We start from the raw sequence: 144179 nt of genomic DNA on the forward strand, positions 1-144179 counted from the left end.
ATGATCTTTGGCTTTATTGCAATTTAATCGTTCTTCCATTTGCATGTGTGCATTTTCTTCCTCGCGAGTTATTATAAAGGTCGAGCAACTAGGGCCATAAAGCTGCCTTCAGTAAAAGTTGCCTAGAACACTCTAACTGGTATGTTCTGGAAAATGTCAACCGCTCTTTCATTGGCCTTTCATTGCGACGAGGCTCAAGCATCCGGGGGCCTCACTTAAAGCCCCCCTTTAGAGACCACGGAGCGATTGCATAATAGACCGAGAGAATGGAGGAACGCTACCCCCCGCGTTGATTTAGACGGCGACACGCGCAAGCGTTGTTTAGCGTCCAAAAGGTCGCCTGGCACGCAAATACTGAGTGAAAAGAAAACAGCGCCGATCCATTTCTGTAGCCGTAATCTAAATATACCGTCAGGCGTTTCGTCAAACCTGCGCGGGTGCGAGTGACCGTGACAAGGTTATCTGGAAACGACGCCGAGCGAAAGATGCCAGCGGCGCTGCGGAGACTGCCAGTTATTTCGAAAAGAAAAACAAGGCGTCGCTTCGGTATTGCTCAAAAGCGATAGGCCGAAGCCGTGACAACAAGACAACTCTTGTTTCTGCCGCCTTTTTCTGAGATTTTTTGCTCCCGTCAACAGAAGACGCCCACTGTCACCATGCGCGCCGGGCCTCCCTCGCCTCCCACCTCAACTCGGGACACGGTAGATGGAACAAGGCCAAGGTCTCCGCTCTCGTGACGGCGTCTGCTAATTGTGTACAGCGTAGCCAAACCCGTGGTCATGGCGTAGCCAATCAGGAGGTGACGGGCAGCACTTCCAACGGCGCATCACTCTGCGTTCGCTCTCGGCTTCGGTTGCTGTCATCCGCTGCTTGAAAAACACCCCGGAGCTGATGGCCTTCATGTGTCACGCGCCGCGTTTAATACACCTGCAAACGCGCATAGTGACGGCAGCACATTCTCTCTCGGCGAAGGCCAGCGATGCAAGTTCATTTGGCTCAGCTTCGCACCACTACTGCACACAATTACCCGAGTGAATGGCGGGATGCATCCCGCCAATGCATCCCGCGGCTGAGTGAAGAGTCGTCCGGGGAGGAAGCGGCGCTGACGACGGTGCTCATCCTTTATGGGCTCAACCGAGACAGCACACGGCGATAGGCAAGCTTGTCCCGCCGTTACGACCCTATCCCGCACCTTCCGCTTAGGCTTAGGATGCTGAGCGGTCCGGGAAGAGAAAGCGATCGTGGTGAAGAAAGTAACTGCCACACTTTTTAAGACACCGCGGCTGCTACCATCGGCAATGTTTGCCTTTCTACTTCTTCTCCTGTGTTTAAAGGCAGACTGCTCGCACCGTATCTGGTTTCTGTCGAAAAGGATCATTCAGCGGTACCTGAACGAAGAGCGTGACTAAATATTTATACTAAAGCTAATAAATACGCCAGCGTACTTCGTTCAGGGTTTTGTTACACCGCCGCTTCTGAAAAGGTCAGAGCAAAATCACAAGCAAAACTATTCCCGCAGGTGTTTACAAAGCTATTCATACTGAATAGGCTTTGTTGTGTTTCAGATGTAGGGGTGTGGTGAGGGGAGAATCATGCAGGGAGAATGAATTTACGATGTTGCCTGAACTTTGAAGCCAGGTGATGCCGATATCAACAGCGTGTTCGTTGTGGTGCGTCTTCCAATTTTATTGATCTTACAAAGAACAAGATGTCGCTTTAGAAGACAGTAGCGGCAGGTTGCAGTAGACTTCCTTGATGACAAACTTGATTGGAACAGAAAACCTGTTCGTCTTATCCGGAGATCATAACAGAAGTGCTCCTAAACAAGATATATAAACATGCTATGTGTATTCATTCGCACACTACGCGAGAACAGTCAATAAAATACCTTCCAGAGAGATGCTAATTGCAAATACAGCATTTATTGCACTATGCATGAAGTAGGCTGACGACGAACATGAAGCCAGTTGATGCTATCTATACTTGAAAATGCCATGTCTAGTTTTATTTTACTCATTGCCTCATTTTTTTCAGTATCCCACGGCAGCTGCTATTTTTTTTTTTAATTCCTTTCGCTTTCCAGCTTTCTTCGAGCACTTCGAGGATAGCCGGCCGCATAGCAGTCAATCTTTCTGGGTACCAGGGAGTGGGCACCCACACCACGAACAAACACATCACGTGGTTCTCTCTACGACGCAGGCAATGCGCGTAGCACCTATACTTGAGCATGATTTCGCTTTCTCAACGGTATATAGATAATTATTAGTATCCCCTTTTTAACGAGGGGCTGAAAGTGTTACATAGTATGTAATACATCGTTCAATATTTTTGATTAATTGATTACTTGATCTGCGCAGTCCAAAACTACTCTCTTGACTGATTCCACTCTCTTCCACCGTTTGATAATTTAGCACTTCATGAATGTCCCAAAACCCCAGTGCTTCTCGAATTCCTGCGTCGGCGTCATGTACTGGTGGTTGAAGTGTTTTACATTCTATGACAATATGTTCAATCGTTTCCCTGCTTTGCATGCAGCAGCAGAAAATGTGTCAAACTTCTGGCGGCAGCATTCCGTCCTCAAGCACCCAGCCGTAGCCTCGAAAAGTAAACCACTATCGTTAAGATTGTCAAATTACATTTTAGTCCTAGCCGCAGTATTAACCTCAGTCGTTGGTTTGCCAGCACTCGCTTTTGCAAATAGATATTTTCTGAGGATCGCACGTTTTGTTTCATGTGTTTTTCTACTGTTTTCTCATTCAATTCGTCTCAATACTGCACTGGTACAAGTACACACTCCCAAATGTTTGACGACCTCAAGCTTTGCATCGCTAAATGTAACGTGTATACTGCGTCTCTCGGCTACGCCGCTTGCTAATTTGTGCTGTAATTTAACGCACAAAGTGGTACTTAAAGGTCGCTGTTTTTCTAATAACATGCTGCTTGCCTGATTCAGTCACAAATAAACCTAATAATTCGCATCGTCTGGTGCGATCTAAAGTTAGATTATCATACATCGCAATGGTTCTTGCGGCGCATCTGTCATAAAATAACTTACCAAAATAAATTCGCAGGCACTTCTAGTTTTAGACAGCTCCTTTCTCCTATAAGGCGAAATGGATGACAATCACTGCATCGTATGCTGTTTGAGTTGGCTCTTTGTCGTAGCAAAGAATGGCGATTTTCACTTAATTCTGACGGAAATAAACAAACCTGGCATGCTAACATGTTGTTATAGTAAAGGGATCCTTCATTACCACACCATGCGTTGCATTTCTGTACGAATGAGGAACCTGCAAAGCTGACAGGATCATTTTACATGCTTCAGTTAGAGACGCAACACTTGATACTGATGAAAAATTGAGCGGGTGTACTAGAAAATCCTGCCGCACAGGGGTTCTCATTTATTTGCCTCAACCATTCTTCATACTATACCAATACTTTTTTTTTAGGGTCCTTCTTCAGGGTAGGATCCTCTGAGCAGCGTCATCGAGCGGCAAATAGGAAAAATATCGTTAAAACGAGTAAAAGCGCAATTAAGCCCACCAAGAAAAAAAGATACGCGATAGCTCCAAACCTGGCGCAGTATTGCTATCACAATAAAAAAAAAAAAAAAAAAAAGCTCCCGTGGCGCAATGGGTTAACGCTCAATTTTGAACTCCGAAATACATAGGTTCGACTCCACTTCTTACTCTTTTTGTGCCCTTTCTCAACTTTACGATCACATAATAAATTACTGATACATTCTCTAGGGATGTTGCTTTATGTGATGTTCTTTAATCTATATAACCTTAAAATCAGTCGCGAACATAGCCGGTTGTTGGGATATGGAAACGCACACACACTACAATAACTTTCACCCCAACCTTGTCCCGCCTTCCGTGAGTGCGTGTTACCTGAATGGATGGATGAATTATAAGAGCGCCGCCTTTGAAACGAGTTGCTGGAAGTTTCCCCATCATACTCAGCTTTTTTCCTTTTTTCTTATATCTTAAATGCTGTTAAACCCCTCAACTATTTCGTCATTTTAGTAATCAAGCTTTCATTTCTACGATTACGTCGCCTTTCTGCTTTCAGCCACTAATTTTCTTATCGCCTTCTGCTAATTCACACCGCAGATTCATTCAGCCGACCACTGGTGTCTCTAAACCCTAAGGCCTCAGGGAAAGTAACAGCATCTGCACCAAGATCCGGATGGATCCGGATGGATACCATCGCACTCGAGTATAAAATGTTCAATTGCTTGTACGGATTTTTCACACACCTCACATGTGTCATCTTTGTCAAGTTTCTTTTTGTTACTGCGTGTTCTAAGGCACCCTCATCTAGCTTCAAAAAGTAGGGCACTGCCTCTTGAGTTATCAAAGAAAGATTCCTTCCTGATCTGCATTTTCCACTTTCGGTATAATTCCACACTCTGTTTCTTTTCCATCGAATTTATCTAATTTTTATCTTGTGTTTTTTTACCTGCTGTTACTGGTTAGTTCCATATATATTTTTCTCAATTTTATACGAACACTTTCGAGACAAAGGCATTTAAATAATTTAGTTGACCAACTGTTACAGACCATCATCTTGAGGCTTTCCTCATATAACATATTGCTCTGAGCTTCCTGTGCTTCGAAAGATTCCCAGCCCGTATCTCCCTAGCTGTACCGCCTCGTTTGTAGTGTTGCCGGGGGAACCGAGTGCTAATCATGCAGCAGCTCTCTCATTTATTTCTGATCTCAATTGTACCTCTGCCTTTAGACTTAAATCCCTGTAAAGGGATTGACAGTATAATAAATAAATAAATAAATAAATAAATAAATAAATAAATAAATAAATAAATAAATAAATAAATAAATAAATAAATAAATAAATAAATAAATAAATAAATAAATAAATAAATAAATAAATAAATAAATAAATAAATAAATAAATAAATAAATAAATAAATAAATAAATAAATAAATAAATAAATAAATAAATAAATAAATAAATAAATAAATAAATAAATAAATAAATAACCGTACTCCCGAAAGTAATCCCCGACATTATATCCCTCAGCACCTATAGCTGTTGTACCCCACAGTGCACTATTTTCTATTATCCTAGTATCCCTTCGTCCTTTTGTAATAAAATACTGTTCGTGCTTTTCCATGTATGTAAGTCCTTCGTTTATCCATACCCCAAAGTATTTATATTCTGCCACTCTGGGTATGTCATGACTTTGTACCTGATCGGTTACACCTGATCAGTGTAACCATTCAAAGTCATTATACCCGACCTAATTGCGCTAAAACTGAATCCCGAGAGCTCCCTTCGTCTTCACAATAATTAACTATAGGGTTCGCAAGCCTTTCTGACTATCAGCTAAGAGTAAAATATCGTCCACATACTTTAAAGCGGGGAGGCACTGCTCTATGACTTTTCTGTCTAATCTATACGACAGATTAAAACCTAGATTACTCTCGTGTAGTCTTATTTTCATTTTTATCGCATAAAGCATGAACATTAGTAGTGATAGAGGACAAACTTCTCTTAATGCTTTCCATATCAAAATAGTTTCCGTACCTCGAATCTCCTCGCATGTAATTCCTACTTTATTATCCCGGTATATTTACTGTAGTAAATATGTTGCCCCATGAACTATGTCTTCATATTTTAGTATTTTCCACCAGAGCTCCCTTGTTAACGTTGTCGTTTATGTCCCGTTTTCTGTCTAGGAAGGCTATATACAAAGGTTTGTTTTCCGCCCTAGTTATTTCTAATCATTGATTAAGCTCGAACAAGCTACCACCTGTTCTGAAGTTTACCTGCCTTTTTCTGTCTAGGAAGGCTATATACAAAGGTTTGTTTTCCGCCCTAGTTATTTCTAATCATTGATTAAGCTCGAACAAGCTACCACCTGTTCTGAAGTTTACCTGCCTTTTCTAAACCCGTTCTGAAGTTCTCCGAGTACCTTATTACTCTCTACCCATGACTGCATTTTTAATTTCATCGCTTGCATTGCCAGCCGGTATATAATAAACGTTATCGTTACTGGCATGCAGGATTTAATTTGCAACCTATATCCTTTCCCTTTATAAATCAAATGTAGTTTACCTTGCACGAACCTTGTCTAGTCGGTATGACGGTTTTCAAAGCTTTCAACAAAGCTTCCTTGCTTCTTGGACGAAGTCCATTAATCAGCTTGATTTGAATTTCGTCAATCCCTGCGGATGTGCGTTTAGAAATATTTGCTTCCTGATTTTCCCAGTTAAAATGAGTAATTTCTGCGCTGATTTCTGTCGCGTTGTCATGTGTTGCTCCTTCATGTGGGGAGATCATCTTATTGTCGCTCCTAAATGGCTCAGCTATAACTTACGCAATGTAGTTTACAGCCTTCAAAATTTTCTTTCGGTATCTACGATTTGTTCCTGATCTTTTTTTTTTTTTTTTTTTTTTTACGTAGCCAGCTTATATGATTCCAGAGTATTCCCGGTTCACCTTCAGCTGCATCGCGGATTTCAGCCATCCGGGAGGGCCTGAACAACCAGTTTCTTTTGTCGATACGATTCACCATTTTCTGTCTATTTAATCCTTAGATAGCTGCGGCTTCTTTGCCTCCGGGTGTTATTATTATTTTTTTTTATGTACCCGCCGTTGTTCGATGGCTTCCCTAATTTCCTTATCCCGCCAGCCTCGTGGCTTCCATTTCCCATACCAGCGGTTTGCTACTTTTACTTCTTTAATTTTTGTACATATTAGCAGTTCTACCTGATTATAATCCCATTTTGACTTGGGGCGTTTCTCTACTGCTTCCTCTATACGAGCTGCTATCAGCGCTATTTGCTCGTCGTTAACTTGTTCGTTCTCTTTCCGCCTTTCCTGCATTCCTGTATTGAATAGAGCCCCCAAATGCAGACTAATAAGTTTATGATCACTTGCCAGACTACACTGCACCTCTTAATCTATTTCTATTGTAAGAATGGGGGGTTTATTCAGTAGACCAACGGGACTTGATCAGCAGGACTGAGCAGATCAGCGGCGAACACAGCGGCAGCGAACACAGTCAGATCCAGCACGCGCAGCGATCACGATGCCACTGACTGGCATGTTCCTTGTGCACTTCTTCCTCTTCACAATTACCCGCGGGACTAAGAGGAGACATCCTGGCGACTTACGGCGTGAGCAAGACGGCAGGGTCGTAATAGGGTTTGAGGCGCTGGACGTGAACAATCTCGCGTCCGCGCCGGCGTAGATCGTGGGACGGCGTAACAGGTTCCACCACGTAATTAACCGGAGAGGTGCGCTCCAGAACACGGTATGGGCCATGGTATTTAGCCAGAAATTTTGAAGATAGTCCAGGGGCGCTAGAAGGTATCCATAGCCACACAAGAGCGCCAGACGAGAAGTGCGGTGTCGAGTGTTGGCTGTCATGGTTGGATTTATGGCGGTACTGGGTGTTAGCCGTGAATGCGCAGGCGATTTGTCGACAGTCTTCCGCATGCTGGGCTGCTTGAGACGCAGGTGTATACTCTGATATGTCTGGCTGATGCGGGAGTATGGTGTCGATTGTGGCAGAGGGGTGACGGCCGTAGAGGAGAAAAAAAGGAGAGAAGCCAGTAGTAGACTGCGTTGCGGTATTGTATGCGTACGTGACATACGGAAGGACGAGGTCCCAGTTTGAGTGGTTGGAGGAGACATACATAGAGAGCATGTCGCCAAGGGTACGATTGAAACGCTCAGTGAGGCCATTAGTCTGGGGATGATAGGCGGAGGTAGTTCTATGAATAATGTTGCACTTGGTGAGCAAGGCTTTCACAACGTCACTCAAGAAAACGCGTCCTCGGTCGCTGAGCAGCTCTCGAGGTGCGCCATGGCGAAGAACAAATCGTTGCAAAATGAAGGAAGCTACTTCTGACGCTGTGGCAGATGGAAGTGCGGCGGTTTCTGCATACCTCGTCAGATGATCAACGGCTACGATAGCCCAGCGGTTGCCGGCCGCAGTGTAGGGAAGCGGCTCGTACAAATCAATGCCGACGCGGTCGAAAGGACGTGGTGGGCTGGGTAACGGCAGCAACTCTCCAGCAGAACGTTGAGGAGATGGCTTGCGACGTTGACAGGTGAGGCATGAGCGAACGTACTTGAGTACAAAGGTGTACATACCCTGCCAGTAGTAACGCAGCCGGAGACGAGTGTATGTCTTGAAGACGCCCGCGTGACTGGATTGTGGGTCAGTGTGGAAATAGTCACAAATTTGCGAACGTAGCTGCCGGGGGTTAACTAGCAACCACTTGCGGCCATCCGCGCAGTAGTTGCGACGGTAGAGGAGGTTATCACGAATGGCGAAGTGGGAAGCATGGCGGCGGAGAGCACGCGATGGAGAAGCAGCTGTAGGATTGGAGATAAAATCGAGGATAGAGTTTATCCAAGGATCTTGCCGCTGCGCTGACGGCATGTCATTGATGTGAAGCGATGGCGGGGAATCGTCGGAAGGGGAAAGGCTCGCGACCTCAGCTGTAAGGGGGCAGCGGGAAAGTGCATCGGCGTCGTGATGTTTGCGGCCAGAGCGGTAAACAACGCGGACATCATATTCCTGAAGGCGAAGAGCCCATCTTGCCAGTCTGCCGGACGGGTCTTTCAGTGAGGAAAGCCAGCAAAGCGCATGGTGGTCCGTCAATACGTCAAAAGGGCGACCATAGAGGTAAGGGTGGAATTTAGTAAGAGCCCAAATAATCGCTAAGCACTCTTTTTTAGTGACAGAGTAATTGGATTCAGCCTTCGTGAGTGTACGGCTAGCATAGGCGACCACGTATTCAGTATGACCTGCTTTGCGCTGAGCGAGCACAGCGCCGAGACCAATACCACTGGCGTCTGTGTGGACCTCAGTAGGCGCTGTGGGGTCGAAGTGACGTAGGACAGGCGGTGCCGTGAGGATGTGTCGTAAAGCATTGAAGGCATCGTCGCACGCTGGTGACCACGACGAAAGGTCGGAACTGCCGGACAGAAGTTCTGTCAAGGGAGCAGCAATGGAAGCAAAATTCCTAATAAAGCGGCGAAAGTAAGAGCACAGCCCGAGGAAGCTACGTAGATCTTTGATGGAAGTCGGTTTGGGAAAGGCTGTTACGGCACGAAGTTTGGCAGGGTCTGGAGATACACCTTCTTTGGAAACAACGTGGCCGAGAATGGTGAGCTGGCGGACTGCAAAACGACATTTTTTCAAATTCAGCTGCAGTCCGGCATCAGATAGGAAGGTCAAAACGTGCTTCAGACGGTAGAGGTGTGTGTCAAAGTCACGAGAAAAGACGAAAATGTCATCGAGGTAGCAGAGGCATGTCTTCCACTTTAGGCCACGCAAAATGGTGTCCATCATCCGCTCAAATGTTGCCGGAGCATTACAAAGGCCAAACGGCATAACTGTGAATTCGTACAAGCCGTCGGGAGTTACAAAGACGGTTTTGGGGCGATCAGCTGCTTCCAAGGGGACTTGCCAGTACCCGGAACGTAAATCTAGGGAAGAAAAGAGTTCGGCGCCTTGCAAACAATCGAGAGCGTCGTCGATGCGTGGGAGAGGATAGACGTCCTTTCGCGTAATCTTATTAAGGCGGCGATAATCGACACAGAAGCGGATAGAACCATCTTTCGTTTTTACAAGGGCAACAGGTGAGGCCCAAGGGCTGCTTGAGGGCTGAATCACGCCATTCTGGATCATTAGGTCGACTTGCTCTTCAATAGCCTGGCGTTCGGTTGCAGACACACGATAGGGGCGCTGTCGTAGTGGTGCGTGGGTGCCGGTGTCGATGCGATGAGTGACTGTAGAAGTTTGACCTAAAGAACTTTGATGAGAGTCGAAGGAGGAGCGAAAGTGATGTAGTAGGTTCAAAAGCTGAGTGCGCTGCTCTGGGGGAAGATCGGCATCGATAGAACGGAGGAACAAGTCCGTAGAGGGGGGAGCGGGCGCAGGTGAAGGGGGGCTGAGCGCAGTCACGGCACAGTGCGGCGCGTCGTCAGGTTCCTCAGAGATCAGAAGGGATGCGATTGGCTGGATACTTCCGAGGCATTCGCCATGGCGCAAAGCAGTAGGGGAGTTAAATGGGTTAGAGACCCATAACATGGAAAGGCCAGCGGAAATAGCGAGCACTGCGTAGGGCAATGGAAGACACTTGCGGCGCAGGAAAGTATGGGCTGGTGTGAAGAGAACGGTGTCATCGCTAATAGATGCACAAGCGACACGAACAAGCACTGAAGAGCAGGGAGGAAGGTCGATATCTTCGGCGACGAGGGCTTTAGCACTGGAATTTGATTGATCAGCGTCTGGTAAGGCATCGGGCATAGTCGAGAACCCCACTTCAGCTCGAGCACAATCAATAATAGCAGCATGACGCGACAGGAAATCCCAGCCTAAAATTACAGCGTGCGAGCAACTTGGCAGCACGGCGAACTCAATCGTATAAAGGAAATTCTGGATAACTACTCGAGCGGTGCACGCTGCTAAAGGCTTGATATGCTGAGCGCTGGCCGTTCGCAACGAAAGTCCCGCAATTGGCGTCTTCACTTTCTTTAAAGTGCCACATAATTTTGCGTCCATTACCGAAATCGCAGCACCAGTGTCAATTAGAGCCATGACAGCAACACTCTCGACGAAAACTTCAATTAGGTTTGTCGGTGACAGATGAGGACTTGGGAAGTTCGACTGGGTCGCAGTTCTCGCCTCAGGAACTGCGGCCTCTAGTTTTCCTCATGTGAAGCGTTCTGTCGACGTCGCATCGGAGATAGAGCGGCGTCGCGGCGTCGCGGCGACGGTGAACGGCGGTCGGACATGGCTGAGCGGTCTGTGGAGAAATGAGGGCGGGCTGGAGGCTCAGTAGGCGAGGAATACTGAGGCGTCGGAGACCAGTATGCAGAACCATGAGTAGGTGGTGCCGACACCGGGAGACGGTTGCGGCAATAACGATAAATGTGTCCAGCAAGCCCGCAAGTGTAACAAATTGGCCGGTTATCCGTCGTGCGCCAGGGATTACGTGGTCTTGGAGCCGGTCGCATAAATTGCGCAGGTTCTCGCGCAGGCGCAGGAGGCGGCTGAACGTAGGCAGGTGGCGGTGGAGCATATGTAGGTGGCGGTCGGGCCGCAACAGCCGCATATGTTAACGGCGCTGTAACAGGCATGGGTTGAGGGGCTGGAGGAATAGATTCAGCTACCTGTTCTTGAATAATGTGGCGCAAACTGGGAGCTAGGTGCGAGGAAGGTTCTTGATGGCAGGATATAAGGGAGAGCTGTCGAGCAACTTCTTCCCGAATGAAGCTCTTAATTTGTGGCAGGAGAGTAGAATGTTCGCCTGCATCTGTCAGGCCAGCAAGGGACTCCGTGTGCATGGTGTTCGCGCGAGTTATGGCCCTTTGTTTCCGCAGTTCATCATAACTTTGACACAGTGTAACCACTTCCGCGACGGTGCGGTTATCTCGAGCCGACAGCATCTGAAAGGCATCGTCATCGATGCCTTGCAGAATGTGCTTGATCTTCTCGGCCTCTGACATGTGTGGGTTAACGCGCTTGCACAAGTCGACGACGTCCTCGATATAGCTCGTGAAATTTTCGCCAACTTGCTGAGACCGCGTACGCAAGCGCTGTTCAGCGCGGAGTTTCCTCACAGCTGGTCGGCCGAAAACTTCAGAGAAGCTAGCTTTAAACGCGGACCATGATGGAATGTCCGCTTCATGGTTTCGAAACCATAGGTTTGCTACGCCGGTGAGATAGAAAATGACGTTGCTTAACTTTATTTCCGCGTCCCATTTGTTGTAAACGCTCACTCGTTCATATGATGTTAGCCAGTCCTCGACATCGTGGTCGTCAGTGCCGCTGAAGATGGCGGGGTCTCGCTGGCGGAGGGAGCCAGGACATATGATGGCCGAGCCAACTTGTACGGCTTGGTGGTTGACGTCCTCAGGCATCGCAGGAGGTGGTAATGTACGGCTGCGGAGTTCCAAGGCGAGAGGATAGATCTTGACCCAGCACCTCCACCAAATGTAAGAATGGGGGGTTTATTCAGTAGACCAACAGGACTTGATCAGCAGGACTGAGCAGATCAGCGGCGAGCACAGCGGCATCGAACACAGTCAGATCCAGCACGCGCAGCGATCACGATGCCACTGACTGGCATGTTCCTTGTGCACTTCTTCCTCTTCACACTATATAGTCGTGTGCTTGCTATAAGCGCAACCTTTAGGTTGCGTTCAGAGACCATTCTGAGACAAAATTTCCGATTGACTCGCTGATAGAAAATCAATGAGGAGAAAGTGGAAGTTGAGACACAGTTGAGAGATCGGAATTACGTGATATTTAGTTATCTCTGCGTCACGATGACGCGAGTTCGGACGCCGTGTCGGTTGGAAATGCAGTCCCGAAAATTTTAAGCCTCAAGTCAATGATCAGGCAAACATTGAGCATATGCGCCTTATGTAGTCTGTGGGAGGAAGCACGTGCACGCACCGCATGCTTGATTCCGTGACCTGACTGTGCCATGTCTTCTCCAGTGCAGGCGAGAGCGTAAACTATCTTTGCACCGAGAAGACAGCGTGCTGCCTTGAGGCAGCTTCTTCGCAATACTTTGCTGCTATGCGTAAAACCTATCTTGTGGGTGCGCGCTTTCCTGATAAGAAACATCCTACATTTTTCATTACAGTGCCGCAGCGCTTATTCGCGGTCACTGCGAAAGTTCACCTTCATTTAAGGACACGTGGAGCAGCTCATCCTAAGTGATATTTTTTTTTTTTTTACATTTAGGCCTATGGGAAATCAGCCAGTGCCCTCACTTTGTTCATTTTATTCGATAATTCACCTTAATCGAGTTTGCCTTACCAGTAGTCCACTGCATAACTAAACGCCTTCGTAAGTAAGCGGGTGTGCATGTTTAGAAGCAAATACCAGCTTGTTAACGTTAATTCACCACTGTCGTTGTTTTGTACTGTTAACACGGCTTAGAGAAGCTACCGCCTAGTCGTCCTATCGAACATAACCGCAAATTTTCGGAATGAAAATTATTATCGGTTATGGCGTAACCTAACCCTGTGCCTTGTGCGCTTTGTGAGACTCCAGTTGAGCACTACGCGGAAAACAGAGAAGTGGAATGACACTACAGCGGTTTGTTTCGGCGATGATAATGTTTTCATATTCATACTCTATGTCATGCAGATGAATCGATCTGAGCAAATACAGCTATAATGGAAGACTGCCGTCTGAGGCTGCTTTCAGTGAATATGCATTCGTTATTCTGAGGGACCCCCCTCTTCTCAGGAGGTAGTGGCGTCCCTATAAAGAGCTGAGTATTACTCCCGTTGTAAGTGAAGCAACATCATTCAAAGTTGTAAGCAAAGCTACAATAAAAAACCAGTTTAATTACGAATTCGATATCAGTTACAGAAGCAAGTGAGACACATCGCAGCCCGTTCGGTCTGTATACTGCTTCAGTTCAGTTCAGTTCAGTCGTTCAGTCGTGTTCGACTCTTCGTGACCCAATGGACCATATCACGCCACGCTTTCCGGTCTCTCACTATCTTCCTAACATCACATAACTTCATCTGCAGCGCCTAGAGGATGCCATCTAACCTTCGCGTTCGCTGCCTACCCCTTCTCCGGTGGCTCTCAAACTTTCTCAACACCAAATCTTTCTCCAGCGACTCCTCTCTTCTCATCAGATGACCAAAGTAGCTGAGCTTTAACTTTAGAATTTGACCCTCCAATGAGCAGTCAGGGTTTATGGTCGACAATATCGACTGATTTGATTTTCTGGCAGTCCAAGGAACTCTCAAGAGTCTCCGCCAGCACCACAATTCAAACTCGTCAATTCTTCGGCGGTCAGCCTTCTTCACAGTCCAACTCTCGCATCCATACATCACAACAGGAAATACCATAGCACGAGTTATACGGATCTTGGTCTTGGTTGGCAGACCGCTGCCAACCAATCTCTGCTCTTTACTAGGCGGTCAAGGGTAGCCATGGCTCTCTTTCCCAGAAGCAGGCGTCTCCTAATTTCATGGCTGCAGTCTCCTTCCGGGGTAATATTGGATCTCAACAAGAGAAAACCTGTCACAGCTTCCACTTCTTGTCCCTTGATGGTCCAGGACTTGATAGGGCAATACGCCATGATCTTTGTCTTTTTAATGTTCAGTTTAAGCCCAAACTTCTCACTCTCTTCTTGTACGCACATCAGAAGTCTCTTGAGTTCCACTTTACTTTCTGCCATTAAAGTGGTATCATCCGCATATCTAAAGTTGCTGATACGTTTTCCAGCAATCTTCACTCCAGCTGAAGACTCGTCCAGACCGGCCTTCCTCATGATGTACTCAGCATATAGATTAAATAGACAGGGCGACAGTATGCAGTCTTGTCTCACTCCTTTCTCAATCTGAAACCAATCAATAAGACCATGCCCAGTTTTGACTGTGGCCTCTTGCCCTTCATACAGGTTCCTGAGGAGACAGATGAGGTGAATTGGAACTCCCATCGTATACTGCTTACCTAAAATAAAGTAGCAAAGATGGAGCTGAAGTCTCGCGTCATCGGTTCCACAAGTTAGCTCATTTTTTAGCGGTTTTGGAAGAGAAGGCTGCACTCTCCGGAACGCTGGCACCGAAGCTACGATTCGAGTTAGTGCAGTCTTCGTCCAACAGAGCTTTTCGGCGCATCCTCTCTTCTTCACCCGTCGCGTCAAGCTGTCAAGTCGTTGGCACGAGCTCTGCCTATGTCTAGGCTTAGTCCTAGCAGGCCTTTACTATCTGCTGACAGTTCTTTGTGTGCTCTGTCTGGATGGCGGCAGTTTCTCGGAAAGAGCGTGGGAACACACTAGGCCAGCTTCGCAGTTAAAACTAGCCTATTCAACGAGAATGTGAGTGTTGTACGGCCCAGCAGACCTAATAAAAGATACGTGCACGCATCTTCACTACAGTTGTCCGTCAAATAAGTAAATGATAGAGCTCGTCATTGAATCAAATACAATCAAATCAAATCATACAAATTCGGCAAAAATGATAGATAAACAATGTTTAACTTTTATTGTTTATTTTGAAAATCAGAACCTGAAGCGCAAATTGTCCGTTCTGAAACGTGCAGTGCATTTTCATAATATAGAGTTCATGAACATGAAAGAAGTTTTTATAAAGTTTTTGTAGCTGTAAAAAATATAGTCGATCTTATAATGCGCATGACATAAGGATAGGACGGGCAAGGTTTTAATGGCTATGGTGGGCCCCGTGGCGGCTCATATGTGCTATAGCGTGTGCCTTCTAAGTGGCATTTTCCTTGGCGCGCGCAAGCAACTGAGTCCCTGCCCTATTCAAAAATGACTATAATAAATGTATATATAATTACAAACCAACTAATAATTGCAAACCAACCAACCAAAAAAGGTCCACTTATAAGCGGAACTTTTTTAAAATTTAAAATAATATATATATATATATATATATATATATATATATATATATATATATATATATATATATATATATATATATATATATATATATATATATATATATATATATATATATATATATATATATATAAAGCAGAACATTGAAGCGGCAATGAGGCTACGAGTGTAAGGTAAACGCATGCGGATATTACTATTTTCTTTTTACTGTTTTGTAGTTGATCTTGACTAGAATTAGTCACGTGATGATTTTAGCGAGAAATAATATACATGCAAAGCTGAAGGAAAAAAAAAACAGCGCGCCGATGTTGGTAGTCGAAACCACGACTTCCAAATATTGCGTCCAGTGCTCTCCCAACTGAGCTGGAAACCGAAGAGGTATGTGTTGCTAAAGTAACACACACACACACACAACACACACACACACACACACACACACACACACACACACACACACACACACACACACACACACACACACACACACACACACACACACACACACACACACACACACACACACACACACACACACACACACACACACACACACACACACACACACACACACACACACACACACACACACACACACACACACACACACACACACACACACACACACACACACACACACACACACACACACACACACCTATATATATATATATATATATATATATATATCGCGCTATATGTGTGGGCGCACACACACGCGCGCGCACTGGGGGACGGCATGCACTTAAAAAAAGCTGAACTTCATTACGTATAATAACAAATAAAGAGAAAAATAGTACGCTCTCAAGGAGCCGACAAAAGATGTAGCAAAGACGAGTTAAAACTGCAGAACGCAAGTACACACTAGGTGGAGTAAATGAGAAGGGGTTAAAATTATGGCATAGCCAGTGTTTTTCTTTTTGCTAATTTACGAACATTTTTTAGAGAAACTTCTGTCTGTGGAGGTTGGTCTTACAGAAGAGCGGACACTATGTGCGTGACATGGTGACAAAACTTGAAGATCAATTAGGTACGGTTAATTCCCCAACTTCTTTTACGTTAAGGGTAAGCAATATATTGAGCATGAAGGCCATCAACAGGAAAGGTGAGTCCTCTTTTGAAAATTTTCTTATCGATACTCTAATTAAATATATAAAAAAAGAAATGCATTTGGAAGCACTTTGAGTTGGCTTCTCCACATTGTAATTTGTAAAGTGGGTAATCGCTATTCTTAAGCCTCAGATACAGGCGTCTTTTGTGTAGTTGGCAGGGTTTGAGAAGTACACATTGTTCTGGCGAAATTAGCTCGCTTAACAACGTCATTATATATTTATGAATGTAGGAAAGGCAACCCACCAAGGTTTCAAATGGGCTTTTTTGACATTCCGTAATTTGATCCACAGGGTAAAGTAAGAAAGTTTAAAAACGGGGCTCACCTTTGACGTTGTCCTCCTTCTATTTCAAGATATATTATTTGCCCTTAAATTAAACAAAAAAATAATAGTGTTGGCGGATTATTCGTAACTAATTATTCGTCTGATCATTAAGCTCTGTCACGAAAGGTATGTCTGCCTTGTTGTGAAATCCACTTGTACAGACCACACATACTTTCTTCTCGCAGCGTTTAAAATGAATGTTTGTAGACGAATAAACAATACACCCTGTATATCTGTCCTTAACGTGCTCGTCTTGCCAATTATTTTCAATAAGCTTCGTAACGACAGTCTATAAACAAAGTGTCAATTTATGCGAAACTCAAATGATAATATCTGAAAATCGCTTAGTTTTCAGATAGAATAAATCTACAGAGCTCAAGGAACGTGTTTCGCAGAGCTTTGAAAGTAGAGAAACTAAAGAGAGCCTCTCTCAAGATACTTAAACATTTTATGCTGGCTTTTAAATGAATCAAGTCCCGTCATTAATTGCTTACCTGGTATCTTGCAAACAGCACATGATTTGTTATTGTCGAAAAAGAAAAAAGAAGCTGCCAGTTTTTATTAAGACGCTTTCACGAGGACGTTAGTGGAGACCCATTTCTACAACTAGGAGACAATATTGCAGGTTAATCTGCAGGTTCGCAGGTTGCAATTTGTCATCGTGAAGAGCAACGGATGCTGTGCTAAGGTAAGTAGCCGACACCGTCTTGGGGAAGATCAAGTGCTCAATAGTCTCCCGAGAAAGCCAGTATTAGCGGCGTGACAGATTACCTCAGTGATGCCGAACAGTGGAGGGCACAGACACGCACATGGTCTGCAGTGAGGAGATAACACGCTTTTGTTCTGCCTTCCTGGCTGCTACACTTCACCACTTGTACTCTCGCCCTCTTACACAAGCTAAAATTATGGGCCCTTGGACAACACCTTCATCAGGAAGAAAAGCAGTGAAGGCGCTCCTTAAGTTTTTTAAAGTACTCGGGGTTGAGTTCAAAACTTTATGTGTACGCTGTCTACTCCTTTTACTGTAAATCTCAGGACATGTGACAGACTCCTTTTCTTGGCGCTCTTTCTTTCCTTTTTGTCCCTTTGTTCCCCTCCACACGTTTAGGGTGGCCTACTGGGCATCGCCTAGTTAATCTCCCTGGCTTTCTATTCTAGTCTTTCTCTCTCTCTTTCTGGCATAACTTGTGCGCGAAGGTGCGTTCCAGTGTTCTGTGTCACTGATGTAAGTTCTCCCGCCACTGAAAATGATTTTCTTGGGGCACTCTTACGCTCTTTATGTTCAGTAAGACGGTGCCCGACACTTGCCTTAGCACATCTGTTTCCCTTCTCGATGACGAATTTCAGCTTCCCAGTTTGCGATAAATGCCGATATTTTTGATCGACCTCTGCGTTGGTTGTATTCTACACCTATTTGCATTTTTGCTCTTTGACGCTGTCAGAAGCGTGGCCGCTCGATAAAAGCGTACCTTGCTCTTTGCGTCAATCCACCGTTTCAGAAGATATATGGTGTGTGTTCGCTTAAGTTGTTATTGGTGGCCGAATGCTTCGAACAGAATTCGAAGTGCTGCCTCTGTCCACGCATGATGTGATTCTTGGGATTGATTTTCTGCAAGAATGTGGTGCAACTTTTGAATTTAGTATACGGGAGAGATTGCTTTGGATTCTTCAGTACTTTTGGCTATTGTGGATGACTCGACATCTGACTTTGAAGCATTTGCGGTTGAAGAAGACACATTTGTGCTAGCTTTATCAGCAGCATTTGTGCGGGTTTTTTCTATTCACATCTCGTGAGAATCTTTTGAAGCTGTAGTAGAACCTATAGCACTCACCTGCTCTAGAAAGGGTATCCTCGTGCCTCGTTGCGTCGTTCCCGTGACCAGACGCCCCACCGAGCTGTGGACAGTCAACCACTCTGAAGAGCCAGCTGTGTTGCCTCGGGGCCTAAAACTCGCCAGTTTCGAGGAAGGCGTATCAGGTTCTGTGGCGGCGTTAAACAGCTATGTCATTGAGCACCACGTGCAACCAGGTATGGAAAACCAAGTTAACGCTATGATTAATAAGTCTCTTTCCACCACGGAGCGCCGCATTCCAGTGGAGTTACTTCTGAAGCACATGACAGTGTTCGACTTTGCCAAGGACGACTCAACATCGCTCCCTATCAGTCGTATTCATCACACGATCAATACCGGGTCCGCACCTCCGATACGTCAGAAGCCCTATCGAGTCTCAGCAACTGAACCTAAGGTAATAGATGAACAAGTTCAAGATATGCTGAAGTGTGGCATTATTCGGGAATCTTCTAGTCCTTGGGCAGCTCCAGTTATCTGGTTAGAATGAAAGATGGCCCATGGAGGTTTAGTATTGACTGTCGTCGCTTAAATACAGCCACGAATAACGATGTCTACCCGTTTCCACGTGTAGATGACGCAATTAACTGTCTGCACTCAGCTTCATACTTTTATTTTATTGACTTGAGGTATGCACACTGCAGATAAAGAAAAAAACGGCATTCGGAACACCAGACAGACTTTATGAATTTAAGGTTATGCCTTTTTGATGATGTAATGCGCCTGTCACATTCGAGCGGTTCATGGATACAATCCTGCGGGGACTAAAGTGGAAAATTTGTTCATGTTATATGGATGACGTTGTAATTTTGGCAAAACATTTAGTGATCACAACAGCCGTCTGTATATCGTGCTTCATTGCATGGAAAGAGCTGATCTTGTACTGAATTCAAGGAAAAATAATTTTGCGAATTATGAAACAATTCTTCTTGGTCACTTAGTTGACAAAGAAGTTGTTCGACCAGATTTCAAGAAAAATGAAGCTGTCAAGAATTTTACGATGCTCCAATCAGTAAAGGAGCTGCAGAGCTTTTTAGGGCTATGCTCGTACTTTAGATCCTTTATGCCAAGGTTTGCAGACATTGCTTACCCACTTACGGGTCTACTGTATAAAGATGCACCACTCAATTGGACCAGCGAATGCGACGCAGCTTTCGGTCATCTGAAATTTATTTTGATCTCGGACCCCATCATACGCCACTTCTGCCCATCAGCACCAATTGAAGTGCACACTGAGGCAAGTGGTATCAGTATCGGCGCTGTACTTGTACAATACCATGGCCGTTATCAGCACGTGATAGCATATATATCAGACGCTGAATAAGTGCGAAAGAAATTACACGCTTACCGAGCAAGGATGTCTCGCCGTTGTTGTCGCTGTACAGCGGTTCCGCTCATATCTGTACGGGAATGCTTTTACCATCCTGAGCAGTCACGATTCGCTTTGCTGACTCGTGAGTCGTCGTGACCCCTGTGGACGGCTCGCTCGATAAGCTCACATGCTGATTGTCTTTCGAGTTTGCCACTCCAAATGACTGATGACGACGCAGACAACTTCGATGAATACTTGGCGTCATTTTCACAAGCCTTCCCCGATCTTCGGGGTTTTCGAGCTGGGCAACGCGAAGACCAGACATTAAGCTCTTTATTTGATGCGGCCAAATATTTTACAAAGAACACTTTTTTTTTTTTTTTTTTTTCGCGAGGAATTACTTTAAAAGAAGAATTTCCCTTCTGGGGGAGAACTCGCGCTTCTTTTCGCGCCGGAAAGCTTACGCATCACATATCTTAAAATGATGCACGACGACACCACGTCTGGGCAATTGGGGGTGGTCCGAACACTCCACTGCACACAGCAGTGGTTTTACTAGCCGGAGATGCGCTCAACTGTTCAACGCTATGTAGCCAGCTGTGTACAATGCCAGCGTTTTAATCTGCCGACTTCAAGCACATCGGGGAAACTGCGACCAGTCATACCTCCAGCAGCCCCGTTTGAGCAAGTTGGCATTGACCTTCTTGGAGCTTTCCCACGGTTTTTTAAAGGAAACCGATAGATTCTTGTTTGCGTAGATTATTGAACCCGCTATTGTGAGACAGCCGCGATACCGTTCGCTACTGCGTTTGAAGTATCTCATTTCCTACTTCGATTCGTCATTCTTTAACACGGCCCTCCTGCAGTTCTCATTAGTGACCTTGGATGCCAATTCACAGCGGACGTTGCGAGCAACTTCTTCGCCTCAGCGCTTGCAGTTTTCGCCACTCGACACCATATCATTCCCAAACTAATGGTGTGGTAGAACGCACTAATCAAACGCTCACCACCATGCTGCCTATGTACGTCGCTGCAGATCATAAGGACTAGGATGGCGTCCTCCCTTTCATTACTCATGCATACAACACAGCGCAACATGAGACAGCAGGCTACAGCCCCTTCTGCCTGCTCTATGCTCGCTCGCCTCGCTGTGGCCTCGACGCCATACTGCCATTTTTCATTCATGAGGAACCTTCTCTTGCTACCACACTCTGCAGAGCTGAAGAAGCTCGCCAGCTTGCCCGAGTTCGAATTTTATCTTCGCAAGATCTTCCTAAGAACCGCCACGACGCCCGACACCAATAAATTTCTTATGTTCCCGGCGACATTGTGGGGCTTCGGACACCTCTTGTAAGCGTGGCCTTTGTCAGGAACTGCTGTCACATGACACTGGGCAAACACACACACACACATATATATATATATATATATATATATATATATATATATATATATATATATATATATATATATATATATATATATGAAGGAAAGAAGCCAACAATCGGCGAGGCCGAGGAAAGCGTAGGGGATGTTACTTTATGTTCTTTTTTTTTAATATTTACTTGGATAATCACAGAAACTAGTAATGTAATCTTGTTTAGGGGAAAGATAATTAAACACAAAGTAGAAGAAAAAACAACGTGCCGATGGTGGGAACCGAACCCACAACCTCCGAATATCGCGTCCGGTGCTCTTCCAACTGAGCTACATCGGCCGCTGTCCCTCCTGCTACTTGCTTGGGTATTTATGTTGTCTGTATACGAACCTTGAGAGTGTTCACCAGCGCCACCCTCAGCCATAGCGGCTGACGTAGAACGTCCTGTGTTACCGCCAGCGTCACGTAGAACGTGATCAAAGTGCTCTAATGTAAATGTAAATTGGTATCCACGACAGAAACGGCACATTATCTTCTGTCACACTTTTTGATGAACGCCTAAACCAGGCCGTATACGGAAAGGGATGAAGGTGGGGGAGTGCACTTCACTTAAAAAAAATTATTTTTCTCAGCTTCTATATCGCTGTCGTTTTTGAGACGTGGGGCACTTGCCATTAAAACGGGATTATCTCTAACTGCAGACAAATTTCGATTCGCCCCCCCCCCCTCTCCCCGCCAGTCTTGTTATCAGCCTGGATGCAAATACCTTTCATTCGTAGCAAAATACTTCCCTCTTGAAGTGCCTTAGATTACTGTGGTGCCAGTGCTCCTTTTTGCCAAGATGGCCTGAAAAAGTGACCAATACCCTCGCATGATCGATGCCGAAGCGTTTCTTGAGGGCAACTTTTGGAGAATAAATTTGATGACTCCCCTTACTTTCGTAATAGCTTTCTTAGACTTTAGGAATTAAAAACAAAAGAAAAAAATCCTTGTATAGCGCGACACTCAATGGCAGTTCATTTCGATGAAAAATATCATTGTTGTATATTCTTAACATGCTGAGAGAAATTGCATTCCTTCACTATGCTGCCCCTGGTGACGTCGTCACTGTGTTCGAAGCAGTCAACTTCAAGAGTTGCAGAACCATCAGGCTTCACGTCATTGAAGGTTGAGCTATAAGCTTGTCGTATATTTAAAAGCATAGTATGTAGGCGAAATTTTCACTTGACACATGTATATTTTTTTTAATTATGTGCGAGACTTTACTAGGCATGGAATACGACGTGGTATTCACCTTCAGCCAGTAAAAAAGAATAGATATTTGATTTTTTATTTGAGGCTGTTTACTTTTGGTTCAACTCAAGCGCGATTGCTGTGAAGTACAGAGTCAGTGCAGGGCACGTGATACATAGAAATTTTGGTGTAATCGTTGGTTTGCCGACTGAATTTGTTATGATAATTAAGCCGGAATTCCTCAAAAACGAGAACTGTAAAAACGTAGCTGTGATTCCATCGAAGATTTTGCTGTCTACGGCGACCTGCAGCAAATATTGACGTCACACCCATCGCTAGCCTTTTGAAAAGAAAACTGCAACAGCATGGAGGAAAATTATATTATGAACTTTTAGTGGTCTTAAGTTAGCACAGCATTACGAGAATTGTTGCCTAATGTTTACGGATCGCTACAAAAAAGAAAACAAGCCAACGCAAACTCCACAAAACCGGACAATAAGCCGAAAATATCAGTCATGTTGTAATTTCTCTCGTGAGGCGAACCCAAAATACACCGAGGACCCTAGGAACGAAACACAAAAAGGAACACTACCACGGTGGCACCGACGGAGTGAAAACAACATGGCCGCCGCCGAGTGATTAACTAGGGGCTAGGTTGACTAATCGCGACGCGGCCTGTTCTGCCTTCGCTGCTGTTTGTCATGGTGCCTGGGATGTTGGAATGTTTTGTTTTCATTATTTTCGAGCCGTGCGCTGACTCGCGCGGCCTATAACCGATCTCGATGACAGCTTAATGTTGACTTTGCAAGATGTGCTGTTGACTTTGCAAGATGTGCTGTGTACTTTCGGTTTTGCATTTCAACCAGCCAATAGTTTTTTTTCCAGGCGATTAGGTGCAAGGACTTCTGTCTTATTTATTTTCAACGGAAGGCGAAGCTGAATGGCTGTCTGAGATGATGAAGTAGAAAGCTCTGAAAGAGTGTTAGGCTCGGCCATTAGCTCGTCTCTTTCGAAGTGCATGGATCAAATATTCCCTATCTGTTCTTGTGTTTAAACGGCCTTAACATCTCGCGTTTCGAAATATTCTTATAAGAACGCCAGAGTTCGCTCGTAGAATATTGTGTGTCCTACGTAGAGGTTTCCAGTAGTCACGGCACAAAAATGTACCTTTTCTTGAGACATCTTTTAGGAAATTGCAAGGATATGGAGGCATACACTCGGGCAACTTCTCTCCTTTGTGATGCGTGTCAGCTGAACATTTATAATCCTACAAAACACAAGAAAACGGAAAGTACATGCGTAGGTTTGTATTTGTGCTACATGTTAAAATTAGGGCAATATAACCTTGATATTAAAATCCTAAAGTGACCGTTTTCCCTTTATAACATGTAACAATCATACTTCACCTAGTTGTTCAGTGCACTCTGTACTCTCCTTTTCCTGATCCACATTAATGACCTACTCCAGCATGTCACCTCTAACATTTATTTGCTCGCTGATGACTGTGTAGTGCTTCGAGAGATCACTAATGATTAGGGCATTAGCACATTACTGACAGATATTAACGCTATCATTGATTGGTGCAGCCACTGGCTTATGACACTTAACAGTAATAAATGCAAAATTTTACGGGTATCGCGTAACGAGCCACGTCCAGCAATCTGCCACCTGGACAATATCACGCTTGAGTCAGTAATATCCTTCCTTTACCTTGGAGCACATATAACGTCAGATCTTACTTGGTCCCTTCATATTAACCACTTAATTAACAACGCTCATCAAATGCTCGGATACTTGGCACGTAATTTTTCTTCCACCTCCGCGTCGTTAAAAATGCTTCTTTACAAAACTTCGTACTAAACTTGAATACGCCCCGCCGGGGTGGCGCAGTGGTTAAGGCGCTCGACTACTGTTCCCAAGGATGCGGGATCGAATCCCAGCCTCGGCGGTCGCTTTTCGCTGGAGGGGAAAAGCAAGAAGACCGTGTGCTGTGCGATGTCAGTGCACGTTAAAGAACCCCAGGCGGTCGAAATTTCCAGAGTCCTCCACTATAGCATCTCTTATAGCCTGAGTCGCTTTGGGACGTTTAACTCCACTGCCCAAACAGACCTAAACTTGAATACGCCTCCTCTGTTTGGGACCCGAGCTCTGTCAAGATAACAAGCTCACTCGAACGGGTTCAAAATAATTCCACTTGATTCATTTTCCACAACTAAAATCGGACTGCCAGCATTTCCACCATGAAACAAACCCTAGGTCTACCGTCCCTTCGCTCTCGCCATCGTTTGTCTCGTTTTTGCCTATTTCACAAAATATACTTTCGTAGTACCGACCTCACAGTCTTATTTTATCATCCGTCTTATCATTCAGATAGCATCGACCACATTCACCTATTATTGGAATCATTTGATACCTTTTCGCAAAGTTTTGTTCTACACACATCTCATGGATTAGAACAGCCTTCCCAGACACGTAGCTGCTATTGAAGATCACAAACGCTTTCTTTCTTTCTTTCTTTCTTTCTTTCTTTCTTTCTTTCTTTCTTTCTTTCTTTCTTTCTTTCTCTCTTTCTTTCTTTCTTTCTTTCTTTCTTTCTTTCTTTCTTTCTTTCTTTCTTTCTTTCTTTCTTTCTTTCTTTCTTTCTTTCTTTCTTTCTTTCTTTCTTTCTTTCTTTACTGAACTGAGCTAGCCTAAGTTTTCGCAACTTTCAAACGCACTTCTGATTTGTATGTTACCACTGAGGAATTAATGTAAGATCTCTAAGATGACACATCATTAAAAGACTGATTAGTGAAGCTTCTTGCGCTTAAATTCTGTACATAATCAGCCAGGCTCTTGGCTATACAATACTATATAACTGGTTCATGATGGGTTCCTGATTCCTATGCCATAAGCAAAATTTGTGTGTAAATATTGTTGTGGACTGAGCTTGGAAATTCTTAAATTGGATTTCTGAACTAGGCCAGCGGAAAATAATTAGCGGCCCATATATTTTATTCTGGACTACGGAGACTATCCATATCTAGGTTGGTAAAGCTATGACCTGTAGAGAGGAATTATAATTTTAATCAAGTTTAATAGTTTGACTCGGAGTAGTTAGGAAGTGTCAGCGGTTGAATAAATAGCAATGAAACCGCGGTGCCTGAACCTATGTACCTGAGTTGTATGAAGTACACCACACATTTTCACTCAAGATACCAATGGAAGTTGTAACTTGCATAACAGGGGTGTATTAGTTTCCCAGCAAGTACTTTCGGAAAATTATCAGCTGTGATTTTATGTGACTCTCCATGAAACCTTCTGACTGCGAAAAGAGGAAGAATAATAAAAAGAACGAAAAAGATCGCGAAATACACGAACGCTATAAAATATAGCTTAGATGAAAGACAGATATATAGAAGCCCCGACCTAATAAGGAAATAATCATAAACTGATAGCACACTTGGGTGCTGTATCGGAAAAGAGTCGATATGCCGAGCGGTGTCCTCGTGAGGAGATCAGCATCTGCTTATCGGGGATACATGTAGCGTTTCTCGAAACAAAGGTAGGTCGGAGAGACTAGAGGAGTTTATCGCTCCAGCCTGCGATAAGACCATCAAAAGAGAATAGTAATCTATAGAGGGGCGAGTTACGTTCTCTTCTCTTGCTTTCAGGGGGCGTCACCTTCGCGCTTGCTGCTTCTGTCGGCAGAATCCGCAGCAACGGCGCTGTAAGGCGCAAACATAAGAGCAAAGCCCGTGAGGATCGTGGCCGCGTGCCTCGAAGACCCGCGCAACATGCTCCGGTGGCTACGCGTCGCCTTTCTGCTGACGGCCAGCGCAGCGACCGTCAGCGGCCAGGGTAAGCGTCGCCTCCGCACTGCAGTGCTCATTTAAAGCGAACGCGGTCCCGCTGAAGCTGCAGAAAGTGGGAGTTCCGAATTCAAGCTTGTTAGGCCAAAAAAGCACACCTGCTTCGGACTTTATTCATTATCCGACGTATCAATTTTTGTTTTTCACTTTTGATAGATGCATGTTGAGACTGCAGGGAATAAATATACTCGTATCCACCTATTGTTAGTTATTGAACTTCTGTCGGGTCTTCATGCGTTCACGCAGGCATAAAAAACAGCCCTCCAGGTCCAATTAGCCATTCTTTATACACATTCTTGTCAAATGAAGTTTTTAGGAAAAATAGTGAGTTCTAAGCATTTTAAATGGCTCATGCATAAAGAACTAGAACATTTGAAAGTCTGGATGATATAGAAAAAAAATACGGAGTTAGTTTTAAATATTGCATTACATATTTGCATGTATCAGTTTCCAGACATCAGCGTATATCACTGCGCCCATACTTGCTGATATAGCGTCTTGTAAGTGTGATAGTGTTCAGGCCTCACATAAAAATGTGGACGCAGTAACTGCAAGGGGCAGTTGGCACGTAGATAATTTGACGTTTGCCTCACACGGGCCGAGTGCGATTGGTTAATATAGTTTACTTCTTTTCTGTTGATATTAGATTTCCCCTCATGGGTAGAGGTGGTTTGAGAACTGCAGCAAGGAGTGCTAAGTTGTTCGACGGAATTTATTTTATTCAACTATAGGTGAATTTTTTTTTGTACGGCGAGATGCACTAAACTCATTACACATCAGTGTGCTTTATAACGCACCAGGGCGCCTTTAGCCGGTCGCGCTGATTCTGCTGTGCTATATGAGCATCACGAAGGACGGGCGTAACTATTAGATACTTAATGTCTTAAGTTAGAGAAGTCCTGTGGATAACAAATTCATGCATCAGCAGTTCGACCTAGTGTACAGCTTCCTAAGCAACGTATCTTCTCGTTGGTCCTTAATTAAATTTCTTCGAGCGATTGTAGTCCCGGCATGGCCGAGTTCAGGCGTTCTAGTTTTAAGTTTGCTCAGGATCGGTAAATATACTGCAGGCGCCCTACGCACCCTACAAGTTTTAGGTCAATACCGAAGATTGTGCGCGATATGTTTGCTTAGGTATATATTTGTACTAGATGCATCACCCACTGGCAAACTTTCGCGTATGCACACCTGATATGTACAGATGTGGGTGCCGTCTTCCTCAGAGGCTTTTCAGACTCGACAGTGCTGTAGGAGGCATCCTGAAGTATATTAGCCAAATTTTTATACCTCTCACTTTCTGCTGATATTGAGCGTTCTTGGCATCTTGTTCGTTTTATTTTTCCTGCTATTTTAATAGTGCGTTTATTATTTTACACAATTCATTTGCTAGTTATTTTTCAGTTTTGCTTTAGGCTGGGGCTAAATGAAGTCACTTGTGGTTTTCTATCTTGTTCTTCAATATTTTCCGTGGTCGTGTATTGGATGCACTTTTATCTCCAGTATGCAAAATAAAACCCTCCTTTATAGTTGCGTTGGAGGGAGTGTTGGTCGTCATGCTCTCGTTTACGTAGACTTCTTTCGCAATACTTTGAGGAACGTACTTGACATACTGCGGTGGGGCAAGGAAATTAGGCTCATGAACGAAATTGGATATATGTTTTGAAAAAAAAAATGACGAAAGCACTTGAAGCTCCTGATTGCATATTGATGAGCTGCTATTTAGGAATGTGACGTTGAACGCATTTTCGGCGCCCGTGTTCAATTTACCAATCGCTTTTGACACTCTAAAGATCCGACGTGACAAGCTTTTTCTGATAATCCCTACCCTGAGGCACCAAATTTCCAGGAATTCTGTTCATCCCTGGCTAGTGATCGATACGTGGAAACTAATCTTCGCGTGGTGTCATTTACTACACCATGCGAGAGGCCTCTTCTGCCGATCGCAATTTCAAGACTCTAAAGTCATTCATGTTACTTGTGACACAGCCATTAAACCTACCTTTTGTTATCATCTATCCCTGGTGGTCGTCACAATAGATTTAGGTGTGCTACGAGGAATATTTTACGAAATGCCATGCAGCTTTATATTTGAGCAGGCCTCGTAATGTTAGTCTTTGAGTCTCTACAAATTGTCAAAAGCACGCATATATAGTGCAAGTATTCGTATACCTTCCCCGCGCGCGTGCAGACTTGTGTGGATTGGGAAGGATACATGTAATTACGGGCATGAACTGAATTTTGGCCCATATAATTGATTATTGAAGTGCAGTCGTGACGGTCTTATGTGCCACTGAACCGGGGTGACATCCCACTCCGACGTTCGGCGTCATCTCTGTGGCTTCGAATTGCATAACTTCGTCCGTAGAGTGCAAAATAGTGGGCAAGTTGGCACTTTGGAGAGTCGTTCAATTGTCCCGCAAGGCGCAAACAGTTTGGTCGCTTCCCGCAGGTATGTACAGCCTTTATCAAAAGTTTACAGCTCAGGGGGTCTACTTCTGAGCGATAATATGTGGCTCGTAATGCATTCCAAGGTTTCCATACTTGCTAAAGGCAAGAAGATTTTTCATCCTACCCTCTTCAATGGCTAGGACTTCCACGATTATTACAGAAGTCATATTATACGGCTTAAAAGCAAACCCTCTAGGCTGTAAACTTTTTATAAAGGCTGTACATCACTGGCCCTTTTACGCCCTATACTGCTCTCGAGAGCAGCTGTGTGGGCGCTGTAGTTGAATTTGCATGAAATGAATGCGTAGAAAGCTGTCTTTCTTATGTGCTCCAGCAAAGGCAAGTGCGCAGAATTAGCGTGGTATAGTGAGTGAGGCTGCGCGTCACTTTCAGAATGAATGCTTTACCTTTGCATAACGTGTTGTAGCCGTGAGCGACGAGGCAGAGTGCGTGTACTTGAACACTCCTAAAAGCGTGTTCACCACGACTAGTGCCTGCGCCTGCGGATGCAATTCGAGCTGCTGATACGCAGTAGGCAGATCAAGCACAGTAAAATATTTGCACCAGGCAATTCTTACAAACAGATCCTCCATGACGGGAAATGAGAAATTATTCGTTCTAAGGTATTGGTTTAGCGTTACTTTGACGTCATCCCACACCCTGACCTGATTGTTCGGTTTCGGCACTATCACTAGTGGCGTCGCCCAGTCACTCTGCTGAACAGGTACTAACACTCCTGTCTAGACAGAGTTTCTGCTTCTGTCCTTGAACATCTTCGCTAAGTGTCCCACATGTTTATACAACCGACAACAATACATGCGATATCTGCAGGTAGCCGCTTCATGCCCTATGCCGCATGGGAAACACTCCTGTGACTTCGTTGCCCTTTTCCCAGCGGGCATAATAGCAGCGTCTTTCTTCGAGGGCGGTGGGCGTTTTACGCTATCTGGCTTGCGGTGGAGAACGCTGGCGGTTCTTTGTCCCACACTGGGCTGAAAAATCCCCGACTTTCCTTGCGGGCCTACTAGATACTCTTTGGAATATCGCAGGCATTTTTAAGCGTTAACTTGCTCTTCTTCAACAAGTCAGCTTAAGTTTTTCTGTCACAGAGCCCGGTAACAAACGGTCGCGAAGAGCTTCGTCCAGAAACGCCCTGAAATCGCAAAGACGCAGCTAACCGCTTCTGCTAAAAAAAAAAGCGAACGCTGCCTGTTTCACCTTATTGCTGGAAACTCCGGTTAAATTTGAACCGCTCGGCAATTACTGAGGATTTTAGTACGTATTGATCTCGCAGGGTTTGCACCAGCTGGGCATATGTCTTGTTTTCCGGCTTTTCCGGCTACAGCAAAGTGTTCCGAGCTTTGTAGGTTTTCTTTTCTATTGCCGTTATGAACACCGACACCTTCTGGTCGTCGCTTACTTAGTATACCTTTAGGAAGTGCTCGAACCTTTCCACGTAGGACTCTAAGTCTTCATCGCCGTCCTCGATGAACCTTACACTTGTTGATATTGTTCTAGTCTCTTCGAAGTACACTCGGGGACCGCTGCCAGTGGTTTATCGCAACACAGCTGGTTTTGTATCTCATCCTCGTCGCCAGTATGTTGTAGCCGAAAGCGACAAGGCAGAGCCAGAGGGACGACCAACGGACACATTTTATTCGCACGCTATTGCGTGACAGAAAGAACCCGGAGCATCCGGCATACAGCGTTTATATAGCAATATTAGACGGGCTATCAATGTGACGTCGCACGCGCTTGACACGACATCACACAACGGAAGCCTGATATAAATGATGTGCTGTGTGAAAGGTTAGAGACCTCTTACAAAGATAAATGCTGAGTGCTAATTATTTACAATAAGCCTATGTAAAACCCCTTCAACCTACAACGTTGGTTGCTATTGCTCGTATATACGTAATTTGAAAGGCTCCTTGAGGTGCCAGACAATACACTAAGTCGCGCAAATCACCATCCCAAAATTCTACATTCCAAACCCCCTATTTATAAAGAAAGCGCCTTAGCCGGTTTTCGTAACTGTCATCTGAGTGATGTCCTGATACGCAATGAAATGATTTATAACGTGCGAAATGCGATTTTATTTACGACATCATAAACTAATTTTCAAGACATAGTTGTATTTTATTTCTCACAATTTGCGGTAGTTGAGTAAAATGGTACAGTAGTTACCTCGTGCTTTATTCGTTTTTGCGCATTAACCCTGTACACTCAGTGAAAAACGTGCATTTCTCCCATAAATGCCGGGGACATCATTTCTTAGGAAGTACATTTATCCAGGTTACCCTGCAACCTAAAGACATGTAGGATTAAAATGGTGTTTGTTTGAACAGGCTTCTGAGTTTGAGTTTTTAGTTGTGTTTACCTCTCTTTTAGCTCTTTGAATTATGTATTAGTTTCCCCAAAATATAACGGAGCACCCGAAAGAACAAAATTTGGTTTCGCGGTGTGCCCTGCAAGCAAATGCGCATGCGTATAGCTTGGGTGCGTGTGGCACACCTAGATGTTCAGCTTGATACTCTTGATCTTTGCCTCATAAGCAGCCCGCACGAATGAAAGCATTTTTTTCTACACGCCCGTGCTTCGTTTTATTTGGGGGCGCTAAAACATATCTTCTTGGTTTCATGCAGTGGTGTAGTAGTATGTAACTTTCGTTTTCAACGCACCCTTTGTGTCCTACAGGTTTCGTGTTTCGTACGCAGTGGTTGTAGTTGCCCTTGTAGAGATAACATAGTCCATTTCTGTCACGTCCACATATAGCCCCTCACTCATGCAATTAGGTATTGGAAAATAAAGTCATGGGGGCACGCGCGACCGCTTAGGCTACCATCTCTGATATAAAGCACATCTGCGGTAAATTGTAGGCGGATACACTACAACTGAGCCCCTTCCGCGGTCGCCTCTCTACAAACGACATTGCCCATCTCCTCTGAGCTGCTAGCTGCCCGATCTGTTTTGGTGAGCTGTGGGCAAATGGATGAAGTGGAGAAAACGTTACAGTTTCTCACCGCGAGGTTACGACGAGTGATTAATGCTAGCTGGTTTGCAAAACGAGTGCCACAGTAAAGGTACCCACAGTATACTGACATTTCCACTCAACTGATATCACACAGTCACTGATCTGCCAGTTATCACGCACAAATCGGCGCAGCAAATCTTCAATGATAGAACGTGTTCACGGACGAGCAGAAGCATTGGCATCACGGCCCAAGAGAAGGTCCGAAGGTAGAATTATTTTACGCAGATTCGCCTTCACCTAAGGGTGAATGCCAGGGCAGAATGGCCGTGTCCAAGGCGGCAGCTTTTTAGTGCATATGCCTATAGTTAGCTTCCTTTTTCCTTAGGTTTGGGAAACGGATGCGTAGGCGTGCTCGTGGCTGCGTAACAGTAACGATGGCAGACGCAAAAGCGGAGAACCTCCTTATACCTTGGTCATATAAAAACAAAGAAAAGAAATAAATAAATGTATAGATAAATAAATAAAGAAAGAAGGAAGGAAGGAAAGAAAGAAAGAAAGAAAGGAGGAAAGAAAGAATGAAACTAAGAAAGAAAGAAAGAAAGGAACTTGCATCCCAAGCACTGGCATTTTTCGAAGAATCTGAATCCCCTGAAAAAAGTACTGGTATGAGGCGAAGACTACTTGACTATCCGCTGCACCTGCGGCACACAGTTCAGGAGAAGTCGAGAACGCAGTAGAATTTTAGTTGTGGGAAATACGTGGTAGCGGTGGCTGATGAGGCTTGAGTTTCTCTCCGTTCGACGTCAACTCACAGCGGTCGTAAGCGCATTTCCGGCACTGAGCGCGTGGCGAAATTCCTTCGAACCTGCTGTCGTCATTTGCATCACAGTGAAAATAAATTTCTAAGATGGTATGGCTTGGCTTCAACGAATGCCACGCCTTATCGTGCAGTGAGCTGGTCAAGGTGCATGGCATGGCGCGCAAGGCAGCTAACCTTGGCATTTGGTAAGAATGTGTGGATAGTAATTCTTCCAAGCTGAATCGGATACTAAAAGTTTATCCCTGCTTTTAAATACCATACAGAAACTGTAGCTTCCCTATCGAATCGAATACGAACCGAATATTTCTACTAATAATCGATATTTTTGGGAATAATTGTGCTAAAAGCAAGACCAGCATTACAGCGAAACACTAAAGGGCGAGCGGCAACATGGCGGCATGGTGCTTGTGGAGGAGTTAAAACTATAGCTTTTAAAATACGCAAAATTTAGGCTAATTAAGGGGCAGTTGCCCGAATTCGCTTTATTAGCTAAATGGGAGTCAAGTTGTACGAGTAGAAAAATTACCTTTGGTTACTTATGACGAAAGAGTCGACTAGATGCACCCATCAGGACATAAGACGGGCGATAGCACGAATGACTATGAGTTCCTGTTTCGGGCACCAAAGCAAGGGTGCTTCATCCCGCGCCTACTCTGCTGTAGTGTGTAAAGCAGCGGCATCTTGGGCCCCGTGCCTCTAGCCGTAGCCGAAGAAAAAAGTACACTGCAGGCGTCATCCCAGCCTCATACCAATTATTTTAAATGTATCTGAAGAGTTTATGACGTACCCAATGTGGCTTCAAAAATTTTCAGAATAAGCAATTTGATTCTCTCGAACAATCGGATACCTGAATATTCGATTCGCTGTTGGAATTATGGAACATCGCGAGATCCTAGAATTTACCTGATGTACCGCGTTTCGTCTGGCTGTGTTTATAGCTTACAAGTCGCTTTTATGCTACCAAAATGATGCATTGCTGCATTTGTTGAAGCGATTAGAGCAGTTCTTTTACACTTACCACGTCCACTGCTAATCACTGTCACCAGACATGTGAAGGTGATGGCGTTAAACAGCCCGTTCTGCAGAAAAAAAAAAAAAAAAGTTGACAGGAGCTATCCCTGTTAAACGATTATAGGGAAAGCTCGGCGTTTTTCGTCTTGTTTTAACTCGGTGCAATTGCTGTTTTTTTTTTAATCGATACTTTCTGCTATGGGATTGGTCCGCTCCATTTCAGTTGTACATGTGGCGACATCTGTGCAACCCCGCTTCAAATGGCGGAGGCGTAATTGTGTCCTCCGCGATCAGCTCTAATTCAACGGCGGGCTTAGGCTTAGAGGCCACAGGTTTAACTCTACCTGCGGCGCCATCCTTGAGCCGCCCCGACAAATGGCTGATGTTCCCAAATACCTAAATTCGTTATAATGATAAAAAGTACACGTTGCGTTAGCTTAGTGGTTGCTATGCTCGGTTACGGACTCCGAGTATCCGGGTTCGAACCCGACCGGTATTAATCCGCTCCAATGGCTTTCTTTTAAATGTGAAAATACTACAACAGATCAAGGGCAGTCGTTTTTCAGTCATAGACCCCATCACTCTCACTATGGGTCTCCGAATTTGAAACACCCGTTGGGGAGACTAGCTCGTTGGAGTCGCTATAGCGAACTGAGTCTAAATTACCTGCGCAAGGCCACGTGGCTGTGAGGTCATGGAATTGCTTAGCCAAACAGAACGACGGCATAAACCAGATTGGACAAGATTCTTGGTTATTGATGTCCGTACGAGGGCTTTCCACTAACCTGAAGTCGGCGTTATCGGCTCTGTCGATATCACCGTTGCAAGCAGAAAACCAAGAGAGCGCCTTTGTCACGTGTTAGTTGGCATCAGACATGATCAGGCACTGATTGGTCGACCGGTTGGTGACGTCAGGAGGCCACATGACATGACCAATTTGTTAGGGAATACAAACTCGGTTATTTCTAGTCAGATGAGAGTAGAATCCTCCCGGGAGCCTACAGTATCTCGGGTCCGGCAAACTACACCTAGGTTACACAGGCACACTCGTATAAGGTTTGGCTAAACCAGGGATTTACACTTAGATCGGGTGGCCTTACGAAAATGTAGTTTTAGTGGAGCGTATTTGTGTTTCCGCTCTACTTGGCAGGGGAGCGGAAGCGCTACCACGCATGCGCCAAACGCTCAGAGGGAGCGCGCGAAAGCGGACCGGCACCTGCTTCCGCTTGTACGCGGTCCTAGAGGACCGCGGAGCGCCCCGACGAGCCTGTCGCATGTGGGAAGGCTACATATTGCGCCACTTCAAGCTTCACAGAACTAACAAACGCCTGCCAAAACCAGTGTATGCATCTGGCTTCACATGTTATAAAATGTTTACCGGAAAAATATTGCTTTGCAGTGGGGCAGGTAAATAAAGCAGGACTTTTTTTGAGTTTTGTTCTACCCCCCCCCCCTTTTTTTTTAACCAGGGGGCTTTCAGCAGTTCACCTGCGTCTCCACTTTACTAAGCACGAATTTTATCGCCAACACTTCGACTAGGCTGAACGGGCACCGCGAACTGAGCGGATGCCCCAATACGGTCTGCTAAAACTATCTAATAATGTTGCTCACGATAGTAGGCTAATGATGTGTGTCCGCTAGTACAGGCAACAGTTAAGGGATCATTTATTAAGCCAGTAACGAAGTGCATGTGCTCGAACGTTGTCACATTATACCCCTAAAGGCGGAGCTTATGAGTCGCTCTAATTGTTTCAGTGCTAATATACAAGACTTCGCAAATCTTTGCCCGGTACTTGCAGTGATAGCCGGCAGATGGTAGTTTGCATAGAGTTAGTCCGAGTGGTTTCCAGACCCGTGGTAGCGCTGACTTATCAACTTTAGATCATTACTCTATCGCCGCAGGCCATCATGCCGCGAGTGTAACTGCCATTTTCTCCCGTAGTGCTTTGCATGCTACCGTTTTCATCAGTTTTTCTTCGTGCACAATGGATCCAGAACACACTTCTATTGCATTGTCATTTTAAGATGCGTAAAATAGATTGAAAATTTTACAGAGTGCTAAAACGGAGGCAATTAATAGCGGATTTCGCAGATCTTGGTGTGAAGCTTGTTTGACCTTGAAAACCGAGGCCCGAACCGAAAGCGAGACAAAACTGTAAGGTGGAGCTTCAGCGCACCTAATTCACACTTGACTTAACGACGTTAAAATCATCTCTATTTTTTCTCAGCACCTTACCCGCATGCGCGTTGGTGATGCTAGCCGGAAAGGGTACGTGTATATTAAATGGTAAGTAGAGCTCAACATCAATATGTTGTAGACGAGCTGAAATAAGTCCAATGGTGGAGGGTTCTGGAAAAGTTTGAGTACCTGGGGATGTTCAACGCCCGTTGACTTTGTACAGCCCACGGACGTTCGATTTCGTCGCAATTGAAATAAATGGGGATCAATCTCTCGGCTTTGTCCTCAGCGGTAAGTTTCATAGTCTAGACATTTCTTGCTGGTTCCGGCGTGTCTCGTTAGCTAGGCACAGAACTATCGAACCAAGGCTCACCTCACACCCCACAGCGAATGAACTTCGGCGTCTTTCCTGCGCTCTTAACCACCGCTGCTCATCTTATGATACGCTTTTTGCATCAATGATACGATGAGTACTTTACAGAGACAGAGACAAAAAAGAAATCTAGGCTAAAAATAAAGTTCACTCTGATCTTTAAAGAAAACTTCCTAAAACGTATAGTTCGATGAATTAAAAGAATGACAAGGTGTGTTAGTTGTCCAACTGCGGAAACTTAACCCCTTTTGGCCGGAATGTATATAAAGGGCACCGAGCATTCGATTAGGTTTACTTACTTTGACCCGAGGCCAGGAATTTAGACTCCAAAGCGTTTTGTCGAACTGTTCGGTTCAAGATGGTCAACCACTGTCGAACTGAACAAATAACTCTCTAGCTTTGAGTCATGGCTGTAGCCTTAGCCAAACGTTTAAGACGAACACGTTGTTTGCCTCATGAGTGGCGTGAGCAGCAAGTGACAGCAAAAATTGTTGAGGTTCAAATATCCTTGGGCCAAGTTTCACGAGCGTTTCCCATCGGCCTCAGCCGCTGTCTCTTTTGCCACTTGGAGTTTAGATTACTTCCGCGCTTGGTAACCTTCTCGACAACGGGTTAGACTGGCTTCTTATTTTCGATGATCTCGGCAGCCTGCCTGGCACGGTTCTGGTCTCTGTCATTAGCGAGAGGCTTATGCGTACGGTGTATTTACATAGATTAAACGAAAAAGCAGCGCAGATGGAACTTTATGAAGACGACGATGTTTACTGTGCAACGCGAGGGTGTGTTGTATTTTTACACGAGGCGTGATAGGTTCCGGTGATATCTCTCGACTGCAGGCAGCAATCCAACTGGCCGAGAAGGCCTCCGAGGAACAACGCATCTCGGCCGGCATCCGAGGCGGAGCTTCACTCTAAACACTGCTCAGGCCTAGAGCCGAGGGGTAGAGGAGCTGCGTACCAGTTTTGTTGGAAATAAAAGTTTATTCTTCTCCTACCTCTCGTGCCTGGACACTATGATGAATACGACAATGTTCGCAACACAGCGTGAGGAGAATCAAATTGCGGCGAACGAATACGTGGCACCATCTGTGGGACGTATGAGGTTACTAGGTGCAGGAATGACGCGAAACTCGCTAATGAACGCAGTAGCGCTAACGCTCTAATACAAGTTATAATCGAAGCTGCGAAGCAGCCGTTCTTTGTGCAGTATTCAGGGTTGTGTAATACCGTATCGCTTTTAATTTAACACCAATCTGCTGGTCAAGTTGGAGACCATAGTTTGTGATAGGGATTCGAACCGCTGACATAAGTACCTCCAGTTCTATGCCATTAATTGTAAATGTAGGTGCCTACCGTGAACGGAGACAGATATTGCGCCAAATCAACTTAATACGTGCAATACTTTTCCAAAAATCTGCGCCAATCTCTCAGTGTTAAATCGCCAAGCAAAACTATGCTAAACAATGATTTTACACCTTTGAACCAGAGTTTTTTTTATGCTTGCAGTTGGTTTATTGTCCCTGATTTACATTTTCGCACTGCAGTGTCGGTTACGCATATTGTGTTGGTATGCGGCACTGGCAGAAAGGAATGCATACATTGGTGGTTCATACAAAAGAAGTAGGTAAATATGTATTATAAAGTTTCGAAAGAAATGAGCAAACACAGGCAGAATAACCCATATTTAACAACCCGGCATCAGACAGATATGTGAAAATAGTAAAAAAAATTCTAAATATTTTTTTTATTCAGATATAGGAGAAAAGTGGCAGAAAAGGAGGATTGAAAGAAACAAACAAATGAGTAGGTAGCTAGTACATCAGCTTTGTCACGAATGGATTCCCCGACAGCTGTAAGAAAAGAAAAAGAAAGTTCTTGCTTCGCATTTGAAAACCGAACTGAAGCATAAGTCCTGCGCAGATAACTTATTTAGTTAAAAATGGGACCCAAAATTTCTGCAATTCTTTCAATATTTCGTGAACATTTTTGGCAATGTGTAAAATTCGGTTTTCTGGAGATTTTACTTATATGTTTTGCAGTTTTAGACGAATTTTCGAAATATTGTTTTCTATAATAACGTAGTCACGTATAATCTACAAAGGTAAAACATCTGCTTTGCCTATTACATTTTTGTTCTTGGCATTGATCACAACACCATGTAGCACATTTTTTAGATATTTCAAAACGACTCCAGAATATATTATTATTTAAGGTGTTCTAGCGAAATCCAAAGTAGTTCTATACCGCAACATATTTTTACCAATTTATTAAAATACAATTTTTCACAAATCAAGGTTTGCGCCACTTCTAATGTGATACAGGTGTGCAGACAAAGCCATCAGCTCCCAACATAGTTTCCACCTGCTTGTTCTAGAATAGGACATCATCGAACTCAATGCCCAAATAGTTTGCACAAATGTTGTATTGGGTAGGGATGCACATGCAGTTGTACATCCGTCAGCTTCCAGGAATAATGTTTTTTGGAACATCTAGTTTCTTGGGTGGTCATGGAAGAACAAAAACTTCGACTTTTTGTTTGCTGAAGAATATAAATATTTTTCAAATCATCTCATGACTTTGTAAGCACCAGACTACAAATAATTGCATGTCATATGAATGTTTAGATGAGACAAGACCAACGCTTTGTCACCCGAAAATTGATAGAGTGCCAATTCCAAATACAAAATTTTGAGGTCATGCATAATAAAAATAAATAATAGAGGCCCCTGTGAAGAATACTGGGGAACACCATATTTAATTACCTTTAAATTGATATAACTTTCTGAATAGGCACTGTATGCTTATGATTCCCAAACTAATTTTAATTATATAGAAGAGGAGGGCCGCCGAAATCCCAAATTTTCATGCGTATACAAAACGGATCTAAGCCGCTTGCGTCAAAAATATTTCTATGTTATGTGCGCCAAAACTGCTTGTTTTGCATGGATCCATATTTCTGCACATAAGACTCTCTTCCATTTCTATACACAGGTTCTGTAACTGATTTTTAAGCGCACTAGTAATTACACTTGCTATTAGCGATTCGTCAATAACCGCTGATAACATCTATAAGTTTGTTTTTGATTCGACGTGCATCCGCTACTCATAAGATCAATACATGCGGGCTTACCTATTAGCATCTTGCTTAAAATACAGTCGCAGTAGTTTGCTGCCATTGACATTAAATAGGCTGATATTAAAGTTGTGCTTTGACGAACTCTGTTTCTTCTTGTGCGTCATTTGATCATCTATGCCCACAGATTGAATTTATAAGGTGGTCATTAATTTACACGCTAATTCTCTGATATCAACCACTTGCCCCCAGTTTTTCCGTTTCTGTGTTACGAATTCTCTGTACTCAGTCATCAAAACTAAGACGTTTTCGGGGTTTTGTCTGGACCGCTTTGATGTGGAATTTTTTTCATTGCACACTTACATTGTTTCGTCATTTAATCACAGACGCTTCGCGTTTCTTCTTTTAATTTCCTTCTCCTTAATTATGTGCTGAAGAATATATTCCAGCAAACATGTTCGCAAGCTTCCCACACATTTCGACACGATTGCTGTATATCAGGAGGTGCGATTGTATTGCTCTTTTAGTTTTTTGACTAACACAATGTTTATCAGCATCGTTTTTTCTCTTCACTTGCTCTTAGAATAATTTTCTCTTTCAAGTAAGCTGCATAAACAAAATAATGATCAGCTACTTCTTGTCTTCTTACTCCAGCCACAGTTTGTTTTACTGCTGGTGTGACGGTATGGTATATGCAGCTATGTGCAAACTGATCTCCGTGCAACGCTTCTCTTCTGTTATCTTCAATTACATTGTTTAGTCTATATCTGCTAAACGATCTGAGAAAATTTGAACATCGGGTTTAGAAGAGTTTAGTACATCAATAGTAGCCTCCAACGAGGATTAGATTCCTACTTTGTGCTTCTGAAAGCACTATGTTTATTTCTATTAAACAAGACTCCACAACAGTAAATCAAGATCTGTGGGTGGCACAGATGACGTAGCTTTCATTATGGGTGGTAAGTGATATTATAATTGATTCAGCAATCTGGAATGCACACTGAATCTCTTCTGAAGAATGTTCCGTCTTCATAAAAACTAAAATGTTTCATCCTTTGCAATAAACCCAAAACCTGCACCTAATAGCCGCCAGGGTTATAGAGACAACGTTTTATACTTTACTTTGCAAATTTGCTTGACCTATCCCTATTATATCTGATAAATTTATTGCACCGACTAAACATAATCTTTGTTTATGGCTGTGTTTGTTTGCACTTCTTACATTTATTTTTAAAACTGTTAAGCGACCGAATGGTAGAGGTTATTATTTAAGGTGCATTGCACATAAACCTCCAAGTCGTAAAAGAAGCAAAGAGAACGGAGGGCCCAGCAGACCTTCCTGACCAATATTTTGCGTTTCCTTTTCCACACAAAGTTGAAATCTTTCGCCTTTGCTGCACTCTTTGTCCGGGACGGAAGTTGCCCGGGACTGAAAATTGAATATTCTCACTGTTGTCAAGCGTTCCCGAGGCGTGTGCCCGGATGACACCCAACGATCATTTGCCACAGCACGACGGCGGCTGGAATCGCATGATGCCCAATGACATTGTCTGGCTCCTAGATTTTGATTTGCCGCAGATCGTGCCAAGAGCGAAAGCTAGCTAAAAACCAGGACAGCGACAGTCATACGTGTCGTTCAGCGCTTGACTGCCGGGGCTAAATCCCGGCAAATGTTTTCCTCTCTTTTGGAAGTACAGAAGCATGAAATGTAATGCAAATATTGACAGCCTTCTTTGGAAGGCAGATTTATTAGGTGCTTACTTCTGCTCGAATGCGTGCAGTGTTTTCGTGCAATATTCTAAAATTACGGGCGCCGACTTGTCCAACAACGTCATGACAGACTCATACGAAGGCTTTCTGATGCACGCCCCTCCTATAAGACACAAATATGCCATATAATAACCTTGTAGGAACGAGGTAGTTTTCTTCCTGGAATCGTCCCATGGCCAGAACAGCGAATCTAAATTTCTCACGTGTTGGTCAGTCGTGGCAATACCTGAAACCTTGTGATTGGATGGAAAATGCACTGGTCGCAGGCAGCAGACGAGCAATATCGGTGGATTATCTTTGTCGGCTAGTGTCACAGTGCGATTGAATACGCAAAAATAAGTCCAAGCATTGCTCTCTTTGGTGGACGACCTGTTCTGTTGAAAACGTGAGAAAAAGATCTGCAAAATATCAAAAGATTGCACCTGAAACATCGAAATCTCGCCAAAAATTAGTCAGAGTATTGTTTAACGTGTACTGTCCTGCATAGTTACATATGCTGCTTTACAATTATATGGTACGGTGCTTATGGTTCCATAGGTCAGATTAAGGCTCAATTCAACAAGAATATCCCGCGGGTGACTTGGTACTTGCGAATCACGCGTATTTAAGGAAGATGTCGTGATATAGATTCACTGCTTTCGCCATATAGCAACATTTGGCGTACTACTACCAGTAGTAGTAGTAGTAGTAGCAGAAGACCCAGATTGAATTCGAAGTGCGTACGGTGTGGATAGACTGCCACGCTCTATCGCACCGCTTGGGGATGCTGGGCTAGCCCGATTGAACTGAAGGTTCCTAATTCGTCAGGCAGCAGGAGGAGCTGCTTACCAGCTAAAGCCGCAAAACCAACTCATGATGGTCGAGCGTGCCTAAGAAGCGGTAAGCTCCATTGGGATCCTGCTATTAGAAAGAACGCCAATCGCTCAACACCCTAACTCATAACCAATTCTACCTTATACTGAAATTAAATTTTGTCTCTATCTGTCTCTCGGCGTCAGACATGCACATAATTAGTGACGTGCAAGGAGGAGGAATAATGCCCGCCTGAAGTTGTCCTCGTTGCTGTATGTTTGTTTTTCTTCAAGGCACTGACAGGCAAAGCGAATATGGCTCGAAACGGTTAGATGATCCACTATCAATGACACGCCTTGACTTATCACGCAGTGATGGGCAAACTTCCGGCCTCGTTCCAAGCCATGGGCCAGTCCTACACGCTCAGCGACTGCTCCCCGGAGACAGGCGCCAGCGAAAGCCCCATAGCGGCGGGATTCAGGGAGAGCTACCGTCGGGACTCTGACACGGGGGACAAGAGGGCAGCCCTCGTCATCGACCTGGGCACCATTCCGGCTCTCAGATTCGTCGAAGACAGCGCTCTCAACGAGACCGTCCAGATCGCCGAAGGGCGTAAGTGCATCGTGCTCCCGCTGGCAGAGAAGGGACGCTCCGCCTAAGTCTTCTTAGGTTTTCTTGCGGAAGGGGAAAAGGGTTGTAAAGTCTTGGTTTAATCCTGATTAAATTGGTAAATGTGCGCGAAATTTTGTAGGTCGCTTCGCGCGAGTTTGTGAGCTGTTTTTGTCGAGACGTCGTCCAGTAGGGCGATACGCTGCGCCAGGTAATCCGAACGACTACGAGATAGCCTCCACCCTCAACAGAGAAAACAACACAAACCTGTTTCGAGGTGTATAAGCTGTACTACGACTCGGATTTGTCCATAATAGCTATTAATAGGGCCGGAAAATCGGGCGTTTTAAGACCAAAGTAGAGATTTGCACGGCCCGAAATTCAGAGCCCGCGCCTGGACCGGACCCTATGCTACTGTAAAAGTCCGGCCCGACACTTGAAGAGCATGAACCCAGTTCTAAGGCCGGGTTCAGGGCTGATCCGACGTGCTATATATATCAGGAGTGAAATCGACGATGAAGGACGAAAGGATTTCCGCCTCATGAGTGTATTTAAGAACTATAAGTGTACCGCTTTCATGTTTAAGATACAAAATAGAGGCACGTACAGTACTAACGTAAGATTATGATTCTAAGAAAAACGGAAAAGCATGTGCGATAGATAGAGGTTTAAGGCTGTTGTTTTGGTTACCCGGGTTAGAAACTGATCACGGCGGCCACGTTTCGATTGAGGCGAAACGAATAGGGGTCCGCGTGCTGTGCAATGTCAGTACATGTTAAATATCCTCGCGTAGTTGAAATTATTTATGTATGCTTCACTGCGTCACTTTTCTCGCTGTTTTAAAGCAAAAGCTTCACTACGCTAGGTAAAGCAGATCTTTGCGTGGCACTAAATTTGACCTTCAAGTGACCTTGAGTTAATTAAATCTGGGTGTCCACAATTCCGTGCTGTCCACCCAATAGTATACTGTGCCTTCCTTTCCCCAAAACATAACTTGAACCCGCCGGGGTGGTGCAGTGGTAAGACGCCCGACTACTGTCCGGAGTTCCCGGGTACGAACCCGACCGCGGCTGCTGCGTTTCGATGGAAGTGAAACAAAGAGGTATCCGTGTGCTGTGCAATGTCAGCACACGTTAAAGATCCCCAGGTGGTCGAAATTCCTCCGTAGCCATCCACTACGGCTCCTCTTTCTCTCTACCCCCTTTCACTCCCACCTTCCTCTCTTCCTTTATGGCGAGGTTCAGGGGTCCACAAAAACAAGTGTGACAGATACTGTGCCTTTCCCTTCCTGTGAACCAATTATTATTAATATTATTACGTGGACGCCTGAACTGCGCCATAGAGGAAAGGAGGAAGGTGGGAGTGAAAGTGGAAAGAGAGAAAGAGGAGCCGCAGTGGAGGGCTACAGAGTAATTTCGACTAGCTGGGGATCTTTTACGTACGTTGTGCGATGTCAGTGCACATAAAATATTCCCAGGTGGTCGAAATTACTCCGCAGACCTCCACTACAGCTCCTCTTTCTCTGTTTGTACTTGTTGTTGTTATTGTGGCTGTAGGAAGAAGGAAAAGAAAATGCATGGCCTGCTACTGGCTCTGTAGCTGAGCCACCTACTGATTTATTTGTAGGAAGGGAAAGGCGCAGTAACTGTCTCACTTGTTTTCTGTGGACACCGCAACCACGCCGTAAGGGAAGGGAGGAAGGTGGGAGTGAAAGTGGAAAGAGAGAAAGAGGAGCCGTAGTGGAGGGCTACGGAGTAATTTCGACCACCTGGGGATCTTTAACGTGCGCTGACATCGCACAGCACACGACGCCTCTTCGTTTCGCCTCCATCGAAACGCAGCCGCCGAGGTCTAGCTGAGCCACCTCCGCTGCCTCATGCGGACAGAAGAGAAAATAGCGAAGAAAGGAAAAAGAAGAGGGAGAGAAAGACGCGCGCCGCAACAACAGCCGTCATCCACCACCGAAGCAGTGGCGGGTGCAATGACGGCCCACAACAGACAAAATTCGGTGGCTGGCCAGCCCCAGCCGCAAGCAGCGCCAACCCACCGTCCCAACCCCGCAGGGCCAAGAACTGCCACACTTCACCACCTCTCTTGTTTGCACTTTCACTCCCACCTTCCACTACGGTGCAGTTCAGGGGTCCACAGCACAAGTGCGACATATACCGCACCTTTCCTTTTCTGTGCACCTATTTTTTTATTATTATTAATATTACTGACCGGAGAGACGGGTTTTATCCCGACCGCCAGCGGCTGTGTTTAGATGGAGGCAAAACGAAGTGGCGTTCGTTTGCTGTGCGATGTTAGTGCACGTTAATGATCCCCAGATGGTCGAAATTACTCCGAAGCCCTCCACTACGGCTCCCCTCTCTAGTTTTCTGCTTTCACTCTCCACTTTGCTCCCTTCCCTTACGGCGCGGTTCAGGTGTCCATAGAACAAGTGTGACATACTCCGCGCTTCCTTTCCTATGAACCAATGAACAGAGAGGCAGCCTGCCCCGCCTCGGTGGTGCAGTGGTTGAGGCCCGACTACTGTGCCGGAGTACCCGTGCTCGATCCCGACCGCCGGCGGCTGAGTTTCGATGGAGGCAAAACGGAGATGCGTCCGTGTTCTGTGCTTTGTCAGTGCACGTTAAAGAACCCCATGTGGTCGAAATTACTCCGCAGCTTTCCACTACGGCACCTTTTTCACTTCCCACTTTCGCTCCCACCTTTCTCTATCCCTTATGACGCGGTGGTTGTGGTAGAAACATTTTTATTGCCATTTGTACAAATAGTGGGGGCGATGCCCCCTGCATGGAGGAGGAGGAGGAGAAGAAAGACATTTAATAACTCGAAATGAGTATTACATGGAGGTGTGATTGGATCAACCCTTAAGGGCCTGGTCCTCACACGCACTAGGTAAAGTCCCTAGTACGACACCCCCGCGGCGTCGGCCGCTGCCCGGGTGCGCTCCATCGAGGCCTTTTTGGCCTGTATGTCAGAGCAGCAGGGTCGCCTCCCAGTCTTTCCCGGGTGGAGTTGGGGTTAGGGGAGCTAGCAGGGTAGGATGGGCAGGCCCACACCATATGGTAGATGTGAGGACTACCCCGCACAAGGCGGACAGCTGCCCGTGAAAGCACAGTCAGCGTTTTAGAGCTGGCGGGCACAGCAAAATATTATTATAAAGACGGAGCAGATGACGGTGCTCCACCTTTGAGAGGCCTTTACATGGGCGGGGATAAAGACTATGGCCAGATTGATAGTGCAGAACAATAGCTTTGAAAAAGTGGGCAAGAGTGAATTGCAATTCATGATTGTCGTGGTCGGAGGGGAATGCCCGATGATAGAGCGTGCGGGCAGCGGCGTCAACTGCCCAATTTTTTTCAAGTCTTATATGTGTAGGAGACCAAACAGGGAGGAGGCGAGCAGGGTCCCCGGCATATACGTAATTTTGTAGAAGGCGGTAGGCTAGGTACGGTACCCAGCCTTGCTTGATGTTCTGAGAGGCCCTTCGCGAATCGGAAATTATTGACACGGGTGCTTCCTTAATACACAGGCGACACCCTTACAAGGAAAAATAAAGTCCTTGGAGAGCAATCCTCCTCATAGCACTACAGATGATCCTGCGTTTGTCTTGAAGTGCTCGTCATAAGAGACTTCCAGTAAGACTCTGCGGCGCTCGGTGATGGGGGATGAGGAAAAATGGGGCATGTAAGAAGGAAGTGTAGGAAGTCTGTTGGTGTGCCGCAAATTATACATGATGAGTAGAACTGGTTTGGATATCGGGCATGTAGAAGGGTAGGGTATGGAGCAGTCTGAGTCTGTAAGCTTCGCCAGTGTGCGGCCTACGCTGTGGTGAGAGATGGGGCTGGTAATGTGTATATTCCCTTCGTTTGTCTCGGTAGTATGAGAGAATATCGCGGAAGGAGAGCAGACGCTCCCCGGCCTGTACGTACAGAGGGGGCTTCATTCCTCTAGCAGGGAATTTAAGACCTCGGGATAGGTAATTAACCTCCTCCTTGCCAGGGAGGCCGGTATGTGCTGGCTTCCAGATGAGGCTTATGGGCCTCCGGGGCTGCCAGAAGCGTAATAAACGAGAAGTGGTGTGCGATATATAGCCGTTGGCATAATTTATAATGACAGATTTGGAGTGAAAGATAATTTTTGTGGCAGATGTAGAGATGAGAGCAAGCCCGATGGCTTCCTCTTCCGCCTCTGTGGTGGAATTGGTGATTTTCGAGCTTGAAGTAAGCAGCTTTGCTTGCTTGTCGGCTACAGCCAGGACCATACGGGAGCCTGACGTGTACTCCGCATCGTCTACGTAGACCCCCTCTTGGTCCTCTCTATACTATCTGTGAAGGGCCTGAGCCCTGGCTATTCTGCGGCCCTGGCCTCGCTCAGGGTGCATATTTTTAGAAATGGGAGGTATGATGAGGTTATAGCGAATGTTAGGTGAAAGGGGGATACCGTCAGTAAAGTGTGTAACTGGGCTTAGGCTTAATTGGTACAATGGAGGGCGGCCAGCCACCGAGTGGGACGGGTGGGATATTTGTGCCGTTAACGTAGCCTTTCTGAGCTCCTAGAAAGTGTTGTGTGCACTGAGTTTGAGGAGCTGGGCGTTAGATGTGCTGAGGGGAAGGCGTAGAGCCGTTTTTGTACAACTTCGTAGGAGCGTGTTCACCCGGTCTCTCCTTTTGTTTGAGGGGAAGTTATGGGAGGGCATATGTTGCGCGTCTCATAATGTAAGCCTAGCTGAGGCGAAGTGTGTTTCGCTCGCGTAAGCCAGCCCGGAGGTTGGCTATGCGGCGAATCAGTCGGGTGGTCTGTGACTTTGCCTGTGAGAGTATTTATGACTTCTCCGTGCGCACCATGGGAGTGAAGAATTAGACCAAGCACACGGATTTTGGATACTAGTTGGATCGAATGGGTATCTAGCTTGAGGGAAATAGATGGACTGCCTGAATCGTATTGCTTGGGGCTATAGAGAAAGAGTTCAGATTTTGAAGAGGTGCAGGTTAGGCCACGTTTCCTTACATAGGTGTCGATGGTGTTTAGTGTCAATTGTAGGTGTTCCTTCTGCATCGCTGCCGCGGTTAGGCTAGACAGTGATGTCGTCGGCGTAGAGGCTGAAATGAATGTCGGGGATTTGAGCTAATTTTTAGGGTAGGTGATTAAGTGCTACGTTGAATAGTGCAGGGTAGAGCATGACTCCCTGGGGCTTACCTCATGCACCTAGCGTGATCCCTGGAAGGCAATGGTCGTCAAAGGTACGTGTGGCTGTGCGGTGGCTGAGGAAGCCTTGGATGTAATTATACAACCTTGCGCCAACTTCTAGGGCTGTAAGGTTCTGAAGGATTGCTGAAGTATAACATTATCAAATGCCTCAGTAAGATCCGCCCCTAGAATAGTTTTTGCGCCATAGGTGTCACAGTCGAGAATGTGATGATTTGGCTGCAGGAGACATCCTGAGTAGAAAGGCAAGGACAAAATCCAAACATGCATGTGGGCATGAGGTGTTTGCCTTCTAGGTATTGACAAATTCTGGCCTGGAGTACGTGCTCCATTTGTTTGTCAACCGAAGAAATGAGAGATTGGCCTCAAAATTGAAATTAGCAGAGGTTTCCTAGGTTTCGGTATAAAGTCAACTTTGGCATGTTTCCACTGCGGAGGGAGGGTGCCCATTTGTCAGCACTCGTTAAAGTATTCGGTAAGGGCGGCAACAGATTGGGCATCGAGATTTCGGAGTACCTTATTATGTACTGTATCTGCACCGGGAGATGAAAATGGGTTAAGCTTCTAGAGCTCAGTCATAGAGGAAGTCGTTAGGGGGTCTGAATAGTCGGGTTGAGTTACAGAAGGGTACTTGGGAAAGTAGTGGTCACATAGTTCTTGGAGAATTTCAAGTGGAGGTGTATCCCAAGTAGGTATTAATTTAGTAAGGTTGTCTCTTTCGGTAGTATTAATCTTACTAGAGTCTATTAAGGGCCTAAAAAGGTTCCAAGTCTAGGACAGCCTCATATTTCCTTCTAACTTGTTGCATACCGATTCTCAGTGCTGTCGTGAAAGAGTCACTGCATGCGTCTCTATCTCTCTGTTAAGACGGGCGAGGCGGCGTCTAAGTGTCCGGGTCAAACGCTGCCGTTTTCAGCGTCGTTCTAGGCCGCCTTTAGCCTCCCATAAATGTAGGAGGTGAGAGTCAACCAGGTAGGGAACAAGTTAATGATGGCTCATCGCTTTGTTGTTTTTTGGACCATTCGGTGATGTCATTAGTGGGGGCGTAGACGAAGGCTGCTTTACACGTTCGGATAGAATCACTAGATGCATAGCTATATATATCCGCTTTTTGTTACACGCAGGACAGAATTTTGAACTTTCGTTTTGTTATTGAAGACAAATAGCCATCCGAGCTGCCACCTTAGTCAGCAGTTTAGCCATTTAAAGTGTGTGCTATAGGCTTTATGGTCGTATCCATGATGTCATAGGTTAGTATGTCGTGACGCTACAGGTTGGTCGAAATCCTTTGTTGATCCAGTTTTGCAGCTCTCCCCCGGGCACCCAATACGGATCTCGCGGAACCTCCTACCCCATTCCTAACCTACACTGAAATACTTCAGCACCTAGGATTATCTCGCTGGGTCTACCCTTCACCGGCAGAGTCACTGGACAAAGGGGAGGATGTGCACCTCCGCAAGCTACAGACCAACACTTTTAACAACCCACGAAGACTACACGCAATAGATCCAGCGTCATTTGACTCACAATGCAAATTCTGCGGGGAGAAGGCGGACCTGCATATGGTGTGGGTATGCCAGAAAAATCAGACTATCACTACTTATAACGAGCCAACGCAGGAGGGGTGGGAGGCAGCTCTGACCAGTTCGGACGCAAGGGGTCAAAAAGAACTCGTCGAAAGAGCGCGGACAGCAGCCTAGGCAAATGGGGTTCTGGACTGAGGACTCCAACAGCCGCTACAACCTCCTAAACATTTTCAATAAAATATTTTTACCACCACCACCACAGTTCTCATCGAAGTGCAAAAAAAGTATCCGAATTGCACTTTTAGTTATATTTATTATGTTAATTTCTATACATGGCTACGTAGTCCTCCGTCTAAGCTGAACACCTTTCGCTGGCCGCCGTACTTTTGCACAGCAGGCAAGTGCCTGTATGGTATGTATATAAATTACATGCTTTTCTTCTAAGGAATAGCGGTAGGGTGCAATTCATGACTTTAGAGTAATTGCTTATCTACACACGCACTAACCACAGTAATGCTGCGTAACGTGAATAGTTCTACGTGAACCAAAGTAATATTTCCGCCGAGCACATGAATGTGCGCAACTAATGTATACCAAGCCGTTATCCATTTCCTCCTGCTGTCTTTTGGGCAGGCGTCGCCACCGCATATACGTTTTCATGCAACCACTCATAGGGCGTCTGATAAACGCCATCTGCTATCAAAGCGTCCATCTATATTTTGGCAAAACCGGCATATTGTATGCTGTAAAGACAAGCTTCTGAGAAATAAGTACATTTCAGAGACAACACAAGTGCCATGAGCGGATCACTTCACACGGAAGTTCCATGGACGCGTTCTAGGAGAACTTTGAGAGTATTTATTGCAGTGATTGAATACAATTCTAACGGTTACTTAGACGTTTTAGGTTGCATTTTCAGTTCCAGCCTTCGTTTGTACGTTACTTTCGGTGCGATTTTGTTTAGATGCTTTACTGAGTTAACAAAAATGGGAGCTCGATTCATATCATTCCTAATTATGCATGTTTGTCGCAATATAGCCTAATCTTGACCAAGAAAAGCCAGCCTGACCCGCCTATGCCCCCGAAGAAGCCACTCTCCAACACCTCTTTTTGTCTCATAATGGGGCCGAACTAGACAGATAGGCATGAAATAAGGACTAGGTTCGGAAATTTCTCGCATTTGATAGTAACTGTTTCAATGCAGCAAATATTACAAGAGGGAGTGATGTCGTGTTGTATCATGACCAAAAACTGCCCGCTGACAGTTGTAAAACCGTGACTACTCTCTTTGTAGAGTTGCGTGCGTCGCGCCCCCCTGTAGTGTGCAGCACATCGACCAAGTCAATGCTCTTTGAACTGCATACGTGTTCTCCGACCTTCTGCTTGCAGGCTGCTCAAGAGTTAACATGGACGCGCTGAACATGCAGAACTTCCGTTTAGTGAAAGATGAAAATGGCTCCGTGGCATTCCCCGTGCGCCAGATGCTGAGTCTGCCGCCGCCCAACGAGAGACCCGTAAGGGGAACTTGCCGGGGGCAACCTTGCGTCACGTGGACCGTCCGCCAGCCAACGGTCACCAGAAAGGGAGACGACGGGTCCCACATCGTGTCACGCGACACCTACTCCATCGTGTGGACCGGTGAGCAAACATCTGCGATGCATCTCTTCCGCAGTACGCGGGTATACCGTTAATTTAGGTACGTGAACTTTGAAGGTCATTTATTTAAATTTACGGCTTCCTCCTGAGATTACCTTTTATTGCGTTAGCTGTACTAACAACTTTCTTCAGAGCTTTACGCGGGCGCGTATAATATAGTTAAAACTGTAATAAAAAATAAATGCTAATAACACCACAGTCGAGGCGACTCAGCGCTTCTGCGATCAAATAGGAATGGCCTATGTATGTATACTGGCAATGAGGCCCATTATTCGCATATTTTTGGTCGTAGTATCTACTGGAAGAAGAAAACATTTCCAGGCAGATACGTGAAACACTGGATATAATGCTTCTGCAGAAAAGCGCAGGGTTCCAGAGACGCCCATATGTGTTGTATTTTAGCGAAATGATCGCCTGGTTCTTCATTTGCAATAGTTTAATTTTCTTCCATGCTCGAATAGTTATTATCACTGGCTTGTTCCGGCGCCGTTTATGCAATCTCTGTCGCATCGAGTGAAGTGAACAACGCGTGTTTACAGGTACAAATGTGGTCTCAATTGTTATCCAGAGTAGTTTAGCGGTGTGGATGAAAAAGGGGTGCATGAAAATCTGAATTGCTGGTTTTAAGACGGCCTACGGATCCGACCTAGCTGGAGCGAAAGAGAGGGAGAGTGCCGCCCTCTCCTCATCACATCAGCAGATATAATTAAAGTAACCGCGTAGTTATAATCTGTCCGGTAGAAAAAAATGTGATCCATTTCATTAGTGACTCAGCATATCAGCCCTTTAAAGAGGAAACTTGATGTCCATTTGGTCTACTGAGACATGCCGGTAGCACAGGTGACATGTACTAAAGTAAATACCTGCATAAGCCTCGTCCCAAAGCTGCTTGAACGAGACAAGCATAGGCAGATTACCTAAACATTGGAACCTCTACGAACGCAGCATCACTAAATCGTTTTGGCCACCCGTCTTTAGGCTTAAGGCGCCGCTCATGCATAATGAACTTGACGACGCGCCACCCTGTCACCCCGCAAGTTTCACACGAATTCCACCATAATTCTACTTGCTATATAAAATATAGAGATTGGGCCTTTCCTCCTGCTCTGCCCCGCCTGCCAACTTTGCAAGTTTTAGTTGCCCACATCAGGCATACGTTAGGCAGCCATCACAATCCTTGAATAGGGTATCCACCCCTGCAGTATTTTAAAGAGTTTTGAATTTATTTCCACCCATCTTCATAAGGTGGCTTTTTGTGGCACAAGATTATTGAGCTATAGGGCTTATATAACACTAGTGGATCCACTTTGTACCGTTCGCGTAAAAAAAGATAAAAGTGTGTTAATATCAATGGACGGTAAGTGTAGCCTCCTGAAACAGGGCTGTCGTAGGCATCACTGACTAACTAATATTATCTTATTTATATATAATTAAAACATTTTTCTTAACCTTAGGCCCTACTGACATGAAGCATGCCTCCTAAAATTTTATCCTTTGATTGATTTCTTTCTTTAAGCCAGAAAGCCTTCAAAAATTCCTTACTGGCGTCTCCCGCCAACGCACTCACATTATCCTCGTTGCACCTGAATCCTGGTGTCCAGAGATATCACATCATGTCGCATCACTTCAGTTTCCTTAAAGGCTCCGCTTGGAAGTGTTACATAAGGGGTAAGTTTACAAAATGCAGGTCTATACAGCATTCGTAAATGTTGATGGACACATTATAGCAGCAATATGGTGGAGAAAGCCGTTCCAGTCAGCTGCTGTTCGAGGAAAAGATGAGCTGTCAAAGGCAGTAGTGCGGAAACATGGACGCAGAATTATAAGCGAGTGACCTATGCGATGTGATCTAAGTGATTGGAGCGCGCAGATATATGGTCCTTGTTTTAGTGGCGAATAAAAGAACTTATAGATCAAGAAAAGACTGGAGATGTGACGACGAGTGGAAAGATTCGGTAAATCTTACTGCGATTTTAGAGATGATATGCTCACGTCACGTGAATATGAGGAGTTAATAAACGTTGATCTTGTGAGAATTGACACTAACATGGATATCGCCGAGGAGTTCTCTCCGGCTAGCATGAACTACAGCCTTCTTATTTATTGAAGGTACCTTCTGATTGTGGATATGTTCCCCATGAAGTGCCACAAAATAAGCAACCTGATATATATCAAGTGATGTATGCGGCGAGCGGCTCTTTGCGCGACCATTTGACTTCTCTCATTCGCTAGAAGGATACGGTTAATATGCACATGGGAGCATGATATTAGCGGACTATTCCAGACAGGGCATGCGCCTCAGCTATTTCGTCATTTTGCACTCTGAATGAAAGAAGAATGCAGACGTAACCGGCAATCCAAGGACACGATTTTCTTGAGATGATTTGAGAGTGAGATTAAAAGGAGCACATCCACGCAAATCTGAATTTGTTTTGAGCGAAACAGCGTGCTTGTTGAAATGTGACTTATGATGAATGTCGATCATTCGTCAGCCTTGAGTGAGCTAAGATGTCGATAATATTCACTCGCATAGCATATTGTGGAAATTCGGTATCAGCGTCACGCGCGTGAATGAGCTCAAACGCAACCATTTTGCATTGCTGTGGATGAAAGTCTAGCACCAGATAATTCACTAGTGCAAAATACTGCTGGTTTATTTAATGAGTTCTACATGCAGCTTTATTTAGTTGAATTTGTCGAGACAACCAGCGGGTAAAAAAAAGTTACAGGCATGCGCTTAAGTCTGCTTAAGAGGGGAAATGGCGAACGTCCCTCTACAGGGCTGTTGTCACTAATTGCATCGCCACTGTCATTCTTACTATTATCACCTCCATCATAATATTCATCATCATCATCACCATCATCATCATCATCATCATCATCATCATCATCACTATCGCTACCACCATCATTATAAACTGAATTCACCGCCATTGTGGTCGCTGCTATAATCATTATCAGTACACTATTTGCAGCGTTATTATCATTCCTACCATCATCATTATCATTATCACTAACTGCATCATCATTCTCATCGCTACTATCATCTTCACGCTCGAAAGGAGAATTATGATCGTTTTCTCACGAGCCCGGTGCGGAGTAGAGGTTTACGCGCTCGGCTGCGAATTGGAGGGATAACAGTTCGATACCTGGTGACTCGTGAGGACAGATTTTCAAGTGCTAGTTCGTGCAGACATGTGTGGATATTTCCTGAAGACATTTTCGCAGCCCATTAACCAAGGAATGCTTCCGCTTTAAAAAGACCCTCAAAAACCATAACAAAGTAAAGAATGAAAAACGTAGCATTGCCCATCTACCTTCATTTTGAGTGCAAAGACGCTAATCCGCCGGCTGCTACTTCGACGAAAATCTTGTCTTGTGGAGCCATGCATGATACTGTGCTGAAACATGACAGCCATGATCAGGGTCAGTCATGACCTCAATTTTGACATTTGGCTTGGATGCTGCTAGAGCCACGCATCCAATCTATAAAAGCAGATACTTAATTGGTGACAGTTCTGTGTCTCATTCCAGCCAACTACACAATGCTACAGGCGACAGAAGAGCAAACCGCTTTCTCAGGATACTAAAAGTTCAGTCAAAATTCTGTTCGTTGTTTCCGCGCTCATTATCTCGCCAAAGATAAATTTTCCTCAACTATCCAGACTATTGATCTTATACTGCTTTCTGTATGCTACTTGTGGTTAAGCCGATCATTGGGACGGACTTTAAAGGCGCCATCTGGAGCCAGAAATTCGAATGCTTGTCTCATTTGCCAGAGGATTAAAGCGAGTGATACGATGCCCGGCATCGGTTGGTTTGATGACTACCATAGCGTTCCACTTAGGCGTTTTGGAAGCGTTGGGTGTTTCGACACCTAAAAGCGAACGCCTCAAGCAGCGACGATGCTTCGAAGGCACATGAATAAATCCCTCAGGCTCCTCAGCAGACTTTGCAGCAGTATCCATATATGTGACGGTACAGGACGAATAAGTCTGAGCTATCAGAAAAATGTCCCTCACCTGCAAGTAGAGGCCGATGCCGGCTTGCATTGTGAGGATCACGGGCTCGTTGTAAACGTAGGCCTAAATTATCTGGGGATGTTAGGTGACCGTAAGGCACGTTGAGACAGATAATAATGGTTGTGGAAGGGCCGGGGTCTGTAGTCTGTAGAGGTAGAACTGACGCGACTTGAGAAGGACACTCGGGGGATGATCCAGGGTGCGGCACCTGCGGAGCTGCGCCCGGCGCAGACTTATCAGGATCCTATGAAGGAGGATATCAAAGTAAATATATGGAGTATTATTTACAAAACTAGACTGTTTCGCTGAGGCGAACGGGCACGGTCCAACAGCTCCCTGACTTCTTCATTTCATCTCGTGGTTCAGACTTTACGGCAAAAAATGCGTGGTCGTCGATGTCTCAAGAGCTGAACGTTCCCCTGGAGCTGCGGCTGTGTCGCGAGGAGAACATCACGAGGCCCGATGATGGCAGCGCTGAAACAACCACGCAACTCAACGTCGTTGAGATACTTCACTTCACCCACGACGCGGTGTTCGGCGACGATCTGGAGGTAAGGGGGAAAAGCTTCACGTATTAAATGTGCAACAAAAAACTGAGAAGACACTAATCTTCGCTTTAGAGTATGACGCGTCATTGTTCGGGGCTTAATCTGCGGGTCCTCTTGTGTGTCCTTTTTCACGTACATGCTTTGCGCAACTCTTTTAACCAATAATCTCTGAACTTGTGCTTTTCATTTCTCTCTTACATATCCTTCCGCATACATTCTTAAGCTGCCAGACTACATGCAAGGTTACCTGACATAAATCTCAAGGACATGCCTGCATGGCCTAGAGGGGCAGCATGTTTGGCTCAATGGAAATGTCTTGGAAGGCTGCATTATAATCCCAGCCATCCGTTTGTAAGGCCAAGGCTGGGTTGGCAGCTCCAGCTAAATCGTCTACGTCACATCGCCCCGTGCCGTCACATAACCCTAAGGTAACCATTGCCCGTACATGTCAGCTGCCAGCTTCCACCTGCCCGAGACGTGTCCCTGATTTTTCTGATAACGCCAATGCTGGATTTTCTAGTGAACGGGGCATTTAAAGCTAACCCGTTAAAACTTGGTGACGCGTAAGCTCCGCCTTTCGGACTCCATGCGGATGTACTGTACTCTGTCACTCAGTTAATCACCTATCTCAAAGCATGTGCCTCCGTTATCTCATAAGGGCTATATTCTCTGAAAGACCATTCTACCACCTTCTACCAAGCTACCATCTTCTCTGGAAGACCATCCGACAGTTATAAAACCCATAACCAAGCTGTAAGGTCGTCAATAGTGCATGTTTTCTCGAGTTTTCTTTTTGTGTGTGTTTGTGTTTCCTGCCGTTTCGGGTGGCCGGCCCGCGAGGCGCGCGGGCGGAGCGGCGCCCGTACCGAGGGAGGGGGGACCTTTTTCTTGTTTTTGGGTTACAGTGTGAAGTGTCCCTGCTTGTGTGCGTTGTCTGATTTATGTCTTTCTTGAGGGGCGGGGGTCTCGCGCATTGAAAGGCGTTCGGCCGTTCTGTGTTTGGCCTGTTGGTTAGCGCTCGAGGCTCCGAACACCGCCGGCGACCCCGTCGAGCGCCCTCTGGGTGTTGGTACGCTGTTTTTTTTTTTAATTTTGTATGTGTAAGAAGCGGTCGTAAATCTCGTGCGCGTCCCCGAGAGTGGAATGCCAGTGGTGGAAAGGCCGGGGTTGGGACGCTTCGGCGAACTGGACCTCGGCTACGATTTTCCACGAATCTGTGTGAACGGGGGGGGGACACCAAGGACGTTTTCACGGAAACGTGGGGCCGAGCGAAAACGACGAGGTGCGAGGGGTGGCCCGGGGTTGCGGCCCGAGCGAAGGAGAAGACGGACGTTCTCCCGTACGCTCGCTTGGGACGACGGGCTGTCCTAAGCCGGAGGGCGACCCAACTCAGTGTCTTATTTGTTCTTTCTTTCGACTGTGCTGTGTTTGTTCATCCATCCGACCTATTTTTTTAATTAAATCAGTTTGTTAATTTAATTCGGCCCATTGCAATTATTTCGGCGAAGCAAGGAGACGGGACCATAACCAGCGAGAAGAAAAAAAAAAGGAACTTCAAGAAACAGCAAAAGGAAGTTTACTCAAGCCGTATTACCTTGCCTGCATGTCCTAGAGGTACCATGCCAGGTTCGGAATGCAAGCGTCTTAGAGGATTTGATCCCACTCACGCTCAAATACGAAATGAGAAGCCCGTGTTTGCAGATCCTGCCAAATCGTCCCGGTGACGTGGTCACGTGATGTCCCACAACCATACGACCAATCAGTGTCTTGCCATGACGGCTTCCAGCTAACACCTGTACGTTATTTTTCGCTCACAACGTCGACAACATCGGCAACGGAATTTCTGCACGGAGAAGGGGACATATAACAATATATCATGTTAACATAGCGACACAGCTCTGATCTGCAAGGATGTGCAGCGCCAGAGTTGCCATGGCCTGGTGATTAGTCAGCTGGTGGTAGGATAGCCATGCTCGGTGCATCAGGTAGGTGAGGAGAAAAAAGAGGCTTGGGTGATGGCTGGATAGGATGTTAGCGGTGCAGGAAAAAATTTGGCCGTGGCTAAAGAGAAGCGTAAACATTTTTCGGAAAAAATGAGTTCTGTGCGGCATTTTTTTTTTTTTTGTCCGCTATCATGCTTAAAAGTGGCAAACATAAACGCAAACGGCAGCTTTTACAAGAAAAGTTTATTGAGTTGGGTTTTGGTAATGTGGTGGCAGGGGAGGTGGTAGGCAAGTCGACTAACGTAGATGTCGTCTGCGAGTCTTAAAGTGTCCTTTTCCTTAAGGCCATGATTGCGGCTTGAAATGCGACGAATTAGATGTGTGATCTGGTTGATTTGGCGCTGAAGGAGGTGTACGGTTGCCGGAAAAGGGCCGGCCGCGAGCGCGGCGGATGGACGCTTTGGCTGAGTGCACTCCCTGGTCGTCGCTAGGCCTGTATTATTTCGCATCGGCGCAACAGCAGACCACACTTGGGAATTGAGCAGAGCTGTAGTAAACGGGCTACTCATAGAACTGCCTACTGTGTATCACTTTGTCTCACAATGAACTGAAGATATCATTAATTACGGCACTGCCGTAGCAGAGGAGCTAATGTACAAGATCGGATGAACGACGACGCATCGCGGCGACACACGCGCCTTTATTCAATGTGCTTTCTGCCGTCGGGCTCGCAGGACAAGAGGGTCTGTCAGCACGGAAACGACGAAGCGCCCTCGCATTGTGCTCCCATACGTGGCGGGCGCCTGTGAGGCGCTGGCACGCATCCTGCAAAAATACGTCTACGTGTCTCAGAAACCTGCCTCAACGGTCGGCCGTTTTCTACCGCTACCAAAATATTGCATCCCCAGAGAAGAACAACCTAGCGTTGTTTACAAAATCCCGTGCTCCGAGTGCCCGGCCTCATATATCGAGGAAACAAACAAACAAACAAAAAAAACCCCTACATCAGCGAATATTACAGCACAAAAATTACGTCCGGCAAATGAACTCGGAAAGCAACCCCCTCGCCGAGCACTGCGAATGCGCCGACCACAAAATCGCCTTTGAGGAGTTGAGCGTCCTTGCGTGGAAACCAATCCTTTCAAAAGACGACACGTAGAGTCTTGGTTCATCCGGCTGACAGAAGCGGCAGTGAATGGGAAACCGGGGCCGCTACCCACCGCCATTCTAGCCACCGTACCACCGCGTACACAATCGACTCCGCCACGTGTTGGGAAAGGGGAAGCAGAGGCCGCTGCTTGCTACTGCTCGCCTCGCACTTCAGTCACCCCTGAGGAAGGGACTAGTTGGTCCTGAAACGTCGGGTTAATAAATACTTTTGATTGGTGATAGTGTTTCTCAAACTGGTTTCAAGAACCCAACCAGGCGAATTTCCGTCGAAGATATTCTCGTTAAAGACACTGCGTCTTTCCTTTCCTGTGAACCAATTATGAAAGGCACGCTTCAGAGCTCAAGTGGACTTTCACTTCCACCTTCCTTCCTTCCCTGAATTTCCACCGAGGATGTTCTCGTTCAAGATACTGCGCCTTTCCATTCCTGTGAACCATTTATGAAAGGTTGGTTGGTTTGGTCTCCGTGCTTCAGGCTCTGAAGCCTGAGCTCAGTGCTCAGGCTTCACACCGAACTGCGCCCACACCGAACTGCAGGGTAACATGTGCAGTAACCCAGAATTCACACACTCACAGAGAAAAGCATCACATTTTGGTGTAGTTTGCGCGTATACAGCTAGTTCACCACGGTAAAAAGAAACCTTCGCTTTTCAAAAGATGTCTCGAATGCAATCGTTTCAGCATTAAGCTCTTTGGCGCCCGTTCCTGGGTTTCGCGTCGCGCTAGCCATCGCCGTTGCCCCTCGCAACCAGTTGTCTGTAATTGTACATGCATGTCTTGCTCGAAATCTTTGCCTCAATCTATCGAAAATGTGAAACAGCTAATCAGCCGCGTTCAAATTTCGCATTAGGAAGTACCGTAATCGTCGCAATTTTTTCTTTAACAAGCGATTTCGCCTTTTCTTGGCGACAGAATTCAGAAAAGATTTATACGCATGATTTATAATGCCCATTGTTTCCAACCATCCAATTTTATGCAATTTTAGAACCCTTTCAGCTACGCTTTCACTCAGATAAGCCAGGACACACAAATAGAAAGCAGTAGTCGTGGAGGAGACCGAATAGTTTATCTGTTGTTGTCGCACCTTCTCCTCCGCCGCCTTGCGTCGTTGCTTTGAAAGTCTTTCTCGCTCTTTGGGAGTTTCCGTCGCTTGTTTAGCTGTCTCTGTTTCTTTTTTACGACGTGCCGCTTCTTCAGGGCGACCGATATCGGCAGCATGAGTAGATTTGCTTGTATAGGCGAGCGTAGCTAGCGCTCACACTAAGCGTTGTCGCCTCATCCATAGTAAAGCACTACATACTCGCCGCAATTCTAAGCGTATATATATATATATATATATATATATATATATATATATAATATATATATATATATATATATATATATATATATATATATATTGCTCGATGGTCTTCCCCTACTGTGACACTGTAGCGGCCTCGACGGTGATCTTGGCCTTAGATGGCTTAGTTAAGCTTTTGCTTCAAAAATGCAATATCCCAGGTTAGCATTGGCTTCAGGGCAAGTGACGCATATAGGGGACGTACGGCGATGTATGGGAGGCGGCGTTCCCGCCGCTTTGTCTGGTCCGCCCACGGCCAAATCCATCTGCATAAGCTGAGTGTATACCTTGTGCAGACGGAGGCTGTGTGGAGGCCGGAAACTATATCGAGCGTAATTGTGATATCAGCGAGACTTTGTGGAACGCAGAGGGCAGAAGCGCGTTGGAATAGACCTAGGAATAGCTAGGTGCCTAACAGGCATGCATGTTGTGAAGAAACTGCTTTTTACAGTCTGCAAAGAGGGGATTATATTTACGGCTGAAATTTGTGAAGCCTGCACAGTAGTGTGCTCTTAGCAATGCAGATGAGCTTAACTAAACGCAGCTTCGATACACGAACCTGCTGCTTGCCTCCCCCCCCCCCCCCCCCCCCCCCTTGTGAGGTAATCTCAAAACTGAATTCTAGTAGAATAACCTGGCTTCCTTAGATGAGGTAGTCATACGATGAAGGAGTTTAGTATTAACAGCAGTAAACACTTTGGTATTGCCTAAAGTGCGCAATCGTAAACTACCACCAACCAGCCGAAGTGCGGACTGTTATGTCTTGATACTTTCGTTAATAAGCATCACGTAGAGCAGGGCACTTAAAATTAAATTATTAGAGGTTTAGAATTTCATTGAGGGTTAGATATATAAACCAAACTGCGCATTTATTTGTCTTATCGAGAAAGGGGTCTACAAAAAAAGAATGACCTGTTTTATTTTGCAGTATCCAGACGGAGTATACTGCGAAAACTTTGTTTCCGAAGAGTGGAAGATGGACACATCTCCACTAACCTACATGAGTTATTCAGCCGAAGTCACTCTGGACGAGAGTGGTTTCAACTATGTCGCTGATTCCCGTGTAAGTAGGCATGCTTTACTTTCTGTGTTCCACTGAATCAGTTCCTTTCTTCGACGGCTGCGTTGCCTTCAAGGACGGCTTCTTTGAGCGGCGACCTATAAGTATCAGCTTAGCGTAACGCGAACGGGGATACGGTATGTTTAGGGTCATTAATTATTTTTGCTTCGTTCTGCCGCTCTTGGATAGCAAGAATGAAGCGGGAGAGTAAGATAAATTAAACAATAATAACATTTCCCTGTAATTAGCGTCTCAATCCCTGGTCTAGACTGTGTACTCTGTTTAACTGTATCCGGAGATTTGTCCCACTAATCTCGATAGACAGCTCAACAGCATATGAGGGAAGAGGGGAATGAGGGAGTGAATAACTAAAGGGAGAAAGTGGTAATACTGTTTATTTATTTTATTTATTTATTAAGGAACCCACAGCGCCAAGGCATTACAGTGAGGGGGGGGGGGGTAGGGAATGCCCAAAAAGAAGCACACATGACACCTCTGCTCGCAGGCAGAGTTACAAGCATAAAGAGCAAGAAAGAGGAAAAAAAGAGCAAACATAGGCAGGGTCGTTCGCCATGTACATCTACAACTTAAAAAGAACGCATCATTTGATGTCACACACAACATCGCTCCGCAGTCTGTTCCATTCCCTAATGGTTTTCGGAAAAAAAGGACATTTTGAACCATTCAGTTTTTGCCGCGAATTCACAGACTTTAAAAACATGGTCAACAAGCTTAGATCTATTAAAAGGCTTCTGCATATACTTTTCACGTTCAACCCGAACAGTTGAATAACAAACAGCGTGAAATAGCTTCAGACGTAACTTCTTTCGGCGCGTGTCAAGCAATTCCCAGTTGAGTGCATCCTTCGTGGAAGGCTCTAGAATAATTTAGATTAAAAGGGGATCGTTAATGAGCAATGGGATCGTGTAGGCTGTGGGCGCCATTCGCTTTTCGCCTCCTTCGATACGTAGCGACAATGACCGTGATTGAACCCTGGTACTCTTAGCTAGACTGCAGAGACATATATCAAGGCACCAATGCACCCCTCGCTAGCCGATACTTTAGACTCAACAATTCTCTTCCTCTCTGCGTGGCTTCCAAAATTGCAGATAATAAATTCGCACTACGTTAACCCAGTGCCTCGGAAAAACTGAAGAACCCTCCATTTATGGTATTAGGGGCACAACACTGAAGTTAATTAACAGCTATTTGAGTGATCGACAACGATATGTTTCAGTCAGAGATTGCAGTTTAACATGCACAGAAGTATAACATGATGTCCCGCAAGGAAGCCTTCTAGGCCCTTTATTATTCAATATATACACAAACGATATAGTACAAGTAGACCCTGAAGTAGGTTTTGTTATTTACACAGATGATACTAATCTTTGTCTTCCAGGCAGTGATGTTAACGCATTAATCCAAAGCGTCAAATGAACTGCTGGAGAAACTTTATTTCTGGTCTCGTAGAAACGCACTATCGATTAACCCGAAGAAGACTAAGGCTGCGCTTTTTAGGGCATAAAACATGCAGGTCTCCGATTGTACGAGTTTACTCTTAGGTGGTAATCGAATTTCAATAGTCAGTGCAGTAAAGACATTGGGAGTTATTTTCAATTAGCATATGTGTTAGGATGATTACACAAATTTACTACGAATTAAGTTAGCTCGAGCTCTGGGTATAATCAGGAGATGCAAATGGATGCTTCCTGCCAAAGGAAAGCTTATCCTTTATAATGCTCTGTTTGAATCGCTTGCCCAATATTGCCACCTGGTGTGGGGTAACACTTCATATACTAATATCAGGAAACTTTTTACTTTACAAAAACCAGCCCTCAAAGCTATAGCTAATGTAGATTACTTATATACTATGCAAAGATTATTTTTCAGGTAAAGGACTACCTCAATAACCAGTCTACACGAGTTTCGTGTATCACATATTTATAAATCATAGCCTCACGACCAAGCCAATCATTTAATAAATATGACACACCTACATGTTAATCTAGACACCATGAATATTGGTATGTGCCACGTCCGAGACCCAATTACGGTCTTCAGTCTCAAAGTTATGTATTGCCGTCTATACTGAATAAATTTGGATTTACAAATGATTCCATTCGATCTGTAACCGCCAATTACATCCGAAATCAGTTCCTTTAGGGGGTTGTTTTGCGTGTCTGTGCAGTGCATTTTGTGAAAAGCTTTGCAATTTTTTCACTATCAGATGTCGATTTGTTCTTTTTTTTATATTTAATTGAATTTAAGTTGTACGTTTATGGATGACCCTAGAGTATGGATTGCAAGGAGCCAAGAGTGCTGACGTATATTTGTTGCGCGATCTCTGCTTTTTTTTTTTTTTTCACCCAATCGCTAGCCGAAACAATATAGGGGTTGGGAGCTTCGTCAAGCCGCAATTGCGGCTTTATTTCCCTTTTCCTCAGCCATGTATTTGACTGGAAATAATTACCTTACTTTACCTTGCAATGTTCAGGCGTGCCATTTTTTAAAACCTCAGTTACCCATCTAAGATAAGAAGCGATGAGGGATGAAAACTTAGGCATCAAGGTACCAGGGCGTCAGCACTCTGCGTAGAAGCAGCTTTTACGAGAAACTATGACTTCAGAGCTGTTTCTTATATCTGAGAGGCACACAATGTAATATCAATGTATTTTGAGGGTTTAGGTATCGTATACAACTTATGATTGTGTATTATGTTGCTTTTAGTCTCAAAAGGTCATTTGCGAAAGGCCTCTTTACATCTACCGGCTAACGAACATAATTAAGTTTTGTGGCTGCAAGTTTGGTCGTACCTGAAAGGTACATACTCTTTCCGAGCTTGCTCCAGTCACTACATATGGTTTCGCCCTCACAGTAGTCCGAAAGAAAACCGAAGGCATAGCACGGGGTCTGGCTTGATCCAGTAAGCCGCGACTAGTCCCAAGGCATTAGGGTTTCAAGAAACGCGTACGGCTATTGCACGACCATTTTTATTGTTTAATTATTAGAGTTTTACAGCCGTAATAAGCAGTGATACTGATTTTTTCCATGAAAAAAAAAAAAAAATATGATGGCCCGCGAGCCACAGAGGTGACCTGATCGGCAAAAACAGAAGTTACCTGGGAGACGCGTGCTTTTCAACGTGTGTTTGCAATAGGTGAAAACCTAGTGGATGTAATTCAAGGTTCTTGTTTTCATTCTTTAGGTTCACATGGATACTTTGGAGAGGCTATACCGGATCGACTTTACGCCAGAGACTGCCTACTTTAACAATATCACTGTGCCGAGGGGCGTTAAATCAGTCAGCCGTATCATTTCAGGAATTCACGGTAAGGGGGCCGAGCTGGCCAAACGCTGGTGTTGAGCCCGAGGTACGGACCCTCTATATTTCATTATTGGAGACGTGCTTTAAGTGATCGTTGCAATCTTTGTGGGGCTACACGTCTGATTTATGATTAAAAAAAAAACGCTCAGTAAAAAAAAAAAGAACGCTGCGAGAAACTGTATAGTTACCCCATACAGTTAATGTATTCGAGGCGCGAAATTATGATACAAATTAGCTTCGTCTACGTTATCTGTGCTGTTCTTGAGCTGAAAACGTCCAGTTTATCTAGCTTTAAATGATTCTCAATCAAGCTCACAATGTTTTTGTTCTTTTACCGCAGGCCTTGTGTTCGACATACAAAACCTGAAGAAGGGAAAAACGCTGTGCCGGCGTAGACAGCTGAAAAATCTGCCTTTCATGAAAGAGGCAGTTATAGATTTCCAAGACATTTCAAAGCTTTCGCCTGATCTTTTCTTCGGCACGAACCGGACGAAGTATGTCCTCAAGAAGAAGGTACGTGGACAGCGCGTGCATAGAAACCCGCTCGAGAAAAAATAAAAAAAGCACATGTTTTCGATGCGAGGAGACCATTACCGAGTGCATTGACCGCTTCTCTTACGTTCATTACTGCTCGAATAGTAGTTTACTGAATCCGAATAAAATATGAATAGTCTAGCTTTGGTACCAAATCGAATACAAACGGTGTAGCCAAGGCGGGATCAAATAAGACTCGAGCGAAAGAATCGAACTGAATATGTTAAAATATTCGTAAGAATATTCGCTGACGGCGCAAACGTTCATAAAAACACTAATATTGCTAATTAGTGATTAACTAGGTGTGCCTTTTTACACACATAATCTAAGCTATAGCTTTTGAAAGACAAAACAGCGATCTATATCAGGAGCGCATAGCCCGTCACGTTCTGGACACAGGAAGATTACGTTCTGTTACTGACTAAAAAAAAAAAAAAAAAAAAAAAGAGGAGGTAAACTTTTATCTTAGTTGATGAGAGGGACGCAGTTATGAGCCATTAGACCAGACATATGGTATGCTAAGAATGGCAGAACGCTGAGGCATCGCGCTCTCTCGGAGGCCGCGTGAAGGAGCATTATTAACAACGGTGCATGAATGCCCGGCGTTGGGGTGGCTGAACGGGCGGAAAAATTATGGAAACAGGCTATGTGACGTCGAAGTGCCCCCCTACCCCCCCTTTGTTTTTTGGAAGTCACCGTAGAATACTGTGGGGAACCTAATTTAAATTCTGTGTACATTACTCAAAAACTAATCGAATACTTGAGATGGTATTTCGCTCGCGTTTCGAATAATCTTGAACAAACTTTATTTCATTGGCTCGCCGAATTAGATAGGAGGAAAGTCGATTCAATGATCACATGCTTCGGATATTTATACACCCCTTCTTGCCGTAGCTCATTCATTTTCCAAGGGATGAACACCAGCTACAGCAACAATTACAACGATGATGCAATCAACATTAACAGCAAACAACAGAAAAGACGACGATGACAACAACAACAATGACGACGACGACAACAACAACAACAACAACAACAACAACAACAACAACAACAACAACAACAACAACAACAACAACAACAACAACAACAACAACAATAATAATAATAATAATAATAATAATAATAATAATAATAATAATAATAATAATAATAATAATAATAATAATAATAATAATAATAATAACAACAACAACAACAACAACAACAACAACAACAACAACAACAACAACAACAACAACAACAACAACAACAACAACAACAACAACAACAACAACAACAACAACAACAACAACAACAATAATAATAATAATAATAATAATAATAATAATAATAATAATAATAATAACAAAAACAACAACAGTGATGGAAACAACATTAGCTAAAATACGGGAAGCGAAGCTCGTAATGCAAGGAGAATTGTTTTTGAGCGAACGAAACGGGTAGTACCTATCTCCCTTCTCGGTGAACACGTCAACAGCGTCGTAAGTGAATTATGAAGCAGCGAGTGTATCTATTAGCAGTGGATTAACTCAGCTAAGCCAGGATATACAAAGCGAGAGCAGTAGTAGTCGGGGATGAGACCGAATCATATCTCTGTTGGTGTTCTTTCCTTGCTCCTCGTGAGTTTCCATCGATCGTTTAGCTATCTCAGCTTAATTTTTTCCACGTGTTGCATCTTCACGGCGACCGATCTCGACGGGATGAGTAGATTCGGTTTGTAGGCGAGCGTAGCGAGCGCTCGGACTAAGCTTTGTTGCCTCATCCATGGCATAGCATTGCAGACTCGCCGCAATTCTCGCCGTATACACACGACTTCGCAAGCGAGCGGCTGCTCTACAGCTTATATCCCTCGCTGTGGCACAGAGCTGAAAAGCACCGCACACGCGTAGCGAGGCGCATAGCTATGTGATGACGTCAGGCACGGCGCTTCGTGGAGACCGGCGATATGTACTGGTGCGAAAGAAGTTTGTCAGTGTGTGAAGAAGCAGGTGTGCGATGTTAAAGGAGGTGCGAAGCAGCAACAGAAGAAGAATGGAGAGCCGCCTGCTCGCGGCTGAAGGCACCTCGTTTGAGGTTGAGGTTGTAGCTGACTACAAGTGGGATTAGCCTTGCGGGTTCTGCGGGCAATTGCTCCACCGTAGCGTGACTTAAATAATAAGAAGGGTTCACAAGTCACACATAATCACAAATAATCATACATAATCACACATATTCACACGGAATCACACACAACAGACAATAGTCAATACTTCTGCCACCACCTGGATTCCAGATCTGAGTCCTGCAGGAAAGTTACAAGAAAGCGTGAAAGCTCTTTTCCACAAGACCGGTTTCCGCCCGGGTAAAGAATGCTCAAGGTCGGCTTAATGTCAAACTCCGGAGTACGCGAAACGCGCGGCAGCTAGCCCAGTGAAGCTCTAGCTTTAAAAGAAAGAGGGAACGAGGCATTGTAGCGGCGAACTCTGGGGGAAGGGGGGCTGTAGACAGCTCCATCAAATTTTAGCGAAATCACATTGGTCCGCATTGCGTGGCTTTATTGTAATGTTTTCTGGAAGAAAAAAGGCGCATTGATTGCTGACAGACGTCGACGTGAAAAGGTTTTTCATGCTGCTTTGATTGAAACTCGAGATTCTGTTGAAGTAATCGCGGGCCCCGTGACTGCTGGCGGCGAGGTGTGCGGTCAAGCAAAAGCAAAAAGGAAAGATACCGCCAGCGCGACGCTGCAGGTGTCTTTTCACATTTTAAAGAACTCAGCTGTAGACCAGTCGCCGGGGCATTGTAAAATAAAACCGCGAAAACGACAGGATGGAGGCAAAAACACAAGATAGACAACACACTCTTTTCAGATCAGGAAATTCTGCGCAAATGCATCTTTTCAAGGGAAAGCCGTTTATTAACACATCGAGTCGCAAGAATGTGCCATAATAATGAACATAGCCGCCAAAACTCACTCGCGACGCTTTTAGCTTTCAACTATTCATAGTCGAAAACGCGTCGCATTGCTGAATGCAGGAAATACTTGATAGGCACGATTTTCCTAAAAACCTAAAGCAGTGTGGTCACAACAGCATCGTAAATAGTCGGCAGTTGCCTCTTACTTGTTGAAGGGTACCAGTATTAACTACTGAGAGCGCAGGGAAAACTTTAAAGCAAATATTCTTTTCAGTCTTATAATGATAGTCTTCGTAGCACAGGCTACGTACGTAGCCCCATTGGTGTAGTACATTCGATAACGACAAAAACACCTAGCATTGTGATCTCCAACTCTGATCTCTAGGTTAAAGAGATTGAGCGGCCAAGTGGCCAATGGGTGAGGATTTGTGCCGAGACCGTCGTCCGTTGGCCTGTGTGGTCGATCGTATTGGACGTAAATCACTGCGACTTGGACGATGGTGGTGTTGCGTGGGCTTCTTGCTAGGTTGAACAGACGACAGGCATCGAGCAGCCTGTGTTTGTTTTGTAGCATAGCAGATAAAAAACTTCCTTCTCCACGGAAAAAAAAAGGAGGGGGGGGGGGGGGGGGGGTGCTTTTAAACATGGCTTGAACCTAATCATAAAAGTTAAAGCTTTGTTAAGCATAGTGTTGCATGGCTTAGTAAGGTTGTGTAGGGTTCGACTTTGATTAACTATTACTTTTCAAATGATGTGACGTCAGTGCTGCCACCTTTGAAATCTGCATCCTTGTCGCCGCTGTTCTCCTTTCCCTCAGCGCCCTCCGATGCTCTTAAGATAGACAAGGGTTTTTACTGACTCGTTTTCAGGAAGTAAGAGAGGAGTTAAAAGACTCTTATCAAATAAATGACTCACCCAGACTTGCTTCAGCGGGTGACACGGCGTTGATCCTTGCCGCTCATTTAGTAGTCTTATTTGTGAAGATAGTGCTGCTCAGCAACGGCTGAGAACTTTGTAATTAGCCCCTATATATAGCCATTTCTGCCCATTACCCGTGTGTAATAAATACGATGTATGAAAAAAAAAAGTTCACCGTGGAGTAGAGGTTAGTGCGCTCTGCATGGACATGGAAGGATGATATGCCTTTGAGTCCTGACGGGGACACGATTCAATAATTTCTTTTATTTTCTATGGTCCCACTTTGATCCTGGTCCTCGGTCCTCGCGACAAAGTGAGACGAAATCCGTATTAGCACCCCGAGTAGCACAGTCTCCTTTCTAATAACGCCCTCATGTAAAACAGCGGACATCAAAGCGCCAGCACTGCGATGATATGACTTAACGGTAGAGCAGAGAAAAGCTATAGACGATGAGTCGCATCATTGCAATGCTGGCATTTTGAAATCCATTATTTTACTCGAAGGTATCACTTTGCTATCAGAAGTGGGAGGATACTCACAGACCTTCTGTCGCACAATCTCATAGATGCTCATACATCTCTGTGATTTTACTGGTGGCATTGCCGTTCGGTTGCTGGGAAGCAGCGCGGTATTTTTCCGCAGCCGGAGTCACTTTGCCACTTTAGGCAAGAATGCAGAAACGGCAACATGCACTTTGCTACGCGCTTACCTGCTACCAAAATTGTTACCTGTCTAATTACAAAATATTCTTAGCATAAAGTCTTTGTGTAAGACGAAACAACGTATATAGGTATATAACTGCTGCTTGTTCCTGAGGCAATAAAGATAGCCTTGCGTTGTGTAGTCAGCACCGGCTCTGGCTCGCGAACGGAAGATGTTATTTTGAATCTCGCCCAAAACCTGACAATGTTTCTGTAAGCACAATGATTTTTTTTTTATAATGCGAAATTATAGAAAACATACGCGGCGACTATATTTTCTAATTACATGCGTTTTAATTTTTTCCTTTCTATGAATTACGCCATGTTTGACGAGAGCGTTCTTGGGTGTGGGCCAACCAGGATTAGTCACTCGCGGTCTATCACGCCGATGGTGGCTATTTCGGCTCTTCTGAGACGTGAGACTCTCACGTTAAGGCGCAGAAAAAGAGGTAAAAATGAAAGGTCTTACAAATGAATAGCGCAAAATATTATTCTAACTACTAGTCTGTGGTATACAGCTGACTCACACGGAGAGGTTTTGCTTTCCATATTCTGGCTCAAATGAGTTGCAGCTTTCTTGTTCTTTTTTTTTCGGTATTTGGTTCTGCGCAGAATAGTGCTCAATAGAGATTCCTGACAATAATAAAACGCTGCTTGTCTCTTGTATTGCCAGTGAAATTCATTAGCGCTCATGCTCATGTGTTAAAGGTTTCCCAATCTTGGGTGCCGCACAATGTGACTGTAAACACGGGCAGGAGAGCCTGAGGACGGAACACTCGTTGTGTGCAGTGTAGCCTTTGGAATTGAATGAAGTTTAATTGAAGTCATACTTAGGTGCACGTAAAATCTGAGTCAGATGCACAGGCGCCTTCTGTATTTTAAAACCGCATGTGCGGTCAAGAAAGAGTGGACCGTCCAAACAAAAAGGTGAACAATCTAGGCAGCCTCAAACGAAATATATTGGCAGCCTCCCTAACAAAAGCTAAAAATATCGGATCTTACTGGCTTTTTCTAAGTGCGCTAAGTTTTATGGAGACGTGGTAAAACATTTGCTATAGCCACCTTTTTTTTTTCATCACACACTGTTTAAAAAATTTTAACGAGAACCATTAAGCAACTGCTACCAGAGCCTTTTTGTTCTCAGCGTGTGTGTTAGTTACAGCTAAAGGTTCTTTTTAATAGCATAAGTATTGGCTTGATTGCATGATGTTTACAGCAGAAGGTAATCTGATTACACCCAGTTCATAAACAGCGTGAAAGAGTAAGCAGCGGTTTATTCACAAACAGCTGAAGAACTGTGCCTTTTATTCTAGACTAGCAAGCGGGGGATCCCGTGCACCGTGTGGCAGGGCCGACGAAAGGACTGGCCTCCCGGAGCAAATATCACTACGGTTTGGGAATGGTGCGTCCGAGAGCAGAAGGTGAGCCAGCATTTTGATAGAAAAGCGTGTTAGCTGCGAGTGTTCATCGGGCTATCTCAATGTGTTCTACGGGTCCAGTAAAAAAGTTGTACCACCGAGTTTGAACGTTTTATTGTTTCATGCATCTTTGGTACCGTTTAATAGGCTTACTGCGTGGCGCAAGGCTATTATTGGACGTAGCTTATAACTTGAGGCCCCGAAAAATCACAGCGTACTAAAAGCAGTGTCGTGTTGGCAACATATATTGCTGTGTACCAATGTGCACATTACTTGCACGTACGCAGTCACATATAACGTATTTGCTCGTATAGTGGTCGACATATTTTACAAGCCGGTTTTCAAATTTGGGAAACCAGGAGAAAAAAAAAAAAAAACAGACGTTGCAATTTCGTGTAGATGAACTCACAGTGCAGAAAAGATCGCAGCTGCGGGGACATGGACAGTACTTTATACACGCGGCGCTCGAACCGCGCGTCGATCCTGAATAACACATGATAAAAAATCTAGACATGAACGCCCTCATTTCATCCAATTCAATTCGACATCGACCTCAACGTCCGCAGCGTGTCAATGTTTCACCTAAAAAAAAAAAAATCCTTCGTTATTGCGCGGAAAGCTTGGTTGTATGCTCTCACTGGCCTCTCTTCGAGGTTACATGAAAATTGCGTTACTTGCTGGTAATGGCTTCAAAAGGAGCCAGACAAAGTTGAAGAGAATTTTTTTGGTGACCGTGGTGAATGCCGTGATAGCTTAAAGCACCTGAGCTGTAGAGCAGCGGAAATGAAGATGACTGGCCCCGCCGGGGTGGCGCAGTGGTTACGGCGCTCGACTACTGTTCCCAAGGATGCGGGATCGAATCCCGGCCTCGTCGGCCACTTTTCGATGGAGGCGAAAAGCAAGGCGCCCGTGTGCTGTGCGATGTCAGCGCACGTTAAAGGACTCCAGGTGGTCGAAATTTGCGGAGTCCTCCACTACGGCGTCTCTCATAGCCTGCGTCGCTTTGGGACGTTAAACCCCACAAACTAAACCAATGAAGATGACGGGGAGTGGAAACAAATGGGAATTAAAGGAAAGAAAGTGGAAGAAAAAAATAGGAGGTGTGGAGATAATAAGCTGTATAGCACTATACTACAATAGAGCGCGTATTCCGCCTTCATTGTTCCGGCCGATAATCTGCGTAACACTTCCTGTGGGCGTCCGCTGTCACGCAGGTTTTCTGCACCTATGCACGTAGGACGACGGCACTCTCAGATGCGGAACAGATCGGCGCGTTCCCGAGCAATTTGTGGAAGTTTCGTTTATGGGACGAGGTCATGGGTGGCAAAGCATTGTTCGTGGCTTTTTAGGAAGTGACAGGCTTGTAAAAAATCTTCGCGAAAATGACAGCATTAACTTCCAATGTTGGTGAAGCCTCGAAAGCGTTATGATGGCAAGAATTTTCGAATTTGTTTTTTTTCGCGTCATTACCTCTTTTCTTCTCCTCCGTTTGCAGCCGTTTTTGTGCTTCCAGAATGCGATTTTGAAAAAAAAAAAAAAAGTTTATGTACTTGCGAGGAAGTGCAGTAGTTCTGAGAGATGGCCGCACCCAGTTTACCTGAACGACCAATATATTTTCTGCATTGCAAGTCGTAAAATCTATCTTACCTAGGCCCATATTTTCTCTCAACCGCTTTCGAAGTAGGGCTGCATCCTTGAACGTTGTTACGAAGTATGAATAAAGTGCAAATAGAAGTTAACTAACTAACTAACTAACTAACTAACTAACTAACTAACTAACTAACTAACTAACTAACTAACTAACTAACTAACTAACTAACTAACTAACTAACTAACTAACTAACTAACTAACTAACTAACTAACTAACTAACTAACTAACTAACTAACTAACTAACTAACTAACTAACTAACTAACTAACTAACTAACTAACTAACTAACTAACTAACTAACTAACTAACTAACTAACTAACTAACTAACTAACTAACTAACTAACTAACTAACTAACTAACTAACTAACTAACTAACTAACTAACTAACTAACTAACTAACTAACTAACTAACTAACTAACTAAGTAAATAAATAAATAAATAAATAAATAAATAAATAAATAAATAAATAAATAAATAAATAAATAAGTTAATAAATCTTTCTACATGCTCATCGATTCGCATTTATAATGGCCCTACAACAAAAAGCAGCAGCCAGTCAATGACTACGACAACAAACAAGAGAACCGATGGCAAGGACGGAAGGATGATAACTTCAATGAGCAACAGCAGCTGCAACCAGTACAATCAAGGTATTGACGAAATGCAGTCGCTAGAATCTAGCCCCTCCCATTGTTTGCTTCTGCTGTTCAGTGCAGATATTGAGAGGACCTTTCAAGAGCGGTAACAAATTTCACAGCCACGCAGGGTCTTAATTTCTCTTTATTACGCTCGATGAGCACTCAAATTAGGTACACACAGAGCCCGAGCAACTCTCAATCTATGCAGGAAAAACCAACGTACGGCATGTGGGACTCCCCTAGTCTTCCTCTTGTCAGCCTGGAAATCTATCACTCGCAGGTAAGTTTATTTAAAAGTGTCAAGGCGCAGAAATTTAGATTTCCCTATTGCATCCTCCCCCTTCTCCCCCTAGGATTGAAGAAATTACATCTTATATTGATATTTCCAGAATTATGGGAGTACATCACGGGTTCTAACCTGACGAATTTTCCCCAGAATAGTCATTTGCTAGACTAGGTGGTAATCCATTGAGATAGTAGTAGCGCAGACAGACATGGACAGAGGGAGCGCTGTGTTCGTCTTCTTCCCTTTGTCCATGTCTGTCTGCGCTACTACTATCTCAATGGATTTTCCTCATGTGATGCTTTGCTGCCGCGGGGGAACTCTACCATGAAGGTGTTCCGGAAGATGAACTTTTTTTTTTTAATTGAATATCTCCTCAAAATGTACAAAGGCCACTGGTGGGCAGTAGTAGAGCAAGACGGATTTTGTTTTTGTTTACGGCGCCAGATGTTAGTGCCTCAACTGCCCGCGCAGGGCAGCGTAATTCGGCCGTGGTGGCGCAGGTCCGCGTCCGTGTCCACATATAGGAAGAGAGGAGGGCAGTGAGGGGAGGAGGGAGGGCGAACAGAAAGACGCTGAACGTCAAACCTGAGGACACCGATGCGGGGCCTGCAGCAGGGAATGAGCGCGGTGCTCGGCGCCTTCGCTGTTTGAGCCCGAAAATGGTCTCAGTATCTAGCGCAGGCAAATGCACGTATAGGTAGGAGAGACGACAGGACAGACGGTAGACTTGAGACTAAAATTTACGATAAAATGTGCATGTTTATTCCAGATGAATTTCAGTTCTAAGCTTAGGGTGTGTACTGCCATCTCTCCTATTTATGTGCGCTCTTTGGTGCGTTAAACACTATGGCTTGCACATCTTGTGCCACCGTACTTCGAGACTGCCTTGGGTGGTTTCTGAGCACCTTTAGGAGTGCACAACGAATAGAGGGCCGCGCATTCTCTGCCTCCTCCTCCTTCAGCAATTTTGCAGTGCAGGGCAGTCGAGCGACTATTTCGCGTGTTCACAAGGGTGAGATGTGACTGCTAGACAACACTGTGTTGTATGTGTTGTGCGACGACTACTTTCGTACGTTGACCAGGCTAGACAAAAATATTAGAGCACCGCAGAATCGGCATTGGAGTAATGCGAAAGTACGGATGCGGCAGTTGGTTGCTTCAGGTTTCTTATAATTGTTTAATTCACTACTTGTTTACTTATTTTAGTCTTTGATACTTTGAAATTGAGCGCCAATCCCTTCCTGCGCCATTTTCGGCACTACGTCCGGTTGCGGAATGTCACATCCTCTACGTCACATTAATTCACATCTTGTGTACCCGCTTGTCACGCAGCGTAGCGGGACGCGTAATTCTGGACAAGCTCCACATACACCCCCCGAGCAGGTGTGCGCAACATCCCATTTATTGGCTGACATTACTAGTTGACTAACTTGTTTAACCAATAGCCAAAAACATGCTACCAGGAAGACATGATGCCCGCAGGAAGACAAGTGCACAGACCCTTGAGAAACACTACGAGGACGATCCACAAGCAGTGTAATTGGATACAGCCCAACACATCAAAAACGAAGCACACGCGGCATGTATGGCCACTCCAAAGTCAACCTTCCTTAAGGCCATAACATTTCATGCTAGCTCCATATGCGAGACAGAGGAAGTAGCTATCGCACTGGCCATCGCTGATCCTCGCACCAAAACTATCCGTTCAAAAGCGCCGCTCAAAATTTCGACAAAAATTCTGTAAGCGCACTCGCGGCGCGAATTCAGCGCAACCGATCTCTCAATCACAACATCAATCTCGTATGGGTTCCGGCTCACGCGGGTCACTCCGGAAACGAAGGGGTCGACCGTCTAGCCCGAGGCTTAACCAACCGGGAGACGGGAGATCTATCGGGAACGGACTCGCCCGTCGAGGCGCCGCGCACATACGCCGAGATAACAAACTTTTATCGCGAGCTAAGATGCACGTACCCCGCCTCTCACTCCGCAATGGACCGGGCGCAAACCACAACACTATGACGCCTACAAACAAAGGCCATTCTTAGCCCCTACCATTTATCGTTAATTACAAACGGAGAATATAACCCTGCATGCCGCCACTGCGGAGACGGGACGCAGGCCACTCAAGACCATATACTGTGGGAATGCGCCAGCAATCCCCCTCCAAAGACACTCTTGCCTGCTCCCTCAGTGGAGGAATGGGACAAGCTGTTGGCCAGCTCAAGGAAAACTACGCAATTGGCTCTCGTCACGCGAGCTCAAGGGGTCGCCCCCGACTGGAGAAGACCCTGGACTCGCCCCAGCCAGATATACTTCCTTTCATTTTGTGGCAATAAAAGTTATCACCACCACCACCACCCATTTTACACTTTGGTGCTTTCAACTTGCGCGCCGATCCTTTCCTATGCACTTTTTTGGCTCCACTTCCGGTTGCATGACGTTATATCCTTGGCGTCACCCTAACTGACTGATTTAATTAACTATTTAGTATTTTATAAATCCTAATGTCACCCCAATTAACTGACTTAACTGTTTTAGCATTTGATACATTCAAGTATGGCGCCAAGCCACATGGCTAATGAGACCATTTGCGACTTTACTTTTACATTTTTGCTTCTAATTATTACTTAAAAAACTTATTGGCCTAATTATTTTTTCGGACACAACATTATGTCACCTATTGATTGACACCACTCATTAACCTCTACCACCTCTCAATTACTCACAGCTGCTGCGGACAACTTTTGAATATTTGCCTTTAATTATTTAACTAATTACCATATTGGCCTAATTATTTTTTCGGACACAACATTATGTCACCCTCTATCGATTGATACCACTTATTAACATTACCGTTTTTCAATTAATCACAACTGCTGCTGGCACGATTTTGCGGACGTGGTCTGCGGACAGAAATCCGTAGACATAGCGAAGTAACGCTATCGCATTAATAAGCGGTGACTTGTATGGACAGCCGCACGAGAAGTGGGCTCGCAAGCTCACCATCGGGGCCAGGAATGTGAAAAGGCCGTCTGCTAAAAATACTGCATAAAACAACAAAGCGATGCAGCGCCTGCGCTGAGAAAATAACACTCATATTGTCACGTATTATCAGTAACGAAAAGCCGCTACTGGAATTTTTGGTAGAAAGTGGTCCCGGAAATGTAAATTCTTTTAAAAGCGTTAGCCCTTGCTGCTTACGTTTGCCGGTTTCTCGTTCGTTTCGTTTTTCCATTTCTCTCAGATTCAAGATGGCGGCCAAGACACGTGATCATAGTTACAGCATTGCAAATAATTTTTTTAGCTACCATGCGAAAAGCCATACAAGGGAGTCCACCACCTGGTCCAACATGTGTAAAATCATGATTTCCCAGAGCAACTTGACTGAGGCCTTGCCCCCGCTATTACCTACTATGTTGTGGTTGTTGTTGCGACTGAAGGAAGAAGGAAAAGAAAACGCAAATGTCAGCTACTGGCTCGGTAGCCGAGTCACCTCTGCTACCTCGTGCGGACAGAATAGAAAACAGAGAAGAAAGAAAAGAAGAGGGAGAGAAAGACGCGCGTCGCAACCACCACCGAAACGGTAGCGGGGTGGAGTATATAATGTTGATCAATATTAGCTTCTATACTGTGGTTGTTGTGGCTGTAGGAAGAAGGAAAAAAAATCCAAGGGCTTGCTACTGGCTCTGTAGCTGAGCCACCTCCGCTGCCTCGTGCGGACAGAAGAGAGAAAGTATAGAAGAAAGAAAAAGAAGAGGGAGAGAAAGATGCGCGTCGCAACAGCCGTTGTCCATCACCTAAGCGGTGGCGGGTGCATTGACGGCCTACAACAGATAAAAATTAGGTGGAAGGCTAGCCCTTTCCGCAAGCGGCGTTGACCTACCGTCCCAGCCCCGTAGGGCCAGGAACTGCCACCCTTCACCACCATCTATCTTGTTGTTGTGGCTGTAGGAAGAAGGAATAGAAAATGCACGGGCCTGCTACTGGCTCTGTAACTGAGCCACCTCCGCTGCCTCCTGCAGACAGAAGCGAGAAAGTAGAGAAGAAAAAGGAAAGACGCGCGCCGGCAACAGCCGTTGTCCACCATCTAAGCGGTGGCGGGTGCAATGACGGTCTACAACAGATAAAAATTCGGTGGCTGGCTAGCCCCCGCCGCAAGCGGCGTTGACCTACCGTCCCAGCCCCATAGGGCCAGGAACAGCCACCTTCACCACCTTTCCCTCGGTCGCTATATATCGACGAAGCTTATATACTCCATCCGGAAATGTGTGTGCCTGACGCCACTTACAATCACCACTTGCGTCAAAATTATGATCTACCCATCTGAGGTACAAAATTCTGGTGATGCCAAACGAGTTGGCATCTCATGGCTCTTCGAATTGTTTTCCGATCTAAATGCTAACATGTGCTAGGGATGAGCACAGACATTTAGTCCTTGAAACAGCGATGGGGTGCGACCTTCCGGTGCCCGTGGCGGGCGAACCACTGGTCGTAGGGAGGCGTAGGTGACATCAAACGAATCGTTGTTTCACGATGTGCATACATACAATTACATACGACACTTTAAGACCTGGGTTTAATTCTCTAAAATGCCTGCGGAGGTCGAGCTCTTTCTGTGTTCGCGCTACGTTTTTTTTTTTTTTTTTTTCAGGGACCGAAGGAGTCAAGCTTAGGAGCGCGCATCAAACAGCGGTGCGAGAGTCACGTGCTGCTGTCTCAGCGCCCGCGTAGCAGAAGCGAGCGATCCGACAACACCCGACTCTTTTGCTTGTGATTTTTTTTTTTTTGCGTGCCGCTTTGTGATGCTCGCTCGTAGGCGTGGCTAGCAAGCTTCCTCCCCGCCGAGATTCTGCTTTCGCCCATGAACGACCACAGAATTGCTTGCGCTGCAGTAACGACGAGAACGGCATCTTCGAAACTCTTTAAAGTGATATGGATAGTGCTTACGGTGGGTTATAAGCCTCTCGATTAAAAAGGTACCTGATAGTGTGATTGAAAAAGTAGCTATTCAATAGTAGATAAACTGCCTGCTTCTTATGGCGTCTTAGACTCATTCTGAGGCGATACATCACTGACAGTGCTATGCTGAAAAAAAAAAAGAGCTTTCCTGACTCAAAACGCTTATTTTAAAGAAAGGCTGACAGATGTAAGTGAATCACTCTATACAACTCGTATTACTGTGACCGGCTCTTCACCTTCTGCTATTTTCGTTTAGTTTAGCTTGTTCACAAAGATTGTCTGAGCAGTTCCCTGCAACAGTCGTGTTGATGCAGTAAATTCTTTGCTGTCGCTTCTAACGGAAACGGCTTCGATACTCCATTCGTTTTTGTCATGAGGACCTTCTGTTACGTCCAGAGACAAGCAGACTATTTTCATAAATTCAGGGTTCCGGTCTGTAGCAATATGACTGATAGATTATTGCGGTAGCTGTTATAAAACTACATTTTGAAGAAGGTCCTGCCCCTGTGGCGTGATGCCACTGCGTTCATCTGAACCAGTCTAAACGCACTCTTTGCATTCGCATGTCGAATGTGTGCCTGTAGACTATGGGTTTCAGAGGGGCGGCTCTAGAGGGTAGGCGGCGCTGTACAGCGCTAGCCGGCGCTCGTTCGCTGCTTAGAAAAGCCACAAGCTGAGAAATCTTCTTATTGAAGCTTTTCGCGATAACCAAGATGTAAAGCATGGTAAAAAAACTTTAGACGAAGAGAATTATTGGTCGTTAGGTTTTCATAACACCTGTTCAGGTACGACTTTCACCCACTAATTCCACAATTCATTACAAATCAGTTTAGTGTTGCTCAAATATAAGCCGCAAGTAGGTAAGTGTGGAAGAACTCTGGTAGTGCTAATTTAGCGTTATTCGCGCAAGCGTGGCTTTCTTTCATAAATCTGGGAGAATGTACATGAAATGCTCTGCACTGTACTTATATGTACGCTTATATATATGTTAGCGTACTCTTGTATACTCGTGATTGCTATGTGGGTCATATCTGGAAGAGAGACAGGTTTTGGCTCGCTGATACTATGGAGGACCTTTTCAGGACGCCGATGACGTTCATGACGACGAAGGGCTCGTTGAAAACTGGAGGAAAATGACCTTTTCCTTCTACCGGGTCGATAGCGCCAACAAATGGGTGACAGACCTGCAAGCCTTTGACGTCACCGAATGTATGGGTGAAGACGTCGACCCGATGCAGCTCGAGTTGAAGTGTAAGGAGTATAACACTGCTTCAGTAGTGGAGGGTATATTAAATATATACACATATTTTCAGCTTGTCAAAAACTTGGAACTGCGAACGTCAGAACAGCGTCAAGGCAGATATTTGTTCAGTTCTTCAAAAGGTCGGAGACTGGAAAAAGGTTTTAATGGAATCCTTAGCCTTATAATGTGATAAAGAACGTAGTTTAAATGGGGATTGTTGCAAAACCTCTAGAATTTAGTGAGTGGTTTCTAGTTGCTCTTTTACTTCACAGATAAGTTTTACTTTTAGAAATAGCACAGTGAGTTATATAAGCGCTATGCTGACCTAAGAGTACCAAAATAATCACTATTCTTTATATCAATTATAGGCATACTGGGCTGCTATATAGCCACAGTGGCAAACCGATGTAGTTTTACGCTGAGTTTACTTCCACAAATGTTGTCCAGCGCTACCCCCCTGTCATTTAAATCTTATGTTTTGGAACAGACGATGGTATTTGACAGATTTTATCCACCGAACGTTTTCGAATGAAAGAAAAAAAAATATTCCAGCCCTTTTTCCTGAGGAATGAGTGCTAGGTTGTTGAGACATGAGTGCTACCTAGTTTGATTGTTAGCTTGTTGAGCCATGATGAATCATGAGCGCTACCTTGTTAGCGGAATGATTAACTTACAATGGTGTCTCTAACCACGACTGGCAATTCTCCCAGAGTGGCACAAAATAACCGAGTTATTTTTATGCTGAAGAGTGAGGTAGAGAGATCGGACTTTTAGCAGCAGCCCCAAATTTGCTCCCATGCAAAATAGAACTACTTTTAATTTGGGTGGCCTTATCGAAGGTATTTTATATCCTAGAACATATGAGGCACGTGTATTACTAGTGTTCTAATAGGTTTCACACATTTTTCTTTCCCTCCGTTCAGATCCAGAAGCCGAGTATGAAGACGTAGTGAATATCACCATCCAACCATTATTTTTGGCAATGTGCAAAAAGCAAATAGTAGATAGTTTGAAGACCAAGATAGGAGTTCTAAGGGTGGGAAAACTGCGTGCTGTGAGTATGCTGTATAAGTTAATTTGACTCACTCCCGCATGCTCACTTCATTGTACAAGTCAGCAAGAGAGACATGCCCCCCCCCCCCCCCCCCCCCCCCTTCTCCATTCTTTTTACGCTCACAGGTTTTCGACGAAGAAAAGAAGCTGCACATTCAGTTCGCTTTACTCGGGAAGTTCCCAGACATTAAGGGCGAGCCTACACTGGAGGAGATGCAAGAGTCGCTTGGGAAAGACGTGGACGCTGGAGTATTTAAAGTAATTATGACGGCCCCTGGTAAACAGGTAAGGAAACTAGCTGTTGAAGCTTGCCCCACATGACTTGACGCCGGAGTGTTTAAAATTTTTATGACGGCCTCTGGTAAAGAGGTAATGAAACTAGCTGATGTTGAAGCTTGCCCCACATGACCTCATGGGAACTTCTTTGACAAAAAAAAAAAAAGGAAAAAGTTCGGCAATCTCTATTTCGATTTATTCTCACGTACGCCGTCTCTGTTAAACTATTTAAGGCTGCAGTGAGCTTAAGAATAGATGAGCCATTTTTCCTCTATGTTATGCTCCTGGCATTCAAAGGCTGTACATAGTGACGTCGCTTTTTCGCTTTTAACGGACGTTGATCGTTGCTGAACTCCAAGTGCAGATTCACTGCAGGGCTCTGTGGAAAACCGAAGGACGCGCGTAACGACATTCAGACGGTTATAAACACACCTCGTGTGTAATAGTTTAAAATTCACTTTGGTGTTATGTGTGAACAGCACCAAGGCACAATTACGTCCAAGACAACCTGCGCAATAAAGCGTCTGTCCTATCGGCTATGGGCCGAACTTCTTTCCGTTGCTTTTTCTCTCCTACACAGCTTGCCAGATGTTGCAGCGGTCCTTGCTAGATGCCTGTTTAAAAGCAATGACAGTAGTTTATCAATATCAAGTCGCAGGGTTTACGTGCGAAAACTACCGATCCTCATATTTGGCTTGAGGCCTATTAGGCTTAGCTAACTATAGCCAAGCTTAATTAGAAGCTTACAGTGTCTAGCTACAACCAATGTGTATTCAGACAGCAATGTGCTGCTAATATGACTTTACAGACCTTTAGGCTAAGGTAGGCCAACTAGAACAGACAAAGCGTAACACGGTGAATTGCGCTTAGGACACTAATGTGTGTTTAGACACATCGAGTCGCTATTTCTATTTTGTGCTGTACACAGGTATAATTAGGCATAATTATATTTGACTTTGACCTAATCTTGGGTATTGATCATAGTACCAATGATAATCATGGTCGTCACAGCAAGTCATACCATACCTTGTATAGCAGAGCTTGGCTTGGTTATTGCCGTGGCAACGCTAGGTTAGGCGGAGAAAATCCAGAAATGGGGGATATCCTTTATGTTACGCTGGAAGGGCTTTTGCGCTAAAAGAAACACAATCGATCGATTGAGTTTTCCTGTCTGTATGTCTCTTTCTGTGTCTGTTTCTGCTGCCTATCTGCCTGTGTGTCTGTATATATCTGGCTCTGTCTACGTGTCTCACAGCTGTACGCAGTGTAACTTTGCCAGGCACAATTCAAAAAAGAAAAGGCAAGGAGTGAAGGGTTGTTACCAGGGGAGTAAAGCGCGGCTGGGAGGTCGTGCTACACTCGTATAGAGCCATGATGGTACTACTATGAATTATTTTTGATTCACTCGCAGAAAAGACACCAAAACTTAGATTTATAAAGCATAGCCGTTCATAAAAACTTTTTGCACATTTCATTTCCTTACATTTGTAAAATTTAGGTGATATAAAGGCTGATAAAAGCGTACTTGCGGTAGTTTCGTATCGCTTCGTCTGCTGTACTACAGTGTTCTGGAACGAAGCCTTCTAGAACACTGTAGCTGTACCTAGAACTAGAGGGCACTGGCTGTACGCAGCTGTAGTCAACGTTACTAGAACAAACTCAGTTTCACAGCTCCCCATACTGCCTCGCGGAGGAGTGTGTCCCATTTGGCGGTCATGAGAACTAGCGGCGCTGCAGTCAACTCTTGCTCCTTGCCGGGCCCGTCGTCTGCTACACGCGGAGCGAAACCATGGAGCGGTCAGCACACCGCGGGTCCGCACACACGCACATTTTGCGTGCTGCCGTTGCACTGTACGTAGCTGCAGTATAATTATAACTACATTGCGACAGCTTTGCCTTCGAAGCGATGCATTACCTTGGAGAAGGCGTTTGTGTTATGCGAAATTCAGCTGTGAAACAAGTGTGAGCGCCGTCGGCTTGCTCACAAGCACTGTTTCTTGTTTTACTCCCTGACCTGTGTTTTGTAGTATGTTCTTTCACAACATAGATCCTGTCATGCAAACAAATTAGTCAAATTTTCAGTGCATAGGAGCACTCTAACCTTAGAATGTAACGCAGTGGGTGTCACGTTTACTACTGCGCTGCGCAGACTGCCTCCATTGCACGCAGAAATCTGCTAACCAGGGCAGCCTGTTCATGCAGTGCATGGAGTCTTGCTACTCGTGTCAAACGATATAGTGAACACATATTACGAATAAACGGCCTCCGTCGTCGCCTAATCAGAAGCGCTTTTCTTAATGTCTCATTATCGAGGTATGACATGAAACATAGCTCCGGATCGGTACTATCGCTCTCCCGTATATAGCAATGTAAAAAAAAAAGAAAAATTATTCCTTTGTCGTCTAAAACAACGTCAGATGTGAAGCGTTATTTAAGTGCACTGCGAAAGGAAATGACTGAACAAGCGGATCTATTCAAAAAGACTATTATTACGAGTAGTCAAGACACGCTTTTAAGAGATTCCCCTCTCGCTCTTTACACACACACACACACACACACACACACACACACACACACACACACACACACACACACACACACACACACACACACACACACACACACACACACACACACACACACACACACACACACGCACACGCACACGCACACGCACACGCACACGCACACGCACACGCGCACACGCACACACACGCACGCACACACACACACACACACACACACACACACACACACACACACACACACACACACACACACACACACACACACACACACACACACACACACACACACACACACACACACACACACACACACACACACACACACACACACACACACACACACACACACACACACACACACACACACACACACACACACACACACACACACACACACACACACACACACACACACACACACACACACACACACACAAACAGAAATAAAAACATAATTTTGCTGCTTGTAGGGAAAGTTATTGTAATTTTAAACTAGCACTGGACTGCAGTTTTAAAACACATTAGTCAAGATAATCTACAGCGCCGGAAAGGGCATTAGAAGTGAATTGCCCGAACCTTAAAGCGGTAAAGAAGAAATTGGGCATAGGCAAAAACCAGATGTATGCGATAAGGGACAAGGCGGGCAACGTCATCACTAATATGGGCAAGATAGTCAAAGTAGCCGAGGAGTTTTATACAGATCTCTACAGTAGCCAAAGTAGTCAGGACCGTAATGAGATTGGCGGTAGGGAAAAACAGTCAGACGTTCCACCAGTGACGAAGGACGAGGTCAAGAAAGCACTAGAAACTATGAAAAGGGGGAAATCAGCTGGAGAGGATCAGATAACTACAGATTTGCTGAAGGACGGGGGGGGATATCGTGCTAGAAAAACTGGCCACCTTGCATACGCAGTGCCTGGTGTCATCGACGGTACCGGAAGCATGGAAGAATGCAAACATTATCCTCCTTCACAAGAAAGGGGACTCTAAGGACCTTAAAAATTACAGACCAATCAGCTTACTGTCTGTTACGTATAAGGTATTTACTAAGGTAATCGCTAACAGAATCAGGACAACCTTAGACTGCAATGAAGCAAAGGATCAAGCAGGGTTTCGGAAACGGTACTCTACTATCGATCATATCCATACCATCAATCAGGTGATAGAAAAATGCTCGGAATATAACCAGCCCTTATACATAGCATTCATTGATTACGAAAAAGCATTTGACTCAGTTGAAACCTCGGCGGTGATGCAGGCATTGCGAAATCAGGGGGTAGACGAGCCGTACGTGAAATTGCTGGAAGATATATATAGTGGCTGCACAGCAACCATAGTTCTGCATAAAGAAAGTAACAAAATTCCCATAAAGAAAGGTGTTAGGCAAGGAGACACAATCTCCTCAGTACTATTCACAGCTTGTTTAGAGGAAGTATTCAGAGACTTGGAATGGGAGCAGTTAGGGATAAGGGTAGATGGAGAATACCTCAGTAATCTGTGATTTGCTGATGACATTGCCTTGCTAAGCAACTCGGGAGATGAACTGCAATTAATGATTGATGACCTAGACAGTAAAAGTAGAAAGGTAGGCTTGAAAATTAATATGCAGAAGACTAAGGTAATGTTCAACAACCTAGGGAAGGAACAACAGTTTCTATTAGGTAGCGAAATACTGGAAGTAGTAGGCGAATATATCTACTTAGGACAAGTAGCAACCGCGGATCCGGACCATGAAAAGGAAATAACAAGAAGAATAAGGTTGGGATGGAGCGCATTTGGCAAGCACTCGCAGATTATGACTAGCAGCTTACCGGTATCGCTCAAGAGGAAAGTATACAACAGTTGCATCTTGCCTGTACTCACCTATGGGGCTGAAACGTGGAAGCTAACCAAGAGAGTTTTACTTAAGTTGAGGACAACCCAGAGGGCTATGGAACGAAAAATGGTAGGGGTAACATTAAGAGATAGAAAGCGTGCAGAGTGGGTCAGAGAAATAACTCAAGTTAACGACATTCTAGTGGAAATTAAGAAGAAGAAATGGACATGGGCAGGACATGTAGTGCGAAGAGAGGATAACCGATGGTCGCTGAGATTAACAAACTGGATTCCAAGGGAAGGAAAGCGTAGCAGGGGGCGGCAGAAAGTTAGGTGGGCGGATGAGATTAAGAAGTTCGCACGGGTAAAGTGGATGCAGCTAGCACAGAACCGGGTTAAGTGGAGAAATATGGGAGAGGCCTTCGCCCTGTAGTGGGTATAATCAGGCTGATGATGATGATGAATGTCGGATGATAGTGAAATGCAGCAAACAACTAGAACCTGAATTCATAAACATAGACAAATATTGCAAGGAAGCAATTTAGCGGAGAACACATTACACTTATTTTCTCAAAATATTTGAGTGGGCAGCATAACGCTTTTTTCTGTGTCTATAAATAAGCGTTAGCATTCCTAACTTCCCCTGACCATCTTTTTTTTTTTTTTTTGCATGTGACTTTGTATGGCTTTAAGAGCAAAAACCATATTTGCGGCGAATTCACTTCAATGCATACATTAGTGAGCTAATATGCTTGGTTGATGGTAGCATATCTTGAGCTCATTCAGGAGCTTATAAGTTTTTGTGCTTGCGCGCCTCACAAAAATGCAGTTACGAAGCCGTTGGACAAATCATACAGCAGTCCAGGAAGGAGCTTGACGTACCAGTCATTGCAAGTCTGGAAGGGCTAGCTTGTAGATGTCGATCTAGATCCTCTTCTGAGCTTTTTAGATACTCATCTTTTAACAACAGGAAGTAGCTTGCAGAGCCGCGAAGAAGCGATAAGTTATACACTCCCATCTCTCCTAACTCCATAATTGCCCAAACAACGCCCGAGAGTCATCCCTTCAATCAAATAAAGTCTTTATTCATTCATGTTTTTTTCTTTTTCGTGTCAGCTGCCGCAGCTCCCTGTGTTTTCTACGCCGCATGCTCAGTTGTTTTAAATTTATTTTAATTTTTTTGTGATGATCTTGCTTGTAGAATTTCTTATGATGTCTCCTCTCTTCGCATGGAAGCCCCGTGCACAATTTCGCTTAATTGACATGCTTCAGAAGAGCTGTAATCAACGCTCAATTCGCACGATATGAGAACTTATGCGCAAGATATCATTGCCATGACAATTAGCCGCTCAGTAACAAAAGTCTTCTCAACAAGCAAAATTCCTCGCCCTCACTCGTCTCTTTCCCTGTCACGAAAATACTCAAATTTCCTTCAAATTCCTGGCACTGCGACCAACTTAAAATGCTCAACATCCGTCTGTGCCGCTCAGCTTTCCGATTTACGCAATATACACTGATAGACTCTTGGAATCTTGCTCAAGTTCTCTCCTTGCATTGCTGTCGAAACACAGGGGGCAGCGCGATTATTAGGGTGCTATCCCTTCGGTATATATAATATATATAATGCCTTTTGCGTTCGAAGAATGTGCCAGCAAGAAAATAAAAAGCCTAGCTACACGAACTATCACAAGAGTACTTGAATATATTTCCTTTTCTAAATGCATATCAGAAATTATAATTCTTTTCTAAATGCAGATCAGAGCTTCTACCCACCTTTTAATATCGAGGAAGTCTATCAGTGATACGAACAAATGGCGGACTTCCAAGTAATCGTTTCAATAGGCTTCGTTGCCCCCGGTGCAAAGCATGCAGGCCAGCATGAAGAGGTCTGATATTTAAAAATAGATATAGCAGAAAGCTTTGTCTTAAGAGATGACGCGATAGCGCCTTTAATGCCGTCTCTTCATTCCGCCAATTTTAGGCATCTAGAGGCTGGAACGTAGTTGGCAAAGCGCACGTCTGTTTGTTTTTGAGTTTAGGGTCTTCTCGGCGCACACCTTACGTTTACACTGAACGGCATAGAATTGGAAGCACATATGGCGGCGGCTTGAATCCTTGTCACAAGTTGGACTGAAACTGGAAAAGAAGTTGGTTGCTAAATAAGAAGCGAAAAATTGCATGACAGCACGCTGAACGCTGTGCAATCAATGGCTACGTCATAATTTAATACGAAATGACTTGCGCGTCACGATATCACGCAATAAAAACAAATGAAACCGAAGATCAAACAACGTTACTAGAACGCTGGTTCTGGAGAGCAAGTCGACAATGATGTCAAATTTGTATCACGGCAATAAATTTTTGCGTCACACAAACACGTTCTCTGAGGTAATGCGTGCCCTCGAAGCAAAAGCTGTCATAATGTAGTCATAACTGCACTGCAGCCGTGTAGAGTGCGACAGCGACACTTAGCAGCTACGTGTATGCTGGCTGTTCCATGCTTCCGCTCTGCGTGTAGCAGACGACACGCCCGGCAAGGAGCAAGAGTCAACTGCAGCGCCGTTAGTTCACGCGACCGCCACCGGGGACACCTCTCTGGGCGGAGCTGTGAAACAGTTGGTTCTAATAGCGTTGGCTGTAGTATGCGAGAAGTACCATCATAGCTGCAAACATGATTAGCAAAGGAGTGGAGAGGGTTTACATGGGAACGCCGCCGTCGCTTTCGCTCTTGTCTTTGTTTTATGAACTCTATGGTTGCTACTCTCCCGCTACTATTGGGATCACCCGCGCATGAGGTAAGAGCCATGTTGGCTATACTTCTGTCATGCGGAATCAAGAAGTTCAAGTTCAAAAAAGAAATCCTTTCCTTCCTTCCAGGAGAGTGTTGTGTTCACGGCCGTGCCGCATTCTCTCCGGAGCGCCGACGAAGACTTCTCTCCCAGTAACGAATCACCCAGACGCCCCGCTCCCGTCATGCTGTTCCGTTCTAGCCAGCCCGGCTTGCCTCTCGAAAACGTGACCTTGGACTACCCGCTGCCTGCACTCCTTTACAGATCTCAGTCCCACCACGAGTCTACCACGGCCGTAAAGAGCGAAACCATCGTCCAGACAAAGACTGTGCACATGGTCATATTCGTGGCTTCGGCCATCGGACTGTTCGCTATAGGTGCCATGGTGGGTGTTGTGTCACTGCGTATACAGCGCATTATAGTACGGTAGCTGTGAATAAAAAACATTCCTTATTCGGCTTCTTTTCGTCTGTCCTTGTAGCTTAATGCGTAGAAGAATAGAAAAGTTTTCAATACAAATGTGTGCATGCAGTGTGACAGTGCAAGAGTATAGCCCTCAACACCTTTTTACGACTTCAGAATGTGAGAATGCTTTGAAACTGGAAGTCTAGATGCACATTATTACACTTGTTTTGCTGCAAAAAGCCACAACGATCTGAAACCTAGAAGGAAAGGCAGAACAAGGGGCAGTTTTAATTATTTTCTACGTGTGTTTGCCAGACCAATTCTCAGACTCGTCCAGGAGCAGGCATGAGCAATCCCCACGATGCACTATATGCTTACATAACCATGAAAGTTAACAAAGCCGATCGCAGGCGAGGCAGCAAGGGGACGAAGATGACGCGGGGTGTGACTTGCACTACGAAAGATAGAAAATTCTGTATGCAGCCTCATAAGGCTGCGGTCGGATCGGGACTTCCCTCGGAGGTGACATCTGGTGGACAAGTCGGCTGCAAGCACACGTTTACACATCCACTTCGTAAAGATTGTTTTTTCACTGACGGTTAAATAGGCCAATGGCCTACGATAGAGCGGTCACGTCAGAATGAGATAGCTATACTGCTCCGTAAACCAGAAGCCCAGACGCGAAACTGATACCGTCGTCAACGAAGCGGAACCCAACAGAACCTGGCGTTGTTGTTTTCACGTTTATAGGTCAAATGGAAGCAGACTTGTGCTTGTTTGCAACTTTTCACTTCAAAGCATAGCTCAGCTCTATTATCCCCATAGCTATGAGCCCTCTGAAGCAAAGAGTATTCGAAGAAATGGAGGAAGACTGAACATTTAAATTATTATAAGATGCTTTGCCAATCTCGGAAGAACTCCATAAATTTCAACAAAGCCTGAATCGATCAGCCGTAATTACCAGTGAGTGTTTACCATTAAAATATACTTATTTATTATGAAGAAACAGACAACAACGAGTAAGGAGAAGGTAATTTAAAAGCTATTTTTTGAGCTGACTATTGCTCCCCGTTGAGCCAGCTTTACCTATTGACAGCAAGCTTGAGTAAACCTAACGTTACCGCTCCTGACGTTCCGTATGAATTGACCTGATTGAGCCAATTCTGAAAGCTATCGCACAGACTTGCTGCTTGAACTATTCCCAAGCGGCAATCAAAGGCACGTTGCCCCCCCCCCCCCCCCCCCCCCTCCTAAAAAAAAACAAAGAACGGCTGCTTTTGCGAACGCACACCACCTTCAAATTCTTGAACCCTCATAACCACAGCGCCCGCCTCAATTTAAATTATGAACGACCATTACCTTTGAGCCTAACGACCGCCATGCAATGATCAGAGAACCAAACCGGTATATAGTTGTACAAACCAGCCAGGAAGAAGCTAATGTGAAATATGCATACTGAACGTATGCGTATTTCACATTAGCTAAGCGGGTGTGGGAATGCCCGTGAATGTGCATGAATGGTCAAGAAGGCCGACATGAAGCCCTTGTAGTGACAGGTTCTGCTTTTTTTGTAACATGTGACAATTTTCACCGCTCTTGTCGATGTGTGGATCAGGACTGGCACGGTGGATGGTGTGGCACACGCATACAAAGTCACCCACTTGCACAATATGGCCGTAACAGTCCTATAGATTAGGCATGCTTTCAAATAGGCGTGTGTGCTTTGTTGCAGTATTAAAGTCATAAACATAAATAGGTCGCTATGGCTTCCTAGAGAGTAGAAAATCGGAAAATATTGTGACATATACGCTCTCGGCGTCCTCAGCGGTCCTCGGCGTCCATATTGTATGTCAGAACGAAACAAGAGAGGATCTTGCGCAGAAACAGAATGAAAACCGCCGACAAGACCGCAGATTGCGCTAAAAGGACATCAAAATCTGATAGAAAGGGCTATAGTGACTTCTAGGTTTCCTACTCCCTGTCAAGCTATGTCTCCAGGACGACCGCAACATTCAGATGCCTGCTGTGCGAAACTTTCGAATCCTGCAGAGAGGATAGAACTGGCAGAGATAACAAAGCTAAACCACAAGCCTAAAGTGGTCGACATAATGAAGTATAACATGGGGAAATTTGAGCATGCTGTAAAACGGAGGCACCCTTAAAGCGGTGAAGAGAAAATTGGGTATAGGCAAAAATCGGATGTATGTCCTAAGGAACAAGGCGAATAATGTGATCCCGAATATGCACAAGATAGTCAAAGAAGCCGAGGAGTTCTATACCGATCTATATAGCAGCCGAAGTAGTCAGGACAATAACGATATTGGCAGTAGTGAAAAGCTGTCAGTCGTTCCACCAGTGATGAAGGACGAGGTTAAGAAAGCTCTAGAAACTATGAAAAAGGGGAAAGCAGCAGTGGGTATAATCCGGCTGCTGCTGCGGCTGCTGGCGATGATGATGTGCGAAAGTTGGTGGAGATGCATCTGCCTTGGGCAGGACCTAAGGCCGCGTGAATTGATCATCCTCTCGTAACTCTTCGGAGTTGCCAGGGTGGCTGCAGATAATATTGCCCACAGCTCTATGCGCCTGCCGGCACATGCTAAACCTGCCTCTGACCCCCCCCCCCTCTCCCCTCCCCCCTCCCCCCCCCTTTCCCCCATGCCACCTACACATCGAAAGCCGGTACTTTCAGTTATGCTTCAATGACCACCTGTGATGTTTGTTGCCTTCTTGGTATCTGCATCGCTCGCGTCAGAGGCACACGACGCACGTGCTTCTGGAGCTTCTTCTCAATGATGGGGAGCCCACCAGCCACTGGAAATAGGCAGGGTCAGGCAGGTGTTTCATACTAATGGCCGTAGGAGATGAAGTTCCCGTAGAGGCACACGCACAGTTATCAGGGACGGTTTGGGTTTCTCGCCAGCAGCTGGCCTCGACATCTCGCCTTCCAAGGTCTGCGGTGCTGCGTCGCCCACATTTCCTGTTGACGCCTTTTGTCATTGATAGCCTGAGTCACGGCAAACATCTCCGCTGTGTGCCCGAACCGCCAGCAGTCATCACAACACTGCGTTCGAAGTGCAGACGGATGTGTCTACTGTGCGTTGCAGCGAAGACACAGAGGTGGTTGTCCAGGAATCAGAACGAGACTGTGTACACTACACACACTTTTGGCTGATGTGGGACGTCATCTACGCAAACCCCCTCGGCAAGCGTCAACGTCACATCTCGAATGAGCCTCTTCATTTGCTCTATAACAATGATTTCCAGTTTTATCCTGTAATCGAGCTGACTTCGCCATACACTTTCAAAGCTGCGCGCATCAGGGGGTTCAGCAAGACGTCCAGGAAGCCAGAGGAGCTTTATCTTCCCCTCCTCTGGATCTGGGTCCACAACCAGACAACTACGATTTTTCATCATTGATTCTCCAAATGAGACGAGCTTTTTCTTCGATTGCGTTGATTGGCATGTTACCACCAACGCATGCGACATACGACTGAACTATTTTTCTGCAAGTCAACAACGATCCACATGATATTTCTGAAGTCATTGGAAAGATACGGACGTCCGGTGAACTCTATTAATAATGTGAAATACAGTGGGGTCAAAGCCTCAAATTACATTACTACGAAAAGCCCAAGCGAAACCTGATGATTCACTGTGTTGCAAAGCATTTAGGTCAGCCAGCTTGATCAAAATTGGCATCCGTTCATGTTTATTACTTAAGTATTGTAGCTTGTTTTCAGGTGAGTCACACTTTCAATTAAATATTCTGTTGTTGAGTTAACATCTATCCTAGCTTGTTTCACAACCATTCTAGTTTCCCGTACACTATGGAGGCAAACCAACATGAATAAGTTATACGGTACACTCCTTGTTTCTGGACAGGCAGGAACCGTACACCATACAGCGCAATTGACAGGCATCTTATTAAATTCCGGGAAAGATATCCCAGAGAAATACTGCGTCCAAGCATTCAAGGAAAATATGATCTTTGGTTCTCGGTCCATCGATCGTGGGAGGAGAAAAGCCCTTTTTTTAGCTCAAGCATGCTAAATAAGAAACGTTTTGCTGAAAAATGTAATGCCAAAATTTTAACTCTGTTTAAGACATCTTTATCTTCCCCTCCAGTGTAGTGAGCGATAAGCAGGTACTGGCAACATGACACCAAGGAAGAATTTGTTATGTTTTTTTTTTTGGTTACAGCACTAAGCTATTCCAGTGAGCATCTCACTGTAGTAGCTCAGGAAGAATGAGGAGCGTCACACACGGCAAAAACATACCAGTAAGGCGCGTGTTAAAGGCGGAAAATAACGAAAGCGCCTTGCCTAACAGAAGCACTGTTTCTTGTCGAAAATAACTTTTTGCCAATATTGTGGAAGTATTCTTCCGGAAGCCATTGCTCTTCAACTGCGGTAAAGCAAGCAGCGTTGGTGCGAGTTAATGCGACATGCTCTGGGAGAAATGGTGTGATAGAGAGAGATGTGGACTAGGGAAGAAAAGATACACGAGCACTTTCTTTGTTTTCTTAGTGCCCGTCTTTCCAGATAGCGTTATACCTTACAAAGCACATCATGAAAATGGCGAAGCCAGTCAGCTTCTGCAGTTAAGTGCTCAGCTGTGCAGAATAATTCAAGCGCACAGCTCGGAAAACAATGCGCGCAACGATCGTTATCCGTCAGGCGAGGAATAAAATGGCGCGAATCGAGAAGAACATCTCAAGGAAAGCACAATATACACGCGTTTTCGTGGGCAAAGGTGTGGGACCTATCAGCGTAAAGCGAAACCTGGTGTGAAGACAAACTCCTACGTCGTGGGAGTGAAGAGGCGAAGAGGCCGCGCGGCAGCGGTGGTGTTAGAAGCGTGGAGGTACTTTCCAATGACCAAGAAACTGTTCCTAAAGTCACGTAGAGCTTCTGCTACCTCTATCCGCGCACCCTCTTCCCACACCACCCGCATGAAGTGCAATCGTCTTCAGCTCCTGATATTTCATCCTTTATTTTTTTTTATACAGAGACCGCATGATCAACATTTAGGTTGTGACAACTAAAGGATATGAAAAAGAAAATTATATCCCGTGTACCTGCGTCCTTGCATTCAGTGTGGCTATGGTCGCATGAGACTTCGGGTACAGTTGTACCTGGACTTTATAAAATGCTTCTTTTTGTACTGTAAACTTGCGTTAACGGCTTCACGGAGTGCACTTGGTAAGCAAACTAGCGCACTTCAAAACAAAGACACAGGAAGGGAACGACAACACAGCGCTGACTTCAACTGGTTTTTTATTGGAGAGTGACACAATATATATGTACGAAAAGTGGGCGTGAAAGAATTGATAACAACTGCTGAGTTTGCACGTGGCGTAAAATACCGAACGCAAAGTTAAAAGGCGCACGATAACAATATAGGTCGAAGCTATGAAATTAGGGCTATGAAAAATAAAGAAGCGAAAAAGGGGGAGGCCTATAGGTAAAAACAGTTAAAGATGGCACGATCCGAAGATACGTAAACTAAAATCGAAAAAAGGCCAAAAGGGGCAATAAGAGCGATAAAAGCCAAAGGGGGCATGAAAAAAACAAAAGGGGCATTAAGAGCGATAAAAGAACCAAAAGGACAATTAAGGGCACTACAAGACTAAAAGGGCATTAAAAACAGAATGCCTAAAACAACCAATGCCAGGCCGCTAGAGGCTGAGGAGTGTACCCGGAATCTAAACATTAAAACTACTGTGCGTCTGTTTCAAATATTCTAACTCGCGTTTAGTCAGGGCTATTGAGGGTGTGCTAACACAATTTTGACCTAGCTTTAGAATGTGAGCGGCTTCTATGATTTCGCGTGTGAACTAATGGGCATTTCTCGCAATGACAGTGCATTTATGAAGGGATGGCTCACAGGGCTGAGAGGGACATTTTAGGCAGTGAACACCTTTCACACCTTTCAAAGGCACCAGGCACCTTTCGTTCCCTGCCAAGTTGGTGTCGTCTATAAGATTGCCCTGAGCTGTGGCAAGGCCTACGTGGGGCAAACCGGGCGTTGCCTAAACGAACGACTTATGGAACACTCAAACAGTGTTTACAACACTACAAAAAGAAACCTAGGTGTTCACTGCCTAAAATGTCCCTCTCAGCCCTGTGAGCCATCCCTTCATAAATGCACTGTCATTGCGAGAAATGCCCATCAGTTCACACGTGAAATCATAGAAGCCGCTCACATTCTAAAGCTAGGTCAAAATTGGGTTAGCACACCCTCAATAGCCCTGACTAAACGCGAGTTAGAATATGTGAACCAGACACACAGTAGTTTTAATGTTTAGATTCCGGGTACACTCCTCAGCCTCTAGCGGCCTGGCCTTGGTTGTTTTAGGTATTCTGTTTTTAATGCCCTTTTGGTCTTGTAAGGCTCTTAATTGTCCTTTTGGTTCTTTTATCGCTCTTAATGCCCCTTTTGTGCTTTTCATGCCCCCTTTGGCTTTCATCGCTCTTAATGCCCCCTTTGGCTTTTATAGCTCTTAATACCCTTTTGGCGTTTTTTCGATTTTAGTTTACGTATCTTCGAATCGTGCCATCTTTAACTGTTTTTACATATAGGCCTCCCCCTTTTTCGCTTCTTTATTTTTCACAGCCCTGCCGTTCTGCCTTGCTTTGACCTATATTGTTATCGTGCGCCTTTTAACTTTGCGTTCGGTGTTTTACGCCACGTGCAAACTCAGCAGTTGTTATCAATTCTTTCACGCCCACTTTTCGTACATATATATTGTGTCACTCTCTAATAAAAAAACAGTTGAAGACAGCGCTGTGTTGTCGTTCCCTTCCTGTGTCTGTGTTTTGAAGTGCGCTAGTTTGCTTTCCAAAATGATTTACCAACTAGCCCGTTCTTCCACCCTTGCAAGTGCACTTGGCGCTCGCGAATAAAGAACCTCGCGCTCACTTGTCTGAATCATCGAATTATTATGCAATATTCGAGTCTAATTATAACACCAAACTTATAGCGACGAAGCTGAATCGACGTATATCCTACCGTGAAGATTATTTTCAGACAAGTAACAGTACATGAAGAAAGACTAACCAGCCGAGAAGACACAACTAGCCCAGCAACGTGTATTACTGAAGTAACAGTACGTCTCAGATAAAATGAACAACAGTGACTGCAACCTCTTGGTTAAGACGAATGAGGAGGCTCGCTGTTGCCGTCGCAAAACTAGCGCTTGCACAAGTCTCCAGACGCCAGAAAGTGCGCTTTGGTCTCAAGACACGCGATCTCGAATGAAGCAACAGGGCGACAAAAAATCATTAAAGTTCGACCTTTAACCGCAGATTAACTCCCAGTCTAGCGGCCGGTGGTAGTATGCGGTTTCAATAAGATGTGAATTGATTGACCTGGCACACGCCAGGGGCCACAAGGTCAATCAATTCGTGTCAGCGGAGCGAAACATCGAATGTGGAAGCAAACGTGAGGATTATTCATGGCTTTGTTTACAAGGTGTAACGTTCCAACGCGACTCGGGTCATGAGGCATACCCTAGCGGAGTGATCCGGATAACTTCGACGACTTCTTTAACGTACTGAGCATCGCAATATACTCACTGGGGCGCAAGATTTGATGACGGGATCTTTGAATCAGTAAGCCATGCCTTGTGTCCAGAAAGGCACAGAAGCGCCAAAGGGGAGCACGGTCGTAGAAACTGAACATAATAATCGCTAGCTTAAACAGCCTTTGTTTGACCAAGCGCGTTTATATAGCATCGCTTTAACCATGCGTCAAAGTGTGCGCCTCAAACATTCGCAGGATTACAGATACGAATGAAGAAATACGGTTACACGTGTTTTACAGATATGCGTAAAACAAAAAATACTTTTACACCTTGGCAAATAACCACTGACGTTAATGCCCCTTACTTCTCGTTTTCTTATGTAAACAGCTTTTACAAATTTATCTCCTGCTTGTCCTGGCTCTTCAATCACCCTTTATATTCCGACAGACGAGGTCCTCAGGTGATGGCGATTCTTCTTGGATCAAACTTGGAGGTGATCTGAAAGATGGGAATGCGTTTTGTTAATGAATGTCTTTGCGCTCTCGTAGGCACTAATAAAGACAACCTGAGGATTGCCCAACGAATATCTTTCCGCAGGTTAGCGGTAACTCATTTGCAGCTGCTTTCTTGCTTGCTAAGTGGAAAATTTAGTGTTTTACTGCACAATATTACGCTTTTTTTTCGGATCGTGAGCACAAGCCCCTTTGTTGAGATTGTGGGAGGGTCGGTGTTCATAAGATACGACCTCCGGCCTTGAAAGCTTCGTTGCGTCCTATGAATGGTCGTTCGGCTTCCTTCAACGTTTTCAGCAATTGCAGCGTCATGGTGAGCATGTACGGGGCTGGGAAACCTGCCTTCTGCAACGTGAAGGACGGCCTGTGACGCAAAACGTATAAGCAAAGCACGGCAATAGGACGTCGTTAGTGCTAAAAAATTTATTAGAAAAAAAAAATAAAGGTCCCCATATTCCAGATCACTGCCAAGCTTGCTCTAAGATCAGTGGTTTCGCCTGGGGGTCTCGTGTTATTGAACAGTTGGGACAAAACAGAATGTGTACTTTTAGATTACGTCACGATGAAAGGAGAAAAACTGCATTAGTGATAAGTCAGTAGTTCTCTGTCAGAGTGACGAAGTTTTTCTTCGGATATGTCTGTTTGCACGTTTAACGGTTTTTATTTATTCATATCAATAAAATCGGCGAATACGTATCGTCCGCGTCTTGACGCATGGCGCAAAATGACCCTGTATAAGCGCACATCGTGAAATAAAAGTGGTTGAAAGTTAGCGCTCTTTCTGTTCTCTTTATGCATCCGTGTTCTGCTTTGCTTCTTCTGTGTATTTCTGAATACGCACGAACACGCAAGACACATGTACTTCACATGCCTTATGTCTGCTGCATAAGCCCGCAAGGATGGCTGAGCTTTAGGCCTCTGGGGTTGCTGAGCCCCGTAACGTGAATTCGACCACCTATCATTGAGGTCTAAACTCAAAAAGATGCCTTTGAGCTAGTACGGTGTTAGTGTACGTTCAACAACCACAGACGGTCGTAATTATAGCGAAGCCTTCCAGTATGGCGCTTTTTTTTTTAATTCCCTTTTGCATCCCTTAATTTCGTCATGGCACGTGCAGGGTTCACAGAGAAGTCTCCTTTCTGGAAACGCAATTTTAATAATAATTTCTAGCGGATTATGACTTCCTTGGTGCGCATAATGACGCCGACCCTGCAGAGTCATGCACTGACGTAGCCACTGTACGCCAGAAGTGTACTTAAATCGATTACATCTAATTAATTTTATTTTGTAACTTTGTAATTCATTTGACTACTTTCTTTTACGGAGCAATGTTTCGGTAATTCAGTTACTACATTTATTCTGTAATTGGTAACCGCCAATAAATTACTTCTTCTTCGCTATGCCCGTGACAATGGCATAGCGTCAAGTTGTTCGGCCGCACGAATGTGCGCATGGCTGCCTGATTATATGCGCACCGCCGACAGACGATGCCAGTCTCTATACAGTCGGAGGACGACGTCAGGACATCTACCAGCTTTTGGACGACAAATTGAACCGGATTTGTGTCTAATGACTCAACACCAGAATCCACGCTGACATCCCCGAGAAAATACCCACGAATGACTTTTTTCAGCCTTTCAACGGCCTTTTCTCTTCAGATCCTGTTCGTGGAAAATGGTTTGCGTAGCGCATTAGCTGCGATGTTGTCAACGTGCTATGTCAAGGAAAGGTTATCTTATCGCAGATCCGGAAGCCGAGGTGCAATTATATGTTGACTTTAGTGAGAACTTTATCGTTAGCAGCATATTTGAAAAGGAGAAACTTCGTTTCCTGATCTATACGAATCAACACTGTTTTATTAAAATTAACACACAATTGCATTGGTTAGATTACTATTACCTTAATGGAATCTCTAATTAATGAACTCTGATCTTTCGTAGTACCTATCTTTTTATGCACCATACAATCGTCATGGTACACTGTAGCAGAAACTGGGACATTGGCGGCAGTACCATTAATAAAAATCAAGAAAAGAAGTGCACCAAATACAGTCCCCTGGAGAACACGGGAATTAAAACGAAAGTGGAGGAAAAGAATTATTTACTACCGCAAACTGAGGACGATTTATTATGTAAGCTGAAATCCTGGCAGAAAGTTGCCAAATTTATGTCATTACCTAATTTGTAAAGAAGCTTGTTATGCGAAACTTTATAAAATGGGTCTTAAAACATTTTAAAACACACACACACACGCACGCGCGCAAACACACACACACACACACACACACACACACACACACACACACACACACACACACACACACACACACACACACACACACACACACACACACACACACACACACACACACACACACACACACACACACACACACACACACACACACACACACACACACACACACACACACACACACACACACACACACACACACACACACACACACGCACGCACGCACGCACGCACGCACGCACGCACGCACGCACGCACGCACGCACGCACGCACACACACACACACACACACACACACGCACGCACGCACACACACACACACACACACACACACACACACACACACACACACACACACACACACACACACACACACACACACACACACACACATACAGATCTATATATAGTATATATATATATATATATATATATATATATATATATATATATATATATATATATATTGCCACACCGCTGACCATCTTCTGGCGCCACCAAGTGGCCGAATGTCTTGGCACGTGGCTAAGCGTCATCCTCGTCTCTCTCGAGTTTTCGCTTGATTAAACAGGGCCAGTTCGGTTGTTGTGCTGCTTGCTACGTGTGTTGGTGACATTTGCTGGATTGTGCTGGGTAAGATCCCATGTACGTTGCCCCCGAAGACGTCAGTGACGCTGCTCATCAACGCGTGGACGTGACTCCTGTCCATAAAGCCAGCCGTCGCCTGCGAGGCCTACAACCTGAGTTTGAACCGCTGTCCACCCCGCTACGAACCATGACATCCACGACGAGCAGCCAGACAAGCCAGCCTTCCAGCAACGCCCCACCGTTCGTCCTTCTCGCACCGCAATCACCGCCATCATTTCATGGTGACCGGTTAGAGGATGTGGAAGACTGGTTGGCCAGTTTTGACCGTGTGGCTGCATTTAACCAATGGGACGACGAGCGGAAGCTAATGAATGTGTACTTCGCGCTGCAAGACTCGGCCAAGACGTGGTTCGAGAACCACGAGGCGTCCTTTGTCAACTGGGCAGCCTTTCGCCGTGAGTTACTTACAACATTCAGCTCGAGTGCACGCAAAGAAAATGCAGAGATTGCAATTCGTTCAAGGTCTCAACAGTCAAATGAGAGTGTGGCCATGTTTGTCGAGGACATGTCGCGGCTTTTCAATCGGGCCGACCCTACCATGCCGGAGGCAACCAAGGTACGGCACCTCATGCGCGGGGTGAAGGAGCAGTTGTTCGCTGGCCTCATTCGCGACCCCCCAAGAACTGTCGCAGATTTCGCGAGAGAAGCTACCAGCATGGAACGTTCCCTGCAGGAACGGAGTACTCAATACGGCCGCCAGGCAAGCGTAGCGGCCACACCCTGCTGCGCGTCCGTGCCAGCAGCCAGCGACGAGGCATTGCGGGAGCTTGTGAGGAGCATTGACCGCGAAGAGCTGCAAAACCTCCACTTGAATGCTCCCTCTGCAAATAATTATTCTACCGTGGACGTCATCCGTGATGAAATTCGGCGAGCGGTGCAGCCACCACCACCACCAGCACCACAACCGGAGCCATGCATCATGACTTATAGTGATGTCTTACGTCGACCTGCTCCCGAGCCAAATCCATTCCGTCCCGTTGTCGGACCACCGCCTCGCTACATGCGCCCCGTCGAGCAGCAACAAGATCTGCGCCCCGTCGAGCCACATCAATACCAGCGTCCCGCTATCAGCAAGGCGCACTTGTGGCGCACGCGCAACAGACGGCCGCTCTGTTATCACTGCGGCGAACCTGGTCACATTCTTCGCAATTGCCCATACCGGAGGATAGGCTTGAGAGGATTTCCACCAAACGCGCCTCGACCCCGCTATGGCGAAAGACCACAGGAGATTGAGGAGTACCTGGCTGCTAACGAGATGCAGCCAACGTCACCACAACGGCGGTCGCGATCGACATCTCCGAAGCGTTTTGCTTCGCCCAGTCGGTACTCTTCCTCTGGGCAATTCAGAGGCACGTCCCCTCACCGGGAAAACTAAACACGGCGACCTCCGGGGGTGGGGCCGCCGCTACGTTTCAGATTAAACAGCCTCCACCCGACGATTTGACGCGACGGCCCGAGCTGCGACGACCCGATCCGATGAACTTACCGACGTGCTGCGAACGCATTGTTTCCGGGGAAATTTTTGTAACCGCCGACAGTTGTGATGTGACCGCACTTGTGGATACCGGCGCCGATTTCTCCGTCATGAGCAGCCAGCTAGCCACGGCACTCCGTAAGATTCTGACGCCTTGGTCTGGGCCAATGATGCGTACCGCCGGTGGTCATGTATGTGCACTTGCCGCATAGAGATCTGCGGTTTTACTTTCACTGGCACATTTGCCGTATTACAACAGTGCTGAAAAGATCTCATTCTCGGCATGGATTTTCGTCAAGAGTATGGTGCGGTTATAGACCTTCGGGAGCAGCTCATGGTATCGTTTTCAACCAAGCGAGCCGTTGATAGCAACACGGACTTCCGGAAAACGATGTTGCGCGTCTGTGACGACCACATAACGATCCCTCCGCGTGCGAGCAAGTTCGTCACAGTCGAATGTGATCATAGCACCGCCACGAGTGGCATTGCTGAAGCTAACATGTCACTGCTTCTAACTCGACAAGTTTGTGTAGCTCGGGGCCTTAATTGTCGAACTTGTCCGTGGCCAAGCCAACGTGCTAGTGACAAACTTCACATGTGAACCCCAAGATTTGACGGCGAACACGGCGGTCGCTTATTTTGAAGAACTTGGAGAATGCCCAGGCCAGTACGCTTTAACCAACACGTCAAACCCCGACAATGCGACGCCTACAGCCATTCAGACTGATGTGAACCCGCACCTCTCGCCCAGTGAGAAACGCTGCATAGAGAATCTTGTCAATTCGTTCCGAGATTGTTTTGCATCAACCTCCAAGGTCCGACAGACGCCACTAACGAAGCACCGAATTATAGTTGGCGATGACCAACGTCCACTATGTCAGCGTCCTTACCGGGTGTCTTCAAAAGAACGTGATGCCATCCGCCGCCAAGTAACAGAAATGCTCCAGGACGACGTTATCCAACCGTCGACGAGCCCCTGGTCTTCGCCTGTTGTCCTCGTCGCAAAGAAGGATGGAACCTTAAGGTTTTGCGTGGATTACAGACGCCTCAACAACGTCACGAAAAAGGATGTGTACCCCCTGCCACGCATAGACGATTCCTTCGATCGCCTTCGCCATGCCACTTACTTTTCGTGCCTTGACCTCCGCAGTGGATATTGGCAAATAGAGGTTGACGAGCGAGACCGCGAGAAGACCGCTTTTATTACGCCAGACGGTTTGTATGAATTTAAAGTGCTCCCGTTTGGCCTATGTTCGGCCCCTGCCACATTTCAGCGAATGAAGGACACTGTACTCTCTGGTCTGAAGTGGCAGTCATGCCTCGTATATCTCGACGACGTTGTGATTTTCTCGGACACGTTCGACGAGCACCTGAAACGTTTGCGCGCAGTCTTCGAGGCCATCCGATCTGCCGGTCTCTCTCCAAAACCCGAATAATGCCACTTTGCTTTTAACGAGCTGAAATTTCTAGGCCACATTGTCAGCGCTCGAGGTGTTAGCCCAGACCCAGAGAAGACGGCCGCTGTCTCTTCATTCCCCAAACCAGCGGATAAACGAAGCTTGCGTCGATTTCTCGGCCTCTGCGCGTACTATCGTCGCTTTGTTAACAATTTCTCCAAGATCGCTGAGCCTCTGACCCGCCTGACAAAAGACGCCGAGCCGTTCATTTGGGGCACCGACCAGGAAAACGCTTTCACGGAACTCAAGTCCCGTCTCCAATTTACGCCAATACTTGGCCACTTCGACGAAGAGGCCGACACGGAACTGCACACGGATGCCAGTAACGTTGGCCTCGGTGCGGTCCTTGTGCAGTGGCAGGACGATGCAAAAAGTGTCATTGCTTACGCCAGTCGCACTTTGTCCCGTTCCGAAGTTAATTATTCAACTACCGAAAAGGAGTGCCTCGCTGTTGTGTGGGCAGTCATGAAATTTCGTCCGTATTTGTACGGTCGTCCGTTTCGTGTCGTGAGCGACCATCACTCTCTGTGTTGGCTGGCAAACCTGAAAGATCCATCGGGTCGGCTTGCTCGATGGAGCCTTCGGTTGCAAGAATTTGACGTTACAATCGTGCACAAGTCCGGCAAGAAACACAGTGATGCTGACTGTCTGTCCCGCGCCCCTACTCCCTGCCACGCGGACGGCTCCTACGACGATTCCGTTTTCCTTGGTGTTATCGCGACGTCCACCTTGTCCCGAAAGCAGCGGGCTGACTCTGAACTTTTGCCCCTCATTGAATACCTCGAAGAAACCGTGTCATCTCCTCCTCAGCTCTTCAGGCGCGGACTGTCGTCATTTTGCCTGCGTGATGGTGTGCTCTACAAGAAGAACTACGGTCCAACAGAAACTGCTTATCTGCTTGTAGTACCCACAACGCTACATGACGAAGTTCTTCGTGCGTGCCACGATGACCTTTCTTCCGGCCATCTCGGTTTTTCTCGCACATTGGCACGGATACGCCGAAAGTACTACTGGCCCAGGCTAGCTGCCATTGTGCACCGCTACGTCCGTACCTGCCGTGAGTGCCAGCGGCGAAAAACACCACCCATTAAACCAGCTGGGCTCTTACAGCCTATCGATCCCCCGAAATTCCCATTTCAACAGGTCGGCATGGACTTACTGGGTTCATTTCCGAAGTCCTCCATGGGTAACAGGTATATAGCGGTTGCCACTGACTACCTTAGCCGCTACTGTGAGACCAAGGCTATTCCCCGTGGTACCGCAGATGAAGTTGCGCATTTCTTCATTCACAGCATTGTACTCCGTCATGGTGCGCCAACAGTCGTCTTAACTGACAGAGGAACCTCGTTTACGTCGGCACTCACGAGTGAGGTACTTCGACTCAGTGGCACCACCCACCGCAAGACAACAGCCTATCATCCTCAAACTAATGGACTGACTGAGCGGCTTAACAAGACAATTGCCGATATGATTTCTATGTATGTAGACGATGATCATGGGAACTGGGACCGAATTCTGCCGTACATCACGTTCGCATACAACACTGCACTCCAGGAAACAACACGCTTCACTCCATTTCATTTGGTTCATGGACGCGAACCCTTGACTATGCTGGATGCCATGCTTCTTCCAGATTCTGCTCCCTCCACTGTCGTGGGGGCTGACCAATTTATTCGTGACGCAGAAGCTGCACGCCAGCTTGCCCGACAAGTACACGACGCCCAGCGCTACAACCTGCGACACCGAGAGGTGACTTACACGCCCGGCGACCAAGTCTGGGTATGGAGCCCAATACGGTTGCGAGGGCGCTCTGAAAAGCTTCTGCGGCGATACTTTGGACCTTACAAGGTGCTCCGCCGTCTCAGCGCGGTGAACTACGAGGTGCTACCACAAGGCACTGTACGCTCCTCTCGGCAGCCGAAATTTGAAATAGTTCACGTTACCAGAATGAAGACCTATTGCAATCGGTAAACCAATTCAGGGTTCAAACCAGAGCCAGAGACTTTCCCGTATAACTTGCCCCGCTTTTCGACTACTCCCCTACGCTTGCGGCATCGGGTCGATGCCCCTTGGAAGGGGGGCAATGCCACACCGCTGACCATCTTCTGGCGCCACCAAGTGGCCGAATGTCTTGGCACGTGGCTAAGCGTCATCCTCGTCTCTCTCGAGTTTTCGCTTGATTAAAAAGGGCCAGCTCGGTTGTTGTGCGGCTTGCTATGTGTGTTAGTGACAATATATATATATATATATATATATATATATATATATATATATATATATATATATATATATATGTAGCCTCAGTCTGCTTTCCTCAATTCATGCTTGCGTAAAACTGTATAGTTTGTACTAGCTGAGTGGCAGTGGAAAAATCCTCTACTAAAACCGTGCTGTGCATTCGTTACAAACTTGTTTTGTTCAAGAAAATCTGCGACATGCTTATGAATAAGGCATTCTGCAACTTTGCCCGCTCTATTGCTTAATAATATTGGGTGGAAATTCAGGAAAGCTCTTTTCTCTTGAGTTTTATTCATTGCCTTAATTCTGGCGGTTCTCCACTCATCCAAAAATAAAGCATTCGTTTAATGACTTGCTAAACACGATGCATACACACTTAGAGCAACACTATGCATAACGCTTCCTAAAATAATTGGTAATGTCATCTGCTCTGGGAGATTCCAGTTTACAGTCAAGCTGTGACTATAAATTGAAAGCACCGTTCTTGGATATCACATAATCTGGAATTGGGGGCAGTATTCGTGACCCGCTGCGGGTGCGCGGTGGTTAAGGTGCCCGTATACTGTGCCAGAATGCCCGGGTTTGAACCCGACCGCCGTCGGCTGCGTTTCGATGGAGGCGAAACGAAGTGGCGTTCGCGTGCTGTGAGATGTCAAGCGCGCGTTATACATCCCCAGGTGGTCAGAATTATTCCAGACCCTCCGCTACGACTCGGATTTTCACACACAAAAACAAAAGTGTGACAGATACTGCAGCTTTCTATTCCTGCTAACAAATTCCATTTCTTTTGATTAATTATTCATGAAGTACAAAGGAAGAAAGCCGTCATCCTGCGTAAAAATTTGTTTGAAATAATCGTTAAAAGCCGTACACAGCGAAGCATGGTCGTGTCACACATGGATTTATTTATTCGTATTATGTGACCTTGAGGCTTGAGTTTAGTGCCTCCCAAATGTTTCGCGGGATATTTTAATGAAGGAGGGTACGTAAGTTGAGAAGTATCTTTCCTTGACGTGGGCAATCGGCTACTTTTGTTTTCAGATTTTTCACCAGAGAGTTTTAAGTTTTCCCCTCTTAATAATTGTTTAATCTTTTTAATCTTTCTTGTAAGCGTAATGTCTCTCGTGTAACTTTCGGGGCGCACTTTGAAAAGTTTATTTCATTTTGGGAACAAAGCGCTCGATGCACTGAAAAATGAAACCTTTGAAAAAAAAAAAAAGAAAACGTAGGCTCTGGTTTAGCTCTGGTTAACCTTACTCGAATTGCGAAAGCAACGGCGGAAGCTTCTTTTGCCTGCTACATTATTCCCTGTCACGCCCCATCAGTGTAAGGTACTACATTACTGGGGACACTTCAGCTCATCCTTTAAGGGTATGACGCGAGAGCGTAAGCTACCAGCCCACATTTAAATCACGCTTCAACCAAACCGTATGGACGTGCCTGCGTGTCGTAGGGGTAACGAGAATGCAAACGGTTCTGATAGGCTGATTCTGACTACACCCTCCCATATGAAAGGAGCGACCCGAGTTGACAGCTCCTGCCCGTGGCATACGGGTAACGTGATTCAAATGTCATAGCAGGCTGATTATAATGTAAGCCTCTCACATGAAAAGAGAGGCCCGTGTGAGTGCTCTGGCTTAGTACACGCTCGCCCGAATCACGCCGCTGACTAGCCTATCATCACTACTATCATCATCACGCTAGAGAAGGAGAATTAAGTTGGGCTGTTCACAGTCACAGGCGTGGCTTGGCTAACCTCCTAGATTGTGATAAGTATGTTGTGCTAATGGAGCCTTTAATTGTGTATGTTACCTGAACGATTGTGCCGTGCCTAGTGCACACAGGAACAGAAGTGGTGAAGTGTTGTCGCTTGTTATAGATGACTAAGGACTCGTTGATATAAAGGCTTCATGTCATGCAACTACACTATTCACTCATATCTAGGGGAGGTCCCATGCGCACCTAGGCAGGATTTATGTTTCTTTTTCGCTGGTTTCCCGTGATTTGTTGTGTGAAACTGCACCGGTTTCTTTCTCAGATCATTGTATGGTGGTTGCTTGGCTCGAAGAACTTACTGTTCAAAATTTAGGCAGCAATGGGAACTTCGGAAGCTAAATTCGCCTGTAAATGACCAGGAGTTTGCCTTTCGGATACGTTCACAACTGTAAGTGTAGTTGACATGTGCCATACCGATATTTGCTGATTGGGAGCTGTTTAAACAGGAGGTGTGAGCGATAGCCATTGAAATTTAGTCTGTTACGTTGTTTTACAGGAAATATAAAGAAAGGACATTGCATAAGAGTTTGTATAACCTCTATGAATTAGAATGTGAGGCACCTGGAGTATATTTAGCCGCAATTGCTAGGGTAAAGTGTGACCTACAAAAACAGGACGTTGAAATATACAGGGATGCCCAAGTTCGATCTCGTACAAATCATGGATTGCACTGTGACACTCCTACGTGACAAGTGCCGTCATGCTACTGCCAAGTTGATACCGGGAATGATGTCCAATGGCATCCTAGTAAAGAAAACATGTGATGTCATCTCTGTGTTTGTAAGCTATTACACGGCACTGTTCAGTGACGCTTCTGCTACTTCTAATTCGGATCTACTAGCTAACTTCAAAGCTCTTATAACGCCTTTATCAGATGATGAATGTGCTCTTATAAACGGTCCTTTCACGTTGGAAGAAATATAACACGCAATTGACCAATTACCCCTCTCTAAAACACCTGGCCCTGATGGTATATCATGCGAGTTTTACAAAACTTTTAAACCTTTGCCGAGCCCTGTCTTGCTGCAGATTTTCGCTTTAAGGTTTGATGTCGGGGTCCTTCCTCAGTCCTTTACTAGGAATCACACAGTCTTAATTCCAAAGAGTATGAATAAAAAAGAATTACTCTCAGTGGATGGTTACAGGCCAATCACGTTGGCAAATGTGGACTACAAAATTTTTGCGAAAGCTCTATCCAATCGTTTACAACATGCGATGACGGTTCTAATTGGCCCTCATCAGACGTATGGCGTGAGGGGCCGCTCGATACAGAATGACATGCATATTCCGCGTACAATTCTCTAATCTTGCTGTGGTTCTTATGAGCAGCTTGCTCTACTCCAGATTGAATATGCGAAGGCATTTGATCGTGTCCGACATTCGTTTCTGTTTTCTCGAGCGTGCAGATGCTGAATGAACTGTACTTAAACGGGTGCAACTTTGTTACAACTGTCCCACTCGCTTGATTGTTAATGGTCACCTCTGAGAGCCTGTGCCAATTCGATCATCCGTGAAGCAAGGCTGTCCTATGTCACCGCTACTCTTTGCTCTCTACCTAGAGCCACTTTGTTTGAGTGTACTGCAAAACAACAACATCCCTGGTTATGTTCCCTTTAGTAATGAAGTCAAAGCGCTTGCGTACGCTGATGATTTGGCGTTTTTCTGCACTAAAAAATCCACAATTGACAATAGTATAACTACTATTGATCAGTTTGGCATTGTATCAGGCGTTCAAATGATTAGGTCTAAAATTTCGGGTCTTTGTTTCGGTTCATGGGGAGCAATGTCTACTCATTAAGCGGGAATTGAACGGTCTCGTGTTTCCCCTAAATACCTCGGAGTTCTCCTTCATGCATTCAAGTCTAGTGGGCGCTACTGGAAAGAGCGGTTCCCGGCGCTCCAAAGCTATGCTCAGACTTTTGTTCCGCACCGTCTATTAATTTTTTGTCGAGCACAGGTCTCTAAGACGTTTCTGGCTACAGAAATTTATGTTTTACAGATACTTCATTGCGCGAGGCATTACATCGAAAGCTTTCACCGAACGTTTGCGACGTACATATGGTCCTCCAGTTTTGAACCTATGTGGCGGGATAACCTGTTCAGGTCTGTTTCTGCTGGCGGACGTTAGACACATCTCTATGTCAGACAGTTAGTTGCTCAATTCTTTATTTTTCCGTAATAGCTCCCATTCAATTGCCAGAGCATCCCTGAAAACTAACCTTGTGAACCTTCTTCCCAACTCAGTATTCTCTTCCAATTTTACCAATCAACCCTTATTATTTGGTTTTATGAAAGAAGTTTACAATTAAGTGCGTTTTCTGGCAGCTCGCTTTTCTTGTAAGTACTTAATTTCTGTTTCATGTAAAAATTTGTACAAAGAATTGATATCTATGGTGTTCCCGTCTCCCTTATATCGTTCACTCTTTTCTAATTGCATGGGGCATAATATTGTTTTAAAAATGTATACGCAAAATGCCGATCTCGCCTTCTACTAAAACGTTTTTCTTTTAATTTCATGTCGAAGTTCTGCCTGTTAAAGTGTGGCTTCACAAAAAAACAACATTATTTTCTTCTGTAATTGTCGGCTATATGATACACTTGAAACCATTGAACACTGTTTTATTGCCTGCAAAGATGTAATATTATTTTCAGACATTCTGCAAAGAACAGTGAAGAAAGACTTTATTTTGAATTCCCACAGTGTGCGTTACTTAATGGCCACCGAACATGACCAAGAACCATTTGACATCAGTTTCTCCTTGGAAAACGCGTTATGTTGGTTAGGAATGCTGAGCCTCTCGTTTCCCCCAGTACTCATTTCGGCCAGATGGTGCACCAGCTTAGAGACACTTACGAAGATAGTGACTATCAACCGAACTGGCTCCCATTGTTAATGGGTTGTCCTTCCTTGCCACCGTTTTAGTGAAGTTGTGCTAAGTCGTATTGTAGTTGTGTGGTGGTGTGTTGTATGTTTCAATTGGACGTTTCGCCTACAGGCTGATTACTTCGTAGATAATGTATAGAGCTCTTTCCTGCATTAAAACGTATGTAAACCATACTGAAAATAAAAAAGTCCCAGGCGTGGCTCAGTTGGTTGAACCGCTCGGCAGGGGATCCGAGTATCCGAGGGATGGAGGCTCGATTCCCAGAGGAGACAAATTTGGTTTTATAAGTAGATCGTAGCTATGCCTCTTCACGTGCACGGTGTAGCTGTGGCCACCCGAGGTCTCGCTTTGGTTGTCGGAGTGTTGTTTTCGCAACAAAACAAAGCAAAACATCTGGCGGGAGCGATGAATGGATGGGATGGAATATAGGAGCGTCCCCTTTGAAACGGGGTGGTAGCAGTAGCTATCATGTTCATTTTTCTCCCTATATCTTAATTATTGATTTAGAATGGTTAACTAAACCATCATTCTATTTATTAAATAGAATGATGGTTTTATTAAATAGTGGCCACTAGCGAGCGGCAGCGACGTAGCGCCATTTGGCGGAGCTAGGCTGAAATTGTTGCTAGGCAACGGCTGTTCAAAGTCATTCGTGCCCAGTGGCCACCGGCTACGCGACGAAGCGAAACTTGGCGTAATGTTGCTTTCGCAACAATATGAATAAATCCTTCACATTGCCATTGACAATTCCAAACGTGTATAACTATTATCACCCTTATCAACATGTGATTCATCACGTGCGCGAGAAAAAAAGAAGAAAAGAAAGTAACCGTTCCTTGTCTATCAAAGTTTGTATTCACTAATGTGAGTGTAACAGGTTTGCGATCAAAAATACCGGTTATTACACAGCCTTTGAAGTTTCCTTTGTACGCACCATTTGCAAAAAATAAATCATTAATTGAACCTTAAGTTTTCTGAACTCTAGTACAATCGTTAGTTACCTCAAGCAGGTGAAAGGCAGCGAAAATATCAATCATAATGTGTTGAATTGTGTAAGTATAATGTGAAAACCCAATTCATTCTGTGTTTGATAAATTAAAATCTTTAACCAAGATTCACCTATCATTCGTATTTCATGGCGCTCTATATATTGTTTTCGATTGAGTTTCATGGATAAGTTAGATGACCTGCATACGGCTCCCGAAATGTAACAAACAATATTTTTGTAACCCTTGATTTAGCGTCTGTTCTGTGGAGCAGCTGATGTCTTCACACAGTAAAGTTGAGAAATCAGCGATTACAACTTTGGAAAGCCATTATTTAAAATTAAGAACGCTTAAAAACAAATTTTAAGCGTGCCGTACTAGTTGATTGCGGCTAAAGCGAGTTCTCGTTATGACAATGAAATTCGGCGAAAAATAATGCAATAGTAATCAATTACTGTTATGTAATCTCCAGTTTCTTTTCAGGGCAGTAATTAATCACGCTAATCATTTTATGCATCGCGTACAGCTGTGTTGTACACGTTACCGAAAATAAGCAGCCGATTACAATTAACTTATACCTTCGAAGGAGTAATTGTAATGGTAATCGGCTACTTATTTTCGGTAACGTGTATAACACAGCTGTACGCGATGCATAAACAATCCTTGAGAACCAAAAATATAATGGTGATTTCTAGAGAGCCGAATTTCCACCAGTTTGCACAAACGAATATTACCTTGCGCGTTCCGAAATGAACTCGGCGGCTGCAAGAGCCATAGCGCGGACCACACTGCCGCGTTGGAGAGCTTGTAAAGCGCCCATAGCCTTTCTAGAGGTGCATACCAAATGTTTTATAGAGATTAACCTCTATAAATTACACCTGCAATGAGAATGGCTGCCGAATTTTCAATATATGGGTGAGCAGGAACATCTTGCTGGTATTAGAGGAACTTCATCCTGTAATTTAAATCCTTTCCTCAAGTTATTCCTAAGAAACATCTTTCTCGTCAGCTATGCAAGTCGCAATAGACGCCAAAATTAGGCACTTATGATAGAAACCACCAGCAAATTATTATAACGAAGTTAGGATCTCTGTCTCTCTCTCTCTGTTAAAAGGGAAAAATTGGAGGCAGCTGACGACAGAGATCGTAAACATGACGATATCCCAGTTCCCGATCATGAAACGTCTTAGTGCACGTTCGTTGCCCTAGCATTAACGACGTTTACTTCCAGCAGTTGTTAGTCCGGTATATACGAACTTTTGACACACCTGCAAGGAATGAAGCACCACTTTCTTCCCTTAAGGCTGCAATAGCAATAGCGTCGACCTTGCTTATGTGTCCCCTATGCGTCGCTGTTTTGTTTGCTGCTGGGTTTAAAGGTTTTTGACCAACTAGCTTAACGAACCACCTTATTATTATGGTTGGTCATATGCCTGTCATACTTTTGACGAATGCAGTGATTCGTCCTTTGAGTGTTTTTAGCAGGCGAGTTTGTTATACAGTCACCATTCATTCGTGTACTACATTGTAAATGTTACGGGTGGCCACTTACTTGGAAAGTAACGAAGAAAAACAGCGCTTACAGACGGGGCAAGAGACATGCGCTGTGTAGCAACCAAAGGCTTATTGCGAAAATTGCGAAAAGATGCGAGCAATACAAAGCGACAGGGTGAGCAAAATCACACACACAAAAAACAACAAGAAGAAAACGCAATTTGTGGCGCAATCGTCATCGCGACATACATACTTTGGGCTATCAAAGATAGTCATCGATAAAGAATAAATGCCATCTCTTGCGGGGATAGAGCTCCGATGGTTGGCTGACACTGGCTTTCGTCAAATTCGTGAATGTGAAACGCTTCTGTTATCAGGCGTGAGGTCTGATCTTTGTACTTGGTGATGATTGTGGTCTCATTCAGAAACGTCTCACAGTTTTCGCAGTCGACGGAATGAGTAAGTTATTTCAGTGCAAATAATCTTCTATAATAAGAGCGAGTTGGCGGGCTAGTTGGCTCTGCATCGTGAAGGAACAGCGCAATTGACGCAATTCTCCTTCCTTGTTTTCTTGTGTCCCACCAATTGCGTCGTTCCTTCAAATGATTTTCTTTTTCTCCAATGTTCACGTATATAGTCGCTCATTGACGGAGTGCCCTTTCTCCTCGATGTAGAACTGGCCGCATGACAGTCGGATATATAGACAACATCGCAGCAAGAGTTAACAGTACGCTGTATTGGGCGAGTTGGAAGTAGTGGAATAGCGCGGACCAGACAAGGGAAAGAAGAAAGAGCAGATGACACGGGCGTCCGTGTCATCTACTCTTTCTTCTTTTCCTTGTCTCGTTCGCGCAGTTCCACAAAAATATTTGACAAACTGTTTTCGATGTGTCTTCTGACAGGAATTTTTGGTCTCTTGGCTGACTATCTGGTACAGACCTCGTACCCCTTCATGGATCACTGCCTTGTCGTGGCGGAGGGGCTTGCGAAACTCGATGAAGTCGTGAGCTCTGCTGTGTAGGGCCACCCAAGATAGACAGGTCATGGCAGAGAGTTCTGACAAAATGTGATTCACTGGAGAAGGTAATGGCAACCCACTCCAGTATTTCCTGCCAAGAAAACCCTATGGCCAATCACAATACCATTAATGATATGGCGCCGGAAGATGAGCCCCCCAGGTTGGAAGGCATCCCACATGTTACTGGGGATGAACAAAGGGCGATTTCTAGTAGCTCCAGGAAGAATGAAGCGGCTGGGCTAAAGCCAAAAGGACGCTCAGTTGTGGATGTGTCGGGAAGCGACCGGAAAGTCCGATGTTGCAAGGAGATATATCACATAGCAACATGGAATGTAAGATCTATGACGCAAGGTAAACTGGATATCGTCAAGCGAGAAATGGACAGATTGAACATTGATATCTTGGGTATCAGCGAGCTCAAGTGGACCGGAATGGGATAATTTCACTCTGGCGACCATTATGTCTTTTATTGTGGGCACGAATTCAAGAGAAGGAATGGGGTCGCTCTCATAGTACACAGAAGGATGGGCAAAGCAGTGCTAGGGTACAACCCCAAAAACGACCGAATGATTACACTTCGGATCCAAGGTCACCCTTTCAACATAACAGTTATCCAAGTCTATGCACCGACCACTACTGCTGAAGAAGCTGACGTTGAGAGATTTTATGCGGAGCTACAATGCCTTTTAGACCGCACCCCATCATCAGACGTCGTTTTTCTCATAGGAGACTGGAATGCTAAGGTAGGGAGTGAAGAAATATCCGGAATTACAGGCAAGTTCGGTCTTGGTGAGCCAAATGAAGCTGGGCAGAGGCTAGTAGAGTTTTGTCAAGAAAACAAACTGACCATAGGGAATACTCATTTTCAACAACACAAGAGGCGCCTGTACACATGGACTTTACCGGACGGTCTGTACAGGAATCAGATCGATTATATTATTTGCCGGCAGAGATGGAGAAGCACTATACAAGCAGTAAAAACAAGGCCTGGGGCCGATTGTGGCTCCGATCATCAGCTTCTTGTTGCCAAAATTAAGCTTCAATTGAGGAAAACGCAGAAAACTAGAAGGCCTTTCAGGTATGATCTGGATCAAATTCGATTAGAATATGCCGTAGAAGTGAGGAATCGATTTCAAGAATTAGATCTAGAAGACAGAGAGCCCGAAGAGATGTGGACTGATGTTCGTGATATAATACAAGAAGTTGCTACTAAGGTAGTTCTAAAGCAAAAGAAATGCAAGAAAGCTAACTGGTTATCTGAAGGGGCTTTGCAAATAGCTGAGGAAAGGAGGATAAGTTATGGGGGAAAGAGAAAGATACAAGGTTCTCAATGCGGATTTTCAGAAAATAGCAAGGAGAGATAAGAATGCCTTCCTGAACATACAGTGCCAAGCTGTTGAGGACAACAGCCAATTAAGGAACACAAGAGGTCTGTATAAGACAATCAAAGATATCAAAGGAAGCTTCTGTGCTAAGCTGGGCGTGATAAAGGACAAACGAGGCAAGGGCCTCACTGAAGCCTCAGAGATAAAGAAGAGGTGGCAGGAATACACAGAAGAACTGTACAAGAAGCACTCGAATGTGCAAACCCAACATAAGACGGTTGTGAACACTGATCTCGAGCCGGGCATCCTGAAGAGTGAAGTTGAATGGGCCTTAGCCAGCCTTGCTAAGAACAAAGCTAGCGGAATTGATGGCATTCCAGCTGAGTTGCTTCAAAACCTCAATTATGACGCTGTTACATTCTGCATACATTATGTCAGAAGATTTGGACAGCCCTGCAGTGACCACAGGATTGGAGGAGTTCAGTTTACATCCCCATTCCAAAGAAAGGCAGTGCCAAAGATTGTTCCAACTACTGCACGATCGCGCTTATTTAGCATGCTAGCAAGGTGATGTTGAAAATCCTCCAAGGTAGGCTGCAGCAGTATGTGGATCGGGAGCTTCCGGACGTGCAAGCTGGGCTTCGCAAGGGCAGAGGAACTAGAAACCAAATTGCCAACCTTCGCTGGATCATGGAAAAAGCAAGAGAGTTCCAGAAACCCATCTATTTCTTCTTTATTGATTATGCGAAAGCGTTTGACTGCGTAGATCACAGCAGATTGTGGCAAGCTCTCCAAGAGATGGGAGTTCCAATTCACCTCATCTGTCTCCTCAGGAACCTGTATGAAGGGCAAGAGGCCACAGTTAGAACTGGGCATGGTCTTACTGATTGGTTTCCGATTGAGAAAGGAGTGAGGCAAGGCTGCATAATGTCGCCCTGCCTATTTAACCTATATGCAGAGTGCATTATGAGGAAGGCCGGTCTGGAAGAGTATTCAGCTGGAGGGAAGATTGCTGGAAAACGTACCAACAACATTAGATATGCGGATGATACCACTTTAATGGCAGAAAGTGAAGTGGAACTCAAGACACTTCTGATGCGCATACAAGAAGAGAGTGAGAAGTTTAGGCTTAAAGTGAACATTAAAAAGACAAAGATCATGGCGTCTTGCCCTATCAAGTCCTGGAGCATCAAGGGACAAGAAGTGGAAGCTGTGACAGATTTTCTCTTCTTGGGCTCGAAGATTACCTCGGATGGAGACTGCAGCCATGAAATTAGGAGACGCCTGCTTCTGGGAAAGAGAGCAATGGTTAGCCTTGACCGCCTAGTAAAGAGCAGAGACATTAGTCTGCCAACCAAGATCCGTATAACTCGTGCTATGGTCTTTCCAGTTGTGATGTATGGATGCGAGAGTTGGACTGTGAAAAAGGCTGACCGCCGAATAATTGACGCGTTTGAATTGTGGTGCTGGCGAAGACTCTTGAGAGTACCTTGGACTACCAGAAGATCAAATCAGTCGATATTGTCGACCATAAACCCTGACTGCTCATTGGAGGGTCAAATTCTAAAGTTAAAGCTCAGCTACTTTGGTCATCTGATGAGAAGAGAGGAGTTGCTGGAGAAAGATTTGATGTTGGGAAAGGTTGAGGGTCGCCGGAGAAGGGGTAGGCAGCGAACGCGGTGGTTAGATGGCATCCTCGAGGCACTGCAGATGAAGTTATGTGATGTTAGAAAGATAGTGAGAGACCGGAAAGCATGACGTGACATGGTCCATAGGGTCACGAAGAGTCGGACACGACTGAACGACTGAACTGAACAGACCTCGTAACTTATTCCTGGAGACAAAGACCAGCTTCTCGCCGGATTCGCCCAAAATCCTTTGTTACGAAAGCAACACTACGCCAGCCAGCTCAGCTCCTCGCGTATGCTTGTATGCCGTAGCCGCAAATGGCAGGAGCTGCCTACTTAGATCTCTCGTTTCACATGGGACAGTTATGTCAGAATAAGCTTGCCAGGACCCTTGCATTCAAGTTACCCCTATAGGCCAATAAGGCACGTTCATACGGCTTGGTTAAAGGGGGGATTTATATCTGGGCTGGTAGCCTACGCTAACGCGTCATACCCTTAAAGGTGGAGCTTAAGACGTGTCCCTCATATTTAGATGAAATAAACGCCTTTACCATCACTACCTTAAATACCGGTGAAATTTTATGCGTTAAAAGGAATGCTAGTTGTGTTCAATGCAACGCTCGGTCGCCCGCAGCCAAAGCTTTCGCTCCACACTCGTATGCCGTAGCCACAAATGGCAGGCGTAATTAAACCCTCAGGAGACGACGGGCAGACGAAACGAATGAAGGACGCGCTGTACGTCTCGAGAAAAGAAGGAAGAGGGCGTCGGCCGGTTTAGTCGTTGATCCTGGAGATGTCGAAGTGGTCGGCGCGCAGACTTTGCACAAAGAGTGGGCGAGCACGAGTCGGCCACGTGAGAGTCTCACTGCCGCTTCACGACTCTTCATTTGGCTACGAGCGTAGTAATGCAGCCTTTGCTTTCGCAATTCAACTGGGGTTAACCAGAGCTAAATCACAGCCAACTTTTTCAGGTTCTGCAAGACATTGTAAATTTAGAACGCGCGCAACACCTGACGATTTATATTGCATGAATCTTTCGGCAATAAACAATTTTGTTTATAGTCAGCGCATGTGTTTAGTCCTCCTCTCCTGTCCCATCTGTGTAAACGCTGTTTCTCGTCGTTTCTTTCCAACATGGACCGACCAGTCCGATGGTACCCTCTTCTTGACCACTGTACACACGACTGCGTACGAGGCGGAGTCCACCTATAATGCCTGCTCCTCCTTTCTCCCAAGTGTTGTTGGACCAACGGCAGTGGCCCAGACGACACGTCTTGCTGCTGCGCCCGCTCGCCAACACTATGCTCGCCGCTCATCGCACCGCGCAGCCTTACTAAGGTCCCGTAGTAGAAGAGTTTTATCGATGATGTTATTCATTTGAAACATTTGAAATTGTCGGCCAGGCGCGCGTCAGGTTTATTCCTTCACCTTTTTGAGAACCAGAAGGGTGGTCATTAAGAAAAAGAAAGAGAATTTGTTTCTAATTTTTAAAACAAATGTGCTTCTACTTTGGCTGAGGACAGGAGGAATGCTAAGTAAATGTGAATTAATTTTGTCATTTCAAGTGTCCTTAAGTGCTCTCAAAATAGACCAGAGCGGTTTGAAAGCAGGTCGCTTTTTAAGATCTGACAATTTAGCATGCGTAACTTCAAAAAACAGCGCGCCCGGGTATAAACAACGGCCAAGTACCTCGCCTTACTTTGATGCCTGCAAAGAACCGCAGTGTTTTTTCCGCCGCGTATAAGCCTAATCTTTACCATGAGTAACCAGGCAGTCCCAGGGATAATAACTGGCTATGAAGATTTTGTGGCAACACTCTTTATGAGCGTTACAACGCTGAACGATGGCACACCATCAAAATTTGTTGAATACATGAGCGCTTTTCGACAATAGCTTCGTGCTTGCATTCAAAATCCGCACTGCTAAATAACAACCATATCAATTTTAGCTCACACCGTGCAGCACTTAAGAGGACTAAACTTGCACTGATCATCAGTATGAATTTTTAGCTGCCTATTTCTGCCATTGCGTGCTAAGAGAGTGGAAGAATGTTGTAGATATCGATAATATTGCTGAAGCGAAAGCTTCCGAGCAACATTCATGCACGGATTGTGGCTTTCACGTCTCTCTGGTCCCCGAGTGCGATACGCCGTTATCGTAGAGAGCTCTGATCGCGGTTGCTTGTGAAATATTGTTGCTAGCGGATAGAACGCGGTATCCAGTTGCGACCAAGGGCTTTTCATGCGAGCTCTCAGAATTTCTATCCCGCAAGCAATAAAGGAAGGGTTGATTGCTGAGCTTATTGTTTAGATGACAACAAGTGTTATAATGAATATTAATATATAAAGCAGCAAAAAGCGCAGGACTGTAAAAAAAAACAAAAAAAAAACGGAAAAATGTGCTTACGAGCAGAAATGCGAACGCATTGCGACCTCCGTGCCTAGTTGAGTTATCCGTTCTGCATCTCATTGCTTGGTTGCTGTTCCTACTGGTCACATTCGGGTGTCGAAAACCATATTTCAGGGATGGTCCACCCAAAACATTAAAGCAACCGTTGCGTTATTCTCAAACTATGTTAGACACCAGTTTTGGTCAAATTCGGACGAAATCGAGTTTGGGGGTCCATGGAGGCCGAATTCTGAGGGTAGCCCATCCAAATCGTACGGTCACCATTGAATTGTCTATACTCGATTTGGGTTAGAAATTAGCCTTGGTTCAATTCTGAAGAGGTCAGTCAATCTTAGAGGGTCCAGGGGCCAAATGCTTGGGGGTCGCTCATCCAAATTTGGGGGTTACCATCGAGTTGGTCATACTCAAATTAGTTTGAATACCAAATTTAATCAAATTACTTTGGTTATTCGTTCGGCTACGCTCAGTTCCTGCGCAAATGCTCTCTGCACAGCTCCTGTCCAGAGCTAAACGCATTCAATGAATTAATCAGCCACTCATTTAAAAGTTTAACTGACTTAATTATTTCTACTATATACATATTGGCTTAGTCATCTGTTATTTTAATTACTCATAAAAGTGATGGTTGAAAGTACGTGCTGACGCACTTTGTTCACAAGCTCTGATGACCAGCTCTGTCTCGAGCCACTCACGAGCGAAGAAATGATGTCGCACTAAAAATTAAGCTGACTGAAACACTTAAAACCCTGTGACCCTTATAGCATCGCCCGCGTCTCCCATTGCAGTTAGCTACGTCACGCGATAACAGACCTCCGTCCGGCAATAAAAAAAATTGATGTTACAGTGAGAGGACGTTGGTTGCAGTAAATAAGAGCTATATTGAAGTGTGAGAGAAAAAAAAAATTACATGGGATTTAGCTCTGGTTAACCTATAGTTGAATTGTGAAAGCAACGGAGGAAGCTTCTTTTACCTGCTAAATTATTCCCTTATCACGCTCTACCAGTGTAAGGTGCTACATTATTGGGGACAACTATGACGCGAGAGCGTAAGCTACCAGCCCACACATAAAGTCACGCTTCAACCAAGCCGTATGGACGTGCCTGCGTGTCGTAGGGGCAACGAGAATATGTAAACAGTTCTGGTAGGCTGATTTTGAAACAGCTTTCCCATATGAGATGAGCGACCCGAGTTGGCAGGTCCTGCCCGTGGCATTCAAATGTCACGGCAGGCTGATTTTTTTATGAGGAGACCGTAGCTTCGCCTCTTCACGGCGTAGGTGACTCTTCACGGCGTAGATGCGGCCATCCAAGGTATCCATTTGGCTGTCGTAGTATTACTTTCGTAATAATAATAATAATAAAAAACTTGTGCTTCATACGAGTTGAAAGGATTTGTTTAATGGATGGGCTTTAAGTAATCGATGCTATCATCATCTACCCACTATGCTTTTTCTAGTGAAGCCAGGATAAAAACACGAAATAAGCAGGCACTGACAATGTTCTACAGTTTTTTCACCCACTTCACGCAACGAAGGTCCCAGCGCCGCTACCGCGGTACGCAGTGTCATGTTTTTAATAATTAATAAATGACTCCTTGCATGCAGTTTTGAAGAGGGGGCAGAGCTGAATATTAAGAAAGGAAAACGAGCAGTTATCTGGAAAGAGCAATTTTGTCTATCACTTTGTTGTTTCTTTAGTCAGCCTTACAGAATACTGCCACGTGAATGTGGCGGGTTTCTGATACCTGCTTCATTCACTTTCTGCATAAATATGCTTGTTTACAACCCTAGCAGAGAAATATTTAGTTGATGAAATGAAAAATAATGAATAAAATAACAATATTTATTAAAATAGATAAAAAGAAAAATAATTTCAAATGAATATGCCGGGATCCTAGATGCAGGTTTTATCACAGTTTACCTCATTGAGTTAATTTCACGAGACGACATAAACTGTGAATGTTTTAATTTAAGACTTCGAGTTCTTTGTAAAGTGCACTCTAGCATCATTACACACATTATTGATGACTTGTGTAGCGTTCTGTGACACTCCAATGGCTAGGAACTCAGTGAAACACTGTCGTAGGCTGCGAAGCAGTAGGCAGGAACCTGTTGGCTGCATATGTTCCGGAAGCACCAATGAAAGTTCCGAGCACGAAGAGTCCGACCGTGGTGCCACCCACGACACCTGGGGCGTAACGCGTCGACTGCGCCCCAAGCGCTGCCGGGAGTTCTGTTCTAACGTCGACTGTTGGGGTCGTTGTTTCCATGTCCTCGTGATCGTCATCCGTGGTCACAGGGAAGGTGATGATTTCGAAAGGTGTAGTGGAGATTCTGACGGGAGTTGTAGTCAGCAGTGCGTCAGTCGTCACTTCTTCAGCAGGTGTGGTCACTTTGGATGTGGCAGTGACCACTTCTGGTGTGCTAGTGACCACGGTAGTGACCACTTTCGGTGTAGTAGTAGAAACTGGCGCTGAGGTCGTTGTCGGCGGCGTTGGTTGTGGCTTTGGAAGTATTGGTATTCCCTGCTGCCAGGATGACGCTGTGAGGTTCACCTGAAGAAAAAAAAAAGCAATAACATTATGAAGTGCCTTTTTTTACTTGTTATGTCAAGCAGCGCTGAGGGGAAAGCAACAGAAGGCGATCGTAGTAATCAGAACCTGCTATAAAATGCGACCGACGCTGGTATCAACCAGAAAGCAACAAAGAGAGGACTTAAGAGGATGAAGAATTAGGCTAGTTTAAAGGGTCTGATTATGCAAAACATTCAGGGAAGGTGTGCGCAGTTTTTTGTGCCAGAATCTATAGTGTTTTTCTGCAGTCATTTATATTCCCAGAAATATTATGGAAATGTGACTCGGGTTAAAGCTGTTAAAGCAGCTTCTCATGGCTTCGGAACCAGATACTAGGCAGAGCGTAGTACTTCTTGATGAGATGTGCAATACAAGTAAGTTTCTAACATGGAAAGGAATTAAACATTCAACTTAGAAAAGTGTTCCGACAATTTACTTGAAACCACTGCTCCAAATCGCACGAAGGGACATGCCTGTCCGAATCTGAACAAATCTGCAGCGTATAGGAGGCGTTCAAGTGACATCACGGGTGTCATTTTGTGGTGCAGACCACAGCTTCAGCTAGCCAGAACAGTGAAAGCCAGAACAGATGATGATAAGTCGATCAGAAAAGCTTGTAGTCTTTCGCCGTGCTTCACGGACCACAAAATTACCGCCATTGTGGCATAGGTATACATGTTCCTTATAGGTTAAGGTTCACAGCGCACAACAGCAGGTCGGGTGCTCAGCGATGACGTTATTACAACAGCACTAGAATTGCGACGGACGAACGTTCGCTCGGAAAATGAGCACCAATGCCCACCAATATATAGCATAAAAAGCGTTGTTAGCGGCATCGGAGGAGGTATGACAGAATGCAGGAAATGATAGCCGGAAGTTGAAGCATCAGCAACACTGACATAATCAAATTGCTCTGCAATTCCTCTACATGGCGAATAGAAGCCTGGTGATAGTTGCGGCTTTGATCTGTGACTACGCTACCATTTTAAATTGAGCACAAAAATGTACACTTGCACAATTTATCTAGAAGCTTCAAGCATAGCTAGCGTCAAGTTCTCAAACCAACAAAATAAAGCAAATTAATATCCACTTAAGAACACAAACAAGATGTTTTATCTCAAAGAAGAAAGAAATGTAATCGCTGGTGCAAATATTATTATTCGTGTTCATTCTAATCTCAAAGAAATGGTAACCTATCACCATAGTCTTTAATGCTACACACTAAAATACGACACGAAGCGTTAAGAAATAAAAAGACCAAGAAATGGGCCCATCTTCTGTTCTTTGTCTCGTCGGTGTTGATTAGAGGCATTGCTTTATCAAAACTGATGAACTAGTACAGTTTTGTGCTCTTAGCAATTTAGCGCTTTTACTATGACTGCGAGAGCGGGAGACTAAATGAACACAATATATGAAGTTTAGCTCTATTTGTATGGAAAGTTAACTTGCAGTTGTGTGACGCACAGTTATCGCAGTGCCGCAGTTAGTGGCCTGCACCTAGACTGTCTGGTCCCTTTAATCCTAGTTACATACGACTAATATATCTTACTGACAGACTATTTTAACGCGAACACTATAAAGGGGCCGTTTTCCGTAAATCCATTATCGGCGTTCTCCGCGTTGCGACGAAAAGAACCACGAGAATGCCTCAGACAGGTACTTTGCAGGTGACATGTTCGAAGACTGAATGGTCGGATGGTCGTCTGACTTCACGCGACCATATTAAGAGGCGGTAATTGACGCCACTGAGACTCCTGGATCGCCAGTCAGACATGCTGCACTCAGGCCACGCAGGTTCGTTCGTATCGTTTACTTAAAGAGGGAATTTATATATGCGTCGGCGGTATTACACATAATGGGGTAGGTTGAAGCTGTACACTAGTGAGCATATGTGAGATAGTAGAGGAGCTAATTGCATGAATTAGTGAATAAGCGAGTAGCATAGTGCATGTATGCGAACAAGGACTCAGGAAGGAAGCTTCGGAGAGGAGCCATTAACTTAAGACGCTTAAGTCCTCTCCGCAGCTTTACTAATCCATTCAACTCAATACGGCGTTATCTTTCCGCAGATGGCATATGAGTTCACGTTTCCTTGATCGTCATCCTTTTTCAGCCTTTTTTTTTTTACGCTAGGTAGAGCCGGTCTTCGCGTCAGCTTCAGTTTGACCTTCATTTTACCTTCAAGGAAAAGTAGGACGAACTGTTACTATGAGGTTTAGTTGTCCACAGAAAGAAATTGCTGGTGGTTAGCTACGGTCAAACCTAGGGCGTACGCGATAGCTTTATTCCACAGGCCCACTTCAGAATTAATCGCTTTGACCTTGAACTTTGACCTTTGCGGTCATGAGGTGTAGCACCATTGCGACACCACAAGTATTTCGTGGTTTGACCTCTCGATCAGTTGAAGGTCATATTCATGTGCATGGAAACTTTTTCTTAACTTCGTGTAGTTAAGCTATCGCTTGAAAATATGCCAGATACTGTGCCTTTCCTTTTCTTTCAGCGAACACACAATGTCCGCGTGAAACTGTGCTATGCGATTCAGGTGTCCAGAGAAAAATAGGACAGATACTGAGGTTTTACTTTCCTATAAACCAAAACATAATGTCAGCTGACCTTCAAGAAACGACAGTACAAAGTGTGGCTATATATACTGCGCCTTCTTTTCCCCAAACCATCCCACCACTTGAAGTGTATTCTTGTGGACCAGCTTGGTGTCGCGCCTCAAGGTCATGACCCTGGCTTTGATCTTTCAAACGTGGAGCTGAGGAGAGAGAGGGAAGGGTTTGGGCATGTGAATAATTAAGCGGGTGACGTCACATCGAGCCATCGTGCGATGAAAACATCCATGACAGCAATCGAATCAAAAGAACAAGAAAGTACCACGCTTCGATTCAGAGCCAGCCATGGACGCCAGTGGCGTTGATGCTGGGCTTAGTGAATCGTACCGATGCTAGTTAACTAGGGCTAGGAAAGAGTTCTACCGAGCGTAACCTTGTTATGAAGCTTTCGCTGAATACCATGTTTAACTATGCTTTACATCTGCTACATTGCTTGCTGAGAAAGCACTCATCCAACCATTCCTTTCTTCAAGGTCTTTGTTTATGCGATCGCCTAGCAACAAATTGTGCACAACTGTGACTTCAGCAGCTGCCATAGAAACATGATACTAGTCGCCTTTCTGGTTGCCATAGCAACTGTTTCGGCAGCGATTGTTTAGCCACCGAAGCAGCGGGTGGGACAAAGGCATGAGTAAGATACCTCTCTGACACGTCGCCGAGTCTAGTGCTTCTTCTGCTCCATTTTCTTGCACAGCATCTCTAACGGGCAATCATGTGGTGCCACGTTTTCCCTCTTTCATCTCAAAAATGTGACCCAGTGGCGCATGTACATACAATTGCATGCCTTAAAAAAGAGACGATTAACACTTTGCGAAATTTGGTGCCAGTCTTAAATGCTAAACCGCCAAGCATAGCTGTCATAGCTAGTCTACGGATCTTGAAGATGTGACTAAGTGATAAAAGTAACTAAAGAGAAGACGTTAGAGGCAGCTAGTAGATCGTATGAGATGCTGTAGCACCAGAAGAAAAGGCTGCGAGGTTGAACGCTGACCACAAGGCGGTGTTAAATGCGACGTTTGGTATCCGAAAGGAGAGGTGAAAGACATCTTTGAAAAGCACAGGTTCAAGACGGTCTGTCCCACCGGAATTGCGAGCAAAAAAGTTGAGATGCGACTCTTACCCCATTGTAGGTTATTCCTAGACGGCCTCCATCGACAGCTTTGTTCAGGTTGTCAATCATGTCGTCCAGAGTCGCTTGTGTATCCTGGATGCCTGTTGCCGCTCCAGCAGGAAATCGGTCCAGCAAAACAAAGGTGATGAAGAGAACGTTGTTGTCAGCAAAATACTGTCAATGATGAAAAAGATGCAGGCATGAAAGAAAAAAAATTATTAGTAGCAAAGTGGTGGCAAGGAAAAACGGCAAGAATCGAAGCACCAAAAACTTTATATAGTGTTTTTTTTTCTACTTGGTAATTGACCTGTAATGACCCTGTATATTTCGCTAGAAGTACTAGTAGCTTTCCAGATGTTTATTTTCATGCGCCTGGTAAGTGCGTGTATATGTTTATTGTCCTCGCGAAAGAAAAATTAAGTGCCCCAAAACATGCCCTTTTATGAATTCAAAGACATGTATTCGTGCCTTTCAGCGTAGTATAGAGAAATAAATAATTATTGTACAGTGCTGGTGGAAATAAAACGGGGGTACCTTATCTGCAACAGTGCACACAGGTTGAAACCACTCTCGCAGAGTGAAGCCAACAAACTTGAACTCCTTTCTCCAATTGCAACTTTCCAGCATACCGTACACACCGACAAAACATGGGACGCGTAATGAAATTATCGAAACAGCATGTGCTGTCATAACACCATAGCGCATACTTGCGAGTATTGCTCATGCAAACTATTTTTGCCATCTAAACTTTATTTTGAAAATTACAAAATGCAGTACAAAAAAGAACACTTAAATCACCGTGTGCATTGACTTCGTTCCAATAATTTGTTTAGTTTTCTTAGACTATTGAGGATCATGGCTATCGCTTTGTTTCTTGTTTACGTAGGTTTGCAGAAAATGTTATGCAAAAAAAGTCCGTGATATAAAAAGATTTCTCTCCACACTAATGTAGCATGATAATGAAATATCAGTTTAGCCATAAGTGGCGAGAAAACTGCCATAGGCCGTTCTTTGCGCGCAAAGCATTACCAACATTTTGAAATTTATTGTAAGGCATACAGGTCAGGTTGATATTCTACCTTGATAATGCTGGACCGTTCCTGCTTTCTAATTTTTAGAAGTGCTTGAAGCTCCTTCTCAAACCGACTTATGTCGGTGCATTGTTTACCGATTTCGGCACTCGCCTGCGCGACACGCGCCTTGAGATATTAAATTTGGATGCAACGTTTCTTCTGCGACTTTAAAAGTAATTCTAAGAGAATGATTTTTATGTTTTGCAAGGACATGTTTTGAATCTAAGAACAGCAAACGCTAATGTGATGCAACACGAGGAAACTGCAGTGTAAACGTGCTTTAGATGTTATTTTTGTGGCAAATGATTCGTGAACCTTCGCAAAATAAAAAAGAATTTATTGGGATCACGGACAAAGAAAAGTGAACGTAACGCCTACTACAGATCCACAGGGAGAGCACAAAGGAACTAGAGGCTAACGATGAGTGTCTGATTTGCGGATTATTGATTGCTTTATCTACGGGAGGCTCATAAGGGGGCTATACAAGAGATGGAAGAAAAACCATATAAAAATGCTAAGGACGATTATGGTACTAGCTAATGCAGAATTTGAGCACAGCTGTTTGAGCGTTTTTGCGATATATTGAGGCAAAGAATTTTTGAAATGCTTGAGTGTATGTATGTATGTATGTATGTATGTATGTATGTATGTATGTATGTATGTATGTATGTATGTATGTATGTATGTATGTATGTATGTATGTATGTATGTATGTATGTATGTATGTATGTATGTATGTATGTATGTATGTATGTATGTATGTATGTATGTATGTATGTATGTATGTATGTATGTATGTATGTATGTATGTATGTATGTATGTATGTATGTATGTATGTATGTATGTATGTATGTATGTATGTATGTATGTATGTATGTATGTATGTATGTATGTAGTTATAAAGTGCGCTTTATTTTACTCCCCCCCGCCCACATGTCAAATAGAATTTCCCAGAAGAAGCTACAGGCGGGCGGCGCTGAGCTCGTGGCTCTTCATTCTCTTCTTGTGAAAACTCTTTGGCTCGTCACTTTGTGGTGGCTCATGACTCGCTTTCGCTCGGTTACACTGACAACAACGGCGATACGGCTAAAGCAGTCTATCTTTTTCTCACGAGCCGAAGCGAATTTCTAAGATTTTGAATCAATATAGGACTTCAGCTGCACGGAAGGAGCTAATATGGGTGCCATATCACTAGTAAGTAAAGCAACCGAGCGCTCGTATGCTTCGGCTCTAGATTTTCTTCCCCGGAATCGTTCTGTCCTCCCTCATAGAGTTACAGGCTTGCCCTCTCCGTTGAGTTCAGTTCAGTTCAGTCGTTCAGTCGTGTCCGACTCTTCGTGACCCTATGGACCATGTCACGCCACGCTTTCCGGTCTCTCACTATCTTCCTAACATCACATAACTTCATTTGCAGTGCCTCGAGGATGCCATCTAACCATCGCGTTCGCTGCCTACCCCTTCTCCGGCGACCCTCAACCTTTCCCAACATCAAATCTTTCTCCAGCGACTCCTCTCTTCTCACCAGATGACCAAAGTAGCTGAGCTTTAACTTTAGAATTTGACCCTCCAATGAGCAGTCAGGGTTTATGGTCGACAATATCGACTGATTTGATCTTCTGGCAGTCCAAGGAACTCTCAAGAGTCTTCGCCAGCACCACAATTCAAACGCGTCAATTCTTCGGCGGTCAGCCTTTTTCACAGTCCAACTCTCGCATCCATACATCACAACTGGAAAGACCATAGCACGAGTTATACGGATCTTGGTTGGCAGACCAATGTCTCTGCTCTTTACTAGGCGGTCAAGGCTAACCATTGCTCTGTTTCCCAGAAGCAGGCGTCTCCTAATTTCATGGCTGCAGTCTCCTTCCGGGGTAATCTTGGAGCCCAAGAAGAGAAAATCTGTCACAGCTTCCACTTCTTGTCCATTGATGCGCCAGGACTTGATAGGGCAAGACGCCATGATCTTTGTCTTTTTAATGTTCAGTTTAAGCCCAAACTTCTCACTTTCTTCTTGTACGCGCATCAAAAGTCTCTTGAGTTCCACTTCACTTTCTGCCATTAAAGTGGTATCATCCGCATATCTAAGGTTGTTGATACGTTTTCCAGCAATCTTCACTCCAGCTGAAGACTTGTCCAGACCGGCCTGTGAGTCTCCGTTGACTACATATTCCTAGATATTGAAACATTTGCGCCTTGAACGGCAGACATTCCCGCGAGCTGCTAATGGTCTTAAATATCAGAAGGGTGCCACCTTCGAAAGCTCAAACTATGTCTTCTAATAATTCAGCTACGCTTTCGGCCTTTGAGCCTGATTCCTTTCGTGCAGCGCAAACTTTGTGGTGAAAAGGCAAACATGCCACATATATTGACTTGTCAGAAAAATAGCCGTATTGACGTAATAAATCAGTAATATGGGATGGCTGGGAGGCGGCCCTGTCCAGCTCTGAAAACGAGGAAAAGCGAGGTTTCGTCGAGAAAGCACAGTCAGCGGGTTTAAGCAGCGGTGCTTTGCACCAGAGACTCGATCAGCCTACCCCTTGTTTTAATGTTGTGGCTTTAAATAAACGTTTCAATAGTCATCAGGCGAGAAAGAAGGGCCATGGAGCGAGCAATGTAGAGTTTATGGTTCTTCGTTTCGAGAAATACTCTTTGTCTCGTCACCCTCTGGCGGCTCGTGACTCTCTTTCACTCGGGTTAGAGTCACTCGATAATTGAAAAGTACCGCGAAGGTCCCATCGCGTGCTAACAACCATGACCGGCACAGTCATGAAGCTTCCAACTGCTCGAGGCACACCTCTGGATAGGCTATATTCAAGTCAAACGCAGAGGACATTTTAAAAGCAGCATTGGCATTTTCTTGCGCAATGCCTTGAAGAGCGCCGCAGCTACTTTAGAAACAGAATTTTCGAACTGTGAACGGTAATCTTGTATGGAAGGTTGAGCGGCGGATGTATCATTCATGCATGTGGATCATTCCAGCCCTGCCAAAGAGCTGTATCGATTAATCCGCCACCTTGCTATTCTGTTGTGATTTTCAGGGCGTTGTAATCAATCGCATTTCTTGCCTTCCTCAATTGCCACAGTAAATGATCACACTGAGTAATTCTCTATGACGATGTAGATGCTAACTAACTGTACGTCTCGCACATGGGCGCAAACTTTAAGACAAGACCACTCGCGCTTGCTTGTTAAACAGCTTTATTGACGCAATCAAAATTATTACTAATAATCATTATCACTAGTCGATAAACATTGTTACGTGTCTCCAGTCAGTTGCGGTCATTCATGACGTCGTTTGACATATTGGTCCTTTAGTAGTCATTGCCACTTATAGCTAAACAATGTTTACTCATTTCTAGTGAGTTGCGATCATTTGAAGTCATTGTTTGTCATATTGGTCGTTTAGCAGTCATGATGAGTCATCCTGAGCCATTGTAATCATTATCACTCATCGCTAAGTTTTACTCGCTTCCAGTAAGTTGTATCCATTCAAGTCATCGTTGGACATATTGGTTGTTTCTCAGTCATAACAAGTCATACCTATTCATTATAGTCATTACCACTAATCGCTAAGCATTGTTACTCATTTCCAAACAGTTGCAGTAATTACAAGTTATAGTTTGACATATTGGTGGTTTTGTAGCCATTAGCAGTCATTATGAGTCATGCGCAATCTTTGTAGTCCTTACCACTCATCGCTAAGCAGTTTTACTAATTTCCAGTCATTTGCGGTAATACAAGTCGTAGTTTGACCTACTGGCCATTACAAGTCCTCATTAATCATCATTATTACTCAAATAGGCGTTAGTCATTAATTATATCGATGTCTGTCATTAACTATATCGATGCCTATTTGTAATTTTTATTCATTACCGGTCGCCCTCAATCGTTTTATTTTTAATCTCCTTCCTCACTCGTCCGCTATTCGCGAGCGAGACATTAGCGCACAGATGCGACGCACAGATCATGCGCACATATCTTCGCTAAACGAGCCAGCCTAGAAAGGATTTCGCTTTAAAAATCTTCCAGGACTCGTACAGGTTGCTGAAGCCGAAGGCGCTATAGGCCGGCATTTTGCCGCTAAGCACTAACAAGAAAACAAAAACCCGAGCAATAAAACCCAGACGCGAACTCTCCGTACACACACTGCGATAAAAGGCGTCCACGCTATGACTGTTTAGAAGCTTGATGGCGAAAGCGGGCCGCGGTGCGCCACGTGACCCATGCTAACCAATCGGTGGCACAGCGGCTCGGGGAAAAAAATAGCGGTACTCTGGTAATTATCGAGTGACTCTAGCTCAGTTTTACCGGCAGCGCCACCAACGGCGACGCGGCTCAACCGCCAAGAACGGAAGTATAAGAGCTGCGCTCAAAGATATAAACAGCCGTTTGAACGGAAGTTCGTTTTTCAAGCTGGCCCAGTCTTCCAAAAAGCTTGTTTATGTTTAAAGAGAGTCTACTTGCCGAAAACGTAACTTTAGTACATTTTTTTTTTTCGTGTACAAGTTAACAAAGTTAAAAAAGTTCCAAATGATTGAACTAATACTGAAAGTGCAACCCTCAGGTCTGTGCGTTGGGCGCTCTCGAGTCGGTTTGCCGTAAGCAGCGTCGGCCACCGAGAGAATATCTTTTTATTGCTTAACCATTGAGCGAAGATTTAAGAAATTGTGACTGTGGCGCTGTTGGTCAGTTTGGAAAAGATGTTACACTCCCCAATACGCAGATATTTTGAAAACAGAAACTCATGTCATGTCTGTGATACCATGAGTCCACTGAATGTGCAGCAAAGGTGAATAGCAACAGTGAATTTGTGCAATGCTTACCCCTTTAATATTTGTAACACGAAGCGAGTGATCCGATAAAGAAGAAGCCTGGTCGATTGCTGTTCGCCACGCTGACAGAAACATTGGGTCATTAAGCGTGGATGCGTTAGATAGGCTGGCGTAATCAGGCGATGAAACTAGAAAGAAAATGAGAAGATGTTTTAATTCAAGAGTTTCTGGGAATAGTTTTTAAACATTCAGGAGACAGCTGAAAAATAAATAGATAAAAAATGAATCAATAAAATAGATGACAATGCTTTAAGATAAGCAGATGTATTAATAACATGTAGACGGCAGTAATGCACCAAGGCTGGAACGAGCCCTATGACGGCAGTAATGCACCTGAAGTGGAACGAGCCCTAAGAGCACCAGAAAAGACATCTCCACGGCATCTGCATTTTTTCTGTTTTACAAATCTGGACCTTTGAAGCCTGACGTAAGCCTTCGTCTTTAAATTGAGCATCCGAAGATACCATCTCGGAGTGGGCTCGGCGAAAGAGGACCGGACGGTGTGCTAAGCATGCCGCCCATCTTATTGCAGGCGATCGTGTTATCTACAGCCGGACTGCTTTCAACATTTCAACCCCAAGGCGAAGGGCTCAGAGAGCAAGCAGCAACATTCGGCAGTACGTGGGACAACGCCTACTGCATCGACGGTTTTCTACAAGCGGCAACATCAAGCATCGGATTTGTGACGTCATCAAAGACACAGGCTATAAAATCAGGACTGCATTCTTGGGACTTCAGTGGGCTCGGCGAAAGAGGACCGGTCGGTGTGCTAAGCATGCCTCCCATCTTATTGCAGGTTAGTTATACTGGCTTATTTAGAAGTGATGAAAGAACGCTTGTTGTAGTGCCGAGCCCACACACTCTCCTATTTATTGCTGCTGACTGCTTTCATGTTTGTAAGTTATTGCTTTGTGGCGATATAGAGGAAAACCCTGGTCCTTCTGTTGCGGGAATGTTAGAGCAACTAGTGTAAGGTCAGAAAATAATTCGCAGCGATCTAGTAGATATTAAGCAAAGACTGGAGAATACTGAGAAAGCTGTGTTTGAATTTGGTGTGCGCATGGAGAAGGTAGAAGAGAATATTAAGGAAGTACACAAAAATTCGCAGCAGATACAAAGGCTGCAAGAAACTGTCGCAAAATACCAAGAACTTAAATCGCAGAGGTCACGTCTAGCGGATTTGGAAGATCGTAGTCGAAGAAATAACTTAGTTGTAGTTGTGTTTGGCAATAAGGAACAGGACGATGAAACGGAAGATGACCTACGACGGAAGATAATTGATGAGGTCTTTAATCAAAAATTGGGTGTTGATTGCTTGTCTGTAGCACGCATTCACAGAATGGGGCGAGGAGCCTCTATTCGCCCAGTTATTCTCTACTTCCAGAACTACCTTGAGAAGCAAATGGTTTGGCGTAACGTACCGAAGCTAAAAGATTCTGGTATTTCTATTCAAAATGACTTCTCGCCAGAAACTTTAAGAAAGCGCAAACTACTTTGGCAAAGCGGAAATTGTGCATTTCTGTAAATATGTTTTCCACACTGCGCGTATGTTTTTTCTTCCTTGCCGCAATCGTATGTCACCTTTTCTACAGTATTTAGTTAAGCATTATATGAAAGTGCCATTTCGCCCTGTTGTTTCTGTTAAAATTATATTTCATTGCATAGTCAACTCATACGCCGAAGTTACCAAGTTTTTGTAAGGGGCGCAGCCCCTCGTCAAGCCGTTAATAGGCTTTTTGGCTGCGCCCCTAGCATCCTTGTGATGTTGAAATAAAGATGACTTGACTTGACTTGACTTGGAAAAGCAGAGAAGGACGCTGGCAAAAAAGTAAATCTAGTTGGAGATAAACTACGTGTTGATAAAGCCTTTTACGTTTGGGATGATTCGTGCAACATGCGAATGCCGGCTCGACGGACCGTTCAATCAGATAGATAGCGGTCACAGACTCTGCAGCGTCAACTACGCATGCTCTCGCTCAACGTCAGGAGTATCGTGAATAAAACTGATAGCCTGGAATGCCTGCTTCTTTCATATGACCCTCATATAGTCATCCTTACAGAAACTTGGTTACATGATGGCATCTCTAGCGATACAATTGTTCCAACTGGTTACAAAGTATACAGGCGTGACCGGTGTTCTCGTGGTGGAGGGGTTGCCGTTATAGTGAAGTCTTCTGTTGCCGTTACTGTATTAGACCAAATACCTGACCACGAAAGCTTATTTTTGAATGTATCTCTTTGGGGCACTTCCTTTCTACTATGTTCAGTTTATCGTCCACCCAACTCTGCAAATTCGTACCTTCAAAAACTGTACGATCACCTGCTGGCAAAGCGTTATTGTAATACCATATTAACTGGTGATTTCAACCTGCCAAGCGTGAATTGGCCATGTCTGGCTTATGGACAATGTGATGACAATAATACTATCTTGGATATCATGTTAGCTCTGAATTTAGATCAAATGGTTAGAGAACCCACCCGTGACAGTGCCCTTCTTGATTTGTTTTTTGTCAGTGAAAGTTTTTCCAATGGCTTTTTGAGTGTTGAGCGTGGCATTTCAGATCATGACTTGTTATCGTTTTGTTGGTCTTGTAACCATGAACGGTCGTCCGAGAATGTACCACCCGTACGTATTCGAGACTTTAATCGATCAGACGACACTGCCATAATAGACTACCTAGAAACGTCTTTAGTTATTAACGAGAGCGATGATATTCATGTTTTGTGGAATAGGTTTAAAAAATCAATACTTTCTGCTATTGAAACTTTTGTTCCTCTGAAAAAAAAAAAATAAAACCTTATCGAAGGAATCCTTGGGTCACCCGGGAAATTATACACCTGAAACGGAAAATAAAACGACATCGTAGGAAACTTAAAGCTCCTACTGCAACCTTTCAAGAATTAAAGCACGCGTTAGCACGAAAGTTAATGATGACAAAGAATCATTACTACCAAGTTATTCTTCCTTCCTTCATATTTAAATACTTATCCTAGTAGATTTTGGAGACATCTAAGTAAGAGAAAGGAAGTGATAGAGTGAAAACGGATGAAACTGTGTTACTTGATAGCCAGAAAATTGCGGATTCTTTTAATCATTATTTTCAAAGCGTTTTCACATTGAAACCTGTCCTTACTAAACCGAAGGAATGTAAAGATCCTAGTAGTATTCCTTCCATCTCAACAGAAGGCGTATTATCATTGCTACGTCAACTTGACACAAAGAAAGGCTGTGGAGTGGACGGCATTCCAAACACTTTTTTAAAACGCTATGCTTCACAGATTGCTGAGTATTTAGCCAACATGTTTTCAGTTTCCTTCCGTACAAGCGATTTACCTTTTGACTGGAAAGTAGCACGTGTAGTGCCTATTCACAAATCAGGTGACCGATCAATACTATCCAATTACCGTCCTGGATCAATAACTAGCAGCTGTTGCAAAATTATAGAACACAGTCTGGCGGGCATCGTTAGGGATTTTCTCATTGACAAAAACATTTTATCACCTTTCCAACATGGATTCCGAAAAGAAATGTCAACAGTTACCCAACTTGTGTCAACTGTTCATGAATTATCCTCTGCCCTTGACAATTCCGGCCAAATGGACATATTGTTCTTGGATTTTGCCAAGGCCTTCGATACGGTCCCACACAATAAACTTATTCATAAATTAGAGGTAATATGTCTTCCACAATATATAGTTCAATGGATAGAGGCATACTTGGAAAAGAAGAGTCAGTTTGTTGAGATTAATGATGCCATTTCAGAATCACTGTGTGTCACTTCGGGTGTACTGCAGGGAAGCGTGTTGGGTCCATTACTGTTTCTTATATATATAAATGATTTGCCTGATGTTATTCCAAATTCTGTATCCATGCGATTATTTGCAGATGATTGCATAATGTTTAAGCAGATAAGGGAAACTTCTGATCATGGTATTCTTCAAGCCTCTTTGACAGCTATTGACAAATGGAGTGTGGAATGCAGCATGAAACTTAATGTCAAGAAAACTGTACTCCTACGTGTAACAAGGAAAAAACATTTTTGCCCATTCACTTATTCCCTACAAGGATTCGATATTAAAGAAGTAGCAAGCCATAAGTATTTAGGGCTCCAATCAATTGGACTGGTCACCGCATATCTCATAAATTTGTTCTTCGGCATTCTTAACACTCTGCTTCCTAAAACGCTAACTTAATCGCGCCCCCTCTAATATAATAACTTTTGGCATACAACACATTCATCCGAACTAAGCTCGAGTACGCCTCTATCATTTGGGACCCTCACACAAAAAAGAACATAACTGCTCTTGAAATGATACAAAGGAAAGCAGTCAGGTTTATTTTCCACAAGTACAGCAGATCTGATTCTCCCACACAGCTGATGGTAGAAAATGACATCCCGCTCCTTTCAGTCCGCCGCAAAATGAACAGAATTTTGTTTCTTCGTAAGATTCTGTCACAGGAAGTTAATATTCCATTACCTAACTTTGTCCAACCTTCTACTGCCAGACGAACACGACACACTAGGGAACATATGCTGCAACCTGTCTTTGCCCGAACAAATTCATTTAAGTACAGTTTTTTCTCACGGACCATCTATGATTGGAATTTGCTTCCAGAATTTCTTTTCCAGAGCAGTAATTTTAACAAGGCACTGGAAGGTTATTTGTTTGGTTAGGCTGCTCAACTTTTCAGTATTTTATATCTGTTTCCTTTGTTCATGCCGAATTGTGCTGTGTGTTATTGCCTATTTTTATTTTTTAGACTGTCAAATTTTTTAATAATTACTATTATGATTCCTTTTTGCTCGCCGAATTGTAGTGTGTATTGTATTTTTTGTTTTTTTTTCTGTGTGTGATTGTTACCTGGTATGCCCCTCCTGCTTGGGCCATAAGACCTGCAGTATTTTGAAATAAATAAATAAATAAATAAATAAATAAATAAATAAATAAATAAATAAATAAATAAATAAATAAATAAATAAATAAATAAATAAATAAATAAATAAATAAATAAATCTGAGACGCGAAGCTTTTCAAATGTAGTACGGCCAACAATATTATTAAGAACAACTTAAGGAATCATCTTGGTTCGTTTTCAGCTGTATGCGTCGTGAAGCGGTAAAAATATGTGCATTTTACAGTATTCACAGTATGCAGAGTGCTCCTGCGAAGACTTACAAAAGAATTTAAAAATGAGCTTTCTTCCTTTGGTGCCCTACATTGAACATAACGAATACTTAAGTGCTCGTCATCTCGTTTGCAAGGCTGTCTGGACAATAATGTCGAAGGGGAAAATTTCTTCAGCAAACTTTCTGGCGTACATCTGTATGCACTTTTTTAATATATGCACTGCATTCATTAAATGCGTCTCAGGATGTCGTACAAGCTCCACAAAACAAATGGAGTAGGTATAGAAATGTCTGGGGTTTATCAAGATGCTTTACTACAGGGGTTCTCAAAATGGGTTCCGCAAGCCGCTTTTCGAAGTTCCGCGAACTCTCACTGGACTGCACCCCCTCCCATTTTCTTCTATGTGCGGACCTAGATTGCCGAAGCCGGTTTTAGAGCATAACAAATTTTAAAATCCCAGTTCCTTCCTAAGAGCAGGGAGCGGCAGGTAACCAATTAAAGCCGGACGAAGCATCACATGATTCCGTGCGCCGCTCAGCCGGTTAGCCACTGATACTGGTCGAGCACATGATAGAGATGCAGTGTTGCTCTTTTGGCTACATTTTTCTGCATTCTTGTTTTAGATTTAAAAACATTCGCAATGTGAGAGGTGAGCATTTCATAAGGGGCTGGTTGCCAAAAGCAAGACCAAAATTTCAGAAAAACCATTCAGATGCAACAGCGCCTGATGGTTAACGTGAGGCGGGAGGTCCCTTCCCTGTCACATATTGTTACGGTGCGTAGCCGAGATGTCGGAAAACGAAGATGATATTTTGGGCGCTGTGTCCAACGACGACGACACTGAAGCTGAAGCTGTTTTGTTGCTGTGTTCATTGGTGTTCATTGGTTGGTGTTGACTGGAGGTGCTCCTGACGTTGAGCTGAGACTCTTACCGCTCGGGAACGCCCCGTAACAATACTGATGGCTGTTGAAGTTCCTTGGGGCAAAAAAAAAGAAAAGGTTTGAGAACCCCTACTTTAGTAGTTTCTGAAAACGTCTTTTTATAGTTTTGCGTTGACTGCATTTCATATTAATTCATATTTATGAAAAATGTTATTAAAACGTGGCTTTGGTCAGGGTAGAAGAGGAGATAGTGCGCACAGATTGAATTATTGAAGGGAGAGAAGGGCAGGAGAGAATAAAAAGAAAAAAAAGTGAACAAAGAAGTAGAAAGAAAACGAAAAAAGGTGAATTGGCAGCAACACAGTTAAGAAGTAAAAAAAATCAAAATCAAATTTTAAATGAATTAAAAGCGATGTGTTTACAAGAGCGTAGACAAGTCAGTCACATTGGCTGTGATCACAAAGGGTTAAATTTAAAGTAAAATATATAAAAGGCCATAAAGAAACGCTCCGGTGGGAAGCAGCATGCTCACTCGTTTGACTTCATATTACGCTGTCAGGCGGTTGCATAAAGTCCTCTATGCATATTTTGGGGAGATGACAATTACCAGTCGTACTTGTTCTTTCCAACAAGGTAAGAATGGGTGAAATAGAACCAGTACAGTTCGGGTTAGGTGAAAGATATTCGATGTAAACATTTACAAGGATTATATGAACGGGATGATATTCGCTTTACGAGCTTCGTTACTTCGTTCGCTGATGGAATGCTGGTTTGTGCTTATACCCTCCACACGGAACACTGCTCGGCATCCTGCAAGCAGCGCTGGGAGAGCAGGCGTTTTTTTTTTTTTTGGAGGTAGGAATTACTGTAGGTGTCCGGTCTCTCAGGCATTTTTATCATGCCCAGTGAAAACCTGAATAAAATTCCTCTGCTAACCGAACAAAAAAAAATGCACTCGCCGACGTAGGCGCTGTTAGTTTCCACGAAAGGCCAACTGCGCCTGCAAAATTGTGTGTTGAAGTTGTGTCACGTTTTCTGCGTTAAATGGACTGCGCATGCTGGCTGCAGGCAAACGGTTGATTCTAGTGATTTTTTTATGTAACTTGCGGAAACGAGCAATTAACTCGGTACTATTGGCTTTAAGTGGGGTACTGGAAATTTTCGTAGACGTTTGCAACTGTAAACCTGTAATTTCTTTGGGGGTGCGTGTTATGTAAACGATTTAATGTAGCTTGCGGAAACCGGCAATACAGTCAGTGAGTTGTCAGTTTGGTCCCTATCATAACTGCCTTAGCAATGTAGCGTACGTAGTAAAGGTGGTTAAGTATGAGGACACAAAATTTTATCTCCAAATATGTTGACGCAGTTTCGTTTCGTTTTAGAGCCCTAGGTGTGTTGTTTGCTTGGAGTTAATAGGAGCCGTTGAAGTCGATTCTTTTAGTTGGAGGAGTAGGTTACTAGTATTTGTTGTTTGTTTGATATGACTAAAGCCTGAATTTCGTCATGATATCGGATGACGAAATTCAGGCTTTAGTCATATCAAACAAAAGAAGGACCCGGATGTGCAAACCCAACATAGGACGGTTGTGATTTCTGATCTCGAGCCGGGCATCCTGAAGAGTGAAGTTGAATGGGCCTTAGCCAGCCTTGCTAAGAACAAAGCTAGCGGAATTGATGGTATTCCAGCTGAGTTGCTTCAAAACCTCAACCACGACGCTGTTAACACACTGCATACATTATGTCAAAAGATTTGGACAACCCTGCAGTGGCCACAGGATTGGAGGAGATCAGTTTACATCCCCATTCCAAAGAAAGGCAGTGCCAAAGATTGTTCCAACTACCGCACGATCGCGCTTATTTCGCATGCTAGCAAGGTGATGTTAAAAATCCTGCAAGGTAGGCTGCAGCAGTATGTCGATCGGGAGCTTCCGGACGAGCAAGCTGGGTTTCGCAAGGGCAGAGGAACTAGAGACCAAATTGCCAACCTTCGCTGGATCATGGAAAAAGCAAGAGAGTTCCAGAAACCCATTTACTTCTGCTTTATTGATTATGCGAAAGCGTTTGACTGCGTAGATCACAGCAGATTGTGGAAAGCTCTCCAAGAGATGGGAGTTCCAATTCACCTCATCTGTCTCCTCAGGAACCTTTATGAAGGGCAAGAGGCCACAGTCAGAACTGGGCATGGTCTAACTGATTGGTTTCCGATTGAGAAAGGGGTGAGGCAAGGCTGCATACTGTCGCCCTGCCTATTTAACCTATATGCAGAGTGCATCATGAGGAAGGCCGGTCTGGACGAGTCTTCAGCTGGAGTGAAGATTGCTGGAAAACGTATCAACAACCTTAGATATGCGGATGATACCACTTTAATGGCAGAAAGTGAAGTGGAACTCAAGAGACTTCTGATGCGCGTACAAGAAGAGAGTGAGAAGTTTGGGCTTAAACTGAACATTAAAAAGACGAAGATCATGGCGTCTTGCCCTATCAAGTCCTGGAGCATCAATGGACAAGAAGTGGAAGCTGTGACAGATTTTCTATTCTTGGGCGCCAAGATTACATCGGAAGGAGACTGCAGCCATGAAATTAGGAGACGCCTGCTTCTGGGAAAAAGAGCAATGGTTAGCCTTGACCGCCTAGTAAAGAGCAGAGACATTAGTCTACCAACCAAGATTCGTATAACCCGTGCTATGGTCTTTCCAGTTGTGATGTATGGATGCGAGAGTTGGACTGTGAAAAAGGCTGACCGCCGAAGAATTGACGCGTTTGAATTGTGGTGCTGGCGAAGACTCTTAAGAGTTCCTTGGACTGCCAGAAGATCAAATCAGTCGATATTGTCGACCATAAACCCTGACTGCTCATTGGAGGGTCAAATTCTAAAGTTAAAGCTCAGCTACTTTGGTCATCTGATGAGAAGAGAGGAGTCGCTGGAGAAAGATTTGATGTTGGGAAAGGTTGAGGGTCGCCGGAGAAGGGGTAGGCAGCGAACGCGATGGTTAGATGGCATTCTCGAGGCATTGCAGATGAAGCTATGTGATGTTAAGAAGATAGTGAGAGACCGGAAAGCGTGGCGTGACATGGTCCATAGGGTCACGAAGAGTCGGACACGACTGAACGCCTGAACTGACTGAACTGATCGGATGTGAGTCTCGAGTGCTACCACATTAACGGTAACCAGGAAGCTCTTTCAGGAAGCGACTAGCGTCACGCATATAAAATGATTGATGCGAGAAAAAACTCTCTATGGAGATCAATTCATCGGGCATCCATATATAACCTTGAGGCTATCAGATAACCAGGAAACTTATGTAGATGCTCCCAAGAGATTAATTTATTGCCGTCGGTGTCTTACGCAGTGAACTTGGCATTTCTCATCGGTCAGTTCCTTTTTTCTTTACTGATCGTGCAGTTAATATATTGGTGCACGATTGACTCATTGCTTAGTTGCCAGTTTTGCATTGAAAGTATTCTTTTGTTTGCCTAAATTACGATACCTCCCCACATGTCTGCGATCATAACATCAGTTTTCTTGCCGAGCGATCGCTATGTATGATGCTCATTTCTTGGAAGGCGGGGTTCTGTGTATTGTGAAGGTGTGAATAATGCCTGGTCGCCTGGCTTTTATGTATAGGTTATGTTTATTTCAGCCGGTTATGGATGTCTACTGGACATGAAATGGAGGAAGGAGCTACAATATTGGTACTATTTAAGGAAAAGGTATTTCCAAAAGCCTCACCAACTGGTAGACGTTATCTGTGCCCTTTAGTAACTGGCGCTCTCTATTATTTTACTTCCGTTTTACATTGTATAATATTTATTAATTTCCTTGGTCACGAGCAGTGACGACCACCTTGTTACTCTTTTTGAACTGCCTCGTTTTCGCTTTATTTTACTTCCTTGCATTGCTTCGTAAAAAATATTTGAGTGCTCTCCTGTTCCCTCTCCTCTCGAAGTAGCAATGATTTGTTGCTTCTCGTTATTCTTCGATTTCATTAAAACGATTCATGCCGCCACGCGGTGTTCAGCCTACGTTTTCATCATAGTACGCCCCATTACCTTGGCCGCAATATTTATCATCGTTGCGATATGCTCGGAGATAAGTTAATATATTGCCACGGTTGTACCTGTCGCTATCTTTGCTCAATCGAAATATATAGGGAGACTGCAGATTGATAAAGGCTACGCAAAGAGAACGAGTAGGAAGCGGTACACATATGCCACTGTTGAATGTCTCCGGCTTAGCAAGAATACTTTGGCACGTTAGATTGTTCTTGGCTGCAGTATATTTATTTATTTACTCATCGATTTATTTATTCATATGGATTACCTTTAATGTTTTTAGACGTTCAAGCTATACGCACGAATGATCTCCGACTGTGTGATGCAAGCTGCAACGTTTTACTTTTTTACATTCCTGGTTATTCAACAATACCCATGGCATCGCAAAAACGCGAGCGATCAACAATGGAGAAGAGCGAACCGAGAAAATAGTTCCAGCCTTTTTAAAGTACGAGAAATTATTGATTGAAGGGAGGTTTTGTGTGAAAAATGCGAGGCGATGTGCCGTACAAAAGGGGAAAGGATAGCGTAATTACGCTAAACTCGAGGTGTAATAGATTTCGTTCAACAAACTAAACCGAAAAAACAATGAGAAAAACTAAGGGAGTTAGCGGTAACGAGTTCTTGAAGCGACGCTTAAGATGCGCTTCAAGTACCGTACGGTAAAATAAATGGAGTCGCTTTGTACTAGTTCGAGGGAATAAATCAAGTTGGCACTGTTGAGGTTCCGAAATGGACGATGTGTATTCAAGCTTAATCGACGTATCATAAAACATGCGGGCTAAGAATGAGCTCAAAGCAAGTCACAGGTACACGCAAGGGAGGACCCATATCTGGGCATCTGTGTCATGCCATTACTTACTTGCTGCCGTTCGTACTCTATGATCATGGATCTAAACAAGCACTCAAAACATCCTTTTCCAGATAACCAGGTCATTAAAGTAACCCCGAACTGCATCATTCTTGCATCTTTCTGCTGTTGAGACGGGGGGGAGGAAACTTCTTTACACTGGCAATTTCAGCTGAAGCTTCAAACAGTTCTTAAACTACGGATTTGAAAACAAGGAAAATATTGACAAGAGAAGATTTTCATCTGCGGTAGACAAATTTGCTATCAATACTCGCCTGTTACGTAAATAGTTACCAGCCTAATCACTTCTTAATGGAAGCACTGGGGTGCTTATTGTCGAGAGGAGTTCAAAACTACAGAGAAGATATATGCCATACTCGGTTTTATATCGAACTCATTTCCTAAAGTACTTGTGCGACCTAATTAGGCTATGTTTTCCGCACGTATGGTGTCTAAACACTGAGGAAGCTCGGCGAAAACGACATGTCTGCTGATGACTTGTTGCTATGAGAGCCGCATCAAAATTGGACTGCATCCGTTAGTGTGCTATGCTGAAAACATTTTTCATCGTTGCTTGCCACAAGCAAAAAACAAAATAAAGGTAATGACGTAGCAGAGTATCAGGCAGTTCATATATGGGGCTGTAGTGATTTTACCACTTCATCAATAAAGCGTCGTTTTCACAAGCCCCCTGTGTGTAATCAGCTCAATTAGGTTGTTTCCGGCAAATATTATTAGAATTCTTGTTCCAGGGCACTGAAGAGTTTTTTTTTGTATTCAAAAACTAATAAACAATCGCCTTGTCCGGGCTCTCGAATACCCAATTAGGGTTAATTTGTGGGCCAACCACTCAACTGGCATAATTTATTTATTTATCGTACCCTCAGGGCCAAAGGCATTACAGAGGGGAGTGGGTTAATTAGGATACAGAACATGAATATAATACTAATTGCTCAATTTTGGTAATTGGTTAAGGAATTACAAAATCTCTTAAAGTAAATAATGTCTACCGCGGCTGAGAGGTTGTCACCAAAATATTTTTATTATATCGAAATCTTTTTATCGGGGTATTTTTAGTGTTTGCTATATATATACTCATTTGCAGTTGTAATTGTAATTGGAGTAATATTTCGTGAGATATATATATATATATATATATATATATATATATATATATATATATATATATATATATATATGTACTCAAGGAAAACTCAAGAAATAAAAGTATAGTTGCCAACACATTATTTGTTTTCTACAAATGAGTGAAAGGGCAACTCCGGAGGTTATTCGACATTGCAATATTCTTGTAAAAAATTTACTGTATGTTTTTCTCTCCACCCTGATGCATTCTACTAAATTTGGGTGCCGTGTGACAATCTTTCACGCACAACGCGATATTAAGATGTGCTGTTTCGTTGGCCTCAATTGAGACAATTTCTGCGGGCAACACTGCGTTTGTGACGTCACAAACATTATACCCACGTTACGGCGCACTCTCCGCGTGATCATCAAATTTTGAGGCTTGTATTAGGCTACCTCTGACATGTTATGTAGTGCGTCATGATTTCCATATTTTATTTTCGCCATCCAAAGTGTAATCGAGTCTTTTTCCAATACCGTATGTGAGGAGACCATTTCATCAACTGGAACGTCGTTTCTCTTCACGAAAGCATTAAAGTTTAGATTTTCTGTTTATCTTTTTTAAAAATAGCTCTAGAAGGAATTTCGAAAAAAAAACAAAACGATATTTTTGTTTTAAAGTCAGGACACACCGAGGAATGTAATGCAACGGAAAACTCAAACGAATGAAAAAAACAAACAAACACTGGAGTTGCCTTTTAAGTGTTTTTATACGCAAAAATTCAGTCTAACGTTGAATTTGTGAAGATGCAACATTTTTTCAGTGCCTGCCACCCTGGATATTGCAGCCAAAAAGAGACATGATTTGTTGTTTATTAGACCTGACGTCCCAGGCAGCAGCCGGCAATTTTGGAAGCGTGATAGGAGGAACAAATAAAATTGCAGCTTTAGAGAATCTAGCCTAAGGGTACTTTATTGACAGTGCATTTTAATATTTAGGTTCCTATAGTGGACCAGTATGAATGCATAACAACCTCTCTGGTAGGTTAGGGTTGCCGTATGTCATTAGTAATTTAGCCGCGCCCATCATGTGTAGAGCCTTCCACTACAAAATGTCTTTGTATTTCGACTCGCTTGGTCTTACTGGGCGAAAAAATACCGTTAGAAATTCGGCCTCCAATCTTCCAATTCCGTATGCTTGTCCTAAACTCATTGATAACTTTCTTTATTTACCATCTTGAGACGAATATTCAGCATTCAAGTACACCGAGCAAACTTAGTGCTTGTGTGGTAACAAAACACGTAAGAACCATCTAATATTGCATCACAGACAGAACTATTTTGTTTTTGTAACCGCCTTGGTAAAGCGCAACGCCAAAAAACTCGAATAGGGCATAACGTAGGCGCCGCAATTCTCCACATTTTCTTTTACCGTGATACACCTTTATTACAGAACATTACAATTATTACTGCAGATTACAATCTATGCTATTGATTTCACACTGTGAGACCGCAAAATTGCATATAAATTATTACTAATCTAAAATATCAAAGGGAGACACTTAAACTAGGTCACGAATCCCGTCCTCGGCTCGCGGATCCATTTTCGCCTTCATGTACTTCACCACTTTTTTAAACACCAATAATTTATTTTTGTGCCTGCGTGATCTCACATACATTCTTTATTATACAGTCATTAGCTGCCATGATAAGTGAAAGGCCACCGTAGACAAGATATAAATTCTCCTTGACCAAGCAGTATGAACATGCATGCATGGCCCAGGGGATAGCATGTCTGACACGGAATGCAGTCTTTTAGGGATCGATTAGCCTTAGCCTGCCATCTTAATTGATAAGCGCAAGTTACCTCCAACCAAATCGGCCATGTCATGTGGCTGCGTGACGTCGCACAACTCTACGACCAAAACA

General features: G+C 44.6%; 2 protein-coding genes across 3 annotated transcripts in view; one reads left to right on the forward strand and one right to left on the reverse strand.

Annotated features, from left to right (window-relative positions):
• Positions 1-26298: 26298 nt before the first annotated feature.
• Positions 26299-88470, forward strand: LOC146186737 (uncharacterized). The gene is made up of 13 exons (XM_084607378.1): positions 26299-26438; positions 42261-42500; positions 50627-50875; positions 55282-55466; positions 60846-60980; positions 64183-64306; positions 64643-64815; positions 70665-70772; positions 73269-73340; positions 79388-79556; positions 80472-80602; positions 80728-80886; positions 88098-88470. Exons 1-13 carry the CDS (start codon positions 26375-26377, stop codon positions 88437-88439), a joined length of 2151 nt encoding a protein of 716 aa, XP_084463504.1. The 5' UTR covers positions 26299-26374; the 3' UTR covers positions 88440-88470.
• A 31392-nt stretch (positions 88471-119862) lies between these two features.
• LOC146186738 (uncharacterized) overlaps positions 119863-144179 on the reverse strand; it is a 139714-nt gene continuing 115397 nt past the window's right edge. For both annotated transcript variants that reach the window (XM_084607380.1, XM_084607379.1), the window contains 3 exons: positions 130244-130380; positions 124356-124520; positions 119863-120596 (listed from right to left, as the gene is read on the reverse strand). In XM_084607380.1, coding sequence (XP_084463506.1) covers positions 120108-120596; positions 124356-124520; positions 130244-130380 — 791 coding nt within the window. In that variant the 3' untranslated portion in view covers positions 119863-120107. The remainder of the gene's footprint in view (positions 120597-124355; positions 124521-130243; positions 130381-144179) is intronic.

Source organism: Amblyomma maculatum, chromosome 6, assembly GCF_055883805.1.
Source record: "Amblyomma maculatum isolate TAMU_Amacu chromosome 6, ASM5588380v1, whole genome shotgun sequence".
Classification (NCBI taxonomy): domain Eukaryota; kingdom Metazoa; phylum Arthropoda; class Arachnida; order Ixodida; family Ixodidae; genus Amblyomma; species Amblyomma maculatum.

Excerpts from the sequence above, each read along its gene's own strand:
- LOC146186737 (XM_084607378.1), top strand. The coding sequence starts at position 26,375 with ATGCTCCGGTGGCTACGCGTCGCCTTTCTGCTGACGGCCAGCGCAGCG. Across the intron at positions 55,467-60,845 it reads TGTTCGGCGACGATCTGGAG|TATCCAGACGGAGTATACTG; the intron begins GTAAGGGGGAAA and ends TTTATTTTGCAG. Across the intron at positions 73,341-79,387 it reads TGGAAATCTATCACTCGCAG|GACGCCGATGACGTTCATGA; the intron begins GTAAGTTTATTT and ends GGACCTTTTCAG.